The 126,914-nt window shown below is 42.9% G+C and overlaps 1 protein-coding gene across 2 annotated transcripts; it reads left to right on the top strand.

The window, feature by feature from the left end:
• Positions 1-5,709: 5,709 nt before the first annotated feature.
• On the top strand, positions 5,710-76,473 carry FAM81A (family with sequence similarity 81 member A). Of its 2 annotated transcripts, XM_054715525.1 has the most exons (9): positions 5,710-5,769; positions 20,488-20,557; positions 21,803-22,073; positions 45,862-45,980; positions 60,023-60,152; positions 61,637-61,743; positions 68,470-68,605; positions 70,252-70,447; positions 76,020-76,473. In XM_054715525.1, exons 2-9 carry the CDS (start codon positions 20,511-20,513, stop codon positions 76,142-76,144), a joined length of 1,131 nt encoding a protein of 376 aa, XP_054571500.1. In that variant the 5' UTR covers positions 5,710-5,769; positions 20,488-20,510; the 3' UTR covers positions 76,145-76,473. The 2 variants fall into 2 exon arrangements, with proteins under 2 accessions (XP_054571500.1, XP_054571501.1); XM_054715526.1 differs by lacking the exon at positions 5,710-5,769 and having other exon boundaries at positions 20,498-20,586.
• Positions 76,474-126,914: the final 50,441 nt, after the last annotated feature.

Raw genomic sequence — 126,914 nt, 5'->3', positions numbered from 1 at the left:
TATATCACTCTATATACCTTTGGCTGGCAAGCATGCACTAATAAAGAACTTGCTTTAGTTTCATTATTTAAGGAGATGCTCCAATCCCAAAACAGTTTTAGCTCTGTATATTGCAAAATAAAGATTCTTTTTATCAGATTCATTTGGAAGATTACAATAAATCCTCACTCTTTTGTTTGTGTAGACCTGAGATAAAGGTTTAGAAATCAGATAGCATGTTAAAATTAGCTTGCTGTCTCAAAATAATTTTTAAAGATGTTTCTATTCTTATTCTTTGATATATGCTATCCTTGGGGAAGGAAAGGGGAAGGGAAAGGAAACAACATTTATTTAGGTCTCACTATGACACATTCTACATATTGAAGTTTGTGAATGAACTCAGTCTCTTGTGGTCGCTGGTTAAAGCACAGGCTGTGGCATCAGAGGTGCCCAGGTTCAAATTCAAGCTCTAGCACTTAACAGCTTTGGGATCTTGAACAAGCCTCAGTTTTACTCATAGATTGTTGCAATAAAGGAATAAAATACTGCAGGTAAAGCATTTAGCACGGGGCCTGACGCATAAACATTGGCTATTATGACAACAGGTCAAGGTGAGGTGAGTGAGGCACTTGTCTCAAGTGCAAAATTTAAGGGGGTTCCCCAAAAGCTCAGTCATGAAGGTAATATTTTAATGCAGTATTTTCAAAATCAATGATAAACACAGAATTTTTAAAGAACAGGACTGATAGTTCTGATTTTTCCTTCTCCCAGCTTCAGTGTGGCTTGGCATGGCATTGTACACTGTAGCATGTATGTTGCATGTATCATTGCGCAATGGGTATTGTCATTTATCTTGTTGTTGAACAGAAGTAAAAGTTGCCTTTTAATATTCTTACCTGTGAGGGTCACTGTTCAATAATGTACGACTTGGCCGAGAAGCCGAAACAAGAGCATCCGTTGATGTGCGGCTTCATTGTCTAAACTGGTGTCATAACAAGGTAAATAAACACAAATGTTTGCGGGACTGTCTTGAACTGGGCCATTGTGGCATGAAATTTCAGAATAGCTTAAAGACATATATGTATGTAGAGTTCATATGAAAAGTAATACAATAATTAGTAAGTAATACAAGAATAAACTCTGTGTTTCACATACTCACAACTGTTAACTACATTTGCTCCACCCTTTATAGATCTTATTTTTCTGAAATTTGTTGGAAAGAAATGTTTTCCAAAATCAATGTGCAATGGAATTTTCCATAATGCTCCCCCTGCACTAAACTGGGTTTTGGATGAATCCATTTTATTATAAGGTTAGTCTAGAATTTCTGCCCATAAACTCTTAGGAAAAATCTTGCTTTATTCCAGATTTCACCCTCTGGAGAGTATTTTGTATGCTATTTCAACACAACCCAGGCTGACTCTGCCTTCTTGTGTTCACCAGCAATTATGTAAGTTAAGACACAAGTAACACTTCCCAAATCAACACTACTAGGAAGAATCTTTTTATTTAAAAATATTTTTATTGATTTCAGAGAGGAAGGGAGAGAGACAGAGAAAGAGATAGAAACATCAATGATGAGAGAGAATCATTGATCGGCTGCCTCCTGCATGCCCCACACTGGGGATGGAGCCCACAACCTGGGCATGTGCCCTGACCTGGAATCGAACTGCGACCTCCTGGTTCGTAGGTCAATGCTCAACCACTGAGCCACACTGACTGGGCAGGGAAGAATCTTTTAATATTTTATGCTTTCCCTCCTGGTTGTGCCTTAATTATAGTTTCTTTTAAACATCTTTGTGAGATAGATAAGACACCAACAAGTTCATAAGCAAAACATAGTATTTGAGAGAATTAGCTAGCACATGAAGGGAAATTATTAGTAAAAACAAATAAGTCAAATACGGTTTACTCAAAACATATGAAAAATCCATTCTTTCTACATAAAAAAAAGGAAAAAGTGGGCTTTCCTTAATTCTAAGATGTTACTACTATCAACAAAGAAAAGCCATAAAGAATACCATGTATTGTATTAACTGATTGTTAACCCAAGGTTTTAGTTGGTTATGAAGAGAATAATGTCCCAGGTCTGAACCCCACCTTTGCTCAATGTAAGATTTCTCTTATTTGATGAATTTTTTTTAAAGGAAATGGATATCGTGATGATGAGATTAATGGCAGGATTTAGAATGAGTTAATGCAAAATGATATGTTGTGCTCTCCATTTCTTTTTTAAAAATATGTTTTCATTGATTTTTAGAGAGAGAGGAAGTGGGAGAGATAGAAACATCGGCTGCCTCCTGCATGTCCCCTACTGGGAATTGAGCCCACAACCCGGGCATGTGCCCTGACTGGGAATCAAACCTGTAACCTCTTGGTTCCTGGGTCAATGCTCAAGCGCTTAGCCACACCAGCCGGGTAAAGCTCTCCATTTCTTCACGACTGCGACAGTACCTGTAGACGCAGAGACCATTTGCCCCTAGCTTGAATGTCCACTGGCATTAGAAACCTCTCTATGGGTCTTATTTTTCACCTTCTCTACACTGACAAACTTCTCTGCAGCGTGACCTACACTTGCTCTTGCATTTATCCAGTTGCCAATCTTTTTTTTTTTTTTTTTTTTTAACCCACAGCAATCTGACAGCTGGTGAATACTTTTCCTGACTGTTGGTAGGACCTGTCACCTTGAACCTTTCCCTCCGGAGTGTCCTTGACATTGTGCTTATCCTTACGCCTCTGGTTCTTCCTCAGTGTTTCCTTTGTCGGATCCCTCTTCCTCTTTTTGGACCCTATATCTGACCATTCTTTGTAGGTCAATCCTCTGGCACCGTATCACTAGAGAGGGACACTGTGTGACACCAGGTGACAGGCCTCACAATGGATCTTGACATCCCCTCGAAGGTATAAGCCTTGGTTGAGAATTGCTGACTCTAAGGCAAAGTGCTCACTCGTATCCAGCCTGCAGGGCTCACCACCTTCTTGGCCTGCTTCCCAGCCCTTTTACAAATACCACTTCTGACCTAGGCAAGCCCTTGGCCTTTATCTGATGAGCCTGCTTGCTGGCCTCACAGATGCCCTGTACATCATGTCCTCATGACTAGCAGTGGTGCTGAGACACAGGGAAGACCAGAGCTCAGTTATGCAATCAATAAAGACCTTAAAAAAATCTCCACAGTATCCAGCACCATATACTGCACAGGGTATTTGTATGTAATGACTGGTTAGTGAATTGTATGACAGCTAACACGTTTATAAAATTGCTCTCTTTGATGAACTATTTTTGGTAACCTTTGCCAGTATAAAATAATTTGTGAGAAATCATAGCTTTTAAATTTAAAGTAACACAGAAAAATCTATTTCCTGTAATGAGTCATTATCAAACGATTCTGGAAAAACAGTTCTTTGAAATTTATTCTACAGAAATCGTGTAAGAGTTGGAGAAACCAGGGTAGGTTTGAATCATTGTGCACTAAATTTCATCCCCTCAGATTCAAAACAATCACCTGGAAAGGAAAAAAGAAAAGTCAGAAGTGGGAAGTCATGGGTCTGGTTTAAGGCTACTGACTGTGAAACTTCAGGATTCCTACTGAGGAATTCAGTTTGAAAGAGCTACAATTTTGTCTTCTTGTTAATGAATTCTTTTTAATGTTAGATTATACTTATGTTAATTGGTATGGTTTTTTGAGAAATAAATTAGTCAACCTACTAATAAATACAAGGGTGTATATAGGTGACAAGGCCCCCTCACCTCCCAGCCCCTCTCCTTCTCTACCCTTGAGAGTGATGGAGTCTTGTGGCAAGTAGTGCAACCAAGTTATGCTCTGAAGGCCAGCGGAGTAGCAGGAAGGAGTTTCCTGTTTAACTGATGTTACTCTGAGAACTAGAAGGATCCACTATTACCCTCCTAGGAATCCAGGAATGGGTGCCCTGAGGCTCTGACTCCAGGAGGAGTGGCAGGGTGGAGCTGGGACCTGGGGAGAGAGTGGAATAGTAAGCAGAGAGAGGACGTGAGGCAGAGGGGTCTCGCATGTGCCCATCTGAGTTGCACACCCTTCATACTGGAAGGCATCCTGATTGGGGCCAGGCAAGAAACATCTGAGCGTTTCTCAGGACTGGGTGGTGGGCTGTGTTTGAATGGGCACTTTCCAGTAACACCTGCAGACCCTTCCAGACATAGTGACAAGTTGCATGTATTGGCAAAAAGTTACTGGGGATACTATTATCACTATGCCATAGGATTCAATTCAATACATATATTTACTGAGTGCATACCACGTGACAGGCAGTGGGGAGCTAAGGGAGAAAAGGAAAGAATCATCATGGTGCTAAAGGGATGCATCACAAGTCTCAAGGTCATGAACTCTCCTCAGCACAATAGCAGTGGCACACGCGTCTGTGATTATTTGATTACCGTGTCTCAGGCTGTAGCCTCTATGAGAGCAGAGAGCAGGTGTCTTTTTCTTCTCCACCACTGTGTCTTAGCTCAGAGTGAGGCAGTTTCTAGCATTTGGCAGGCATCCAATAAATGTTGCCGGCTGAAAGAATGTTAGGGATGCATGAGCCTTTTGTAGGGGGGAGTATTATCCGGTTTTATAGGTGTCGAAACAGCCACAGAATACCCAAGACCACACAGAAGTAACTGCTGGAACGAGGACTCCAAAACAGCTCAGTTTAGCTTCACAACCCAGGGTCTTTCTACCACGTCACGCTCCTTCCCCTGGGTGGCGGGGCTCAGGCTGGTGCGGAAGGCAGACAGGAAAACCTCTCCTGGGTGAATACCAGCAACACGGAAGAGGTACGAACGGGAGGCGGCGAGGCAGGCAAAGGTGGGGGTCCCCAACTCTGCTTAAATTAAATCCCGCTCGCCGAGAGGAAGCAAAATTATGAGTGGATTGGCTTGTGCATCCTGCTTAGAATGCAAATAGAAAGGAAGGTGCAAAGAGTTAGGACGCCCCGGGAGTTGGGGATGAGGCGGGAGGGAGAAGGAAAGGAGGTGAGAAAGAGGGGTGGTAGCAGGGTCTGTCTGTTGCGGGGAGGCACCGTCCTTGGTCCCTGCGGCGGGTATCAAGGTGTTTCATCAAAGGACACCTGGCAGGCGCGAGGGTAAGTTCACCTGCACAGGCGGGGCGTCGGCGCCGAGCTGTTTCCCAGTCAGTGGCCTAAGAAAATAACTCGCCCCCATGTGCAAGGGTGGGTGGAAATAAATAATGCATTTATTTTATTATTTTTATTTTTTTGTGGGAAAGAGGTTTCGTACATAAGGATATTAGAGCTCCGAAGAGAATTACAGTGCAACCGCCACGGCTATTATCCTCATCAGGCACCATTTCAACACCTCTCGGTTCAAGTCCGCCAGCCCTGCGCCAGGGTTTATTTTCCTATAAGCGAGATCCCCGCCCGCCCGGTCCGGGCGCGGGGAGGGGAGCGCGGTGGCAACCGGCGGCGAGAGGAGAGGCTATTTTGGGTGTGGGAACGCGGCGCGCGGAGGGCGGCGCCGGGCTGGGCGCGGGCGCGCGGGGAAAGCCTCCAGCTCGGGCTGCCACGGCAACCGCGTCCAGGCAACGCGCCCGGAAGCCGCTCGGGCGGCGCGCGGCGGCTCGCGTCCCCCGGGAGCCGCGAACCCGGCCGGGCCGCGCGCCGGGCCAGGCGGCAGGCGCGCGCTGATTGGACGGCGCTCCCCGCGGCGCGGGCCCGCAGCCGGGCTCCCCGCACAGCCCGCGCCGGCGGCCACCGCACCCAGCCGCGCCCGCGAGGACAAGGGGAGCCGCGGCGCGCCCGCCCCCCGCGAGGGTGAGTGCCGCGTCCCGGGCCCCCCCCCGACTGGGCATCCTGCGGTCCGGGGCGGCCGGTGACCTTGGGGCAGCCCCCGGGGAGATAGACTTGGGGGACACGGAGAGACGCGCGTGGCCCGTGCGACCCGCTGCCGGCGAGAGGGTTAACTGCTTGCTGACGCGCAGGAATGAAGTTGGGCACAAAGCGCAACCGACATTGTTGCATTTTTTGCGGGGGCTGGGGAGAGGCTGCATGCAAGCAAACCCACAGAAGCCCCGAGGGATTGTTTGGAGGAGCTAGGGTGGTGCACACATTGCCAGGGAGCCGAGTGACCTTGGACGGGTCACCTAACCCCCCACCCGCTTCGTTAAAAGGAGAGGCTTGGGTTCCTCGCAGTTCCACGGTGCTGTTGTGCCATTGCACTGAGGTGTCAAAGGGCCCCAAAGTACTGGCTCTGCAGGGACAGGATATACAGGGCTTAACTATGTATATTGTACAAGGGTGTCCATTAATTGGTTCTCAAGTGGCAAGAAATGTTATAGTTTTATAGACGATTATGGAGAGAAAGCGGTAGGTGGTCCAGAGAGTGACTTCTCAAGATGCCCAGGTGAAAACCTCTTGGGTGCTCTAAAGTCACGAACGAAATCAGGGTTATACTCCTGAGTTCTTTCCTGTAGTTAATCTAATAGGAAACTTTGTATTTGAATAGGTAGAATCAAGACCCAATAGTGGCAGGCAGCAGCAGATTAAATGAGTCATTTCTTCAATATGCATGAGGGAGGTTGTGTGTGTGTGTGTGTGTGTGTGTGTGTGTGTGTGTGGTGCACGGGAGTGCCTGGCTGGGATCACGCCTTCATCTTATTGTCTGTGTATGTCAGTTTTAGAAATTATTTCATAGGAGTCACCAGAAATAATGCTAGCATGACTTGAATCCACAGAAGTGCAGCTCTCTCTGAAGCCGAGGCAGCTTGCTCTTAAATAAGAGTTGGGTTTGTGAAAGTAAATATATTCTTTACTGAGAACCATCCCTAGGATTTGCACATGTCTCAGCCTTCAGGACCCTGGCATGGAGTGTGTGTGTGTGTGTGTGTGTGTGTGTGTGTGTGTGGTGCTCCTGAGACCCAGTAGGCTGTGACACCTCTTCTATTTTTAGCATTGGCTGGTGCTAACAAGACCCGCAGGCCCCCTTCTGCATTCTCAGCTTATATACTGCGAGGGAAGGGAGGGAATCCCTGGTCCTTCTCACAGCCTCTGGGGTTGACCCTTCTGGCTTTCTGCTCTGAGGCTGTCCTTGGTATTCATTCCAGTGTGGTTTCATCTGTATACAAAGGTGGGTGGGAAGACAGCATTCTCCGTGTTAATGAATAAGCTCCTGCAAGCTTGTTTACCTGAGGGTTTAATAATCTTTAATGGCTTACATGTTAGAAATCGGAGAGCATCCAGACAGAAACATTCTTACTCCCCAGGAAATCAGCCACTAAGCCTAACAACTCTTAACCAGTCACACCTCACACACCAGGAACCCTCATCAACTTCAGCCACCTCTCTCTAGGCCACTAACCTGTGTGTCTCCAACCCACCTTTCAGTCTCCTTTCTTACATCCTACAGCCATACTCCCGTGTTTTCACTTTTCTGAGGCGGAGCCCATCTCCTGTCTCCGCCCCCCCCCCCCCCATCACCCCTCCTCCCACCCCAGCCCTCTCCCATCTCACCGAAACATGGATTGGCCTTCCCCTGGCTTCTCAGAGCCACCTCCAAACCATGAACCCACCACTGACAAAGTCTTTAGAGAGCATGCTGCCTGCTTGTGCCCCACACCGTACTTCTCACCTCTCATCAGTGCTTGCCAAACCTGCTGGCTCCTCAGGATCACCTGGAGCATTTTGAAAAAAATGTGGCTCTTTAGACTCTCCCAAACATTCCACATTAGAATCATCGAGGTAGCAAGACGTATGAATTCTTATTTTAAAAACAGCCCTCCCTCCCACAAAAAAAAAAAAAAAAAAAAAGGAAGGGGGAGAAAGGAAGATGGGGAGAGAAAACAGCTCCCCCGGTGAGTCTGATGTACACACAGGTTTGGAATCACTTCACTTGATGCTACGAAAAAAGTAGCAGCCCTGTCGGGGGTGGCTCAGTGGTTGAGGAGGTCATGGTTTGATTCCCGGTCAGGGCACATGCCCGGGTTGTGAGCTTGATGCCCAGTAGGGGGGCGTGCAGGAGGCAGCCGATCAATGATCTCATCATTGATGTTTCTATCTCTCTCTCCCTCTCCCTTCCTCTCTGAAATCAATAAAAATTATTTTTTTTTTGAAAAGTAACAAACAGGCATGAGCAACTGGCTTGGTTCTCTTTTCTACCTTGTCTCTTGCCGGTGACTTGGGGGATTATGTTGAGACTCTATTAATTCAATGACCTTGAAGTTCCTCAAGGTCCTCAACATCAACTCCCATGGCTTGTTTAGTCTTGGGAATTTTTTCCACCTTTAAGATCTGGACTTCACCTTGGACTTCAGCCTGGTTATCTGACTTCTCCTCCCCTCCCCCCCCAACCCAGCATCTCCCCCTACACACACACACACACACACACACACACACACACACACACACACACTGCACCAAGTTTCAGCCATCACTGAGGACTCTGGTCCTTTCATTGCTAGCTGTTCACTCCCTTTATGGCTCCATTTCTCCACTTGGACCTTATATCTTGCCAGCCATTTCAGTTCTGTCTGGAATTCCAGAACCTTTGTCTTAACACGTTGGACTTCTCATATGGCAGTCCTCAATCCAAAATCACCCTCATTATCTGCTTTTACTTCTCCATCCTGCCAAGTTATCTAGGAGAAAGTCACAAAGACGGGAAGACTGATTCCATTCAACATTTATGCTGGCTCTACTCTAATTTCACTGAGGTCTAGCTTTTCTGTGGGGAAAAAAATAAAATAAAAATCCTTGGTTAATTAGCTCTGGACTACATTCTTTTAGAGATTATGCCAGACTTTTCCATTCCTTAAACTTCCAGTCAGTTTCCTTTTGGGAGATAGACTTTCTTCATTGATAAGAACTAGAGGCCCCATGCATGAAAATTCATGCACTGGAGGGAGTTCCCTCAGCCCAGCCTGCCCCCTCTCACAGTCTGGGAGCCCTCAGAGGCATGAGGCGACCTGGTGATCAGGGGAAGGAAACGCCCCCATCACACCTCTGCTGCTGCCACTGCCGGCTACACAAGCCTTGGCCGGCCCTGGTTACCTGAGCCTCAGGCGGCCCTGGGCGGTTGGGCAGCTGCCATCTGAGGCTTGTCTGTGCCTTGGGCCAGCCCTGGGTGGCTGGGGGACTGAGGAGACTGGACACCACCATCTTGTGGCTGTGGGGACCGCCATCTTTGAGGGTGGGACAGTCAATTAGCATATTCCCTCCTTATTGGCTGCAGGCACCGCCATCTTTGAGGGCGGGGTAGTCAATTAGCATATTCCCTCCTTATTGGCTGTAGGTGCTGCCATCTTTGCGACAGCGTGAGGGTCAATTAGCATATTCCCTCTTTATTAGATAGGTTATCCATGTCCCAGTTGAGTGCCCTCTCCCTCAGTATAAGCTCCCAAAGTACCCTCCTCACTTAAGCCTTTGTCTTTACCCACTTTTGTCCTGCTTTGTTTTCTTTCTCCAGGGAAGAAAATATTTCTCATTCCCCTCCCCAAATTAACCCACATGCACTCTACCCTCTCCTGTCTCTGGATTTCTTCCCTTCCTCCTCGCCTCTTTTGGAAATTTGCTCCATTTATTATTCTCTTTCTTCAGTTTCTTCCGTCCCTCCTTACCCTTCCCAGCCTTCCCCTCACTATATAGTCAAGTAAGTCATCATTCTCATAATAGAAGGCACCATGCTGGCGTCCCAGCTCTATCCAGTAGGGCTTTCTTCGATGATGCAAATATTTGATATCTGCACTGTCCAACATGGGAATCCCTAGCCACGTGCAACTGCTCAGCTTGTGAAATGTGGCCAGTGACACTGAGGAATTGAATCTCTAATTTTTGTCAATTTTAAAATTAATTCAAATCCTATTTAAGTAGTCCCATGGGCTCCTGTATGAGGCAGCAGTTCTGTGTTGTATGAGGCCCCTGTGTTGTATGAGGCCCCTGTGTTTACTGCGCATCTCTTCTCTGGCCTCGCCCTCACCTTTCTGTTGAAACTGCTTTCTTGTCCGGCTCCTGGGGAGGGGTCCTGGTTGCAGAGCTGAGGCCCTTCCCCACCTTGGTTTCTGCCCTGTGTCTGCCTCCGGCAGCCACTGTCCTCCTGAGCCTCTCTCTATTCTTGTCTCTGGTTCTCCAGGTGCGACTCAGACCTCATTTCTCTCCTTCACCTGCCTGACGTCTGAACGTAGGATTATGTGGGGTCCTGGGCGCCTTTTCCTCTTCCAACATTAGTTGTTAACGGACAGTTAGTTATCTGGTGCCATACTGGGCACCGTGCTTCACTTGTATTATGTCCTGTAACCCTCGCTCCAACTCTGTGAGGCAGATAGTCTTATCGTTCCTGCTGTGTAGGTGAGGAAATTGAGGCAGGGAGAAATGAACAACATAGGGAAGGCACAGTTAGGGAACAGGCCTGAGAGTGGCAATATGACCTCAGAGCCCTGCTGTTAACCAGGTTGTACTCAGGCCTCCCAGACGCCTTCAAAGCTACATGTGTGGCTCTGCCCTCCCCAAATTCCATTCAGAATCTGATACCCACAAGCCTATTTGTCTCGAAACAGCTCTTCATCCTAGCTTCCTTAATCCTTTTTCCCAGATACCTTTTGCTCCAGTTCTACAATATTAACTATTTACCTTACTTGCTTTATCCTTCCCGCTCTATCACATTCTCTCCACACACGTGTTTAGACGTATGCTTACCTGCGTATGTTCTTGTAATTTTTCTTGAACTGTTTTCAGAGTTAGTTGTAGACACGGTCCTCTTTACCTCCCCACTTCTAACACTTCAGCGTATATGTCCTAAAAACAACAACAACAAGGACATTTTCTTGCATAACAAGTATCCAAAATCAAGAAATTGACGTGGATTCTGTACTATTGTCTAGTCTACAGATTTATTCAGGTGTCACCAGTAGTCAGAAGAATGTCTTTTATAGCAAAAAGGGGGTAAATATTTTTTTTAAAGTCTCTTCCTGGCCCAGGATCCAATCCGGGATCTTGTCCTGTGCTAGTTGTCGTGCCTCTTTAGTTTCCCGCCATCTAGCACTTTCCTCAGTTGTCCTTTGTCTTTCACGACCTTGACACTTTAGGAGGGTACAGGCTGGTTATTTTGTGGAGTACCCCTCAACTTGGGTTCTTTGGGTGTTTTCTCACGATAGACCCGGGTTATCCATTATTAGGGAGGCGGCCTATAGGGGAGATACTGTGTCCTCAGTACCTCCTTAATGGTTTTTGTGCTATCATTCTTCTCTCTGTAACCTGCTCTTGATCACTTGGGTTATTCTGACTTTTCTCTTCTTCACACTCCCACGTCCAGTTGGTCATTGAGTGTTGAGGGTGTTGTGGCCCTTGCACCGTCTCCCTCAAAATGTCCCTTCCTGCCTGGCCAGTGTGGCTCAGTGGTGGAGCATCGACCTGTAAACCAGGAGGTCAGGGTTGGATTCCTGGTCAGGGAACACGCCCAGGTTGTGGGCGTGGTCCCCAGTAGGGGTCATGCAGGAGGCAGTCGATCAATGATTCTCTCTCATCATTGATGTTTCTCTCTCTCTCTCCCTCTCTCTGAAATTAAAAAAAATACAACACAACACATAAAAATATTTTTAAAAAATGTCCCTTCCTTTCTGGTTCTACTGTCTCTCTCCTGCTCCAGACTGTTGTGGAGTCCAGGCCTCTGAGCACAGTCCCAGTCCCAGTCTCAGCCTTGTCTTTCACTGCTTACCAACAGGAACCCGTGTACGTGGTAATCTGCACTCGTCAATACTTCCTCTACTTTGTCCTCCCTGTACCCTTTCTCATCTGCTTGCGTTTACCTAACCCACCCCTTTAAATATCCAGCTCAAACACCTGCTGCTCAAATGCTTTTCTTGATGGCCAAGTTCAAACTGAGCCTGCCTTCTGTTCAGAGGCAAGGCGTGGTGTGTAGCGCTCACGTGGCCTGTCCCAGCCTCTCCAGCTTGCATTGAGCTGAAGCTCCTGAGTGCGGGGGCTGTGTCTTGTTCAGCACTGTAGAGCTCTGTGAGTATTTGTTGAGTGCACTGAATTACTTGATTAAAGTCATTGAGCGCATGCACAGAATGACCGTAGAGTGGTCTGCTAGCACCGGGTACGTGACGGTGGGTGAGACCTATGCCTTCCTCCAAAGGAAGGAGGAGGAGAGGATGGTGATTCAGAAATAGGGCCTTTTAGCCAAACGATGGGTGATTCGAAAAGGTATATATATTCCACGTTGTAAGTGGAATAAAGGATTTTCCCCTGGTGACACCTTAATTTTGTGTAATTGTGTCAAAACAAAGAAACCACATATTTGATTTAAAAAAAGAGAGTAGAGAAATCTAACATAGTATATTTAAAATGGCCCATCTATTTCTTCACGTCTGAAACGAGCAGCTGAATGTGTGAGGAGCCGTGTCTCAGGCTCACGTCCTCCCTTCGGAGCCCCAGACACCTGTCTCTCCTCTCAGTGTCTGGCCCACTCTCTGCTCTGCCAGCGGCCACCTTCCTTCCCCCATCCTCCTTCACGCTTCCTCCTCTTCTTTATTTCACTCTTTCTGCCTGTTCCTTTCTCTTGATGCCTCTTCTATTTTCCTCCTTCTCCTTATATTGATGACTTTATTATTGTTATTATTTTTACTTTTTAGCTGTGGTTATGTGCCATGGGTGGTTTTTTTTTTCTTTTCTTTTAATCCTCGCCCAAGGACATGCTTAGAGAGAGGCGGAGGAAGGGAGGGAGGGAGGGAGGGAGAGAGAGAGAGAGGGAGAGAGAGAGAGAGAGAGAGAGAGAGAGAGAGAGAGAGAAACACAGATGTGAGAAACATTGATTGGTTGCTGACTGGGGATCAACCCCGCAACCCAGGCTTATGCCCTGATGGGAATGGAACTGGCAACCTCTTGGGTGCACGGACGGACATCACTCAACCAACTGAGCCACTACAGCCAGAGGTTTCTAACATAAAAGCAGGTGAAAGAAGAGAAAACAGTTGCTTTTCATTACTCCGTGGTCATTTGTTGATCCCCCCTGTCCCCCCACCCAGGGGTCAATGATTCTTGGTATGTTAAAAATGTAGTTATCGTTGACAATAAAACGGTGTATTTGATTAGCTTGCGGGCACACCAGGAGAGTTACTGGGAATGTGCTGGCTGACAAACAAAATGTGCTGGCCTGAATTTTTCAGTCTGTGTTCAGGCACAGTTGGCATTTGGGATCGGAAATCAGGTTTGAGGGTGGCGAGTGGTGGAGGTTATTGGAACGACAGTTCTCCTCCTGAAGACGTGCCTGTCCTTGCTGGCTGGCCGTCAGCTTTTCCCTCTTAAGAATGCTTTTGTGCCGATAACATCTCTGGATAGAGGAGCTCCAGAAGTGAAGGCAAGAGAATCTGCTGCTTAGCTGAGTGAGGCTTAAATAAAAAGCCTGTTTATGTGGGCGAGAATGTGTGGGGGCTGCTGTCGCATTATGGAATTCTTAAAATTGTTTAACCGGGAAGATGTTATTCAGAAACCCCTCGTGGCTTCAGCTTGTTTTTGTTTATTTCAGGTTTCTTTGCTCCCCATTTTTAATTATCTCTCAGAGGACTCAGGAGGCCTCCCCTGCTCTCTCTAAAATTGTTATAAAATTAATGCATTGGACTCAAGCTGTTATTACGAATAAGAGAGTCTCTCATGGACTCCCGGTTTTTCAGCGGAGAAGTCCGGCCCCTCCCACTGGGTATGAGAAAAAGGGCGGAGGCTGGAGGCTGGGTCTTTGTTCCAAGCCCAAATCCTGAGCTTTTCAGGTAGAAAGTCATATAGGGAGAACCCCAGAGTCACAATTAGCAGTCTGCCTGCATGAGTATACGAAGTCATGCCTCCCTCCTGGATGATCCTTGGTGCATCTGGGGGTGTTGGTAGTTTAGGAGGTAGTTTGCACCAGCTTTTAATAATATTTCTTCTGTTCTAGCTGTTGCATTTGGCAGATTCCCTTTTCAACATTTGGTCATGTGTCTTCGCTAATGCTGGAAAGAAAAGTTGCCAAATATAGCCGTTGATCATAATAAAACACCCTAACAGTAGTATTAAGACACTTCTCTTTTGGTGCGCGTGCACGCATGTGTGAGCGCCCGTGCAGGGCAACCTGAAGCCGTCTGCCAAGCTCACAGCTGGAGGGGACCTTGAGTCAGCCATCGATATGTCATTTGGGCAGAGCAACTCGGTAATTAAAACAACGGGCCTTACCAAATTAGAAAAACAAGCCAATGAACAAACATTTAGGGATGTCTGTGAAGAGATGCTGTGCTGGGTTACATAGGGGTTACAGATTCATATGGTATGCAGCCCCTGCTGTCCCCTGCAGCTCAGTTGGGAGGCATAATCCATGAAAACTTCAAGTAACAATAGGAGACTTAAATAGCATTTCAAAATAGCTGTTATTAATAGATGGGAACAAAAACCAATCTGTTTTTTTTTTTTTTTGCAGGGGTTCTCTTAAAAACATTAACACTATTCTAAGCTGTAGAATAGATTAAAACAACATCAGTTGCCCTGGCCAGTGTTTCTCAGTGGTTAGAGCATTGGACTGGGCACCGAAGGGTTGCAGGTTCAATTCCTGGCCCTGGTCCAGGTGCATGTGGGAGGCAACCAATCAATGTATCTCTCTCACATGGATGTCTGTCTGTCTCTCTCTTTCTCTCTCTCCCCCCTCCCCCCGCCTCCATCCCTTCCACTCTCTCTAAAAATCTATGGAAAAAATATCCTCTTGTGAGGATTAACAACAACAGCAAAAACACACACACCACAACAACAACAACAACATCAGTGGCCAATGGGTTCTAGGAGTCTGGATGCTTCCAGCCCATTTGTGACCCCATCTGGACATGACGTGTCTGTTGCAGGTTGACCAGATCCCATCCATCATGCAGCAATCTCTGCACTGGCTGGAAGCAGAGAGAGAGCGAGAGAGAGCGAGCGAGAGAGAGAACCATTGATGTGAGAGACACATCACTTCCCACACGCACCCCATCATCTGGGCCGGGGATGGAAACTGCAACTGAGGTACACGCCCTTGACTGGGAATTGAACCCGAGACCCTTTGTTCCGAGGGCCGACATTCTAACCACTGAGCAAAACTGGCCAGGGCTCTGACTTTCTTATCAGTCTTGATACTTTGATTTTGGAATTAGTCCCTGGCCTCAGTTACACAGCCCTCCTCCTCCTCCTCCTTGTACTGAAAACAAATGATTTACCCAGACACCAGCTATTCACACGGCAGAACAATCCCACCAATTTGGCACAGGGTGTGTTGCGGGGAGCAGAGTTAAAGAGAGCCATAAACCCAAGGAAGCATCCATTCGTGGAGAGAGGGGTCCGGTGGTGGGTCAGATAGGAGAGGAAGGGAAGCTGTGCATACAAAGGTGCAGGGTCGTCTTGACCTTGACCTTGACCGCACCATCTATCTCTGCTGGCTCAGGTTCCGGTGCTCCTTACATTGGGGAGGAGGAGGAGGAAGAGGAGAGGACATGACAAGGATGGACTTAAAATTTTGCCGGGTTCTTTTAAATGCATTAAGTTAAAATGTTTGCGCTACCTAAACTGTGCTGCCATGGCACAAAGTTCTGGTTTCCAGGCTCTGATTATGGTTCTGTCTAGTTCTGTAGATCTCTGTTCCGATCTTGTTCTTTTTAACAAACCTTAACGTTAAGCTAGCATGTAAATATTTCCTGTGCAGCTTCATAGCCTCTGTAACCATTATTTCAAATAGCCATCCTTTTGAGTGGATGTGCCATGTTTTATTAACTACTCTTTCATTGTTGGACATTTAACCAATAGCCATTTGTGAACATATCATGGTTTATTCACCCATTTGCCTGATGACGGGTGTTGGGTCCTCCCTGGCCCACTTTTTCGCTCTTGGAAACAATGCTGCCTTAAGTATTCTTGTGTTTCTTTGTGAACATGTTTGAGAAATTTGGGGGGAAATTATTGAGTCACAGGGTTTGGGCCCCTTTAGTTTTTCTAGATATTGAAGATTGCTTTCCAACGTGGTGGTGACGATTCCCATTCCCACCTGGTGTTCCCGTTGTTCCGTATATGTTCCTGTCAATTCGTGGTCTTGCCACTCCGCATTTTGGCCAGCCTGATGGGATGAAATGGTATCTTGTGACAAATTAGATTTATTTTATAATTTGCTTACCCTGGCTAGAACAGAGCCACTGTTATTAGGGAAAAAATAGTTCTTACTCTGTCTTCAGTATTCTTTTGACATCTGTATTACTTTCAACAATAAAGGTAAATTAAAAAATTCTTTTGAGCCCTAGCCAGTTTGGTTCAGTGGATAGAGTGCCAGCCCATGGATTGAAGGGTGCCGGTTCAATTCTGGTCAAGAGCACACACCTCGGTTGTAGGTTCCCCAGCCCTGGTTGGGGTGTGTGCAGGAGGCAACCAATCGATGTGGATGTCTCTCTCTGTCTCTCCCTCTCCCTTCTACTCTCTCTAAAAATCAATGGAAAAATATCCTTGGGTGAGGATTAACTAAAAAAAAAATTCTTTTGAGATGTTTTCTAAGCAAGACAATTATTTAGAAGTCTATTAAATGACTTAAAAGTTAGATTATAAAATAAATAATTAAAAAATTTAAAATAAATTAAAAATATTCCTAGTAAGCTGCACTATATATACGCTATATAACTTGGTGTCGAATCCCAGCTGACAACAACTGGCACCTGGCTGGTGGCTACTGTGTTCTGTTGGTTAAGAATAAGTCACAGGTCACACCTAACTCAAGGGGAGAGGATCACACAAGGTGTGAAGTCCCAGAACATGGGGGTCATGGGGGCCACTTTATGTAAGAGTCTGTCCCACACAATGGAGACCATGTTGTGATCATCACATTTCAGTGACATGGGTTTAGATATTCATCTCTGTTAAGACCCTTAGAGATGATCAGATTTCCGGAGACTGACGTATGCCAGCTCGGTTCCCATTGAGGTGTAATTCCAATTGTTAATTCACGATGAGAATAGTAGCTGCAGGTAGACTGGGTCTTGAGTTTGCTGATTGCCCCATGTTCCCTTTTTATGCACAGCCACATGGGAAGCTAAATGATGTGCTTGGTGAATGTGGGCTCAGGGCAAGAGTTGTGGGTCCGATTATCTTAGTGGGTAGTGTCTTTGGACCATGAGAGCTTACTCATCTCTTTCCATTAGAGTTGACTGGAGAAGGGGAATCAGCAAGAGTGGCCCAGGATGAGGCTGGAAGAGTGGGTTAGGTCACAGTGCGTTGAGAGTAAAGCAAGTAGAGATAGTGTTGGGGTGTGAAGGAGAAAAGGTGTGGAACTACCTTTCTATTCTCTACTTTGGAACATCTTACCCATTCTCATCAGTGCTTCCCTGACGTAGCTGCTACCTAAGAAAAAGGAGGCCCTCTCTTTTTTCCTCCCCATGTAGCTTTTTATGTTTAAAAACACTCTAATTTGAGGTATAATTGACATATAACATTATATTAATTTCAGGTGTACAACATAATGAATTGATAGTTGTATGTATTGCAAAATCACAATAATAAATCTACTTGACATCTGGCATTATTATGAAAATATTTTCTGGGTGATGAGAACTTTTAAGATTGACTTTCTCAGCAACTTTCAGGAAGCAATACAGTATTGTTAACTATAGTCATCATGCTGTACATTACATCCCCAGGACTTATTTTATAACTGGAAGTCGGTACCTTTTGACCACCTTCACCAATTTTTTGCACCCACCAAACCCCACCTCTGGCAACCACCAACCTGTTCTCTGTATCTATGAGCTTGGGGTTTTTTTGTTTGTTTGTTTTAATTTTTGTTTTTAGACCCCACATGTAAGTGAGATTGTATGGTAAGTGTCTTTCTCTGCCTGACTTATTTCACTTAGCATAATGCTCTTGAGGTCCATCCATGTTGTCACACAAGTGGTAGGATTTTTTGTTTTGTTTTGTCAATCCTCACCTGAGGATATTTTTCCATTGCTTTTTCAGAGAGAGTGGAAGGGAAGAAGGGGGAGGAAAGGAAGGAAGGAAGGAAGGAGAGAGAGAGAGAGAGAGAGAGAGAGAGAGAGATATCAATTGGTTGCCTCCTGCATGCACCTGAACTGGGCTGGGGATCTACACTCAACCTGCAACCCAGGTATGTGCCCTTGACAGGGAATCAAACCCACGACCCTTTGGTATGTGGACAATACTCTAACCACTGAGCAATGCCAGCCAGGGTGCAAATGGCAAGATTTCATTCTTTTTTATGACTGAGTAAAATTTTATTCTGTATATATAGCACATTTTCTTTATCCAGTCATCAGTCAGTGGCCACTTAGGTTGCGACCATATTTTGGATATTGTAAATAACGCTGCACTAAACATGGGTTGCACATATGTTTTCCAATTAGTGTTTTCTTCCCATGTGTTTTTGTTCACGTGGTTCCTAAGCCACTACCCCACTGTTTCTTGGTTGGTTTAGATGTCTACCTTTCTCTGTAGGCTGTGAAGCCCTTGAGGCAGGGAATGTGTTGGATAGTGTTGGGGTGTGGAGGAGAAAAGGTGTGGAACTACCTCTCTGTTCTCTACTTTGGAAAATCTTACCCATTCTCATCAGCGCCTCCCTGACCTAGCTGCTGCCCAAGAAAAATGATTAGATTATTGGCTACATAATAGATACCAAAATAACTATTTCTTAGGTTAGTTATTCTGTGGATTAATACCTCAACTAAAGTATTTTACAGCTTTAAAATGATAAAGATTATATGAACAGCTTCTACACTGTCCTAATTTTAAGTAGTAAATGGCAGAAATTATTTATCTTTTTAAAAATAATTTTTATTAATTTTAAAGAGAGAGGAAGGGAGAGAGAGAGAAACATTGATGAGAGAGAGAAACATCGATCGGCTGCCTCCTGCACACCCCTTACTGGGGATCAAGCCTGCAACCCCAGCATGTGCCCTGACTGGGAATTGAACCAGCACCCTCTTGGTGTATGGGATGATGCTCAACCAACTGAGACACATGGGCAGGGCAGAAATTATTTATCTTTACTGAAGAACTTCTTTGGCATCATAGCTTATTTAGTATGAATCACTTTTTTTCTTAAATGTAATTTGTTTAAATTTGAAGTTCTGTATCTAGGAAAGTGAAATGTTCACATTGCGAAACTAAAAATAACATACTGGAGAGATGATGCCAAAACAATGGTTTCAATCAGAAATGCTTTTTGAATCCAGCATCTAATGAGAACTCATTACTGAATCAGATCATGGTTAGTAGGCATTCATTGTTTTAAGCCAATTAATAACAGTTTTGAGAAACCTAAGTAATGGAATATTTTTAAAACCCTCCAGTTTTGCTCAGATTTCTAATGTGTTGTGATGATCAAATGTTCCTTATATGCAAGATGTAATATGAATGATTATATCTTACAACAAAGTTTTAATGAATATTATCCTCACTAGAGACCCAGAAATTCATGTGGGGGGTGGGGGGAGGGTCCCTCAGCCCGGCCTGCACCCTCTCCAATCCGGGACCCCTTGGGGGATATCCGACTGCCTCTTGCAATCTAGGACTGCTGGCTTCTAACCGCTCGCCTGCCTGCCTGCCTGATCGCCCCTAACCACCTCTGCCTGCCTGCCAGATCGCCCCTAACTGCTCCCCTGCTGGCCTGATCGCCCCTAACCGCCTCTGCCTCACCCCACACCTGGGACCCAGGATTCCCTCCTCTAGCCAGTCGCAGGCATCTGGGACCTGGGCTTCCCTCCCTCTGGCCAGCCGCAGGCACCCAGGACCCAGGCCGGCTTCGCCCAGGCTGGCCGCAACTGCAGGGGACAGTGGGTGGGCGGCTTGGGGACAACGGGGCAGGTGACTTGTCCCTCTCCTGGGCCTCAGCCTGGCTGTCCCCATTCCTCTCTCGTGAGCACATTTGTGCCTGGCTGGTCCCCATTCTTCTCTTCCCAGTGTTGAGTGTCTGAACAGTTACTGCGTGATGGCGTGAGGGTGTGATGACCGTTTGCATATTAGCTCTTTATTATATAGGATTCTCTTAGTGGATAGACAGGTTTCCTCAAATCAGATCCCACTGCTCATAAATTATTAGATTCATGTTAGAAACAAGTGCTTTTATTTTGCTGTATAATTTACTAAATTTGCTGAGATCAAAATTACTAAGGAAGCCTCCTGTAATTTCTAGGGAGAAGTACAAGCTTGAATAAGCCTGGTACAGAAACTGTCTTATTTCTATAAAAGTGATTTCTGAAGCTTGAAATACAGATATGGGATGAGGAAACTTCAGGAAACTACATTTAACAGTCCTTGTTAGTCTGTCTCACCAGGCTTAGTGATATTAATTTCAGGAACATTTGACTTTGCTTGATTCTTTTCTCCTTATTTGGAAACATCTTCTGTTTATTGCACACATAAGTCATAAGGTCTTTAATAATATAACTGATCAGTGTGTCAGCATAATTTATGGTCCACTTAGCAACTTAATAGTATGCTTTAGAGATCATTTAAGCTCTAGATATAAACTGTTAAATAATTTAATGCTTATTTTTTCAACAGATGTGAATTATTAAAAAAGAAAAATGGCCCAGCGGAGCACTGTATTTCCTTCTCTTGTCACCAAGGAAAGGTATAATATATGGAAAATATGCATCTAAGGTATACTTTTTCTTTTTACCAATCCCATAGAGGCTGCTAGTGGGAGTGATGGCCTTTGTAAATGAAACTGTATGATAGCTGTTTCATTATCCAGGAAGGATTTTGTTCAAGGGCAAGGGCAGTAGTGTTGTGTAGCCTCTCCAGCTTTCAATTTGTCGGATACTGTGGGCCACTCCGTGACCACGAGAGGTGAAGGCTTCACACTAGCCCTGCAGTACCGATGTACTTTTGGTCAACAGTAAAATATAATTCTGGACACGTGGGGGGCTGAGGTCTCTGTGAGCCCTTTTAAACCAGAAGTTGCAAATTGGGTGTCCATAGGCCAATATTGGCTTGTGGACATACATTGTTTGATCTACTACATCACCTTAAATACTTTTTAAATTAGTTGTTATCACTTAAGAATCAGGTGATTTCTCATACGAGTCTGTATTTTCTGGCTCTTCTTGAATATCAGATGATTTGGAAAAGTGGACCTGGCATTCCCAGATGGTCACTCAGAGGTGGAGCAGAATTGTGGCTCCTTTTAGTTGAAGACTGCCCTTTCCAATCCTCCAAAGTCCCCCCTCCCCCCACTCCCTATTGCATCATCCAGTGTGCTTCACTCATTTATGTTACCTGCCTGACCTTTGTAGGCATTTGGGTTTGTAACCACTGCTTTATGAGGAGAAAGGAGATTTTATTAATAAGCTTGATCTTTTTTTTTTTTTAAGATTTTTAAAAATTGATTTTTAGAGAGAGGGGAAATGAAAGGGAAAGAGAGAGAGAAACATCGATCGACTGCCTCCTGTACATCCCCCTATTAGGGATTGAACCCACAATCGGGCATGTGTCCTGATCAGGAATTGAACCCGAACCTTTTGGTGCACGGGAATGATGCCCAACCAACTGAGCCACACTGGCCAGGGCAATAAGCTTGATCTTGATAACACAGCTTATACTGGGAAGACAAGTCAGTGTGCCCAATTCCGACAGCCTCTTGCTTTTAGAGGTCATGGAACCTGCTACCAGCACACTTGACTCTCTGGGTACGATTGTTGAAAGATGCTGCCCAGCTCATGAAGGAAAGTCTTTGGGGCAGAAACCCTGCCCCTAACTTCACTGAGCTTGTAGGGACAGATAATTTGCATTTTCTGCTCTGGGAAGTCTTGAATCTGGCTTTAACCGTGACCTTTTCCCTGATTAACAACCCCAGTAACATGGCTCCTTCCCGCAGACGCGTCAGAACCATGCCCCGACACAGCCAGTCCCTGACCATGGCACCCTACACTGTAAACCTCATGGAGCAGCTGGAAGACAGGATCCTGTGCCACGAGAAAACAACCGCCGCCCTCGTAGAGCACGCCTTCCGAATTAAAGACGACATCGTCAACAGTTTGCAGAAAATGCAAAACAAAGGGGGAGGCGACCGCTTGGCCAGGCTCTTCTTGGAGGAGCACATCAGAAACATAACTGCCATAGTGAAGCAGCTGAACCGGGACATCGAGGTAAGGTGTGTGCCTCAGGCGGGCTGTGTTCCACTCCACAGACTCATTCCACCGCCCGGAGGTGGGCCAGTCCAGTGCCCCGGCCAGGCAGGAATGCCTTCAGACCAACGCCGTCTGTTCTGTCCTGTCTGTTCTTACTGATTGCCCAGGAAACAGCTTGAACAAATATCCTCGTTAAATTTATTCCAGTATTTGATAGCAGTTACTGCCAGTGTTATTTTGTTTAATCTAAATTTACTTTGCTGATTATTAAATCACTTTTTTTTTGGCTCTCAATGGAGAGGAGAACTAGTCAAATAGTTTCCCTGTAAAAATTCTTCATATCCCTGAAGACAGCTATTAGGCCAATTACTAGGTCAGCCTTTGCTCTTCTGATTAAATATTTCTAGGTCATGATGATTTTATATAATATAGTTTATTACTCAAACAATCTAGAGATTTGAATTGCTTCTCAGACTCCTCTTTTATTGTTTTATTTTTCTCTGCAATGAGCCCAATAAACAGCCAGTGTTGTCTATTTTTAGAGTTTGTAAATTTACTGCTATTTACTCAACCACAGGATCACATAATTTAGTTCAAAAACCTTAAGATCATTTAGGGCCTGGGTTCCATCACTGAACAATATTAATATCCTCCACATGTAATTTTTAACTATATGAATAAAAAGTATATTGACTAGATTAAGGAAAACCTTTGTTGCAAGTCATAGAGCTGGTGTCTTAATTATACTTAGGAAATTAAACCTCATTTTTTTGGTGTCAGATTTGTATGTATGTATGTATGTATGTATGTATGTATTTAACAGCCTTATTGAGGTATAATTTAAAAGTCACAAAGATTCACCCATTATAAGTGTACAACTCAATGATTTTTAGTAAATTTATAAAAATCACACCCCAAAATTTATATAAGCCTATTTGCAATCAATTCCTACCTCTAACCTAGCCCCAGGTGAGCACCAATCTGTTTTCTGTCTCTATAAACTTTGTCTTTTCCAGACATTCCATGTAAATGGAATCTTATGAAGTCATCTGCATCTGGCTTCTTTCACTTAGCATAATCTCTTTGAGATTCAGCCATGTTCTAGAAGAATGTTCTTTTTATGTCTGAGTAGTATCCTATTGTATGGATATACCACATTCTGTTTGTCTCTTCATTATTTGATGGACATTTAGATTGTTTCCAATTTTTTAGCTATTATGAATAAAGCTGCTGTGAACACTTGTGTACAAGTCTTTATATGGGCATATGTTTTCATTTCTCTTGGGTAAATTACTAGAAATGGAATTGCTAGGTCTTACAGTAAGCTTTTGCTTAACTTTTTAAAACACAGCCAAACAATTTTGCAAAGTGGCTATATCATTTTACAACTCACCAGTAATATATGAGGTTTCCAGTTTTTCCACATCCTCACCAACATTTGGTATTATCTGTCTTTTTATAGTCATTATAGGGCATGTGTAGTGGTACTTCATGGTAGTTTTAACTTGAGTTTTCCTGCTGACAAATGATGTTGAGCACCTTTTCATATGCTTACTGATCATTTGTGTGTTTTATTTGGTGAAATGTATACTCAAGTCTGCTGACTATTTTTAAAAAGTTGATTTTTTTATTGTGGTAAGATAGTTACCATTGTATCCATTTTCAGTACACAATTCAGTGACATTAGTTACATTCACAGTGTTGTATGCAATCATCACCACTGTCCATTTCCAAAACATTTTGGTCATCCCAAATAGAAACGCTGTACCCATTAAACAATAAATTGCCATTTCACTCTTCCCTCAGCCCCTGGTAACCTCTGAGTAACTTTTCATCTCTGTGAATTTGCCTATTCTAGTATGTCATGTAAATGGAATCATATAGTATTATCCTTATGTATCTGGTTAATTTCACTTAGCATGTGTTCAAGTTTCATCCATGTTGTGGCATGTGTTAGAACCCATTTTTCAATTGGATTGTTTGTCTTATTATTGAGTTGTAAAAGTTTCATATATAGTCTAGATACAAGTCCCTTATCAGATATATGATTTGCAAATTTTTTCTCCCATTCTGTGGCTTATATTTTCATTTTCTAATGGTGGTTTTTGAAGTGCAAAATTTTTTAATTTTAATAAATTTCAAATTACAGTTTTTTTTCTTTTATAGTTTACTAGAGGCCCGGTGCATGAAAATTCATGCACTGGAGGGAGGGTCCCTTAGCCCAGCCTGCCCCCTCTCACAGTTCAGGAGCCCTCAGGGGTGGGAGGTGACCCAGTGATCAGGGGAAGGTGATGCCTCCGTCACACCTCTGCTGCTGCCACTGCTGGCAGTGCAAGCCTCGGCTGGCCCTGGTTACCTGAGCCTTGGGCGGCCCTGGGCAGCTGGGCAGCCAACATCTGAGGCTTGTCTGCACCTCGGTCCGGCCCTAAGGGGACTGGGGGACTTTGGAGGCAGGCAAGTGGAGTGGCCCGACCCGCCTAGGGGCAGACCTGGCCGTGCTGCGCGCCTGCCGCCCAGGCGGGGCTAAGGGGATGGGGTCCTGCCATCATGTGGCTGTGGGTGCCACCATCTTTGAGGGTGTGGCAGTCAATTAGCATATTCCCTCCTTATTGGTGGTGGGCGCCGCCATCTTTGTGAGGGCATGACTGTCAATGAGCATATTCCCTCTTTATTAGATAGGACTAGAGGCCCAGTGCACAAAATTTGTGCATGGGGTGGTCCCCTCAGCCCAGCCTTTACCCTCTTTCAATCTGGGACCCCTCAGGGGATGTCTGACTAAACCAGCAGTCGGACATCTCTCTCACAATCCAGGTCCACTGGCTCCTAACTGCTCACCTGCCTGCCTGCCTGATCACCCCTAACTGCCCCCCCCCCTGCTGACGGTCACCCCTTACTGCCCCCCTGCTGGCCTGGTTGCTCCCAACTTCCCCCCCCCCGCCAGCCTGGTTGCCCCTCACTGCCCCCCCCCGCGGGCCTGGTTGCCCCACGCAGCCTGCTGCTCGGTTGTTTGGCCGCTCCTCATTAACCCCCCTGCCGGCCTGGTCACCCCACGCAGCCTGTTCGGTTGTCCGTTCGGTTGTGATGGTCGCTTAGGCTTTTATTATTATAGACACTTTTAGTTCTAAGTCTTAAGAACTGCTTAACCCAAGGTCACAAAGATATTCTCTTATTTTCTTCTACAATTTTAGTTTTAGTTCTTTACATTCAGTGACCCAGTTTGAGTTAATTTTTATGTATGAAGTAGGGTAAAGGTCTAAGTTAATTTTTTTGCATATGGGTAGCCCAGCAAAATCTATCACTTTCCCATTTGGCCTTTGTCAAAAGCCAATTGAGCATCCTACCTAATAAAATAGTAATATGCAAATTGACCGCACCTTCACTACGCCCAAGCCACGCCCACCCACCAAAGCCACACCCACCAGCCAATCAGGGCGAGTATGCAAATTACCCAAACAAAGATGGAAGTTAATTTGCATACGCTGAGAGAGGGAGGAGTGAAGACTGAAGACAACTTAGAAGGAAGAGGGAGGAAAAGCAGAAAGCAAGGTGGCTGCCAGAGGGAAAGCCCAGGCGGGGCGGAGCGGGGTGGAACGGGGTGGAGCGGGGCGGGCGGCAGTGGCGAGCGGGTGCAGGCGTGGTGGCCGTAAAGGCGGCGGCAGCGGCAGCGCACGTGGCCGCAACAGCCGCTTGTAGGATTTTCCTGCAAATGGGCTACTAGTCTATATATATAAAGAGCCAGGGACCGTCACATCTGAAACAACCGAATGGAAGACCGAACAGGTTGAGTGGGGTGACGAGGCCGGCAATGGGGTTAGTGAGGAACAACCAAATGACTGAACAAGCAGGCTGCGTGGGCGACCAGGCCAGCAGGGGGGTTAGTGAGAGACGACCAAACGACTGAACACCAGGCTGCGTGGGGTGACCAGGCCGGCGGGGGTGCTGTAAGGGTTGATCTAGTCGGCAGGCAGAGGTGGTTAGGGGTTATCAGGCTGGCAGGGGGGCCAGTTAGGGGCGTTCAGGCAGGCAGGAAGGTGAGCAGTTAGGAGCCAGCGGTCCTGGATTGTGAGATGGATATCTGACGGACGTCCCCCTAAGGTCTTGGATTGGAGAGGGTGCAGGCTGGGCTGAGGGGACCTCCCCGTGCATGAATTTCATGCACCAGGCCTCTAGTCCTATATAATAAAAATCTAATATGCTAAGTGTCCGACTATTTGTTCGACTGTTTGACCAGTTGCTATGACGCGCACTGACCACCAGGGGACAGATGCTCTGACCGGTAGGTTAGCTTGCTGCTGGGGTCCGGCCAGTCAGGACTGGGCGAGATGGGCTAGACATGCCCTGGAGCCCTCCTGCAGTCCCTCCCTGGCCCCGATGGTGCATCGGTGGGGTCCCACAGCCTGCCTGCTCCCTCTTGCAATCTGGGACCTCTTGGGGGATGTTGGAGAGCCCGTTTTGGCCCAATCCCTGCAGGCCAGGCCGAGGGACCCCACAGGTACATGAATCCATGCACTGGTCCCCTAGTAAAATATAAGGGCTTAATTCTGTATTCCATTTATCTGCATGGTTTTCCTATGCCAATACCATATTGCCTTAATTTCTAGCTTTAGAGTACTTTTGAAATCAGGTAGTGTAAGTCCTTCAACTTTGTTCTTCTTGTCAATATTGTTTGGCCATGTTAAGTCCTTTGCATTTTCATATAAATTTTAGGATCAGCTTGTCAGTTTCTATAGAAAAAATTGCTGAGATTTTGAATGTATAGATTCAATTTGGCAAAAGTTGCCATCTAAATAATATTGAGTCTGATCATTTTAAAGACCAACTCTTGGTTTTATTAATTTTTTTCTATTGATTTTCTGTTTTCTACTCCATTGATTTCAACTCTTGTTTCCTTTATTTCTGCTTGCTTTGATTAAGTTTGCTTTTTTTTTTTTCTAGTTTCTTAAGGTAGAAGCTTAGGTAATTGGTTTAAGATATTTTTATCTGATAATGATGTTTAAAGCTATAAAGTGTACTCTAAGCCTTGTTTTAGCTGCTCCCCAAGAGTTTTGCTATGCTGTGTTTTGTTTTCATTAATTTAAAAATATTCTAAAACTTTCCTTTTGATTTTGTTCTTGGCTTATGTGTTATTTAGAAATCTGTTGTTTAATTTCCAAATATTTGGGGTTTATTTCTGTTGTGGATCTGTAATTTAATTCCATGTGAACAGAGAATATACTTTGTATATTTTTAATACCTTTAAATTTATTAAGATTCTTGTTCTATCAAATATCAAAATCTCTAACTCTCATTGTTGAATTGTCTATTTCTCCTTTCAATTCTCTCAATATTTTGGGCCTCTGTTGTTAGGTGCCCAACAGTTGTTCATAGAAAGTAATACAATAATTAATAAATAATAATACAAGAATAAACTTTGTGTTTTGCCTACTCACAACTGTAAACCTACTTTTGCCCCTCCCTTACATTTATAGTTGTATATATCTTCCTGATATATTGACCCTTTTATCATTATAAAATGTCTCTCTTTGTCTTAGTAATATTTCTTACAGTCTATTTTGTGAGATATTCATATAGCTATCCAGCTCTTTTATGGCTTCTGTTTGCATAGTTAATTTCCCTTTTTGAAAGTTTTCACTTAGCTTATGCCTACGTGAGGTCCTAGTCTACCACACGGTTACCAGTTTTCACTCTTCTTTGAGATTCTCACGTATCTTTAGTAAGGACTGAGATTCACTCAGAATTGTACCTTAATTGAAGTTCATTGGCCTTTAGGATCCTAAAATTTCTGGTCTCTACTTCTTATGATGTTTAAAGGGCTGTGTGTTACGAAGGGGATCTAGCCGATCTTTGTTGCTTCCGAGACTGGTGACATCCATTCCAATTTCTTTTGCTCACAGCAGTTTGATTTCCTTGTGGGATGTGTTTTTCTTTCATTGATTACAAACTGGATGGCTATTAGTCAGGATGCCTTATCACCTGTTTAGGCAAAGAGGCTTGGAGTTCCTACCTTAGACTAGAACATTGAGACTCACTTCCTAGACCTTGAAACCTGAGCAGAACCATCCAGGGACTGGAAAGGGATGGAGCATCTTCCCTGCAGCAGCTGTGCCTGCGTGCGGGATACTGGCCAGTGGTTTTTGCTGCCTGGACCCTAGGAAGTGCCTTTGTGTCTTTTTCTCAGTCGGGATCCCCAGCTGCCCTGTTGATTGTGTGTACTTTCCCCCTATATCCTTCCAATAAAGTCCATTTCCCCCTTCCCCAAAGTTAGGCAAAGTCAGGTCCAATTGCCTGAAACAACTCTAATGACATCTGATGGGGCATAGAACATTTAAGAAACTGGCAGAGATAATTTACTTGTTTTTGGAAGGTGTGTGTCTGTATTTACGATGATCTTTCCAGTTTTATATTGGGGTGCTAAAGCAGTTTTATCTCAGAGGCTGAATCACTTGTCAACCCTAATTTGGCCCCTTCACAAAATTGAAGAACCCCAAGTTAAACATTTCAATTTTGAAAGGGGTTAGAGATAGTTTAGGGAGCTGATAGCCCTCCACACCCAAATCTAAGGAGGGAAATATATAAAAATCAAAGTGATTAGGGATAAATGATTCTCAGGTTCCCATCCTCAACCAATGGCAAAGAAGTGTGTCATTAAAAAATACAAACACCCTATGTTGCACCTTTGAGAATAGCATGACCTCCCCATTCTCTCCATGCCCAGCATTTCCTGTGAGTACTCAGCTGGGTTCCCTTTGCTGATGTGGGTGGTAGACAGATGAGAGATGGGAGCCAATCTATTCCTGCATTACTGCCCTCAGGTAAAAGCAGAGTGTGACTACCCTTCTACCCTCAGAAAAGCCTGGACTTGATTTTTTCTGTCAGCGTAAGAGGTGATAGTGTTTTAGCTGCAACTATGGAATCTGGAGAATAATTACTCTTTTGGTAACTACTATGTACTAATCCAACAGTCAGAACTATTTTATTTTTTTTCTAAATTTTTTTTTATTATTGATTTTAGAGAGGAAGGGAGAGGGCGAGATAGAAACATCAATGATGAGAGAGAATCATTGATTGGCTGCCTTCTGCACCGAGCCCCCAACCTGGACATGTGCCCTTGACTGGAATTGAACCCAGGACCCTTCAGTCTGCAGGCCAACACTCTATCCACTGAGCCAAACCAGCCAGGGCTTTTTTTTTTTTTTCCCCTACAATTTTTTTTTTTTAAATTTCAGAGAGGAAGGGAGAAGGAAAGAGAGAGAAACATCAATGACGAGAGAGAATCATTGATTGAGAACTATTTTAAATATATAATCTCTAGCTCCAGCTGAGCCCTCAGTGCTGTTTAATAGTTTCTTCCTGCTAGGAAGCCCTCCCTGCCAGGTCCTCCCTGCTCACTTCCTTTCCCTTAGGGTACTTGCCCGTTACCATCGCCCTTACTGAAGAGGATTCACACTGGGTTTTTTTTACGGGTCTGTTTCCCTCGATAGATCGTGAGCTCTTTAAAATGGAAGGGATCTTGTCTTACCTTTGCATTGTCCAGCACAATGTAAATGCCATGAATGCTTTTATTTATTTATTTTTAGCACTTTTTGACATATTTATTTATTTATTTATTTTAATTTAAATTCCTTATTGTTTAAAGTATTATGTAAATCTCCTTTTTCCCCCATTGACCTCTCCCCGACTGCCCCCACCCCCCAGCACATGCCCTACCGCCCCCCCCACCCACACATCCCCTTCCCCCACCACCACCCCTGTGCCATGAATGCTTATTAAGTTGAATACAGGCCCAATTCAGAGTGAGGCCAGTTGCAGATTTGCTGGGAGTAAAAAGGACTAGAAGAGACAGACCCTGAGGTCATCTGTGCAAACTGTGTTCCTTTCAGATGAGGCATCAGAGGCCCAGGCAAATGAAGGGACTTGTCTGAGGTCTCAGGCCAGGAAGTGTCAGCGCTGAGACTAAACCCAGGTTATTAGACCCTAACAATATGCTCCCTCCACTTTTCTTCTTCCCCTTCTGGAGGCTCTTCTAGAACCCCGACCTCAGGTCACCAACTCCCACATGCGACGGGCAGTGCTAGTCAGCCATTCTTTGCTGTCTATATATTTCTACCCCTTCAGGAAGAATTTCTTCATGACACTGGGTAATTCTAGCTTTAGAGCTCACTGAGTTTTCCCTGCCTCATCATTATTTTAATGCGAGGTCATTGCACAGCTTAGATAATTTGAGTCATTAGCAAACATACCTGGAATTCTGAAGTCATCAATCGTTTAGGCTTTTGCTAATTTTTTTTTCTTTAAGTTTTGTTTTTAACACAATTTTTCTTTAATGTGTTTAAGATGATTTTTAAAAGCAATTTGCAGTGCAACAAGTTTTAAAATAATTTTAAATCTGCTTTTTCATCTGAAACACATATTATGTAATGATTACTCTTGCCTTAGCAGACAACACTCTTTCCCATTTGCATATAATTTTTGCAGTGTACAATTTTGCAATTGAAAAGATTATTTCCATTCTAGAGAGGGAAACTGAGCAAAATCTAACTCTGGTAAAATTTTGCACATGTGAACATTTACTTTTATGACTGGTAATAACTATGCATCATTATAAAGTAACAGAAGGAAGTTAGGAAGCTTAGTAGATATGAAAAACTTACTATATGGTTTTAATATATTATAAGCCTGAGTATGTTTACTCAAACATAATCAAAATTAGGATGCTGGATGAAACATCAAAATTGCCATATTGTAGCCAAACTTAAAAAAAATGAAATCATGGTGTAGATTAAAATTTTAAAAGTACTAAAAGGAAGTCTTGATCAGTAATATAAAATTGGGAGGTGGGTATTATACAAATGTAGTATTTGCATCTTTAAAGTAAAGAGGTGTGAAGATGTTCAGATTGTATTTGAATGATGTGAAAAGTGTATATATACATTTTTGTCTGTAGATTTTTTAAAAATATATATTTTATTGACTTTTTACAGAGTGGAAGGGAGAGGGAGATAGTTAGAAACATCGATGAGAGAGAAACATCCAAACAGCTGCCTCCTGCACACCCCCTACTGGGGATGTGCCCACAACCAAGGTACATGCCCTTGACCAGAATCAAACCTGGGACCTTCAGTCCACAGGCCGACGCTCTATCCACTGAGCCAAACTGGTCAGGGCTGTCTGTAGATTCTTAATGAATTTCTTCTGTAAATTGCTTGTGGTTCTAAAATTATTTTTATTACTGGTTTACACATATTTTTCAGTTAACTCAGTAAAATTTTACGGAGTATTTGTTTTATAAAGATGTGTCTATGATTTTGTATAACAAAACTAAAACTGAAACCAGTCTTAACATATAGAGCTCACTCCAAAGCTCCTGATAGAGCTAGTCAAATTAAGTTAATGTGAATACTACATCTTGGTAAATTTACTTAGAAAAGTCTTTCTAATTCTCTACCATATGGCTCTGAAAACATAGGAAGAAAAGTAAAAAGTTGTCAAACCACTAGTCTATGTGATCCTCAGAAACTACAACTAAGTCTTCATTTTTCTATTTTTTAGCACCTACCAGTGTCTAGCACACAGTAGGAGCTGAATAAATGTTGCATAATCAGTGTCTCCAGGTTCCTTGGGCCTACCCGAACCCTGTAATTATTGCCCATGTTCTATCAGCAGATTCCGGTGTCAAAGCAGATCACTCTTGTGTACCAGTACACAGAAGGTGCTTGGTAAATGTTGAATGAAAAAATACGTTGTTTAAATACATTCCTACCTATTGTCTTCACTGGCAGTTTGCCTTGCAATGTGGAGTATGTCATCAATTATTCATTCCTCAGAAACTTTGCACAAATTATCATCATTATAAATTTAGAAGAGGTAACATAGTCAACTATGAATTTTGCATGTCTGGATTATCCATACTGTCTTTTACTTAAGCTCTTATCAATCCCTGGAAGCCACATCCTGGTGAGCAGTCCATAGCCCTTTGTTGGTGGTAAGCTTTCCTTTCCATGCCAATTGGATGGTTTGAGGAAGTGGTTGGGACTTCACGTCCCCTTAGAGCTTTTACTGTGTCTTTGGAGAGGTGGGCAGTGGGGTCTGCTACCTGCTGACTGGAATCTGCAGCTGCTCCTGGTTCCCATGCTTCATAAGGTCCCACTGGTTGGGGTGTTGGCTTTGACCTAGTTGGGTTATGGGAAACCATATCAAGCCTTTATCTAATTGATTCGATTATACACAGTTTGATAGTTTAATAACTTACAAATGGGCGTTCTGAACTCAAGTGACGAATGCTGAGTTGGGCTTTATAAATATGTCAAGGCAGAGGCGTGGACAAGGATGGATAGATGGGAACTTGTACATCTTGCACTGTCGGTGAGGAGAGAGTCTTGGCTCCTGGACTTCATGTATTTTTCCTAAAAAGGGAATTTTGGCCTGCAGCTCAGCGATCATGTTGCATTGGAACAGGTATACTAGCAGAGGGACTTCAGTGATTATCATCTATGTTAGTAGGGTTTTTCCAGAGAAACAGAGCCAATAGGCTATATATAAACTTTATTTATTATAAGGCATTGGCTCACAGGATTATGGAGACTGAGGAGTTCTACCGTCTGCAAGCGGGAGACCTGGGAAGCTGGTGATGTAGTTTGAAGGCCTGAGAACTGGAGAGCTGATAGTGTAGATTCCAGTCCAGGTCTGAAGGCTTGGGAGCCAGAAGCGCTGAGGGCAGGAGAAAATCCATGTCCCGGCTCAGTCAGGCAGAAATCAAATTCCAGCTTCATCTCAAAGGATTGATTGGACGGTGCCCATTCACTTTGAGGAAGGCCCTCTACTTTACTCAGCTCACCTATTCAAATGCTAATCTCTTCCAGAAACATCCTCACAGACACACCCAGAACTCCTGTTTACCCAGCTACCTGGGCATGCCATGGCTCAGCCACGTTGACATATAATTAACCATCACATTATCCAAGTTCATTTTGTTTTAACTCTACCCACTCGACTTGGTTTGTCATGTGGCGTGGCTCCAGGGCATGAAGACAGCGAATTGAATGGAATTTGGGTATTTGTTCAGTTCTGTTGATAGTTGTTTCAGTGTACATTAACTAATTGGTGTTCTGGGGTCGGCCTTTGTCTCTGTACATTTTCACTAGTCTAAGTTCATCTTTGAGGACCGGATCACCTCCAGCACCAGCTAGCTTTAGTCTCTGAGCCTTTAATGTAGAAAACCAAGTCCTGGAACATGGAGTTAAATGAACTGATGAATTACTCAGCTACCCACTGGGAGCCAGGCATTGTTACAGGCCCTGTGGCTACAGTAGGGACCCACACATTCAAGGCCGCTGCTCTTAGGCCTGCTGTACATCCTAGCAGAGCTTACAGGAGTGAACTCTAAGTAACCAAGGTGATTTCAGCCTAGGTCAGGGCTCTGGTAATATGATGGAGAGTGATTGTGCAACAATTTTAGGAAGGGTAGTGAGGATGTAAGGTGATTGAACTGTGACTAGAATGATAGAAGGGGCCAGCCATGGGGGAGGAGACACATGGGGACGAGGACATTCCAGAAAGAGGGGACTGCAGGTTCCAAGGCCATAAACAGGAAGAAGCTTGGCATGTTTGAGGAGCGGAAAGGGAACCAGTGGAACTGTTTGTCATGAGCCAGGAATATGACCAGATCGTTAGCCTCAAAGGCCGTGATGGGAAGTTAGGCAGTTGGAAATACTAGTAGAAAGCCATGATTTATTTTTAAGCAAAGGAATTGAAGGCATTCACACTCTTGGTGCTGGGGATATAGTTGTGGGTAAAACAGGTAACATCTCTTGCCGTTGCGTTGCTTACAGACTGATTTATGTTTCAAAAAGATCATCTGACTACAGCATGAGAGGGGATTGCAGGGGAGCAAGAATGGAGGCGGGGGTGGGTGGGTTGGGGGCCGTTCAGGGTGAGGGGACTGCAGCTTGGATGGAGGGAGCCACCTTGGAGAGGGAGAGAGTTGGATGGCCTGGATCTGTCTTGGAGAGAGAGCTGACTGGACTTGCCCATGTTGGAGGTAGGAAGACTTGTGTTGAGGACTGGGCAAGTTCTAGGGGCCCATTGAAGGTCCCAGTAAAAATGCCAGGAAGGCAGTTTGGTAGATGGGCTGGGACACCAGGGGGTTTTAAGTCCTGGTGGGAAGATTAAGCACCCAAGGGAGACACTGTCATATGAGGCCCTTCCCTGCGGGCGTTGGGCCGTTCTCCAGGTAACATTGGAGTTAGACTTTCAGTTCTAAATCCCGGAGAAGGAGAAACACAGAGCTGTGTCTTTCCTGGTCATTCCCAGGCAACACTCGCCTGGGGCCTGGGCCTTTTGCATGAGCAGGATGTAGTGCTGTGGGGCTCACAGGAGGTGTTGTTCTGACTGCCGTTGGGAAGGGAGCTTCTTTAAAGACCGGCCATGTCTCAGAGAAAATAAATGAAGACTTGGGACTTTGCTTTTTTCGAGGTGGCTGGCCTCTTCTCCCTGCCTGTGTGAAATGCTGTTGTATGGGTATGGGTGTAGGCCACCCACTCACCATCCTGAGTCTTTCTTGCTGCAGCTGAGCTCCCTGAGGGCAGGCCTGGTGCACAGCACGGTAGGCATGCAGGAAACAGATTCTAGAATTGAATTGAAAATGATGGAGAGTTGAAGATACACTGAGGGCTGTAACCTTTTTTAAGTAAACATCAAGATGATATATTGTTCCAAAATGACAAATTAGGGAACTTATTGGCTTTACAGAGGGTTGCTTTCTAAGACTTCATCGTAGAATTCCTTTAAATAGTAAACTCTCAAATGTCTTCTATTTACAGTTTTCAGTAATGTGAATATTGTGCTAAGGTCAAATATAATTCTTTTTGAATTATTCAAAGAAAGCACTTCTAATACAATATGTTATTCATCAGAAAGTTAAATAGGCTTTTCTTATTTCTAAGCATTAAAACACACACAACACACTTTTTTATCTGGTTATAAAAGTAACGTAAGCTCTTTATAGAAAACACAAAAAGGAGGAATTAACCATAATCCCACTCTAGAGATAAGCAAAATGTTAATATGCTAGTATTATTTTCTATACACCTTATAACAGCTGGAACATGCTGTATATTTGTTTTGTAGCCTTTCTTTTTGTAGCCTTGCTTTCAAAAGCCCTCCACGGACCAATTGCATAATAATGTGCTGTGTAGATAACCTTGTAAAATGCATGGTATGTGGCTCACACTCTGCAGGCATTTTTGTGCCTATATTTTGTCATTTTTATTATTTCCTTTAAAATTAATTCCAAGAACTAGTATTGCTGGGTCAAAGGTTATGAACATTGTGAATATATTTTAATGGGTCATGCTGTGGGAAAGTTGTATCAGGAAGTGCATTTTTAATTTTTGATAGACATTTTGGTATTATAGATTAAAAATATTTGTTTCTTTAATAGATGAAAATGGTATGATTTAAAAATTTTAAATAGACTTTATTTTTAGAGTTTTAGGTTCGCAGCAGAACTGAACAGAAAGCAGAGTTCACACGAGCCCCCTGTCCCCACATGTGCAGCCTGCCCCCAGCAGCATCACACCTCAGGGGTGCATTACGTGGCATGGTTTTCATTTCCTGTTTCTTGGCTTATTAAAAAGGTAGAACTTAAAAATATGTGTTGTTTCGTGTGGTGTTTTTTTTTTTTGCTTCTGTTTTGGAAAGTGCTGTTTATTTTCTTTGCTTAGTGATTTTTTGATTGAGAAACAACTCAAATGAAATGATTGGTTTGAGCCTTTGCCATCTCTACAATGCAGTGTTTCTCCAGGAATGGTCCATGGACCCTAACTTCATGTCTGGGCCCATTTCCTACTCAGGTTCTCTGGGCGTGGGGCCTGGGATTTGTGCGTTTAACAAGCCACCTAGGGATCCTTCTGAGAACCACTAGCCTGAAGCCTTATTATAAACAAAGGTTGGAAGCATTCCAAACAAAAAAGTAAGGATTCCTTTTTATCAACTATAGTTAATGAGTGTTGCTTCCTATTAAAAGAGAGTGCACAACAGCGCCTTTTCCTCAGTGGGAGAGTGTCAGAACCAGATTAGTCACATCTGAAGGTTTTTTTGCAAGAATATGTTGGGATGACTAACGTTTAGTCATTCACAGGTGATTGTAACTGGCTTGCATTCTTCTTAATAGAGCAGGTTCATTCAGAAAAATCTGGAAACTACAGCAAATAGATAGGTCTAGCAGTTCCAAATTCTTTTCAGTGAAATATTTTCTTTATTGTCACTATCACTGTCACTCCATCTAAAGTGGCTCAGCCCAGGTTTCCAATAAGGAAAACACAGGATCCTCACATTCCTAATTTCTGCTTGTTCCCAGGAAGTTTGAAAACTCTAAAAATGTAGGTACGGTATGTGCATTTTCCTGCATATATGTTATACTTAAAAGGGAGCACAAACACATTTTAAACAAGCATAATTATATTGTCTAACGGGGCCTTCCTGATCATTTGCAAATTGGATTGCCAGCGTATGAGAAATCATCAAATTTCTAGAAATAAATAGTAACAAGTATATACACATGAGTGTAGCCTTAAGAAACCCCTAGGCTGGTGTAGGAGGTAATGGGAAGGTGGTGACTTAGTGTGCCTTCCTCACTGTTCTCAGGGCCACCTTCCCCAACGGCGGGGCTAAACAGGTGGGACGGCCTGGGGGAGCCAGCAGAGACCTGGCCTGGGAAAGCCTGGAAGTGAGGTCTTGGACACTGTGGTGTAGGAGTCACAGAGGTAGGCCAGTCTCTCTGCTTTTTGCACCAGGTGACCGAGCCAGTCTTCTGCACTTCACTGGAGGTGGAGGTGAAGGTGAGGAGGGATGCAGAGGTGGCTGTGTCCCCACTGCCTCCAGGCTGGGAGGGCTGCGGAGGGCAGGACACTGAGAGCCTCCTCCTGGCGCCTCACCTGGAGCTGGCTCTATGCCCTCATCGGCTGGCTACACCTCTAGTTCATAAGTTCTTTCCACCACACAGAGGACCACCTACTTGATCTCACTCCAATGATTGCAGAACAAAAAGAAACATCACACCTAAGGGAGCCCAGCAGCCAGAGGGAGGAAGAGTAAGCACAGCCCTCAGAACAAGCCTGAATAAAATAGGAAACAGGTCGGCCTTGAATGAGAGCTAATTAGGGCACATTATGGACTGAATGTGTCCCTCCCCCAATGTATATGTTGGAACCCTAACCCCCAATGCGATGGGTTTGGAGGTGGGGCCTTTGGGTGGTAATTAGGTTTAGATGAGGTCATAAGGGTGGGGCTCCCGTGATGAGATTAGTGCTCTTATAAGAAGAGGAAGAGAGACCAGAGTTTCAATCTATACCAGGTGAGGACTCAGCAAGGAAGCAGCTGCCTGCAAGTCAGGAAGAGGGCCATGCTGGCTTCCTGATCTCAGCCCCCCAGCCTTCAGAACTACAAGAAGTAAATGTGTGTTGTTTATAACCACCCATTCTGGTATTTTGCTCAGGCATCTCCTGGTGACTAAGGCAAGTACATCCGGGTACAGAATTAAATTTCTTCGTGAACTCAAACTTTTAAAGTCAGTAGGTGAACTAGAAACAAGGATAGTTACTTCTAAGAATTGAATTAGTTGCCCATGAAACAAAGTAGGAAAAATGGTGAAACATCAGAGCCAAATACCAGGAGAGAGAAACGAGAAGGGAAAAGATACAAGACTTGGAGGACAGATCCAGGATACCCAGCATATGAATAAGGGGAGCTTCCGAAGGAGACAAAGAAACAGATGGAGAAGAAGCAATAGTTACATAAAAGAAAATTTACCAGAATTGAAAAAAATATCTGTGACTACAGATTGAAAAGTTCACTGAATTCCGGGTAGAATTGATTTAAAAATAAAATAAATAAGAGCCACAATTAGGTACATTCTGATAAAACTCCCAAACTCCGAAGATGAAGAAAAAAATCTTAGAAACTTCTAGCTATAAGGAGGTTGAAGCACCAGATTTCCTGTAGCCTTAACATTCCCTGGGAGGAAAGGCCTTTAAGTCAAGAATTCTATACCCTTTCAACTTATCACTCATTCTTTAGGGTCAGAGAAGGATGATTCTTGACATGGCAGGGATTCAGAATCTTTTGTCCGAGTATCTGATCTGAGGAAAATGCTGGAGAAAGGACTCTAACCCAAACACTGTGAGTCTGCACAGAGACCCTAAGATGGGAAAACGGAAAGGAGAAGCACAAAGGTAACTAGCGACACCTACATCATGTCATGTAAATGGATATTGAGAAATGCCTGGGACTGGGTAACAGAAGTGCTAAAATGTTTTCGAAATAGAAGAGATACTCTACTCTATAGGCAAAAATCCTAATTATAGCCCAACTGGAAGTATCGGTTTATTCTAGCAAAGCCTGGTTGGGGTGGGGGAAGGGCAAGAGGGGAAACAAGCAAAAATCCTTCCAAATAAGCCAGCTGGATAGTAGGGTGAAAGAGGCTAAAGGATGGGGGATGTGCAAGTGTGCCGAATGTCTCATGTTGGAATCGCAGTGTCCAGGGATATTTCCTAGTTAACAAGTGGAGGAAAGGCCATCAATGGTAACCTGATTAAACCAATAAAAGTAAGGAAAAGGAGAAGGCAACAAGACTCAAAGCAACATAAATTATAAACAAAGTGAGATGAAGGGACGAATGAAAACACAAAGCAGCCTGGGTCATTGAGAGCGTAGTCCATGGATCCAGACTTCTTCTTTCAAATCCCAGATCTGTTACTTTAAAAAAAAAAAAAAAGAATATTTATTGTTTTAGTAATAGGGAAGAAAACAAGTTCTTTTTAAAAAAATCTCTTTAAAAAATCTTTATTCTTGAAAGTATTACATATATCTCTTTTTTTCTCCCATTGACCCCTTATAGCCTGCCCCGTCCACCACCCAGGCCTTCACCACCCTATTGTCTGTGTCCATGGGTTATGCATGTATGCATACAAGGTCTTTGGTTGATTTCTTCCCACCCACCCACCCACTTCCACCTTCCCTCTGAGATTTGACAATCTGTTCTATGCTTCTCTGTCTCTGGATCTATTTTACTCATCAGTTTATTTTGTTCAGTATATTCCACGTATGAGCGAGAACATGTGTTACTTGTTTTTCTCTGACTGGCTTATTTTGCTTAGCATAATACTCTCCAGGTCCCTCCATGCTGTTTCAAAGGGTAAGAGATCCTTCTTTTTTACTGCTGCATAGTATTTCCATAGTGTAAATGTACCACTGCTTTTTTATCCACTCATCTACTGATGGGCACTTGGGCTGTTTCCAGATCTTAACTATTGTAAATTGTGCTACTGTTAACATAGCGATGCATATATTCCTTCGGATTGGTGTTTCAGGTCTCTTAGATATATTCCTAGACATGGTATCACTGGGTCAAATGGCAGTTCCATATTTACTTTTTAGAGGAAATTCCATACTGTTTTTCATAATGGCTGCACCAGTCTAGATTCCCATCAGCAGTGTACTAGGGTTCCCTTTTCTCCACATCTTGCCACTTGATTTGTTGATGGTAGCCATTCTCACAGGTGTGAGGTGACACTTCATTGTTGTTTTAATTTGCATCTCTCTGATGATCAGTGACTTTAAGCATTTTTCATATGTCTCTTGGTCATCTGTATGTCCACTTTGGAGAAGTGTCTATTTAGGTCCTTTGCCCATTTTTTTAATTGGATTGTTTGTCTTCCTTTTGTTAAGTTGTATGAGTTTCTTATATTTTTTGGATATTAACCCTTTATCAGATGTATCATTGCCAAATATGTTCTCCCATACAGTGGGCTCCCTTTTCATTTTGTTGATGGTTTTGTTTGCTGTGCAGAAGTGTTTTATTTTCATGTAATCCCATTTATTTATTTTCTCCTTAGATTCCTTTGTCCTAGAAGAGGTATCTGTAAACAGATTGTTATGAGAGATGTCTGAGATTTTGCTCCCTATGGTTTCTTCCAGGATTTTTATGACTTACATTTAAGTCTTTTATCCATTTTGAGTTTATTCCTGTGTATGGTGTAAGTTGGTGGTCTAGTTTCATTTTTTGCATATATCTGTCCAATTTTCCCTACACCATTTATTAAAGAGACTCCATTGCATGCTCTTGCCTCTTTTGTCAAATATTAATTGAGCATAATGGCTTGGGTTGATTTTTGGGGTCTCTGTTCTGTTCCATTGGTCTATATATCTGTTCTTGTGCCAGTACTAGGCTGTTTTGATTACAATGGCTTTGTAGTTTAACTTGATATCTAATATTGTGATTCCTCCAACTTTGTTCTTCTTTCTCAAGATTGCTGCAGCTATTTGGGGTCTTTTTTTAATTTCATAGAAATTTTTGAAGTATTTGTTCTAGATCTGTGAAATATACCATTGGTAATTTAATAGGGATTGCATTGAGTCTATAGATTGCTTTGGGTAGTATGGACATTTTAATGATGTTAATTCTACCAATCCATGAACATGGTATATTCTTCCACTTATTTATATCTTCCTCTATCTGTTTTTTCAATGTCCTGTAGTTTTCTGAGTACAAGTCTTTTACCTCCTTGATTAAGTTTATTCCTAGGTATCTTACACTTTTTGTTGCAGTGGTAAATAGGATTATTTGTTTAGTTTCTCTTAATGAGAATTCAGTATATAAAGATGCCATTGATTTCTGGGTGTTAATTTTGTATCCTGTTATATTGCTGAATTTCTTTTTTAACTAGAGTAGTATTTTTGGTGGAGTCTTTAGGGTTTTCTATATACAATATCATGTCAAAACAGTAGATACTCAATAAATATTTGTTTGGATGAATGAATAATGAAAGTTTTCCTTCCTCCTTTCCAATTTGGATGCCTTTTATTTCCTCTTATCTGGTTGCTGTGGCTAGAACTTCCAGTAGTATGTTGAATAAGAGTATTGAAAACAGACATCCTTATCTTGTTCCAGTACTTAGGGGAAATGGTTTTAGTTTTTTCCCACTGAGTATGATGTTGGCTGTAGGTTTGTCATATATGGCCTTTATTATGTTGAAGTATGATCTCTCTATTTCCACTCTGCTCAGAGTTTTTATCAAAAAAGGGTGTTGGATTTTGTCGAATGCTTTTTCTACATCTACTGATATGATTATGTGATTTTTGTCTTTCAGTTTGTTTATATGATGTATCACATTTATTGATTTGCAAACATTGTACCAGCCTTGCATCCCTGAAATAAATCCTATTTGGTCCTGGTGTATGATCTATAATAATAAAAGCCTAAGCAACCATCGAAACCGAATGGATGACCAAACAGGCTGCATGGGGCGACCAGGCCGGCAGGGGGGTAGTGAGGGACAACCAAATGACTGAGCAGCAGGCTGCATGGGGTGACCAGGCCTGCGGGGGGGGGGGACATTTGGGGGCAACCAGGCCAGCAGGGTGGGGGCAGTGAGGGGCAACCAGGCTGGCAGGGGGGCAGTTGGAGGTGACCAGACCGGCAGGGGGAGCAGTAAGGGGTGAACAGGCTGGCAGAGGGGGCAGTAAGGGGCAACCAGGCCGGCAGGGGGTGGGGGGAGGTAGTTAGGGGCGACCAGGCCAGCGGGGGTTAAGGGGTGGGAGCAGTTGGGGGTGACTAGGCCGGCAGGGGGGCAGTTAGGGGCAATCAGGCAGGCAGGCAGGTGAGCAGTTAGGAGCCAGTGGTCCCAGATTGTGAGAGGGTGCAGGCTGGACTGAGGGGACCCCCTCCCCTCCATGCATAAATTTCATGCACCGGGCCTCTAGTCTTTTTAATGTATTGCTGTATGTGATTTGCTATTATTTTGTTGAAGATTTTTAGCATCTGTGTTCATCAGGGATATGGGCCTGTAATCCTCTTTGTTTGTAGTGTCTTTATCTAGTTTTGGAATTAGGATAATGCTGGCCTCATAAAAAGTGTTCCTTCCTCTTGGATTTTTGGGAATAGTTTGAGGAGGATAGGTGTTCGTTCTTCTTTGAATATTTACTGAAACTCTCCTGTAAAGCCGTCTGGACCAGGGTTTTTGTTTGCTGTGAGTTTTTTATTACTGCTTAAATTTTCTCAATTATTATTGGCCTATTCAGGGTTTTTTATTCTTTCTTATTCAGTTTTGGAAGATTGAATTTTTCTAGGAATATGTCCTTTATCCACATTGTCCAGATTGTTGGCATGTAGTTTCTCATTGCATTTTCTTACACTCCTTTGTATTTCTGTGATGTCAGTTGTTACTTCAACACTTTCATTTCTGATTTTAATTATTTGGGTCCTCTCTCTTTGTCTCTTGATGAGTCTGGCTAAAGGTTCATCAATCTTGTTTATTTTTTCAAAGAATTAGCTCTTGGTTTCATTGATCTTTTATATTGTTTTTTTTTTAAAAAATCTCTATGTAAGTTAATTTTGCTCTAATCTTCATTATTTCCTTCCTTCTACTTACTCTGGGCTTTTCTTGTTGTTCTCTTTCTAATTCTTTAAGTTGTAGGGTTAAATAGTTTAATATTAATTTTTCTTGTTTTTTGAGGTAGGCCTGTAATGCTATGAATTTCCCTCTCAGGACTGCTTTTGCTTGTCCCAGAGATTTTGGGCTGTTGTGCATTCATTTTCATTTGTTTCTAGGAAGTTTTTTACTTTTTTTTTTTTTTTTTTTTTTTTACCTCATTGGTAACCCATTCATTGTTTAATAACATGCTATTTAGCCTCCATGTGTTTGAATGTTTTTGGGTGGTTTTACTGTAGTTGATTTCTAATTTCATTCTATTATGATCTGAGAAGATGCTTGATATGATTTCAATCTTCTTAAATTTGTAGAGACTTGTTTTGTATCCTAACATGGTTTATCTTTGAAAATGACCCATGTGCACTTGAGAAGAATCTATATTCTGCAGCTTTGGGGTGAAATATTCTATAAATGTCAATTAAATCTATCTGATCGAGTGTGTCATTTAGAGTCACTGTTTCCTTGTTAATTTTTTTGTCTGGAAGATCTATCCCGTGAAGTCAGTGGGGTGTTAAAGTCCCCTACTATGTCTGTATTGCTGTCAATCTCTTCCTTAAAATCCTGCAGAAGTTTTTTTTTTTATATTTATTTAGGTGCTCCTATATTGGGTGCATATATGTTTACCAAGGTTATATCCTCTTGTTGGATCCATCTCTTTAGTATTATGTAATGACCTTTATTGTCTCTTGTGATGGCTTTCATTTTGAAGTCTATTTTATCAGATATGAGTATTGCCACCCCAGCTTTCTTTTCACCCACCGCTGTCACTTTTTGACTGTGGCTTTGGGCAAGTTACTTAACAGCACCTGGGAAATGGGGATGATGACAGTGCCTCCTTCATAGGCTGCGGTGAGGGTTAAGTGAGTTAACATACCCAAAGCACTTAGATCAGTGTCTGGTGAACAGTTAGATCAAGCAAGTGCTTGCCTTATTATTTATAAAGCATAGTAGCAATGTTAGTACTTAGTAAGATGAAACTTATTAGTAAAAGCACTAAATCATATAAAAACTGTTATTATATGATGGTTATGGCCACTTTTTATAAATCTATATGTGCCTGATGGCAGCTAAATATACTAGTATATTAAAAAGTATTAGAAGTGTGAGGACTTGATGAAAATACTTTACAGCAGGATAATTCATCATATCTCTTTTAAGCTGAGAAATCCAATAGACAAAAATAAATAAAATCTAGAAAAAATGAATAATAGAATCAGCAAACTCAATCTAATAGACAATTTTGAACCTTTTCTTCCTCAGATAGTTTTTTTGCATGGAACATTTGGTCCTAGCTGGTTTGGCTCAGTGGATAGAGTGTTGGCCTGCGGACCAAAGGGTCCTGGGTTCAATTCCAGTCAAGGGCACATGCCTGGGTTGCGGGCTTGATCCCCAGTAGGGGATGTGCAGGAGGCAGCTAATCAATGATTCTCTCTCATCATTGATGTTTTTCTCTCTCTCTCCCTCTCCCTTCCTCTCTAAAACCAATAAAACATATTTTTAAAAAATCAATCACATGCTACAAAACAAGCCATAATACCTTCAAAACATTACACATATTACAGACCACATTTTAATCATAATCCAGTACAATTAGAAATAAATAATAAAAATAGTGAAAACCACTTAGCTTGAAAATGAAGAAATACAATTTTAAGTAATCCTTAGATCAAAGAGGAATTCAAAACTGAAATTAAAACAGTGAAAAAGAAAACACATCACACCCAACTTATGGACACAGAAAATATGGTACTGAAAAAAGTCTTCATTATTAAGAAAGAAATAATAAAAATAAAGGAACGGTGTATTCATCTTTTAAAATTACCAAAAAAGGAATAAAACAAAAGAAAGAATTAACAGATATTTAAGCTGACATCAAGCAAATAGAAAATGCTTTTAAAAAGTGGTTGAAAGGGAAAGGATCCAAGAAACCAAAAGCTTTCTCTTTGAAAAGGAGCGAGAAGATGGTGTGGTGAGGGGGAGTGTGAAGAACAGAATATAGTAGAGGAAGGCGGGTGGGAGGAAAGATGTGCCAAAGAATGAGGAAATGCTCAAAAGAAACATCTGATGTAACCTTTTGCTCCCACTACTTAGCACGCAGGTTTTTTAGTCTGTCTGTCTGTCTGTCTGTCTGTCTGTCTGTCTGTCTCTCTGTCAGAGTGCTTCAGCCTTAGCTTCTTTCCTGCCTGTTTGTGGCAGGCAGCATGGCAGTCCTGGGGAGCCACTGGCTACCCAGGCGACTTTGGCGGTATCATTTCAGCTGTCTGTGCCTCACGTCCTGGAGGGGAACCTGGGCATCCCGAGTGTCCCCCCTCACAGAGGACCTGTGTGGATTTGGTGCATGTCAGCACTTCCCAGTACATGCTCAGATGATGTTCTCATCGCCTCCATCATTCCTTTGAAGGATCCCCAGATGGATGCTCCACGAGGCCATGCTCTTAGGTCGGGACACTTACCCTTCAAGCAGTTCTGCTTTCATTTCATGTCTTTCCTATGGGACACCATTCGGCCGTTCCAGTAGAAGTATTGTCATCGAATACTCAAAAGAATATTTGCTGTATTTACCGTGTACCAGGCATTGTGCTAAGTGCTTTATGTGTATCTTATGTAATATTCACGGTGGCCTTAAAAGTCTAGTCACCAGCCTGGCCAGTGTGGCTCAATGGTTGAGCCTCGGCTTATGAATCAGGAGGTCACAGTTAGATTCCCGGTCAGGGCACATGCCCAGGTTGTAGGCTCGATCCCCAGTAGGGGGCGTGCAAGAGACAGCCAATCAATGATTCTCATCATTGATATTTCTCTCTCTTCCTCTCTGAAATCAATAAAAAAATATATTTTTAAAAAGTATAGTCACCACTCCTGTTAACAGACGAGGGAGAGGAAGCTCAGAGAATTTTACACACTTGCCCAGAATTTGGAGGAACCAGAATTTGGAGCCATTGTCCGATGCCCTGTTCCCCTCCTTGCTCCTGATTTATTACTTTTTAATAAATGTAAGGATTGTTCACCTAAAACAGTGACTATCAAAAAACATCATAGAGTGATAGAAATACACACCAAGAGGCCAGGTTCCCGGTCTGGATCTCTATCAAGTCACTTGACACCAGAGTCTCGGTGTTTTTATCGATAAATTAAGGGACTTGGTGTGGGTGTGATCCCTAAGGTCGCTCTCTTTCTCTCTAAACCCCTGGCTCTCTGTACATACCAGGTGGCTGTTAAAAAGGAGCCTCTTATGAAAAGAGTTCAACATCCTTGCCTAAAATGGTTTTGTGGAATCATGCAAATTCTCCGATGACTCTCCTGTGGTCTTTTGTGTTGCCCAGGTACTCCAGGAGCAGATCCGAGCCCGGGACAACATTAGCTACGGAACTAATTCTGCCTTAAAGACTCTGGAGATGCGTCAGCTGTCCGGTTTGGGGGATCTTCGAGGGAGAGTGGCAAGGTAGGTGGTCAAATGTTTGGGACTCCACTCCTCAAAAGCTATTTTTTCATACACTTCATTTTAGTGGGGAATATATTCATGAAGTCCCAAAGCAAATCGTTTGCATTCTTCTTGTACATCACCTCCTTTGCCCATAAAATTTAACAGTGGACATTAGACCTGGATATGAGCATGCCATGACTTCTTGTGTGCCTGCAACTGGAATTGTGTGCGTGGGAGGAAGTGGCGGGAGAGCTCAGCTGACCGGTGCCATCTGGCAGATGAAGATTATTATGTTTATTGAAGCCAATAATATACAAAGTTGGGACTTACATTTTTGCATATCTTATTTATTTGTTTATTTATAAACGATAATTCTATTTTCTTTAATTTTTATTAGAATTCTAAACAAATACTTCTCCGCCTTTTCTGAAAATGATCTGTGTTTAACATGGAAAAAATATTTGTAATTATTATAACACTAGAGGCCTGGTGCACGAAATTCATGCAGGGGGTGTGTGGTGTCCCTCAGCCCAGCCTGCACCCTCTCCAATCTGGGACCCCTCAAGGGACTGCTGGCTCCCAACTGCTCACCTGCCTGCCCCTAACCACTTCTGCCTGCCAGCCTGATCACCCCCTAACCACTCCCCTGCCAGCCTGATTGATGTCTAACTGCTCCCCTGCCAGCCTATTTACCCCCAACTTCCCTCCTCTGCCAGCCTGGTCATCCCTAACTGCCCTCCCCTGCAGGCTTGATAGCCCCCAACTGCCCTCCCTTGCAGGCCTGGTCCCTCCCAACTGCCCTCCCCTGCTGGCCATCTTGTGGTGGCCATCTTGTGTCCACATGGGGGCAGGATCTTTGACCACATGGGGGCAGACATCTTGTGTTGGAGTGATGGTCAATCTGCATATTACTCTTTTATTAGATAGGATAGAGGCCTGGTGCATGGGTGGGGGCCAGCTGGTTTACCCTGAAGGGTGTCCCGGATCAGGGTAGGGGTTCCCTTGGGGTGTGGGGTGGCCTGGGCGAGGAGCCTGTGGTGGTTTGCAGGCCGGCCACGCCCCCCGGTGACCCAAGCGGAGGCCCTGGTATCTGGGATTTATTTATCTTCTACAATTGAAACTTTGTAGCCTGGAGCGGAGCCAAGCCTTCTGCTCACTCCATGGCGGCAGCCATTTCTGTTGGGACTTATTTATCTTCTATAATTGAAACTTTGTAGCCTTCAGCGGAGGCCAAAGCAGGCCAGGGCTGCAGAAGCTTTGCTTCCTCCATTGCCGGGGGCAACCCTAGCCTCCTGCTCTCTCCAGCTCCATGGCTGCCGCCATTTTTGTTGGGATTTATTTAACTTCTATAATTGAAACTTTGTAGCCTTAAGCGGAGGCCTGGGCGGGCCAGGGTGTGCGGAAAGCTTGGCTTCCTCCATCACTGGGGAAACCCAAGCCTCCCTCCTGCTCTCTCCGTGGCTGCAGCCATCTTGGTTGGGTTAATTTGCATACTCACTCCTGATTGGCTGGTGGGCGTGGCTGGTGGGCATGGCTGTGGGTGTAGTGGAGTGATGGTTAATTTGAATATTACTCCTTTATTAGATAGGATAACATTTTGCCAACTCTTACACCATTTGGTCGATGTCTAGCATTAAAATTAACTTCTTCAGAATATTTTTTCAATCTTTATTGTTGAAAGTATTACAGATATCTCCTTTTTCTCCCCATTGTCCTCTTATAGCCAGTCCCCTTCCCTCCTCCCTCCCCCCCTCCCCCGCAGACCTTCACCACACTATGGTCTGTGTCCATGGGTTATGCATATATGCATACAAGTTCTTTGGTTAATCTCTTCCCACCCCCCCACCCCCCATTCCCTCAGAGATTTGACAGTCTTCCATGTCTTTTTTAAAATTCATTTTTTCTTATAATTCACTTATTAGTAAATTATTTTTCAATTACAGTCAACATACAATATTATATTAGTTTCATCTGTACAATATAGTGATTAGACATTTATATACCCCAATAAGTTTAGTACCCACCTGACACTATGCACAGTTATTACAATATTATTGACTATATTTTTATTTTATTTTCTGAAAGTATTGGTCCATCGTAGGTTGAAAATTTTAAAAAGAGCTCTTTTATCTCAGATAGTTGGAAAGTGTTGTTCTAGCTCTTCACTACTTGCTGGACCCGCAGCCTCATATCACCTGGGACCCTGTTAGAAATGCCAACAGTCCCTAAAGTATTCACGGGCCTCTTCCGCCCTCTGCTGCTCTTAAGAGTCAAGCACAGGAGATGTGGAGCTCACAGGCAATTTGAGTCAGCCTGAGGTAAAGTTGAGAGTGGTCTGCAAAGGGCAGGAGTGGAAAAAGGGGACTCAGGAACCAAGGACTCTTTGGAGCAGAGAGCACTAGTGGCGGGAGGTGTTTTTGCAGACAACACCTGAAGGGCCTTGCATGCTGGGCCTGTGGATTTGCATCTGTTGGGTGAACAGTAGTCTAAGAGCAGAGATTGAATGGAGGACTCGTTGACTGCTCTTGTGTGGTTTTCTATCCCCATCTGAGTGAACTCCAATCTCCTTAATATGACCCTGCTGACTACCTCACCTCTCTTTATCTTAGCACTGTACCTTTCAGCTGTGATCAACTAACGGCTTGTTATTTCCTGAATGGGCCATGCTTCCTATTTCAGTGCCTTTGCATATGCTGTTCTTATACCCAGCATGCCTTTCCTCCTTTTCTAGCTTCTGGTCAGCCTTTAAAATACTGCTCAAATGTCACCTCCTCCAGGAAGTCTTCCCAGATAGCCCATGCTCCTGAGCTCCCCTAGCATTCTTTGTTCTCTTGAGTATTTCTATTGTCTTCACTGTCTTGGAGTGGAGTACCATCTTTTATTTTTGTAGCTCAAGTGTCTGGGAATAGTCCCTGGAAAATAGTAGATCTAGAAAATCACTGTAATAGGATGGAAAACTTGAATTCTTTCTGTGGAGATTGGCTTAAAGGAAACCACAGCTCTGTTATAGCTCTCAGGACAGTGAGAAGTTAGAAGAACTTCAGAGCTGCAGGGCAGAGTAGAGACCTCAGGAGAACTTTGAGGATCTTCTTGGTCACTTTTTTTGCAGATGAAGATTAAGTGAAGCAATATATGTAAGAGGCCTAGTGCAGTACATGGGATGGCATGTGAAATTATCCTGGTTCTAATGACAAAACAGAGAAGTTATTTTGAAATACTTTCAGAAATTTTACGTTTTTCCCCCCTGCAATTTCTTATTAGCTGCTCTACCCAGCTTGTTCCTTCTCTGTAACAAATACTTTTATTCTGCAACAATTAAAAGTGTATTAGGAGCACCACATGTCTTTGCTTTGTTTTTATATTTGTCTTTCTCCTATAATGTTAATGAGCCTTTAATTGTTGAAATAAACTCATGTGAAGTAAAAATTCTTTGGCAAAATTTTGGCTTTCTTGAATTGGTTATGTTATTGTATTGAAGGAATCTGAATGAACTTTTTAAATGATATTCTTAAATTACTGGGCTGCTATATATAGTTTTAAAATATATTTTTATTGATTTCAGAGAGGAAGGGAGAGAGAGAGAAAGTGAGAAAGAGAGAGAGAGACGGAGAGAGAGAGTGAGGGGATGATGAGAGAATGATTGATCGGCTGCCTCCTGCATGCCCCACTCTGGGAATCGAGCCCGAAACCCAGGCATGTGCCCTGAATGGGAATTGAACCGTGACCTCCTGGTTCATAGGTCGACGCTCAACCACTGGGCCACACCAGTTGGGCTGGGCTGCTATATTATTTCAGATTTATTTCATAGTGTTTTGGATCCATTGGTGATGTAATTGATAGGAAACAGACCCTGATACTTCCAATGTAGATCCAGCTGGGAGGGACAAAGGCAAATTTGCCATGGAGGTGAGAGACACTTATTCCCACTAAGCATAGTACACCCTAAAAAAGACTTTCACAGAGGTTCGCATTTCTCTCTAACGCAGGGCTCAGGGCTTTCCTATTCTTACTGGAATATTTGGTCCATTTTTGCCCTGTCTTCTTCATTTTTCCAAGACTCAGTGGCCATATCCACTTTCCTCTATGAAGTCTGTTTGCATGGTGTCAGAGCCTTAGAGAATTATCGGTATACTAAGGCAGATGTGCAAATTCCCGCAAGGGACGCAAGCCCAGGTGCAAAGAAAAAAACAGATAAATTGGACATCATCAGATTAAAGACTTTTGGGGATGATGTGTAATGCTGCTCTGAACATTCACATAGTTTTGGTGTGGTCATATGTTTTCATTTCTCTTGCATATTTATACCTAGGAGTGTAATTGTTGAGTAATGTGGTAGCTCTCTATTTAACCTTTTGAAGAACAGAACAGTCAAGACTGTTTTCCAAAGTGGCCGCACCATTTTACTGCCAGCAGCAGTGTCTGAGGGCTCCCATTTCTCTGCATTCAACACTTGTCTGTCTTTTTTATTATAGCCAACCTAGGGGGTGTGAAGTGGCATTATGTGGTTTTGATTTGCATTTCCCTTAATGACTAATGGTGTTGAACACAATTTAATGTGCTTATTGGTGATGTCTCTGCTTTGTAGAACTTGTGCCCAATTGGGTGATTTGTCTCTTTATTATTGTAGGAGTTCTTTGTATATTCCAGATGCAGTTCTCTGATTGGATATTTGAAAAAAGTTTCCCCATTCTGTTTTCATTTCCTTAATTGGGTCAATTTGGTTCCATTTTTTAAAAAATTTTATCTCTTTATTGCTATTCTCTATTTAATAAGACATTGTCATTATACTTTACTTTTTAAAGCATGCTTCTTTGACTACATTTATAATGGCTGCCTTGAGCTTTGTCTTTTAAATTTGACATCCGCTCTTTCACAGGCAGCTTCTGTCTGCTCCTTCCCCGCGTATAGCTCACGTTTTCCTGTTTCTTCGCATGTCTCGGGCTTTCTGTTAACAACCGGGCATTTCAGGTGATAGAGTGCTGCAGTCTGGTATGCTGACACACACCCTTGGGTTTGTTGTTGTTGTTTGTTCAATGACTTGGCTGGACTATTTTAGTGATGTCTATTTCCCCTGCAGTAACTAGCCTCAGATGTCACTCCACAGAAGGTACAAAGTCACCTTGCAATTACAGTGGTTTCAGCAAGGCTCTCTGTCTCTTTCCCTGATCGTTATTAAGCCGTCTGCCTCTGTAGGAACCACACCCAAATCTTAGGCTCTGCTAATTGCTCTACTGTTCTTGAAGGGCCCTAAACATACATTGCTCTGTGATCTGATTCAATTAAATTATTGCCAGCACTTATGGGTTTAAAGATGTATATGTACTCTAGTTACTAGTACATACGTGTGTGTATACGTACACACATACATAAGTATATATTAATTATTACACATACATACGTATATATTAATTATTATGATATGGAAGATGAGAAAATGTTTTTTTTAATATATTTTATTGCTTTTTTACAGAGAGGGAGGGACAGGGATATGGAGTTAGAAACATCGATGAGAGAGAAACATCGATCAGCTGTCTCCTGCACACTCTCTACTGGGGATGTGCCTGCAACCAAGGTACATGACCTTGACCTGGAATTGAACCTGGGACCCTTTAGTCCACAGGCCGATGCTCTATCCATTGAGCCAAACCGGTTAGGGCGAGAAAATATTTTAAATGTCATTGCTTTTGGTTACTATGCCACCATGTCACAAGCAGTAAGAAAAGTTCTGCGTAAGCATGTTGTCTGTCATACCTGTTGCTAGACTTTGGGACCCTGTTGGCCAAGTGGTAGAGTCATTCTGCCACCTGATGGCCAGAACTAGGAAGTGTAGCCGGGAGATAGCTGCCAAAAGACGAAAAGGGAAAAAATTTGGAATCTGTAATATAAAACATCAAGGATGAAATAGGACAACTGATCAGATTCATTGCAAATTCTTGTTTAGCTAAAGTTATTGAGCATGCATGCAGCTATGTTAGAGTGCTGAGGCTGTCTTTTAGGAGTGTTTTTTTGAAAAGACAAGAATGATGTCTTTGCCGAAACCGGTTTGGCTCAGTGGATAGAGCGTCGGCTTGCGGACTGAAAGGTCCCAGGTTCGATTCCGGTCAAGGGCATGTACCTTGGTTGCGGGCACATCCCCAGTAGGGGGTGTGCAAGAGGCAGCTGATCGGTGTTTCTCTATCATCGATGTTTCTAACTCTCTATCCCTCTCTCTTCCTCTCTGTAAAAAAAAAAAAAAAAAAAAAAAAAAAAAAAAAAGAATGATGTCTTTAATTCAATATCAGCTGAAATAGCAATAGTGCTTTCCCCCTAATATATATATATCTAAATATATATATATAATTTCCCCCCTAATATATATATATAAATTATATACATATATAAATTTTATATATGTAAATACATATTTATGTATATAATTTCAAACTTATAAAATATGCAAGATTCACCATTTGTTAACATTTTGTCCCATTTACTCTATTATTCTTTCATATGTAAAATTTATTTCTGAAATATTTGAGAGTAAGAATAACATTGTTTTTGACATTAGAAACACAAGTCGGTTTCACTGTGTATGTTTTCTGATGAGAGGCTTTGGTATCACTCACTGTGTGTCTCTCTACTTCCCCTGCCCACCCTACCCCTTTATTTATAAAAGTACATAAGTAATATATGCTGGCAATAAGCAGTCAGGCACACTATGAAATATATAAAATGGAAAATGAAGGCTCACCAGCTCCATCTCTGTTTTACTCCTTAGAGATAACTAATGTTAACAATCTGGTGTCTGTCCTCTTAAGACTTTTCTTATACATTGTTGTAAAATAATTATCATTGTAGTAATATAATGATGTGCAGCAAAACAACTACCGAACAGTGTGATTTTAATTTTCAGAAGTACATTTTTAGAGACTCCTTCCATATGGGCTGTGGGCGATACATTTCTTAATCTTCGTATGCCTGAAACTGTCTTATCTTTATTTTGCACTTATTCTTGGATGATAGGTTATTTTCCCTAAGTAAAATACATTTCTCCGTCATCTTGTGATATCTATTGTCTTCTCATATGTGTTGTGTGCTCTTACAGTCCGTTTTTGGCAGATTACCAGTCTTTAGTCTCTGGTAGCTTTTAAGATGTTACCTTTACTATGGGCTATCTGGATCTCACCATGCTCCATTTATTTTTACTTATCCTACTTTGTATTCATTAAATACTTTTAAAATTCATGTCTGTCTTCAGTGTAATGAAATTGCCAGCACTCAGACCTCAAATATTGCATCTCTGTCATTCTCTACATCTCCTCCTCCTCCTCCTCTTTTGTTTTTGTTAAGTGTGTTTTTTATCTTAGAGAGAGAGGAAGGGAGATGGAGAGAGAGAAACATCATCGGCAGCCTCCGGCACGCCCCCTACTGGGGACAGAGCCTGCAACCTGCAAGTGCCCTGACAGAATTGAACTGGTGACCTCTCCGTGCATGGAACAATGCTCACCCAGCTGAGCCACACTGACCAGGGCCATTTCCTTCTTTTGAAACTCCTCAACTCCTTCTTGACTTATGTTAGCATTTCTTTATCTGTCCTCCTTGTTTTATAACTATTTTTCATGTTTTGAATCTCTGTCTACCTTTACTGCATTCTGAGTGAGCTCCTTGCTACTATCTTCTAATTCACTGACTTTATCTTCAGTCATGTTTAATATAGAGTTTGGCTGGTCTATTAAGATAACTATGTAGTTTATTCCCAGGATTTCTAATTTTTTCTCTTACATTCTCATTCTTCTTTCACCTCTGCCTGTTTTTGTTTACTAATTTAGCATCCTCTTGAAGGATGTTAATCTATCTTTGTTATATTGTAGTATCTTAAATATATTTATTTTAAACTTATTTGATCCCAGTTGTGCTTTCCATAGCTGGTGGAGCCCACTCAAGTCTCTGATTCAGTTACCCTGGTCATAAGTGGAGCCAGTTCATGCCCTTCTTGCCCTGTGGGAACTAAAATTTCTTCTTACTACTGTTGGTTCTCAGTTACAGAGCCCCAGCAAGCCTCTGACACCAGCAAAACATTTGCTCTGCTCTATCTTCTGTGCCATCTCTCTGCTTTCCACTTTCTCCCGTTCCTTTTTACCCTTCAGCTTTATACCTTTTTTTTTATAAAACCCATTGGGTGTCATCTTGATAGATATTCAGGAGGGAGCCAAGATAAGGGCATGTGTGTCGTTCACCACGTTTAACTGAAATACCAGGTAGTAGTTCCTATTTGCAACATTTTTTAAAACTGTATTTCTTTATTCAAAGAAAGAAATAACCTTAAGAGAATAAAAAATAAAATTCTATCACATTCCCCAAAATACATTGATCCATATGGTGCTTAACACATTTTTATTGCTAATTTTTCCTAAGGCTCTTTTATTTTTTATTATTATTATTTTTACATGTAAACCAGCCTTTATTAAGATGATTAGCTCATGGGTACAGCTGTGATGACAGTCTGCAGGGTAAGGGATCTTTGAAGCAGTGCTAGATTTTGACATTGATGAGTTTAGCACTTAACATAATTTCTCTCTCATTCTTTGCCAGTAATTTTTTTTTTTTTTTTTGCGGTAAAAAAGAAGGAATTCTTACCATTTGCAACAGCATGGATGGAACTGGAGAGCATTACACTAAGCGAAATAAGACAGAGAAAGATAAATATCACATGATCTCACTCATTAATGGAATATAATGAACAACATATTTGCCACATTTTAATACAAAGTGGTTAGTAAATTGGTTAAATATTAATAGCTTATTAGGAAGCCTACCAAGCACTGGCATGCTCTCTAATTTTTATTTATGGCTTATAAAGTATAGCCCTGTGATATTTTATTTTCTCCAGCTTCTGGAGGGATATAATTTAACTTTCGTTAGTTTATTGCAAATAGTCAATGTGATTTAGAAAGTGAGACCCTTTTTGGTGTCTACATCTTTTAGGGAATAGCCCATAAACCTTGTTCAGGCCTCAGTGCAGATGTGCATCTTAAAGAACACATCCTCAGTGCTTTTAGGATGATTGTAGACTGCTGATTCACTGAAAGTGTGACTGGCCATAGGTTGTTCTTCCTGAGTATTTATGACTTGTTCAGCAAGTTCCCAAACAATCTTCTGAGCGTATTTGTCTGAATCAGGGGGATAGTGAACAGATGTCAAATGTCATCCCCATCAATAATAGGAAAACATAGGTATAGAATGAATCACATTTGGTAGCAGTGGCATAATAGTTTAAAAATCTAGGCTGCTATAGTGTATGTACTGGAGAGATAAAGTTCTCACCATCCTGTATTTGGTATATTTGGTATAGTAGACATTCTACAAATACTTCCTGAGTGAATGAATGGATTGTGGCTGGGGGTTCCAACCACAGCCTCTTCACTTTACTCTATGTTGCCTTGAACCTGACCTGCCTTTCATGACAGTGACCTAAGCCCACTTGTCTCTAGCTCTGACTTCCTTATACTCCAGCCCTATTTCTGCTTCATGGGGGCCCAGGCAAAGATGGTGGGATAGTGCTAATTCCATAAAATTATAACATATTCTTTGTACATGGCTATTGATCAAAACATTTGCGTTGTGGAAATGTTTTTTCTGATTATAAAAATTACATGTATGGAGGGAGAAACCAAGATGGCGGCATAGGTAAATACCTAAACTGCAGCCTCGCACAACAATTTCAAAGACAACTAAAGGACAAAACGGACATCATCCAGAACCACAGGAAAGCTGGCTGGCTGGAATACTACAACTAGAAGGAAAGAGAAAACCATAAGGAAAATCAGAGGAGCTGTAAAAGACTGAGGTACGGAGACACGGGCGTGCGTGTGCAGAGAGGACGGGCGGCTGAGTGCCTGGCTGGCATTCTCTAGCAGGAAGGAGATAAAAGCTCCAGACTGTGCTGAACCCCAGCTCCGACTGCACTGAACCCCAGTACCGGGCGAGACCCTGGGGACCCAGGCTCATACTGGGGGAATCTGGGCTGTAAGGCAGAAACTCAGGGGAGCGGCAAAAGGCAGAGCTCCAGAGGTGCGTACGTGAATGCGCACAGAGGACGGACTGTTGAGTGTGCCGCTGAATTGTTCTAGCGGGAAGGAGACAAAAGCTCCGGACTGCGCTGAACCCCAGCTCCGACTGCACTGAACCCTAGTTCCGGGCGAGAATCTGGGATTCCAGATTCATTGGGGGAGAGACTAGACTGTCTGGCAGTGGGCGAAACTCGAGGGCGCCTTTCTCTCAGAGGTACTTGCAGCAAGTACCAGGGGACACTGAGGGACACTGAGACTCAGGAACCTCATAGGGCGGGGCCGATGGGAAGCCAAGGCTGTAGGCTCCACCCTGAAACTCCGCCCCATCCAAGCTGAGCACAGAGACTTTTACAATTTTGCAAGTCTAGTCGAATAAGGCTGTCTCCCAGTGTAGACACAGCTGACCCTCACAGCCAATTGGCCTGGAGGTCAACTCCTCCCATTGATACCAACAACAATCAAGACTTAACTACAACAAGGCTGTACACACAGTCCACAAAGGGGTGCACTAAGAGTGTCCACCTCAGGTAACTGGGGAGGCCAAGCCACTGGCCCAAATAAGACAACTAGCACACAGAGCTACCCTACCAACTCAGGGAAGCAGCAAAAATGGGGAGACAAAGAAACAGATCACAAACCAAAGAAATGGAGGAAAACAAATGACTGGACAAAGAGTTCAAAACCACGGTTATAAGGTTTTTCAAGAATTTCCTAGAAAAGGCCGATAAATTTAGCGAGACCCTCAAGGATATGCAAGAGACCCTTGAGGATATGGAAAAGGACCAACTAGAAATTAAATATACACTGACTGAAATAAAAAATTTTATACAGACACCCAACAACAAACTAGAGGAACGCAAGAATCAAGTCAAAGATTTGAAATACAAAGAAGCAAAAATCACTCAACTGGAAAAGCTAAAAGAAAATAGAATCAAAAAATGTGAAGATAGTGTAAGAAGCCTCTGGGACAACTTCAAGCGTACCAACATCAGAATTATGGGGGTGCCAGAAGAAGAGAGAGAGCAAGATACTGAAAACCTATTTGAAGAAATAATGACTGAAAACTTCCCCCACCTGGTGAAAGAAATAGACTTACAGGTCCAGGAAGCACACAGAACCCCAAACGAGGAATCCAAAGAGGACCACACCAAGACACAGCATAATTAAAATGCCAAGAGCAAAAGACAAAGAGAGAATATTAAAAGCAGCAAGAGAAAAACAGTTAATTACCTACAAGGGAGCACCCATACGATTGTCAGCTGATTTCTCAACAGAAACTATGCAGGCCAGACGGGAGTGGCAAGAAATAGTCAAAGTGATGAATAGCAAGAACCTACAACCAAGAGTACTCTACCCAGCCAAGCTGACATTCAGAATTGAAGGGCAGCTAAAGAGCTTCACAGATAAGAAAAAGCTAAAGGAGTTCATCACCGCCAAACCAGTATTATATGAAATGCTGAAAAGTATTCTCTAAGAAGAGGAAGAAGAAGAAAAAGGTAAAGATAAAAATTATGAACAACAAATACATATCTATCAACAAGTGAATCTAAAAACCAAGTGAATTAAAAATATGATGTACAGAATAATCTGGTGAATATAATAGAATCAGGGGCATAGAAAGGGAGTGGACTGACAACTCTCAGGGGTAAAGGGGTGTGAGGGGTGCGGGAAGAGACTGGACAAAAATTGTACACCTATGGATGAGATCAGTGGAGGGGGGAGGTAAGGGAAGAGGGTGGGATGGGAACCAGGTGGAGAGGAGCTATGGGGGGAGGGGGGGGAAAGAGGAACAACTGTAATAATCTGAACAATAAAGATTTATTAAAAACTAAAAATAAGTAAATAAAAACATTAAGGAAAGCTAGATGAAGAGTATAGGGAAATTCTGTATTATCTTTATAACTCTTCTGCAAATCTAAAATTATTTCAAAATAAAATATTTTTAAAACTGCAAAAAAAAAAAATTACATGTGTGTATTGCAGGCAAGTTGTGCACGTCAGAAAAGAATGAAAAATAAAATAACCACACACGATCCAGAGATAGTTGGTTAATATTTTGTAAGCTTTCATGTGATATTTTAATGATTATATGCATCAAGGTTCACTCAAGCAATCAGAAAACACTCTATTTTAGCAGGAAAATTTCATATAGAAAATCACAGCTTGCAAAAGCATTGGAAGCTTTGGGGAAGCAAAGTGCAGGAAACTTACTGGCTTTCAGGAAAATAGGCAGTGCGAGAATCACAGAAAGGGACTCAGCTGGCTACGGCACGGAAGTAAGGGGTTTTCAGGAGTGTGCCTGGAAGTGGCTGCACTCCTCGCCCCCCCCCCCCCCCACTCCCCGCCCTGGCAGTCCCCCAGGCGCCTGCCTGCCCCCTGCTGCAGAGCGGAATAGGGTTTCCCCTTCTCTTCCACCTTCCACATCCTGCATGTGCCTCCACTGGTGGGATCTAAATAGGCCACGCTAGTGAGGGAATCCGGGAAGTGCAGTTGGGGGCTCCTGCCCTGAGGAGGTACAGAGAGCATTCCCAAGGAGCAAAAAGGCCGTGTTGGCTCTGAGTGGCCCACTCGTGTGATTGCTTCCTCTTGTCACTAGCCTTCCCATATCTTTTCTCTAAGTCTCTCACCATGAGTTATTTCCATAAATGTCTGGCCACCTCTTATTCTAGGCAGAGTGAACTCCCAGATATACTGTTTGAAGTTCTGCCCACTGTGAGGGTTTCCCTTCTGTAACACCCTTAGGACCACTCCTGAGCAGCCTTCTAAGTGTCAGCAGCCTTCTAGAAGATGCCAGCCTATTGGGCGTGATCATCTGTAAATCAGGCCTGACTTTTCCCCCCTCAGTCCACTTGGGCATCAGGAAACTCCTCAAGAGGCCGCAGGTGTGAGTTGAAGGGAGTTGGTACAGTAGCAGGGCTGGATGCCATGGGCGTTGGGCCTCATGCAGTTTGCATAGCCTTTGCGATCTGTGCGGGCTTGGTGTCTGTCCTTACCCCTCCCCTCGAGGATGGAGTGCCGCTCAGTGCCCACCTGTATGCAGTCTCCACCAGCGCCCAGTAGCAAGCCAGCAGCGTCTACTCCAGGCAGGACCGAGAGTGTTGGAACAGGGATGGCTTTGCTCTAAAACCCTCGGGATCTATCCTGTGACCCTCCTGTTAGGTCTGTCACCCATGGACAGAGGCTGGTACCCAGCGTATCTGCCACCGATACTTGGAGCACCACTGGAACTGCCAATGGGTGTAAGGCCCCAGGGGCAGAGCCACTTCCCTGGCAGTGTGGACCAGCTGCAGAGCCTTCCCCGGCCCTGGACCCCCTCAAAGCAGACAGCCTTCTAGGTGGTTTGCTAAGAGGTTAAGAGGAGCATTTCAGCCGAAACCGGTTTGGCTCACTGGATAGAGCGTCGGTCTGCGGACTGAAAGGTCCCAGGTTTGATTCCGGTGGAGGGCATGTGCCTTGGTTGCGGGCACATCCCCGGTGGGGGGTGTGCAGGAGGCAGCTGGTCGATGTTTCTCTCTCATTGATGTTTCTAGCTCTCTGTCCCTCTCCTTTCCTCTCTGTGGAGAATCAATAAAATATATTAAAAAAAAAAAAAAAAGAGGAGCATTTCAAATGTGGTAGAAATTGCCTCCAAAATGCAAAGGCCCCCCCCCCCCCCCCCCACACACACACACGAAAAGGCGGAGGTGGTTCTGAAGATGACAGACCACATCCGCACACTCCGTAGTGTTTTGTAATTGGGCCCTCACTGCAGATACGGTTTTGTAGTCATGATCATTGTAAGCCTTAGGCCCTTTGATGGTTACATCTCGCGTCTTTTTAAGCACACCCCTGTGGTTTAACGTAAAAACCATAGCGAGGGCAGCTCTCTGAATTCATCTGAGCCTCTGTTAAAAAGAGGGGCTCATCGCGCGGTTCCTTTGAGTGGGGTCATGCATTGTAGAGCGTGCAAGGGAGCCCGAGCACCTGTTTTGAAACTTGAATGAGAATGAGCTTTGTTGTTTGCCTGGATAGATGTGACGCCAGCATCGCCAGACTCTCCGCGGAGCACAAATCAACCTATGAGGGCCTTCAGCACCTGAACAAAGAACAGCAAGCTGCCAAACTTATCTTGGAAACAAAGATCAAGGACGCAGAGGGACAGGTATGACCTGTTTCAGGTAGCCGTTTAAAAGGGGTCGTTGTTCTTAGCTAAGAGTACCATGGTGAGGCCTATCTTTTATAGGGGAAACTAGCTCGGGCACCCGGCATAAGCATTATCTCTTTTCTCTGCTTCTTCCTGCGTCACTGGAGTGGCGCTTCATGAGTAGGGCAACCAAATCACCGGGATTTTTCGGTACAGTCCTAATTCCAAAGATTCTCTCCCTTTATTCTGAAAACAATTACTGCATTCCAAATTATAACTCCAAAACTACCTCTCGCACAGGTAAGTGATCAGCATTCTTTTACATGCCGGTCGTCCCAATTTGGGGTTTGGGAAAAGGTTGCTACATTTACCAGGACTCATCGCATGTGCTGGTGCATCCATAGTCTGTATGTGGGAAGAAATTAGGGCAAAGCTGGAGGATAGGCCGGCTAGTGGATTTTCAGTATTCCACCTTGAAATTTACAAGTTCATTTCAAAGAGCAAAATTCTTGGCATTTAACAGTTTGCTTTTTGGCCGTTTACAACTTTCCCTTTGCCATAATGGGGCCTGTCTTTCTGGGACTTCCCCACAGTGTGTGCTCTGCTTGCTCTTCTTCACTTAAAGGGGGACTATGCCAGGGAAGTGGGGCATCTGGTCAACTTATTGGATTAACAAGACTTGTGTCCTAACTACATCCAATAAGTAGGTATATCTGCGTATGTGAAAAGCACAGACATTATAAAACCACGAGAAGAAGAATAAAATGACAAGTCCCATCCTTTTATCACAGAATGAGTGAGGATAAAATTATTACATCAGAAAATAAATGCTAAGGAAATATGAAGCTTTCTGATAGCCAAGCCAAGTGTAATACATATAGAAATCCATAAAAGGAGATATATTTTTTCTTTGTTCTGGATCTGAAAAATACTTGTTTCATGAATCTTTAAGGACCATTGCAGAAAATTAAGACATTTCCTATAGCACTCGTTTTATGTTAAATGGTAGTGAAAAGACAAGGGAAATGGGTAGGCAGTAGGAGAAAGGAGTAGGAGGGATGCATAGTTACAAATTATGTTTTCTGGTAACTAAACAATACAGAGGTAAATCTGGGACCTTAATGGATTTTGTAAGTGATAAGAATTCCATTCTCTGTGACTAGCAGCTACGTTCCTGGTAGAAATTTCAGGATAAAAGTCACTATATTTTGTGCCAGCAGGTGGCAGTAGTGTTCCTGGGCAGAAACTGGGCTTGCTCATCAGAGATCTGTAAGCTCAGTGCTCAGCACACAGGGAACATTTTGGCAGTGCTGCTGGTCTTGCTTTTTCATGGGGCACATGAAAGAAAACGGAAGTGGAGAGATGAGGTGAAGTCCTAAACGACTGTATTAAATTAGACTGAATCTTCATGCCATTTGTCTGGAATATAGCTTACAAAATGGTTTCTGGAATGACCTCTGAAAAGGCTCGATGTGATATTCCACGCAAAGTCTCTTTTCCAGATTTCTCAGCTTTTGAACAAAGTGGACTTGTCAATATCCGAGCAAAGCACCAAACTGAAGATGTCCCACAGAGATAGTAACCACCAGCTTCAGCTCTTGGATACTAAGTAAGTAATCAACTTATAAACATTTTATTTCTAATGGTAGGAGTTCTTTATGAACTTATTCAATACTACAGTTTCCCCCTCTTACTTATTTATTGCATAAACAAAGTGACAACAGTACTGGAAGTTGAAAGGAAAAGTATCTGTGCAGCATGCTGTCGCTTCACCTGCCTCCTTTTTGTTTTCTTGGTTGGATAATCATCCATCCATTCATAGTTGAGCACTGGCCAAGGTGCTGAGGATCAGTAATGAAGCGAAACAGATGATTCTTGTCCTTGTGTAGCTGATAGTCTAGGGCCGTGGTCAGCAAACTACGGCTTGCGAGCCACATGCGGCTCTTTGGCCCCTTGAGTGTGGCTCTTCCACAAAATACCATGGCCTGGGCGAGTCTGTTTTGAACAAGTGGCGTTAGAAGAAGTTTAAGTTTAAAAATTTGGCTCTCAAAAGAAATTGCAATCGTTGTACTGTTGATATTTGGCTCTGTTGATTAGTGAGTTTGCCGACCACTGGTCTAGGGTGTTGATGAGCATGGATTAAATAATGACCACAACAAGCACTTGCTATATCATTGCTAACGGTGATAAGTGCTTTGGAGGAAAGGGACACGGTGTGGTAGGCTGAATAATGGTCCCCCAAAGGTCACCATGTAACCCTTGTGAATAGGGCACCTTGCATGGCAAAAAGGGACTTTGACATGTGGTTAAGATTTTAAAATGGGAAAATTATTTGGGTGAACCCGATGTCACCCTTAGAGTCCCTATGAGAGGGGGCAGGAAGGTCAGAGTCAGAGAGAAGACCATGTGACCTGGAAGCCAAGATTGGAGTCATGGGCCTTGACGGTGGAGGAAGGGGCCACACGCAATGGAAGCTGAAACAGGCAAGAAAATGATTCTCCCCTCGGAGCCCCCAGAAGGAACCACCTCTGCTCACACCTCGACTTTAGTCCAGTGAAACTGATTTCAGACCTCTGGCCCTCAGCACTATCAGAAAATGAACGTGTTGTTTTTAGCCACCAAGTTTGTGGGCACTTGTCACAGCAGCCGCCAGAAGCTAATATAGTGGTGCTATGAGAGTGAGTGACAGAGGCCTGGGTGTGGGGCCTTCCTGAGGAGGCGATGTTTGGAGTAAGAGATGAAGAATGAGCGGAATTCACTGGGTAAAGAGAGAGGTGAGAACATGCAGGATGGAAGAGCCTATCTTGGGAGACATGTGGCATATAGAAACTGCCAGATGGCCAAGGTGGCGGGAACAGAGACGCGAGGCTGGAGAGGAGGCGGGCCAGCTGGCCGGGCCTTGTAGACCACGGCCGGGACTTTCCATCACTGAGCAATAAGGAGCCACTGGAAGATTTTAAGCAGATAAAGTGATATGTACATAATTTTTTTCAGTGGCCTTGATTGCAGTTGGAAATGGGTCACAAGGGGCCAAAGCAGAGATGGAGACATCAGTTAGGGGCACCGTTTCAGCAGTGTAGGCGGGAGAGGCCTGCCCCAGGGTGATCCTGCGCTATCTAGTCGGTGCCCTATAGTTTGTTACACTCCCACATTTTGTTATAGTGACCCTTAGACGGTGCTTGCCTGCAGTGAAGCTCATCTTCTGCTCAGTCACAAAACCGTACACCTTTTCCCATCGTGAAGCTTCCTGACCTCACATTTTCCTGCCAAAGCAGAGCCAGCATTGACTATATACACGGAGTGGCCAGATTATTATGATCTCTGAACACATAATAATCTGGCCACTCAGTGTGTGTGTGTGTGTGTGTGTGTGTGTGTGTGTGTGTGTGTGTATTAGAGGCCCGGTGCATGAATTCGTGTATGGGTGGGGTCCGGCCAGCCTGGCCAGGGGGAGGGGACATGGGAGGTTGGCCGGCCTGCCTGCTGGTCGAACTCCTGGTCAAGGGGACAATTTGCATATTGGCCTTTTATTATATAGGATATACACTGAGTGGCCAGATCATTATGCGTTTAGAGATCATAATAATCTGACCATTCAGTGTATGTCTGTGTGTGTGTGTCCTTGTGTGTGTGCATGTATGTGTGTGTATACTATGTATATATTTGACAATACATTTTTAAAAGATGACTACAGTATGGAAATTTGTTAGAGGCTTGTGGAAAATTTAAATTAAACATTCTCTGGATCTTCACATCTCAGTGCCTCCATGTTTAATGCTATTTCAGGATTGTTGCCAAATTAACAGGAATTTACCTGTGAAACCACATTTTCCTCTCATTGCCTGTATTTAAATAATTGTTGAGTTATGTCACCATTTCTCATAGATTCTATAAGCTGGCCAAGTACAGAAAGATCTCCCCAGTCCTCTTTCTTTGATCACACAGGAACAAAAGAAACCTGTTAGTATTTTACAGACATGAACATCTTTATTTTCCTTCCTACAACTTGCAGTCTAGAAGTGTACACACAAGGCTATTCACAGAGGCAAGCAGGCACAGCCTGGGGCCTCTGTGGGGTAGGGGACGTATTGGAGACCCAAAAGGTGAACCCCTGCTGGATGAACTAGGAAAAATCCACAGAGGTCACAAGGAAACTTCCTGTCTATTCTTGCCTCTGGGTAGAGGAGTAAAAGCTAGTCTTGAGTATCAGGATCTTAACACAAGCTTTATATAGATTTAGAATGGTAGTTCCCATTACCCAGAGGGCTAGAAAACCACAGGAACTATGGTATCATCACATATGTCTCTGTAACCGTCTTAGAATGACCCTGAGATTCCTGGCAGAAGCAAATGCAAATCTTCAGTCTTCAAATCTTCCCACAGACAAAGGAAGTCCCAAGAAACATGAATTTACAATCAAATATTGTGCAACAACACAAGGGAAAAGCCACACAACTGATTGAGTCAGAAGAAACAACAACAACAACAAAAAAAAACCACACCAGAATCAGGCTTCTGAATACTGCATGTATAGGAATTATTGGATAGAATAAGAATTCATGTGTGTATGTATTTATGAGTATTCACACGCATATTTTGAAAGTATGATTAAGGGATACGAGATGATCAAAACTAACCAATCAGAATTTAAACAACCAATTAGAACTTCTACGAAATATAATAATTGCTATAACCTCTGACCACACCTAACCAGGGAGCCTGAACAGTGACCCTAGGCAGCTTTGGAGCCCAGCTTATGGCCCCACCTGATTGTTGAGCACAGCCTTGCCCGGGCCCGGAACCCAGCCAACAACCCTGCCCAAAAGCAGAACATGGCCTGCAGCTCTACCTGACTGGGGAGCCCAGACAACAACTCCTCCTGACCCCAGAGCACAGTTTCCAGCTCCACATAACTGCTAGGTACAGCTGGTGGCCACGCCTGACCAGGGAGCCTGGCTAGTGACCTCAGTCAACTGTGGGGCACAGCCAGCAGCCTGCTAAATTGTGGAGCATAGCCTGAGGCCCTGTCTGATCATGTATCCCAGCCTGTAGCCCTGCCTGAACGTGGAGCTGGGGAACACAGCTTGGGGCCCCACCTGATCAGGTACAGTTGTGGAGCCCAGCCTGCCGCTCTGCCCGATCATAGAGTCCAGCCAGCAGCACCGCCCTGCCAGGGAACACAGCCTGCAACCCCTCCCAACCAGAGGTAATTGCAGAGCTCAGTTAGGACTATGCAGCCCATCAAGTAGCCCTACATGGACAGGGAGCCCAGCTGGTGGTCTCCACTCCTTCAGAGCGTGGACAGCAGTTCTGCCCAACTAGAGACCTAACAGACATACAGAACATTCTATCCAACAGCTGCAGAATACACATTCTTCTTCTTCTTTTTTTAAAAAATATATATTTTATGGATTTTTTACAGAGAGAAAGGGAGAGGGATGGAAAGCCAGAAACATCGATGAGAGAGAAACATCGACCAGTTGCCTCCTGCACACCCCCTACTGGGGATGTGCCTGCAACCAGGGTACATGCCCTTGACTGGAATCGAACCCTGGGACCCTTCAGTCTGCAGGCCCAAGCTCTATCCACTGAGCCAAACCGGTCAGGGCATACACGTTCTTCTTAAGTGCACACAACATTCTCTAGGATAGAGCATATATTATTAGGCCACAAAATAAGTCTTAACAAATTAAAGATTGAAATAAAACCAGGTATCTTTTTTTTTTTTTTACCATAATAGTGTAAAATTAGACATCAATAACAGGAGGAACATTGGAAGTTAAACAACCCATTCCTGAAAAACCAATATGTCAAAGAAGATCAAAAGGGAAATTTTAAAATCTTGAAAAAAAATAAAAATGGAAACACAACACACTAAAATGTATGGGGTGCAGCAAAAGCAGTTCTGTGAGGAAAATTTACAGAGGTAAATGTCTGCATTATGAGAAAGGAAAGATCTCAAATAAGCAACCAAACTTTATACTTCAAGGAATTAGAAAAAGAATAACAAACTAATCTCAAAGATAGTAGAAGGGAAGAAACAATAAAGCTTAAACTAGAAATAAATGAAATACAGAATAGAAAAACAATGGGAAAAATAAGCAAAATTAATAGTTGGTTTGTTTGAAAGATAAACCAAATAGATAAAACTTTAGCTAGGCTAACTAAGAAAAAAAGAAAGAGGACTCAAATAAATAAATTATAAATGAAAGAGGAGGCATTACAGCTGATACCACAGAAATGCAAAGGATCATAAGAAACTATTATGAAATATCATATGCCAACAAACTGGATATCCTAGGGGGGAAAAAAATCTATGAATTTCTAGAAGCATACAACCTACCAAGACTGAATTATGAAGAAATAGAAAATCTGAACAGACCAGTAATAAGGAAGAAAATTGAATCAGTAACCAAAAACCTCCTTACAAATAAAAGCCTAGAACCAAATGGCTTCATGGGTGAAGTCTGCCAGATATTTAAAGAATGATTAATGGCAATCATTTTCAAACTCATTCAAAAAATTGAAGAGGAGGGAACACTTCCGAACTCATTTTATGAGGCCAGCATTACCCTGATGCCAAAGCCACATATAAAATATCCCTGATAAACATAAATGCAAAAATTCTCAACAAAATACTAGCAAACCAAATTAAAGAGTACATAAAAAGGATCATATACTATGATTAAATAGGATGTATCCCTGGTATGCAAGGATGGTTCAATATACACTAATCAGTCAACATGATATACCGCATTATGTTGGATAAAAATCATGATCATCTCAATAGATGCAGAAGAAGCATTTCAACATCTTTTCATAATAAAGACTCTTAACAGATGGGGTATAGAAGGAATGTACTTCAACATAATAAAGGCCATATATCCCAAGCCCACAGCTAACATCATACTCAATGATGAAAACCTAAAAGTGTTTCCTCTAAGATAAAAAACAAGACAAGGGTGCCCACTCTCACCACTTCTGTTTATCATGGTACTGGAAGTCCTAGCCAGAGAAATTAGGCAAGAAAAAGAAACAAAAGACATTCAAATCAGAGAAAAAGAGGTAAAATTATCCCTATTTGCAGATGACATGATCTTATATATAGAAAACTCTAAAGACTGCACCAAAAAACTGTTAGAATAAATAAATTCTGTAAAGCTGCTGTGTTCTGTGGTCAGTCTTCCTGGTCAGATAGGTGGAGCTGCTGGCTTGGCTTCCTGCCCAGATAAGGCCAAAGAGCTTTGTTTTTAATGACTAGGAAGTTGTACTTACCACTTCTACATGTGTCCAATTATCCACCTTAGTCATATGACCACACCTAACTGCAAAGAAGGCTGGGAAATGTAGTCTCTGGCTAGGCAGCCATGTAACCAGTTTACATTTGAGGGTTTCTTAATAGGGAAGAAGAGGCAAACAGACTGCATATAATTAGGGGTTTTTATCACAGTGGGTATTTATTTTGTTATCATTTAGATTCTTTTGTCACATATATTTCTTTGTATTTTCATTACATTTCATAATAAAATAATAATAAAGTAATTAAGGAAAACAGCAAGTATGAAGTGTTATTTTAAGGCAGTGGTCAGCAAACTTATTAGTCAACAGAGCCAAATATCAACAGTACAACGACTGAAATTTCTTTTGAGAGCCAAATTTTTAAAATTTAAATTTCTTCTAACACCACTTCTTCAAAATAGACTCGCCCAGGCTGTGGTATTTTGTGGAAGAGCCACACTCAAGGGGCCAAAGAGCCACATGTGGCTTGCGAGCCGCGGTTTGCTGACCACTGTTTTAAGGTATTTGGAAAGGGAGAGGACTAGAGGACTAGAGGATTGGGTTATGTTTTTTATTTCAGTTTTCTTTTTTATTTAAATTAGAAAACATCTGTGTGGAGGCAAGAGAAATTTGGAGACTATTAAAGAAAAAGGGAGCCAGGCTCCAGTTCTGGGAGATAAAATGGAGAATGAGGAAGAGCCCAGAGAAATAGGGGAGTTAGGAGGGGTTCCAGGACAGTGTCCTCTGAGCCAGGAGCCCTGGGGGACCCTCTGAACTGCAAAGATTAGCACCCGTTGTGGCTTTGTGTGACTCTGACACCTCCATGCCCACACTGTCAGCTCCTCATGAGTAGGAAGTATTGTCAGGTGCTTTTCTGTTATAACATCTTCCTCAAACCCCTTCCCAAAACAGTGCTAAATGCAAGTCTAAGAAAAGGTAAGCATGTAATTCTGAGTGGGCTCAGTTTAATGCTGACATATTTATGAGAAATTTGATAATCGGAGACTGAGATTGTTTGAATTGTTTTACATCTAACTTGCTGATTCTTTTATTTTAGATTTAAAGGTACAATTGAGGAACTCAGTAACCAGATTTTATCTGCTCGGAATTGGTTGCATCAGGAACAGGAACGGATAGAAAAAGAACTTTTACAGAAAATCGATCAGCTCTCCTTGGTTGTTAAGGAAAACAGTGTAGGTATTGATGTTTAGCAATAACATGGTCATTTGCTCTGGGTCTGCAATGTTTGAGTAATACCTAGTAATTTATCATCGCTTCATTTAGCACCACATTAGGCTGTTCCAATGCTTGCCTTAGAATCCATTTCATGGTTCATATTGGTTCTTTGTCATAAAGAGATGGAGCACTCTGATTTGTTTTGGTTAACAAAGGCTAAGTAGAAAACTTTAATAGCTTCAGCTAAGATGAATTTAAGTGAAGACCTTAATGAACCAAATTGTCCATCTGCTTTTCTAAATCAAACAATTACAGACTTCAACCTAGCTTGTTTTAATTTCATGCCTGGGTATAACCAGTCTTGACTAGATTTCTCCCTCCAGGCCCCTCTGTCACACTGTAACTGCAGTATGAGATGTCATGGTGCAACATGTAAAGAGAATCCACTGTTTTCTTTTCCAGCTTCCTTGTCCTTTTGCCCCACTCTTCCAGAGGACTCAGGTGTGCAGAACTGCTCAAACACCATACTGAGAAAGCCTTGCATAGATAGGATTCAAAATCAGTAAACTCTGAAACCGGTGCTTGGCAGGCAGCTTTTTGGGTTTGGTCATTTAGCCTAAGCATCTCCCTCTCCCTTCTCTTTTCTTGCACTGCTTCCTCCTGTCGAACGTTGATGGAGCAGAAGTGACTGGTGCAGTTTGCATCTCTAGCTCTGCTCTCTGAAAGCCCAGCTGTTGAATTGCAGACTCTGCATTGAACAGCATTTTGAGAACTTTGTCATGCCATAGCACACCCACTTTCAGCTTGGAGTTTGTGGTCCTGGCCTCCAGAGCTCGCCTGCAGACAGATTCCCATAAAAATGAAGCATGGTGGGAAGGGAAGGGAAAGAAAGAGAAGGGAAGGGAAGGGAAGGGAAGGGAAGGGAAGGGAAGGGAAGGGAAGGGAAGGGAAGGGAAAGGAAGAGAAGGGAAGGGAAGGGAATATTTACCATATCACATATTTCTTTAGGTGTCCTCCATATTTTTATCAGATCTACTGATTGATTTACTTAGATTCATGCTAATACATTTGTAGGCTCTGGGTCTTTGGATCACTTATTTTTACATGAGGATTGGTCTAATAGCTAACAGTAAACCCCAGGATAATGGGGTTTAATAAGATAGATGTTTATTTCTCTTTCACATAGATGTCTGGGCTAGTGTGGTAGCTTGTCAGTCCTCAGAGTCTCAGGATCCTCCTGGCATAATTGCCAATCCTAGAGAGTGACCCCTGTCCTCATAGTTCAGGAAGGTTGCTGGAGCTCCAGTCATTGTCTGAATTCCAGGAAGAGGGGAAAGAAGGACATGCCTCAGCTGTCTTTTAACTTTTCCTGGAAACTGCCATATACACTTGAACTTGCATCTCATCGGCCACAACTTAATCATATGGCTACCCCAAACTCAGGAGACAGTAGAAAATGTCATCTGTATTCTGGGTGACCTTATACCCAGCTGTAAATTGGCAATCTGTTAAAAAAGAAATCATGGATCTTAGGGTGACCAACGAGCAACCTTTGCGATTCCGTTCCCTGCAGATTGTTGTTAAAAGACATTATAGTTGATGCCAGTGCCATACAGACTTTCTTTTTGGAGTAATCTGGTGCAATTCTTATCATGGATCCCAGGGAGCCAGTGAAAGGGACATGGAGAAGAAGCTCAGCCAGATGTCAGCCAGACTCGACAAAATAGAAGAGAGTCAGAAGAAGCATATGGAAGGGCAGAGAACAAAACAAGAAGAAGAGAAGGTGCATGGGCGAATCAGCAAGCTGGAGTTGCAGATGACGGAGGACATGAAGGAAATGAAAGCAGAAGTTGATGCTGGTAGGCTGAAAACAGCTCCTATGGTTTATTTTCTATTTGATCTAGGAACCAATTAATTAGTATTCCCTACAACTGCCTATGACCCTGGCTAATGGCAAGAACAGTGAAATGGCCTTAGGTGATTTTCTGAGAAGCTATGCTGTATTCAACTAAAACATCATTTTAATACCAAGTACACAGAGAGCCACCATGAGGGACAAGCAAACAAAATGAAGATTGCTTAGCTTACAATTGATGTGCACTTCTTTTTAGTGCTGTGTACAGATTCCTTTCTGTTCATAGCCAAGGTCACTAGGTCTCATAAATAAGCACATATCTTTGAGGGGCTTTTGAAGGCTTTATTGTATACTGCTAGTAGGACCATCATGGTAATGAGTTGTTTTCCTCTACTTGGAAGTCAACAGGGCCCATTAATTCACACTTGTTTAGGAGAAAATGTTAGAGCTGATTTCAAGTTCTAAGGGCTGACATAAAAGGAGGAATTAGATTTACACGCCGAGTCAGGAATACAGAACTGGAACCAGTAAGTGGAAGTGACCCGAAGACAGATTTTATTTATTTTTTTATTAAAAAAAAATCTTTATTGTTGAGAGCATTACAGATGTCCCTCTTTCCCAGCCCCCCTATTGCCTCCCTCCACTCAGTTCCCGCCCTGTCCCAGGCCTTCACCACTCTATTGTCTGTGTCCTTAGGTAATGCATACATGCATATAAGATCTTTGGTTAATCTCTTCTCATACCCCCACTGCCCTTCCCTTTGAGAATCATCAGTCTGCTCCATTTCCATGCCTCTGATTTTATTTTATTCACCAGTTTATTGTGTTCATTAGATTTCTTATTCGTTTATTTTGATTTTTAGGTTCAATTGTTGATAGATATGTATTTATTGCCTTTTTATTGTTTATATTTTTTATCTTTTTCTTCCTCTTCTTCCTCTTCTTAAAGAATACCCTTCAGCATTTCATGTAATACTGGTTTGGTGGTGATGAACTCCTTTAGCTTATTTATTTTTATTTTTTTATGTCTGTGAAGCTCTTTATATGACATTCAATTCTAAATGATGGCTTTGCTGGGTAGAGTAATCTTGGTTGTAGGTCCTTGCTATTTATCATGTTGAATATTTCTTGCCACTCCCTTCTGGCCTGCATAATTTCTGTTGAGAAATCAGCTGACAGTCGTATTGGCACTCCCTTGTAGGTAACTAACTGCTTTTCTCTTGCTGCTTTTAAGATTCTCTCTTTGTCTTTAGCCCTTGGAATTTTAATTATGATGTTTCTTGGTGTGGTCCTCTTTGGGTTCCTCTTGTTTGGGACTTTGTGCTTGCCTATTTCTTTCATCAGGTAGGGGAAGTTTTCTGTCATTTTTTCAAATAGGTTTTTAGTATCTTTCTCTCTTCTTCTGGCAACTCCATAATGAGAATGTTGGTATGCTTGAAGTTGTCCCAGAGACTCCTTACACTATCTTCATATTTTTTTATTCTTTTTGCTCTTCTGATTGGGTGTTTTTTGCTTCCTCATATTTCAAATACTTGATTTGATTCTCAGGATCTTCTACTCTACTCTTGAATCCCTGTATATTATTCTTTATTTCATCAGTGTATGCTTAATTTCTGACTGGTCCTTTTCCATTATTTTGGCATTCTCACTAAGATCCTTGAAGGTCTCACTAAGTCCCTTGGAGGCCACAAGAAGATTCTTGAGTAACCTATAACCATGGTCTTGAACTCTATATCCAGGAGCTTGCTTTCTTCCATTTCTTTCATTTGTGGCATGTTTCTTTGTCTCTGCATTTTGACTACTTCCCTGTGTTTGTTTCTATGTATTGGGTAGAGCTTCTATGTCTCCTTGAGTTGGTAGAGTGGATTTGTGTTGTAGGTGTCCTATAGGGCCCAGTGGGTTAGCCTCCCCAGTCACCTGAGCTGGGCACTCTAGGTGTGCCCTTTTGTGGCCTGTGTGCACAGTTGTGTTGTAGTTGAGGCTTGATTGCTGTTGGTATCATTGGGAGGAATTGATCTCCAGGCCAAATTGGCTGTGGGGACCAGCTGCAACTACAGGGGGAGAGCTGCTATGCAAGAGACACCCCTATGGAGCAGGGCTTGCTTCACTGGGGCTTTGGTGCTCACTGAGTCTGCCCCTTGAGTGTGTCACTCATGGATGGGTAGAGTTATAATCTAGTATGATCTGACACTGACCAATGGGTATACTGGCTCTTGGGTCTCCAGGAAGGTGCAAAGTCAGCCATTGCCTGGGGCCACCCAGCAGGAGCTACAGAGAGATCTGCAGATTCCTCCTATTTGTATCAGGTTTAGAAGTGTTAAGCAAGGCAGGCTGGTGCTAATGCTGGGTCTTGGGCCTCTTATTGATAGGTTTGGGGCTCCCTGACCCAGCTGCAACTTGTTTGAGAGATTTTAGCAAAGTCTGTAGCCTGAGCAAGGACAGGCCATTCATAGCAAAAGCCACTGTCCACAAGTTGAGTGAGGCTGTAAATTGGATGGAGCAGGGTCTCAAGGAATCACCTGAGCGGAGCAAACAGAAATGGCTGCCAGTCAGCCCTGCCACTGGGGAGGCCCCATTATAGGAACAATGACCCTTGCAAGCACCTCCGTCTGGGAGAAAGCCGCCCTGAGTTCCAGCTCTGATGCCAGACAATCCAGTTTCTCCTTGTATGTGTCTGTGTCCCCCAGAGCCTCACCCTGGAGCTCAGAGTAAGCAGTACTTTGTAAGTTCCTTCATGTGGCCAGCCTTTAAGAGGAACAGCTGGGTCTCCAGCAGTCTCCATGCCACAGAGTCCCAATTACTACTGATTTTTAGAGCCCATAGTTATGGGGACCTCATTTCCCAGCTCTGGGAGCCTGGGCTGTGGGTCTGGTGTGGGGATGGGACCCCTTACTCCTCATGGGTGGTCTCTGCAGAGATGATCTCCCTCCCAATTAAAAACACACGTGGGTACTGGTCCAGCCAGTTCTGCGCCTCTGCCCCCCTCCTGACGGTCTCAATGTGCTTTCTTCTTTACTTCTCTAGTGCAGGACTTCCATTCAGCCAGCTTTTAGGTGGTTCTGGATGATGGTTGTTCTGTATTTTAGTTGTGATTTTGATGCGGTTGTGGGAGGTGGCGAATATAGGCGGTTACCTATGCTACCATCTTGGTTCTCCCTGAAGACAGATTTTAACTCAACCTGAGGCAGAAGTACAGCAGGTCTTGGAATAAGGTCATTTTATTAAAACGTTCATAAGATACCCTAGGAACTTAACTCCTGTTTATGTCAATTAGCCTATGGAAAAGTCAGTTTCATTATTGTCATTTTGTTTAAAGTCACAGAACCTATTGTTAGTGAGGACCAACTATACCCTCAGTTAATGGGTCCTAAAACGACACGGGTAGCTTGGTGAGCTTGAAGGCTCTTTGTCACTGATCTGGTCAGAAAAGAGAAAACAGCCTTGTAATGTGAGAAGGTGGACTAAGTTTTCTCCTAGCTCCTTCCAATTCCATGATTCTATAATTTCCTTCTATGGAATTGTTGTATTTTGGCCACATGGAGATAAAAGTACTTAGATACCCCAAGAAAAAGTTTGTTGTTGCCACCAAAGTATATTGTTTTATTTAAGTAGAAGCCACAATTAAATTTATGAACCGAGGAACTTATAAATATAAAAATAAAGATTCTTTCTTGATCTTTTGGGCTATTAGAATATGGTATTTGAATGTTTCATCTATGTTTAACTTTGTATCATTTCCTGAGTAAATTTATTATGATTTAATCAACATACCATTGAGGTTTTTAACATTTAGTACCTAGTAAGAAATGCATATGAACCTTTTTAAGATTAAAAATATTTAAATTTTTTCTTACAAAATCAATACATTTCTTAATGGAAAATCATAAAGCACAAAACATTTAAAAAATACTTGTACCTTCTTTTACACAGAGGTCATTTTATAAATATCTTTCTATACATATAGGATATACATTAATGTACTGTTTCATATGAAATCTCATGCTATGCATGCAGATTTATAACCTACTCTTTTAATTTGTAATATATTCATTCCATTCAATAGAACAGAATTTTTAATAAGTAATATTTTTACCTGTCTTTCATGAATTGCTATATAAAGAAAATTTTCTGAGAGAAAATTCTAAATTTAGTAATGAAGACAAGACCTTTAAAACATTTATTTTAAAAACCAATAGGAATACAGAATAATATGAAATGCTCTTTCAATGGGGAAATTTTTCATTTTCTATCTTTTTGTTTTGGACTAATTTCAAATTTAGAAAAACTGTAAGAACAGTTAAAAAAACCTCTATATACCTTTAATCTGGATTAACCAATCTATATATATAAAAGGCTAATATGCAAAGTGTCCCCTTGGGTGTTTGATTGCTCACTATGACGTGTGCTGACCACCAGGGGGCAGCACGGAATGAAGGAAGGCCCCGGCTGGCTGCCGGATCGCCCCAATTGGCCCTGATCACCAGCCAGGCCTAAGGACCCTACCCGTGCACGAATTTCGTGCACTGGGCCTCTAGTTGTTAATATTTTGGAAATTTGCTTAATCTCTTTCTGTGTGTGTGTGTGTATGTGTGTGTGTGTGTGTGTGTGTATGAATATAATTTTTTTCTAAATTATTTGGGAGTACATTGCAGAAGTTATGATGCTTTGTTATTCCTTTATTATGTTAAGCTATATACCATAAGAACAAAGACATTCTCTTAAATAACTATAGTACAACATAATATTGATGAAATATGTTTTAATATTCAATTTTCAACTTTAACCATTGTTGGCTTTATAGCAAACCTTCCCTGGTCTTGGTTCTAATTCAGAATCACAGTTATCATGCTTCTTTATTTACTCTCATTTGATATGGATCAGTTCCTCAGTGATGTTGACATCATTAAAGAGCACAGGCCAATATTTTGTGGAATGTCCCACAGTTTGGGTCTGTTTTCTTCCTCTCAATTATATTCAGGTTGTAGGTTTTGGACAGAAATGTCACAGAGGAATGTGTCCTTCCCAGGGTACCTTATCAGGGGGTACATGATGTGGGTTTCTCCCAGTATCAGTGCAGTTAGCTTTGATCACTTGGTTAAAGTCTAGCTGCCAGATTTCTCCATTGTAATAATTCCCTTCCCCTTGATAATTAAAAAGTAATTTGGCTTGGCTGGTGTGGCTCAGTAGTTGAGTGTTGACCTATGAACCAGGAGGATATGGTTTGATTCTAGTCAGGTCACATGGTCTTGTTGCGGGCTTGATCTCTGGTGTGGGGTGTGCAAGAGGCAGCCAATCAGTGATTCTCATCATTGATGTTTCTATCTCTCCCGCTCTAAAATCAATAAAAAAATATTTTTAAAAAGTACTCTGTAGGGAGATACTGTGAAACTATGTAACTATCCTGTTTCCCATAAAAGTTTTACTCCAGCAGTTTTAGCATCTACTGATAATGTTTGCCCAAATCAACTATGACTATACTAGTGTGCTGTAGAATTTGATACAGCATTGTTTTTTATTTTTTTAATTTTTTTCAGCATTGTTTTTTAATATTAACTCTTGTGAATTTACCTCTTAAAGGGTTTACAGCCATCTATGAAAGCATAGGATCCCTCAGGCAAGTTCTTGAAGCCAAGATGAAACTGGACAAGGACCAGCTACAGAAACAAATCCAACAGATGCAGAAGCTGGAAGCTCCCATGTGAAGGGAGTTGGGACAAGGACCTCAAAGGTGGTTTTGCCAGTGGGTCTGGGAGCTCAAGACCTCCGTAGCCAGGGTGTTGTGGCATTTGGGATTGTTCTATTCATGGCGTGCATGTGCCAAGAAATGTGTTTTCATGGGTCTAAATGTTTACTTTGAGTCTTGAAAACACTATCTTTAAAAATCTATACTAATAATAGAGGAATATGCAAACTGTCCGGGACTCTGTCACAGTAACGACAGAACAGCAGGCTACGTGGGGCAACCAGACTGGCAGGGGGGTTAGTGAGGGACAACCAAATGACTGAACAGCAGCCTGTGTGGGGCGACCAGGCTGGCAGGGGGTAGAGTTGGGGGCGACCAGGTCAGCAGAGGGGGGCAGTAGGGGGTGACCAGGACGGCAGGAGGGGGGGCAGTTAGGGGTGACCAGGCTGGCAGGGGGGGCAGTTAGGGGCAATCGGGCCAGCAGGCAGAGGTGGTTAGGGGTGATCAGGCTGGCAGGGGGGGAAGTTAGGGGTGATCAGGCAGGCAGGTGAGCAGTTAGGAGCCAGCAGTCCCAGATTGTGAGAGGGATGTCCCAGATGGAGAGGGTGCACGCTGGGCTGAGGAGACCCCCTCCCCCCCCCCCCCGCCCCCGTGCACAAATTTCATGCACTGGGCCTCTAGTATTAAATATAATTTTTACCACTTTATTCCACTTCTCTAAATTCAATGGGATATCCTTCCCTCCCTCCCTGATTTGGAAAGGCTTTATCCCCTTCATTTTATGAATGAAAAGAATTTTCCTTCAATGCTTGATGCTCTGGCCAAGACCTTGCTATTTTGAAAATGTCATGGTGATTTTTTTAAATTAAAAAACTAATGAATTGTCACAGAAATGTGTTGCTCCTCACCCTAAATTAAGAGAATGTCCTGATAGATTAGAATTTAACCTTGGAGTCCATATTTGGATTTTATTATTGTTGTCTATGCATTTCTTTCTTAAAAATTTATCCTTAATGTTGAAAGTATTACAGATATCCCCTTCCCCAACCCCATTGTTGATCCCCTCCACCCCACACCCTTCCCCCCCATCAAGCCTTCACCACACCTCTTGTAAATCTTCTGTCTTTTATAGGGGACAGGGACTTAACATTTGGGGGAGGAAAAACACCACTTATATAATGAGAACAGTTTAAAAATTGATAACTGCCATATAGATTGCAAATTAAAATGGAAACTAGAGACAATTATGTAGATAATGCAAGACACAATATCTACATTGACCACACAGTTATACCAGGTTTTAATACTGAAAAATATTTTTCAATTATCCACAGTCTGTATAGTGATAGCCATATATTTAATAATGAAATGGTGGTTAATAGTCTGTTTATTGCACAATTAATTGTTCATTAATTATAATAGGATGTGAGTACTTTTCAGGCTTTATGATCTCCTCTCTAAATGTTTCTAAAATTGGCACAAAGTGCTTCTGTTTATAAACACTTACTGTATTCTGTGCCTTGGTTTCATCATGTCAATGAACTGTACCCCACAAAAGTTTTGCAGACAAAGGAGAAGGCATGATAATATATCAGAATTATGTTGTAAAAATGGGATCCTATGTATTTTTTAAATTCTAAATTTTATCACTGTCATGACATTAACCAATCAATATTATTAATGATATAGAAATTCATACTTTTGTATGAACAGAGAATCAAATTGATATTGCATTTATAACACTGTCAAGAAACTTTAAGTTTGAGCAACTTTATAGACAATGGGTATTTCTTTTCAGTCGCCATATTGGCTCAGTTGTTGAATATTGGCTCAGTGCTGTCTGTTCGCCTGTGGATGTAAAAATTGGTCATAAGACACACACCGTTCTAAACTGTGAGGGTGCCCAGGAGAAAGGAAACAGGAATACTTTTAAAAATTGTAAAAACCTTTTTTTTTTTTTTTTGCCAAGGACTCAGGAAAATCAAAGTGTTTTCAATTTTTAGGGTAAATTATAAATGAAACATCTATTACTGTTTATTCATATAAAATATGCTGCTAAAGTATATAATATTCTACCCTCAATGGCTTGACAAAAAAAAATTTTTTTTAATTCGGACCAGAGAAGTCATATAAGGAATATGTCATCCAACACATATTTCCTTATTTTGTCACGAATTTCTGCCTCTCAGTATAGGCAGACCATTTCCATGTAACAATGAAAATGTTTAATGCTCTTTTGCAATCAGAAAGTAGATTTCTTTTTGTGGCAGAGTAACCCTGTTTAGTTCAGTTCTCCGAGTCTTAAGCATAAGCCACAGCACAGAGAGTCACGGCCCCTCCTCATCTGTCTCCTCTGGGGTCCTGAAAAGGAAGATCAGCCCAGTGACCCCTGGGGAGAGGGGCACAGGATTCCAGCTGGAGGCAGGGAGAAGGGTGCGGTGAGCGGGTGATGCTTGGCCGTCCGCTGAGTTGCTCAGGTGCTTCTGATGCTGCTGTTACGTGCCCTGAGCTCTGGCAGTGGTTCTTGTCCGTGGCTGCATGTTGCGATCACCTGGGGAGTCCGCAAAACTACTGATGCCTGGGCTGCCCCGGACCCATGACGTCAGAGCCTCTGGGAGGTGGGCGTGGGCATCAGTCTGTATCAAAGGCCCCCAGTGACTTGTGCGCTGGGGAGGTTGTGAGCCTACTCTTATCACCAAAGTTTAAATGAGAATCAGCTTCTGTGTTCTTTCCTTTACCAGAAATTTGCAATAAAAAAAATCCAAATAAATGTGGTGTATGATATTTAAAAGTCTTTCAGTGGGAGGTAAACATTTAATTCCGTCAAAATGCCATAGAAGTGCTCCTTCTAGCCTGGCTGGTGTGGCTCAGTGATTGAGCATTGACCCAGAAACCAAGAGGTCGTGGGTTCTGTTGCTGGTCAGAGCACATTCCCGGGTTGCGGGCTTGATTCCCAGTAAGGGGCGTGCAGGAGGCAGCAGATCTATGATGTTCCTCTCTCATCGATGTTTCTATCTCTCTACCCCTCTCCCGTCCTCTCTCTCTAAAAATCAAAACATTTTTTTTTTTTAAAGGAAGTGCTCCTCCTACCTTCCTGTGAATACCATGTGGTGGTGGATATAAAGCGCTGTGAGTCCTGGCAGACCTGTTGGGAGCTGGAAAGTCACAGGAGCTGCTCCATCTGTGGGTCTTGCAGGCGTGGCGCCTCTGGAATAATGGCAGCCGGCAGGTCCCTGTGCGAGCTGTGTGCTCATGCTGCACCTTGGTGTGCGTGAACTCACTTTGTGATAATAACAGTGAGCTGGGTCCTATTCATTCCCCATTTTACAGATGAGAAAACTGGGTCACCTAAAGGATAAGTAACTCGCCCTGAATCCTGTAGCTAGTAACTGGGAGCTAGGATCCAACCAGGCAGCCTGCTTCCCAAGCCTGGGCTCTTACCCAGGACATACTCTACCTCTAAGATGCGTCCTTGCTTCCCACATAACTGACATGCCGGGCCACTGACTCTAGCCCCATCTGTATGACCTTACTGTTCCACCATCTGAGTCCCTTTGCTTTTTTTTTTTTCTTTAAATCTTTATTGTTGAGAGTATTACAGATGCCCCCTTTTCTCCCCCCATTGTCCCCCTCTACCCAGTTCCTGCCCTGCCCCAGGCCTTCATCACCCTATTGTCTGTGTCCATAGGTAATACATATCTATATATATAAAAGCCCAGCAACTAGAATGGTGGAACGACCAGAATGACCAGTGGCTGTGATGCGTACTACGGCAGCCAACCAGCCTGATCTGGGCCCTGATCAGGCCCCCCTCTCCCCTGCCAGCCCAGCCCGATGGGCCCCCATCAGGGCAGGCTGGCTGGACCCCACCCATGCATGAATTCATGCACTGGGCCTCTAGTATGCATATAAGTTCTTTGGTTAATCTCTTCCCGCCCCCACCCCCCATCCCCACCCCATTCCCTCTGATATTCATCAGTCTGTTCCATGTTTCTGTGCCTCTGGTTCTATTTTATTCATCAGTGTAATTTGATCATTAGACTCCTTGTTCATTTACTTTGATTTTTAGATTTAGTTGATAGATATGCACTTACCTGGTTATGATAGGCAGTCTTAACAGTGTTTCCCAACCCTCCCCATCTCCTGGTATTCACCCCACTGTGCACTCCCCTCCCTGGAGTGTGGGCTGAGTTTAATAATAAGCTTTTCATTAACAGAATGACAGGAGTAATGGCTTGTCACTTCTGAGATTATGTATTAAAGGGCTGTGGCTTCCTTCTAGGTCTCTCTCTCTCTCTCTCTCTCTCTCTCTCTCTCTCTCTCTCTCTCTCATTCTGGGGAGGCAAGCTGCCATGGAAGCAGTGTTATGGAGGGACCATGTGGTGTGGAAAGGAATTGAGACCCTCAGTCCAGTAGCCTGACACGAACTGACACACACAGTCGTATACTCATGTTCATTACAACAGCCAAAGGTGGAAGCCTCTAAATGCCCATTGGTGGAAGCACAGATGAGTAATGTGGCACATGCCTACAGTGGAATACTCTTCAGCCATAAAAACGAAGGATGCTCTGACACATGCTATAGCATGAACATTATGCTAAGTGAAATAAGCCAATCACCAAAGGACAAATACTGTATGATTCCACTTGCATGAGGTACTGGGAATAATCAAATCCACAGAGACAGAGAGGAGCGTGATAGCTGCCTGGGGCTGGGATAGGGGGAGGATGGGGTAGGGGGAAGATAGGGGGTAGGGGGAGGACAGGAGTTAGTGTTTAACGGGTATGGTTGCAGCTGGGAAGATGAAAGCTTTCTGGTGATGGTTGCACAACAAGGGGAATGTACGTAATGCCACTGAAGTGTACACTTAGAAATGGTTACGATGGTAGATTTTATGTATATCTTACCACACACACAAAAAAAGGAACAAAAGAAGGGGATTCCCGACCACGAAGTCAAGCTTTTGTAGGAGACTGCAGCCTGGCGCTTCACTGTAACTTCACGAGAGAGTCAGAGACACCAACCAGCTCAGGCACGCCCACACCTGATCCACAGAAACTGAGATCATGGATATGCGTGGTTTCAAATCACTGCATTTTGGGTTGGCTTGTTATGTGGAGCAGTAGATAACCAATACACTGGCCCTGGGGAATCTTGACAGAATTCTTTTGTGGAAATGCTCATTTTTTGTTGTGCTACAAATTACATGTTCACACATCTCTCTATATAAAAGCCTAAGCGACCATTATGACCGGACTGGAACAACCAGTCAACCCGTCGCTATGATGCACACTGACCACCAGGGGGAAGACACACAATGCAGGAGCTTCCCCCTGGTGGTCAGTGGACTCCCACAGCCAATCTCTCGTGGCCCCTCCCCTCAGCCAGCCCCTACCCCCTACCAGGTCGGCCAACCTCCCATGGCCCCTCTTGCTCCCCCAACCAGCCAACCTCCTGCAGCCCCTCTCCCCAGCAGGTCAGCCAACCTCCCAGGGTCCCTCCCCCTGGCTGGCCAGCCCCCTCATAGGCCTCGATCACTGGCCAGGCTGAGGGACCCCACCCATGCACAAATTTGTGCACCGGACCTCTAGTCTATATATATATAAGCCTAAGTGACCATTACTACTGGACAACCGGCTGGTAGCTATGATGTGCACTGATCACCAGAAGGCAGACGCTCAATGCAGGAGCTGCCCCCTGATGGTCAGTGCACTCCCACAGCCAACCTCCCATATCTGGCCAACCTCCCGCGGTCGCTCCCCCCGCCCCCCCCCCCCGCCCCGGCCAGCCCCGATCAGCCCCAGTCGGGACTGGGCAAGATGGTCCTGGTTGGCCCCAATTGCCGGCCAGGCTGAGGGACCCGGGTGAATTCATGCACCGGGCCTCTAGTCTACATATAGAAAAGGCTAATATGCTAAGTGCCCATCCGACTGGTAGCTATGATGTGCAATGACCACCAGGGGGCAGACGCTCAAAGCAGGAGCTGCCGAGCTGTAGTGACTTGGTGGTTCTTGACACACCCCGAAACCAGAGGAGGGAGCCTGATTCCTCGCGGGGCCACATGATTCCACCTTTGGCCATGAGTTATATTATTGCTGGGGCACTGTCAGCCCCAAATCTGGTTTATTGCACACTTGTGTTTGCGTTCCACACCCTGTACAACAGCAACATTGCAGAGTGCCCTCTCGCACTCCAGGACCCCTCGGGGGATGTTGGAGAGCCCATTTTGGCTGGATCACCACAGGCCAGGCCAAGGGACCCCACCTGCTGGAGGGACCCTGCTCACTCTGCAGATGCCCTTTGAACCACAGCGTCACCCCAGGTGCGGCTGACCGGGGAGGGACTGCGGGAGGTTGGCTCCAAGGTGTGTCCAGCCCCCCTGGCCCAGTCCTGCCCCGCCGGCCACCTTCTAATTAATTTCCTTTCAATGTGCACAAATCCGTGCAACCGGGTCAGTAGGGTGTGTGTGTGTGTGTGTGTGTGTGTGTGTGTGTGTGTGTGTATTTACATATATTGTCTCATTTAATATACATATTTTTTGAGGAGCAGGAAATGATCTTAAAATGTATACTGAGGGGGTGCTGGGTGGTGTGAGGTGTCAGGGGTGCAGGTGAAGGCAAGGTGAGAAGGCAGCAGTGGGGTGAAGAGCTTGAGTAGGGGCAACTGAAAATCTCCCTGGCTTGGCAAGATCAGATGGGTGTGTGCAGATTTCTCTCTCAAGGTTTTCATAAGAGGAGGAGGAAGAATTCTACCTCAAGGAAACCGGGGCTCCTGAGAGTCATAAACGGTGGTGAAGGGGAGGCAGAGAGAAGTCTGGAAGTCAGATTTCACCTACCTGGTTCACCTGCCGTGACTTTCCTGGTGCAGCGCCAGCCCAGGGAAGGCTGAGGAAATGTTACGACTGGATCACTAAAGCCAAGCCAAACAAACCCCTTAAGGACCCACTCCAGAGGGATTAAAAAGGAAATAAGAAAGATCCAGGGGCCAAGGACAAGAAAATGACACCAGCATCCAGAGGGGACAGTTACTGTAACACAGGGTCTTGCTGCCTTGGCACTGCTGACATTGGGGTCGGGTCATTCTCTGTGGGGGCCATCCTGGACACTGTGCGTCCTGAGTAGCATCCCTGGCTCCACCCACTCAATGCCAGGACCACCCCTGAGCCGTAGCAACCATAGATGTCTCCAGACATTGCCCAGTGTCCTCTGGGGAGGCAACTGCTGCAATGTAAGTTATTGTTGAAGCCATATCATGTGTGGCACATAGTAGGTCCTCATTAAATTTTGTTGCATGAATAAATAATGACCAACACATTGAGAATTTTATATATATATATAAATATAAAATATATATATATATACTAAATGGCATATGTATACTTTATCACACTTCACCTTTGTAATTACCCTGCTTAGTATGTACTATTATTTCCATTTTGTGATGGAGCAGATTATGGATGGTCACGTCGCTAAGCAATGGAGGAGCAGGGATTGAATCCCTGTCTGTCTCCAAAGCCCAGGCTGCCGCTTTGCTTCCAGCAGCCAACGCCCGAGACAGTGATGTGTTCAGTATCCCACAACTGTTCGGAATCAGGACACCGTCTGGATCAGTGGCTCTCAGTGTCCCCAGCAGCAGCAGCCTCACCTGGGAAGTTGTGAGAAATGTGGATCCTCAGGTCCCAGCCCAGACCCACTGGGCCAGAAACTGAGGTGAGCTCAGCACTCTGCTTTAGCACACCCTGCACATGATTCTGAAGCAAGTTAGATCCGAGAACCGCTGACCTAGAGCTGCACTGTCACACAGTGGCCAGTACTCACAGGTGGCCATTTAAATTTAAATATACATGAACCTGAATTAAGTAAATTTAAAAATTCAGTTCCTCAGGCACATTTCAAGTGCCCAATAGCCCCATGTGTCCGGTGGCTACATATGGGCAAACGTAGAGCTTTTCTGTGATAGCAGGAGGTCCTGTTGGCCAGGAGCGGCAGTGCCCTCACCCTTCCAGCTCTGTCCGCAGCTCTGTGCTTCCATCTGCCGGCCTAGACTGAGCTTGGGGCCTGTAACTTTCCTCAGCCTCATCTCTACAACGTTATGCCAGTTGTTCCCATTCGAGATGATTTCCCAGGTCTTTGTTTATAAGATTTTGTCTCATCTGCCAGCTCTGATCAGAAGAGACTGCTGCCTGGAGCACTAGGTTGAGAAGGCTGGGGAGGCGGGTGCCCGACGAGGGAGAATGTCAGCCAAGGTTGGGGCGGGGCTGCCTGTGTGCTGTGTGTCTGTCAGGTTCGCACGAGGACATTCAGGGCTGTAGGCTGCCTGGCAAGGGGTGGTTGGCCAGGGGACTCTTGAGTGAATCTGATGTTCCCTGCTGAGAGGGACCTGGCAGGCCTGGGACTAGGGTGGGGTGAAGGGAGACACTCACCTTGGAAAACTGAAAATCTCTGTAATTAAGATAAATAATATTTGAATGCAATAATGCAATTTTTAAAAAGTAATAAAATATGATGAACAAAATACCAAACTCTAAATAAGACCAGACCCAAATGCGCTGTGCATAGCCATATTGATACTGAAACAAACAAAAAAATGTGTGCCCCTATATACAATTTTTTATGTAATTTCATTCAAATTTTTGACATTTCATTCATCATATATATATATATATATACATATATATTTGTTGTTGTTGTTAATTTGGATTTTGGGAAATATTGCAGTGAAATATTATTTTACCTTGATGACAGGATCTGGGCTGTTCCCCATTTTACATTCATATTTGAGCAATGCCTCACTCACCTCACCCTGATGCTGGCCCTGCTCAATGTCCAGGGATTTGGAGCTGAATTCAGTGCTCAGCTATTGTAGTAACTAGCCTATCCCAGGCGCCTCTGAGTGCTTTGGTCTCTGGTCTGTTTTTAGCCCCAGTTGCCATGCCTTGTTTAATTTTCAAACTTGTGACTTAATGCTTGGAACTGGGCTGGCACACACAGAAAGCAGAGCTCAGACTCCTCTCTGAGACTGGAGGGAGGGCTGCGGGGAGCGGGATGGAGGCAGTAAAGACCTTGGCAAGGTCCCCTCACTTGTCAACGCGGACGTGTGAGCTGTGTGCTACCTGCCAGCCCTCTGCCATTCACTGTCCCTTGCTGCCCCCACGTGGAAGGAATGGAAACTCCTGGGGAATCTGTTTCCCAGAACCGAGGAATGGAAGGTCCCTTGGAGATCACTGAACCCAACTTTATCATTTTTCTAGAACAGGAAATGGAGTCCCAGAGAAGTTCAAGGGGGGGCTTTGCAGGGGAGTACCATAGACAAGTTGTAACCATAATAGTGACTTAGCCCCGACCCTTGCACTGGCTGGGACGTGGCAGTGAACAAAACAGACCAAAATGTCTGCCTTGTTCTAGCCAGTTTGGCTGAGTGGATAGAGCATTGGCCTGCGACGGAAGGGTCCCAGGTTTGATTTCGGTCAAGGGCACAGCCCGGGTTGCAGGCTCGATTTCTAGTAGAGAGTGTGCAAGAGGCAGCCGATCAATGGTTCTCTCTCATCATTGATGTTTTTCTCTCTCTCTCTCTCTCTCCCTCTCCCTTCCTCTCTGAAGTCTCTCTCTCTCTCTCTCTCTCTCTCTCTCTCTCTCTCTCTCTCTATATATATATATATATATATATATATATATATATATATATATATATTTAAAAGTCTGCCTTTATGGAGTTTAAATTCTAGCATGACAGAAAAGAAACAAGCAAGTAAATACCATGATGTTAGTTGATGGTCAGGGCTTTCAAGGAAAGTAAAGCAGGGGCAGAGGGTGGGCATCTCTGTATCAGCCCAGAAGTCCAGGACAGAGCAGTCCCCTGCCCTCACCCCAGCCCCCTGCGGGTGCACCGGCCCCAGGCCCTCCAACTTGGTCAGGAACTCACATGTCTGACAGAGGCCGTGCCGCTGCCCAGAGCATGCTGGGCAGGACCACATGCTAAGTTTCATAAGGACGACAGCAGCCCTCTCCCTCTGCCCACTATGTTCTCAGCTTCCTCAAACCGTCCTGTGCATTTTCACCAGTTTTCATCCCCAGAGGAAGGAAAGGGAGGGCCGGCCTGTCAGCTTCCCCTCTCCTCCTCACACTCCCCTGGGGTGAAAGAGAGACCTGGGCTCCTTCTCTGGAATGGCCTTCCCCTCAGTCACACCCTCCTCATTCCTGGGGCCCCTGATGGTAGAAGGGGTGTTCTCAGCACCAGGGAGGCAGGTTTGCTTTGGGACTTGGCCTGGAGTCCATGGCCCTTGCCAGTACTAGGAGTTGAAGGAATTTAGAAAATTTGGTCTCTCAGGACAAAACCTGGCTTTTAAAATGTGTCTTCCTGTGCTTTCAAGTGATCTCTTCTGAGTTTCAAAACTGAATGCGAACTCTTTGCATTCCTGCAGTCACCCTCCGCGTTCCCTCTGGGACAAATGGGTGCTTCCGCAGAAGGGGCAGGTGGGGGGAGGGCAAGGAAACGCAAACAGCACGAGTAAATGAGCATATTTCAGTAACACTGTCCCATTACACATACGCGCATGTACTCCCCTGCAGGGACAGTCACAGTTCCCCAAATATTCCAAATCTAACAGAAGTGAGATGTTCATCATGAAGAGACTTGCAGATGAACTCAAGTTTCTGGTTTCCTTACGTGGACCCGCGGAGAACAGCTCCTGGTAGGGCAGCTTCCTGCCACATACTAATGAGAAGCTCCAATCCGTCATTCCAGATGGGTGACGGCCTGGATTAAAGAACAGTAAAATGAATTAGTTGTTGTTTAGTTAATGCATTTTAAAAAACGAATCTTTCTAAAGGGCCTGTGCTTGGGGAAAATTCCAAAAGGAAGGGGACTAAAAATATTGGGACCATCCATGCAAGGTGCTTTTATGCACATTGTCTCATTTACATGTTATTTCTGGACAGTGTGAGAAATAAATTTTATTGAAGACCTCTCTTAAACAAGTGTTCTGAGAGCTAGGCAATGCAGATTTCTCTGGCTTCGTAAGATTCAGCAAGAAGAAATCATTTCAGCTTAACCTCATTTTGGCTTTTTCTAAACTACTAGAGGCCCAGTGCACAAAATTCGTGCATGGGGGTGTGTGTCCCTCAGCCCAGCCTGCACCCTCTCCAATCTGAGACCCCCTTGAGGGATGTCCGACTGCCCGTTTAGGCCCGATCCACTGGGATCGGGCAGTCGGACATCCCTCTCACAATCCAGGACTGCTGGCTCCCAACTGCTCACCTGCCTGCCTTCCTGATTGCCCCTAACCGCTTCTGTCTGCCAGCCTGATCACCCCCTAACCACTCCCCTGCCAGCCTGATTGATGCCTAACTGCTCCCCTGTCAGCCTGTTTGCCCTTAACTGCCCTCCCTTGCAGGCCTGGTCACCCCTAACTGCCCTCCCCTGCAGGCCTGGTCCCTCCCAACTGCCCTCCCCTGCTGGCCATCTTGGGGTGGCCATCTTATGTCCACATGGGGGCAGCCATCTTGTGTGTTGGAGTGATGGTCAATTTGCATATTACTCTTTTATTAGACAGGATAGAGGCCTGGTGCATGGGTGGGGGCCAGCTGGTTTGCCCTGAAGGGTGTCCCGGATCAGGGTGGGGGTTCCTTTGGGGCATGGGTGGCCTGGGCAAGGGGCCTGTGGTGGTTTGCAGGCCGGCCATGCCCCCCGGCGACCCAAGTGGAGGCCCTGGTATCTGGGGTTTATTTATCTTCTATAATTGAAACTTTGTAGCCTTGAGTGGAGGCCTAGGCTGGCCAGGGTGTACAGAAAGCTTGGCTTCCTCCATTACCAGGGAAACCCAAGTCTCTTGCTTGCTTCATGGCCGCAGCCATCTTGGTTGCATTAATTTGCATACTCACTCCTGATTGGCTGGTGGGTGTGGCTTGTAGGTATAGCAGAGGTATGATCAATTTGCATATTACTCTTTTATTAGATAGGATAGAAACTATGGGACTATCAAGTCTATCCCTAGATGGAGCAATAAGCTAGGTTTGTTCAGAAACAATGAAGAAAATTCTACACCCCACCTCACCCCAACTTTCAACTTTCTTAAATAATGATGACCTGATACCTGTATAGTACTTTGCCATTCACAAATCACTTTTACCTGAAACATTAATACCTCTAGATGTCTGTTTCTCATACTTGAGTACATGTAAGAATCCTTAGGAGCTTGTTCCAAATGTAGGCTTTTTGGGATCCACCCTCCGGAGATTCTGCTTTCGTAGTTCTGGGGTTTTAACCACCATCTCCCCTGCCCCCTCAGGTGAATCTGGCTCAGGCAGTCCGTGGACCACATCTTGAAAATCCCTGCTCTGGATGAAGGAACTAAAAACAGGAGAGAAATCCATCCCGGTTGATAGGCCTCCTTCTGATGCTCAGTCAGACCATGGCCACACTACAGGGTGCTGGAGACTATTATTTGGGAGCCCAGGCTACTTAAGGAGCAAACACCAGACTGGAGTCAGGATGGGTCTTCTCACTTTCCTGAGCATTGTACCTTGGTGGGAAGAATGAACCTAGGAAGGAATAAGCCAACCAAACAGAAGGAAGGTGTTGGGTATTTCTTGAGAAACCAGACATCGTTTCTGCTCCATAGATTGTGTAGGGCGTGGCTACAGTGTTTTGGACAGGTTCAAGCCTTGGACTGATGAGAGGGCACAGTCCTCTCGTGGCCACATGCAAGTCCCAGCTTGGATGGCAGAGCCTCCCAGCACAATTATAGCCAACAGCTAGAGTTGTAAGCTTGAACCTATGGTCCGAACACTTGGCCCCACGTGCCTAAGTGATATAGGCTGCAAGGAAACAAAGCTTGATCAGGTGCATGTGATTGAGTAGGACTGAAACCCATGAGAATGTTGTAAACATCTTGACCACGCCCTTACTTTGCCTCGTGGCATCTGGTTATAAAATAAAAACACGGCTTGTAGTCTGTGGTGCTGCTGGCTCCCCATCAGGGAAGCAGCGTCCCAGGGAGTCCCAGCTTTCCTTCTCTTGTCTGTCTTTTCTAATCCTTCATCGCCCCCACTCGGGTTCACTGAACCTGGCTGAGCTGGCGCAGCACATAAGGTGCCCTGGGGCTGAGTATGCCATGGCCGTGCCGGCTCCCCACAGATGTGGTCTGATATTTGCAGTTGACTATGAACTGAAAGAATTGTAAAGATAAGAGCAGGGTCCAAATGTGTGAGTACTACATTCTTTGTCCCTTTGTCTTGTCAATCATTAGTACCTGAATTCTACTATTAAGAAAGTGCTATAACAGCCCTAGCCGGTTTGGCTCAGTGGATAGAGCATTGGCCTACAGACTGAAGGGCCCCAGGTTTGATTCCCATTGAGAACACATGCCTGAGTTGCAGGCTCGATCCCCAGTAGGGGACATGCAGGAGGCAGCCAATCAATGATTCTCTCTCATCATTGATGTTTCTCTCTCTCCCTTCCCTTTCTCTCTGAAATCAATAAAAATATATATTTTAAAAAATGTCCTAGAACTAGATGATAGTGATACTCTGTAAATATGTTAAAACCCACTGAATTATTTTAAAAAGGTGAATTTTATTGGTATGCGCATTATATCTCAATAAAGCTGTCATTAAAAAAAACAACACTTGAGGCTGGCCAGTGTGGCTCAGTGGTTGAGCATTGACTCATGAACCAAGAGGTTGCAAGTTTAATTCCCAGTTAGGGCACATGCCAGGGTTGTTGGCTCCATCCCCACTAGGGTGTGCAGGAGGCAGTGATTGATGTTTCTAGCTCTCTATCCTTTTCCCTTTCTCTCTCTCTAAAACTCAATAAAATCATATTTTTAAAAATAACACTTGAAAAAATGACAACCTCTATTAAAAAATTAGTAAGAATAAATGCATGCTCCTGCCTTTTCTGTGTGTGTGTGTGTGTGTGTGTATGTGTGTGTGTGTGTGCACGCGCGCCTTTGAGTTCAAATACAATTGGGTGGAGGTGGACATCTCCTTTTGCCTGGCCAGCCTCCATCTTTTTCTAGGTGACAGCCTCTGGTTTCTCTGGAGAACTAGCTTCCTTCCAGTGGTCCTGTTGGGAGCATTATTTGTGAGACTCCTTCCCACTCCACAAAAGGTGTGAATGACCCTAGCTGAGCAATGTCAGACTCTGCTTGGAAATTTGAATGCTAAGCTGAGTGGAAGCTATTAGGAGCGAATCATTCCCAGGATAGCACTCGAAAGTTTCCAGCTGACTGAGATGGCTGGAGCTGTCCCCATTCCTGCGCTAAGTTTTGGGCACAGTCTTCTAATACACTTCTTTTCTGCATAGGTTAGCAAGAATTGGTTAAACAGGAGATGCTTGCAAAGGGAAACCTCAACTGACACAATGACTTAATTGTAGGAGCACTTGCAAAACATCCAGGAATTTTAGCATCAATGTTCCTAACAGCAACTAGCCAATATAAGGCATTTCGGTGGGGCTGGTGAGGAGAACTGTATCTGCTTTTCTCATTCAATTCAACCCTCAACGTGACTGTAAGAGGTAGGCACTATGTTGGTTGTATTTTACACACGAGGGAATGAACACAGGGAAATTAGGTAAATTTTCTGAGGTCATGCAGCCAATAAATGCTGGAATCAGGATGCAAATCCAGGTCTACCTGACTTTGGGAGAGAGCTCCTAAACACAGCTCTGTACTGCCTCAAAGGTTGGCATTGTGGATGGCTGCCGGGAGCTAATGGGACCTCAAGCTGTGACCTGAGAAGTTCAAGGTAACTCAGCACGTCTTGTCCTTCCTGGGCTGTGGTCTCAGAGGTAGGGCATGCGCGTTAAGATGCTTATGGCTGAGTTCCCAACCCTGCACATTGGAATCACTGGGGAGCTTTAAAACCACTGATGCCTGGATCCCACCCTCTGATGTAATGGGTCTGGGCCATGGGATTGTTTTCCACTTTCCCAGGTAATTCTAATAAGCAGACATGGTTGTCAACCTCTGTTTTCTCACATTTTAAAGGGCATGCTATGTATGCACCTGTGGATCTTCTTAAACTACAGATTCTGATTCAGGAGATTTGGATGGGGCCTCAGAGTCACTTTCTATATATGGCTTTTATTATGTTGAGGTATGATCCTTCTATTCCCACCTTGCTGAGATTTTTTATCAAGAAAGGGTGTTGAATTTTGTCAAATGCTTTTCTGCATCAATTGATATGACTGTGATTTTTATCTCTCAATTTGTTCATGTGATGTATCACGTTTATTGATTTGCAAATATTGTACCATCCTTGCATCCCCAGGATAAATCCTACTTGGTCATGGTGTATGATCTTTCTGATGTACTGCTGGAGCCGAATTGCTAGAATTTTGTTGAGGATTTTGGCATCTATGTTCATGAGGGATATTGGCCTATAATTCTCTTTCATTGTGTTATCTTTATCTGGTTTTGGTATTAGGGTGATGCTGGCTTCATAGAAGGATCTTGGAAGTGTTCCTTCCTCTTGAATTTTCTGGAATAGTCTCAGGAGGATAGGTTTTAGTTCTTCCTTGAAAGTTTGGTAAAACTCCCCTGTGAAGCCATCTGGCCCCGGGCTTTTGTTTGCTGGAAGCTTTTTGATGACTGCTTCAATTTCTTCCATAGTTATCACCCTATTGAGATTTTTAGTATCTTCCTGAGTAAGTTTTGGAAGGTTGTAGTTTTCTAGGAATGTGTCCATTTCCTCCAGGTTGTCTAGTTTGTTAGAATAGAGTTGTTCATAGTATTTTTAAATAATCCTTTGTATTTCTGTGGGGTCTGTTGTTATCAGAGTCACTTTCTAACAAAATCCAGGTGATTCCAAATAGAAAGGACACCCTGAGTGGAAGTCCTAGTACTCAAAGTGGTGACCAGTGGCATCGGCATTGCCTGAAGCTTGTGGGAAACTCCGAGTCCCTGTCCCTACCTAGACCTGGAACCCATAGGGAATGGCGATAGAAGAGCCCAGGTAATTTTTACTCACATTAAGGTGAGAGAAGCCCTTATGGTGAGCCCAGAGCATATTTAAAGAAGAGCAGTTGGGCTGGTGAGGAAATGCAGAACAGAAGCGTCTGGGCAGGCACAGAAGGAATAGAAGATGTTTAGCCAGAAGAAAAGAAAAAACAAAAGAAGGTAAGTCAATGCGTTGGCCTGCAAGGAGGAAGGGGATTTTGTGTGCACTAGGAGGTCAGGAGGGCTATCTGTCCAGCAGGGGGCTGGTTCCCTGGGGCTGTGAGGAAGACAGTTCTTGTCTCATCAAGGAGGACACACCCCACTAATCGGGGCAGAAGGGATTTAAGCATTGTAAGGATGCAATGACTTTTAAGCTCCCTGGCCACTCTGAAATTCTGAGTCTATACGGCTGAAGTGGCAAGATCGTCCCGTCACCTGGGAACAGTCCGTGCCTATGGAGCTGAGGTGAGGCGTGTGGAAACTTGGGCTGGAAGTCAGGATGAGTGGAGGGTCTTGGATTGAGGCTGATAAAAACCAACCTCCCGTGGAAAGGTGCCCACAGAGGGAGACAGGTATCTTACACGAGGATGTGCGGGAGGAGATCTGGAAGTCCCCAGATCTGGCCAGAGAAGAGGGGCTGGGATTCGGGTGGCCTAGTGCCTTTAGACGGAAGCAACTCTAGGAAGGGCAAGGAGCAGTAGCACCGTGGCTTCCTTGGGTGGAAGGACTGGAGGTAAGTTATTTCGAGCGCCGTGAGTCATTGTGAGGACACGTGCCTGTGGACGAGGAGAAGCTGAGCATCCTCTCCCAGGGAAGGGCTGTGATGGAGAGGTCTGGGCCTCCAGGGGCTCCAGATGTTGGCAGCGTGACTTTCGACATCTGCCTTCTCGGGCTTCATCTTTTGCACGTCTCAGTCCCCCACTTTTCCTCTGTGTATCTCTTGTGTCTGCCACTTGGCTCCCAGCCTCTTTGCAGCTTCCACAGTCCCGGGAGGTGGCTGGGACAGAGGCTGGGGAGCCGGCAAAGACACCTGGCCACAGAGAGTTGGGATCCTCTGTGGCCTAATCCCTGGTTCTCCTAGACTAGACAGAGACCCTAGGCAGGTCATGTTCTTTCTACCTGAACAGAGTTTGCTTACACATTAAAACCCAGAAAAAGCCCTAACCGGTTTGGCTCAGTGGATAGAGCATCGGCCTGCGGACTCAAGGGTCCCAGGTTCGATTCCGGTCAAGGGCATGTACCTTAGTTGTGGGCACATCCCCAGTGGGGGGTGTGCAGGAGGCAGCTGATCGATGTTTCTAACTCTCTATCCCTCTCCCTTCCTCTCTGTAAAAAAAATCAATAAAATATATAAAAAGAAAATAAAACCCAGAAAAATTCTTCTCTTCCACAAAGGAGCGTTCTCTTTTCTGTCTGCCTTGAAACATGAAGCCCTGTTTAGCAACCTTGCATTGTCTTTATTTGGTAGAAAGAGAAATTCAGGGAAATATGCACCAAGTTTGCAGGAGCCTGAGTCCTCACGGGAGCTCACGGGGCCTCTCTGGAACTTTTCCTGCTTCCCTCATGGAGTCTTCCCAGGGCGGGTGTGCACGGGCAAGGGCAGTGCATGGAGGGTGTGGGGTCCGAGAGAGCGGGAGGAATGTGCCAGGGACTTGCTGGCCTTCCTTAGGAACAAACTGCTCAAGTCTCAGGGTAGGTTTCACGGGCCTTCCTTGCGGACAGGGAGCTTCAGACTTCCTTCGCCTGCACCCGGGAAAGGCCAGTGGGATGAAAAAGCAGTCGGATGTGCTGGAGCAATGGAGGGGGACTTGCTTGAGGCCTGGCCTTGGTCAGCCTTGTGTGGGGCAGGGGGAAGGCAGAGGGAAGCAATATGAATGGAATGAGTCCCTATTATGAACTGTACTGTGTTCTTATGTTTATAATCCCATTTAGTCCTCACAAAACTCTCATCTCCAGATGAGAAACTGGCTCGCAGAGGAGGCATGACTTCCTAATTCCATTTTATGTCTTGTCCCTTTGCCTTATCTTTCTGATTCCACAGTGAGCTGCAGAGGTGGGTGCCCAGGGCCCTCTCCCACTCCAGTGGCTGCTGTCGCGGAGGCTTGGGCCACCTGTGGAGGGCACTTCCCGCTCAGGTGCCTTAACGGCTAGGACACATGGAAACACTGACCTTCAGACCAGAAGAAAGGGCTGTTGTTCTCTATAACAAGGCCGTCAGCCAGGATCAGGGTCCCCTGGAAGCCAGTCTTTGATTTCAGATACCTTTCTGTTTGTTTTGCCATTGGTTTGACTTAAAGGCCTCACAAAGGACTTTCTCAAAACAGAGCGTTCCATGGGCTCCCTTTCCTTTAGTGGCTGAGATGAAAGTCCCGTTGTTCCTGCGGCTTGATCGTTTTCCAGGCCGCAGGTGTAGCCCTGCTCCGGTGTGTGAGCCGCCTGTGCCTTAGAGCGGAAGAAGATGGACGTCTGAGGACTCTCTCAGCCACCTCTGCAAAGGGGAGGAGGAGCTGGTCTTAGTCTCACTTTTTGGTTCATGCTCTCAACTCTGCTGACAGTTAAAACCTATAGCTCTCCCTCGAGTGGGCTACATGCCTGCTTCTTGCCACGGACACCACTGAAAGTCTGCAAGAAACCATACCTATGGGGAACTTGAAGAATACACAATTACTCCATTTTTCTAAATCGGGATGATTGGAATAATCTGTCAGCTGATCTCCTACTGCATCCTGCAGTCAGAGCAGTCCTTCTAATCCTAAATCAGATGATGTCAATTCCCCACTCAAAACCCTCCAATGGCTTCCCTGAGTACCTACAATGATCTACTAGGTCTTTTGCTACCTTCCCTGCCCTTCTAGCATTTCTTCTTTAATGGTTTCTTGGCTCACCCTTGCTGTTTGATCTGATTGCAGTAGCTTGTGGGCTGTTCCTCCAACAACGCAAGCCCCTTCCTACCTCAGGGCCTTTGCACTTGCTGCTCCTCCTGATAGCCACATAGGTGCCTCACTTCTTTAAGGTCATTACTCAAAAGCAACCTTGGGGTGAGGCTTCTCTATAGAATGTTTCTCCCTCTAGCACTCCCTCTCGCTTTCTTGCTTCATTATTTTCTATAAAACTTAGCTATCTGATATACCACATATTTTTACTTAATTGTCTATTGCCTGTTGTTTTCCACTAGGATTTAAGCTTCCTGAGGAAGAATGTGTTTTGTTTGCTTGCTTGCAGAGAACAGTGCTAGGCAATAAAAAGTGCTCAGAAACACCTGCTTAATGAGTAGATAAATCAATGGGGTCTCCAAAGCAACACGAATGTATGAAGTGACTGAATTAAAACACTAGAAGGTGGAGAAGTGGAACATGCATGCTCCTCCTAGAGACATTAACTTTAAAACAACAGCAGTGACAGTCACCAGACAGTCGCACCTACGCAAGCCCACCTGTGGGCTGCAGTTCGGGATGGGGTGTGTCAGACCAGCAGATGTCTGTGGCCTGGACTTCCCTAGAATTGCTTTCACTAAATGGTGCTATGCAGAGATGCCCAAGATTTTCCTTGAGGGGTTGTCTAAGAACTACATCTATGACACTGTCACTTTGCCCATTCTAAAGACATTGTTGAGTCATCATTCATTACATTGCTGCAATAGGAGCAACTTCTTTGTCCTGTTGGTATTGGGTCAGGTGTGTGTTTCTCAAACCATTTTATTTATTTTTGAATCAGATAGACCCTAGGATTCATGTTACTGATGTACTTTTCCCAGCTAGAAAATTTAGAATTGAATTTGTAGCCCTTCTAATTAAAGGCATAAGACTTGCTGGCATGCATTTTATATTAGCCGTGTTCCGTTCCTAATTCCATTTTATGTCTTGTCCCTTTGCCTTATCTTTCTGATTCCTAAATATTTATTTCATCATATTTTTTAATTAAATCCCTTTTTAAGGATAAGCATGGATGTAAGGAAATAAGTGAACCAAATACTATCTTGCCCAGACTTCCAGGAATGAAAAACATCCAGAAGAAATAGTGTGTTCCGTGCCCCTCTCCCCCACAATAACACCCTCTAACTCAAAGGTGTCATGCACTGTGATAGTTGCTGGAAATGGTGAGAGAAATAGAAGCGGGATCTAAGAGGGACAGACAGAAGGAAAGGAGAGGGACGAGGCTGAAGAGGAAGGTGGAAATAGTTGGTGAGAGAGGAGCAGAGCTTTCCCCAAAGCAGAATGACATTGCTCTTCTTCAGGAATTAGATACCCTCTCTTATTGTGGAAGATCAGACCTCAGGCAATTCAAAGAACATGTTCCAGTGGCCTGGCTAGCCATTGGAGCTATGGATAGGTGTGTTGAAGGAAATAGAATACCTCTTGGGTGGACTGGGAGTGTGTACATAGGCCTTTCTCACGTATAGGTTCTGGTCCCCTCTGGTTTCCTCATGACGCACAGACAAGAATGGGAATCCACCCAGCAGACTGCTGAGTAGGACAGTCACTCATTGTTTGTTCTTATAAGCCCTCCCATGATTCATTCTCAAGGACTTCAGATTTGTGATAAAGAGAGTCAGCCACATGACTGAGACATAGGAGTTGGGGAAGCACAGCTGGAAAACTGACAGCAGCCCCACCACCAGGTTCCAGCCCCAACGGGGTCACGGGATTATGGGAGGAGGAAATCGTTCCTCTGATCTGACTCCATCTGCCCAGGAAATGCCCCATGCTCCCCAGGCTCCAGGATCGGCTAATTCGTTTATCCCAAGCACGGAGTAAATATTTAATCTGCCTGCTTTATCACCATTAATATCTGTATTTATTCTAATAGCTGTATTGATTCTGTGTTCCCTTGTTGCAAGAATGTTCCCCCTGTGCTCCGGAAGGCTTTAGCATGAACATTGCCTGGCAGCTGGAAGCCCTTTGTGACAATCGGCAGCTGCATGACTCATGTCTACGCGTAACTTTTGTCAGTTTAAGAAAAATGGTCTCTTTGCTCTGGTTCTTTCTTGCTTTCATCATACACACACACATCCCTCCCATCTTAACACCGCACCCCCGAAAGGTGGGTGGCCCACCTATCTACTCAAGTTTTTCTTGTCTTTTCTTTGGCCGGGTAGCTAAGTAAACTGATTCAACTTGTTATTCCATCTCCCTATGGAATTCAGTCAAAACCATATGGGTCAAGCGCCTGCTATCATGCTCCATCCTAGGGACTGGGGATGCAGCAATCAACAAAACCAACTCTCCCCACTCTCATGAGCAAACTTGACAGTGGGGAAGATGGGCAACAAACAGAATCAATAAGAAAAACATGTGGTTATAAGTGCTATGGAGGTAAATAAACCAGGAAAAGGGCACGGGGTGAGCATATGTGTCGAGGGCTGTAATTTGAAAGTAGGTGCTCAGCCCTGGCTGGATGACTCAATGGTTTGGAGCATTGTCCCGTACACACCAAAAGGTTGTGGGTTCGATTCCAGGTCAGGGTACATACCTAGGTTGAGGGTTCCGTCTCTGGTTGGGACACGTATGGGAGGCAACCAATTGATGTTTCTCTCATATTGATGTTTTTCTCTCTCTCTTTCTCTCTCAAATCAATAAAAACATATCCTCAGGAGGGGGAGAAAAAGATGATCAGAGAAGGTTCTTCTGAGAAGGTGACATCTGAGTAATGAACATGGGGGAGTACAGAGGCCCTGAGGAAGGAGGAACTGGTGTGCCAGGAACAGCCAAGAGACCCATGGCAGGAGCCATGGAGAAGGGGAAGGAGGAGTGGTGGAGAACTGGCAGGGGCAAAGATTAGCTAGGGCCTTGTAAGGAATTTCACTTTGGCTGAGTTGAGAGCCATTGGAAGGTCATGAGCAGTGACATAATCTGGCTTATATTTTCACCTGTTCCACCTGTTCCCTGTAACTACTGTGTAGAGAACTGCCAGGGACAAGGCCAGAAAGGAGTAGGGAGCACACAGTTAGATGGTGGCATGGCCTCACACCAGTGACGTGGAGGGGTGGGCAAAGCTCTCGGGGGCCTGCACAGCATCCTCAGATGATCACTGGTCTCATGTTTCAAACCACTAAGAATATTAAAGATGGAAGTTTTCAACTGGGTGATTCTTAGCTGTTTTAGAACAGAGTTCAATAAATAGATATTTGATTCTGTTTAGGAAGATGAAGTAATATTGGTGAACTGTATTACCCTTTACAGAGATGCTTCTTATGCAGAATGCTTCACTTAGTCTTTTCAACCTGTCCATGAGGTAGACAGCATTATCCATTTTTATTTAAATTATGTTTTAAGAAAAGGAATTCACACAAGATAGACCAAATGGTACAAAAATGAAAGCTAGAGGACTCTGTGCTCATCTCTTGCCTATCTTACTCTGAGACCGTTTAGGTTTCTCAAGAGCCCAGGGATGAATCATCTAGCACAGTGGTCGGCAAACCGCGGCTCCCAAGCCACATGCAGCTCTTAGGCCCCTTGAGTGTGGCTCTTCCACAAAATACCACGGCCTGGGCGAGTCTATTTTGAAGAAGTGGTGGTAGAAGAAGTTTAAGTTTAAAAAATTGGGCTCTCAAAAGAAATTTCAATTGTTGTACTGTTGATATTTGGCTCTGTTTGCCTACCACTGATGTAGCACCTAAAACCTGTAAGTTCTAGGCCCATTCAGACGAGATCACTCAGTACATTCTGTTCCGTGCCCGGTGTTTTCACACTTATTAATCCATGTTGGTGCTCTTTCCCCTTCATGCAGAGACCCTATCCCCAATCCTTTTCATATCTGAATATAATTCCAAGGCATGGCTGTATAATAGTCTAAACAAGGCATGAAAATCTTGGGAGATAGGCTGAGTTAGTGTCATTTTATAGATGCAGTAACTCTGGTTCAGAGAAGAAGTTACTGGCCCCATGTTTTGCTTTTGGTGAAAGAGCTACAGCCCAGGTCTTTGGACTCCTGGTTCCTTATAATTTCTGTCATAACCAAGAATGTATTAGGAGGGACAGGGACTGGAAGCAGATTTCACCTGTGTAAAGTGGTGTGGGAGGCACCCTCAGACCATCCAGGGGCCAGGCAGGAAAGTCTCATCTGGCTTCTGTTAAGTAAACAATGTTTTATCTTAAGCACTTGCTCAAGGTCTAATCCTGGAAAATCTTAACCAGGGAAGCAAATAAGTTGTCAGGTCTGATACCACCCAGTGCAGTGATTGCAGCAGTCACACCCTGAGCCACTCACCTGTTTGCATTTGTGTCATGACTTCAGGCAGGTGCCATGTGCTGGCCCAGGTGGCCTTCCGTCCTCCTTCGCAGAAGCAGTGGGAGTACCTGACAAAGTAGGTCTTTTTTGATGTTTTATGTCTTCAAAATGGATGGATCTTAAACCTTTTTTCCCTAGAGCTTTTATATTTGAGTTTATTCTTTATTTAACTTTAGGACACTATCATAGTTGAATATTGGATCCTAACTTTTTTCTGATTATAAAAATAGTGCATGTCCATAGCACATCCATGCATACACAATACCTGTGTATAAAACAGAAAATGAAAGTTTTCCATGTAATTCTCCCAGTGCAGTGAAGCACTATTAATGGATTAGGTCTGTCTTTGCAAGCTTTGTATGTGTGTGCTTCCTTTTTATAAAGATGAATTATGTCATGCATATTCCCCTACACCTGTCTTCATTGGTTGACAGCTGTCATGGCTATTTTCCCATGATGTCCCGCTCTTTAAAGACTCCAAATGACTCAATTAAAATGCTTTAATGACTTCATAATCTTTCATAGTCTGGAAGTACCCTACTGCATTCATGGTCATTTTGGTCGTTTTCAATTTTTCGCTCTTAAAAATAGAATCCCAGTAAACACACCTGCACACTTTTGAAATGCCCAATTATTCAACTCATCAATTGTGGGAGGCGGGGGCATAAGACTTGTGGGCTAGAAGTCAGGGGAGCCAGGCTTGCTTTCTAGCTCTGCTGTCTTAGATGTGTTCTTGCTCCTCTGTGAGATGTTAGGCCAAGCCCTTCATCTCTGGACCCTTTTTTTCCCAACCATAAAAACAAACAAACAACTTTAAAATATACTCATGGGTAGTGGAGCCCTTGCTGTGTATACAGAGGTCACATCTCAGCACTGTGGGGACACAGAGAAAGCAGAACCTGTACCTTGTCCCCTACAGTGACCCACTCCTGGTGACATGTGCACGGGGTAGGCTGGAAGAATGGGATCCTTCCCACCATCCTCCCACCCCAAAGACAGGCAGGGTGTTGATAATAATGGGAAGGATGGCAACTCTGAAACAGCATTGACAAAAGCACACACAGGTGGGAAGGTGGCAGGAATATTTGGGAACACTGAGGAGCACAGTGGGCTAAGAGGTTCAGGTGAATTGGTGATAAAATTAGAAAGGCAGATTGGTGGTAGTAGGATCTTGACTGTCAAGCAAAGGAATTTAGATTTGACTTGATTCCTGGAAGATGAGGGTGGGGTTGGGAATTCATATAACCCAATGCCTGTTCTGTGATTTGTGCAATAGGTAAAAGGTATGTGTGTATGTCTGTAAATTTGCATTGAGATAACACTTTACAAAATAATTGCTGAAGAGCACATGGAATCTGCCCAGCCCAACCATTTTGGTTTGATAAGGGAACCAACGCCCAGAGGGAATGAAAGCCTTGGCCCAGGGCACACACAGTTGGTGACACTTGCAGGCCATGCCACACCCAGGCCATGCCACACCCAGGCCATGCCACACCAGTGACTGAGTGATGCTCTAGCCTTATTGTCAACCTGTTGGCAACCTGGAATATGGCAGCTTAGAAAAGCACTGACCTTGGCATCGAGAGGTCAGGGTTCTAACTCCAACACTACCCCCAGCTGAGGTTTTCAGACCCCCTCAAGTCAGCATTTTCTATGGCAACAAGAAGGTGTTGGAGTGGCGCCTATGATTTGTTCTTTTCTCCACCTCTCAGTCTGAATCACATTTCTGTGTACTTTGAAAAGCCTTTCTGTACATATTAGCTCATTTGATCCTTAACCTAATTGTGGGGGCAGATGGAAGATAGGTTACAGAACAGGAAATTGGGGTTTGGAGAAGGATTAAGTGACTCCTCTCCCAAAACTCTTCCAACTGTACCACACCACTGAGAGAAAATCATTTCCCTTGAGCTGTCTGTTTATTTCAGAATTTCTCCAAATGAGATCTACCCACACCTAAGAAGGGGTCAGCAGGGGTTTGCCCCATTGAGGAGAGTCAACACTGTGGGTTAAAGAAGGGAGAGGGAAATAAGTGAGAAAAGAACTTTTTGAAGAAAATAAATCACCTCACTCTCTGCTGTCTTTATAATTTATGTTCTTGTACTCTTTTCCAATCTGTACACCTGATCTTGTTTATATGCCTTTGTTACTATGGTTATGTCCATGAAATTCAGTGGGAAAGTATATTCATAATGTCTTTTCAATTGAAATATGTGACCATTGTATTTGGATGGGCAAAGTAATTCAGTGGGAGGAAAGAGGAATGCAATGAAGAATAAATTGAATGAGTTGTTTGGTATTTTAAGCCAGCTTCTTGATTAACAAAATCTTAGAAAGAACTTACAACTTTACAACCAGAGCTTTTTTTTAGAAAAACAAAAAAACACTGAAGACATAATATTATTTAATACCTACAATATTATTTTTTATTAGTTTCAGATGTACAGCATAGTAGTTAAACAATCATTGCTTTACAAAGTGTTCTCCCTGATATTTCCAGCACCTACCTGGCATCATACATCGTTATTACAATATTAAAGGCTCAGTGCACGAAATTCGTGCACAGGTATGGTCTCTAGCCAGGGCCTTCCTTCATTCCGCACTGCCCCCTGGTGGTCAGCACATATCATAGCGAGTGATCAAACTCCTGAGGGGACACTTTGCATATTAGGCTTTTATATATATAGATTATTGAGTGTATTCCCTATAGTCATCCCCATGACTATTTTATACTACCAATTTATACTTCTTAATCATTTCACCTTTTCCCAACCAGGATTTCTGGTGAAAGGAAGATGCAACCTTTGTTGACTAATCTAGAAGCCAGGAATACAGTACTGCCTTGTTACCCTCAGGGCTTTGGAGGCTGGTCTATTACTCTGGTTACACCTTTCCTGATATTTAACAGGGGAACCAATGTGATCCTCCTTCATTTCACTTTATTGATATCTTTGGCACTTTGAGGACACAGAATGAGGATAACTTGAAGCAATCTCTTCTTGCTGTTGGGAGATTCAAATGAAAATACTAAGCAAAACTATTAGACAACATTGGACTGTTCAATAGATAGTAAGGAAATAATAGGTTATCATCTGGAAAGTGTTAAATGGGATCCACATCTCACACTGTTAGCAAAGATAAATTCCAAATAAATTGAAAATTTAAATGTGCAACTGAAGTCATAAAAGAACTAAGAGAAAACATGGGAGAATTCCTTTATATGCTGAGAGTAGGGATAGACATTTCTAAATACAACTCGAATAGAATCCAAAACAATAAGTTTGGCCACATTATAAACAAAACAAACCCTTCCAATTGGCAGAACAAAACATACCCCATAAGAAAAAACAGAAAGCAACCTGGAGAAAAATAAGTTGCAACTCTTATCACAGAGTTAGGGCATAGGGCTAATCTCTCTAGTGTGAAAGGAAGTCCTAGAAACCAAGAAAAAAGGATTAAAACTCAAAGAAGTGTAAAGAATATGAACAAACAGTTCACATAAAAGGAAATAAAAATGGTTCTATGGAAGGGTGGGGCTCAACCTTACACATAATAAAAGAAATGTAAATTAACACTATGCTGAGAAACCAGATGGACAAAAATTCCCAGATTTGATAGCACACATCGCTGCCAAAGCTATGGGAGAAATAGGCATTTTCATATATGGCTGGTGGAAAAGAAAATTGGTACTAAATGGGCAACATCTATCAAAGTTACAAATGCACACACTCTTTGTTACAGCAATTCAATTTCAGGGGGTTGTTCCTGCAGATATATGTATATGTGTATTCATGTGAAATTATGCACATGCAGAGTTATTCATGGTAGCATTCTTTGCAATAGTAAAAGATTAGACACAACCCAAATGTCCTTCGGTGGAGGAGTAGCCGTGGCACACAGACAGAAAGGAAAACTAGGCAGCTACAGAAGAGGATATTTATTTGGAAAGATCTCCAAGATCTCTTGTTAAGTAAAAGGCAAAGCAAACCAACAAAACCTAACTAACCAACAGACATCAAGGTGGAGAACGGTATACTGTTATCTTATGTAAAAGAAGGGTTAGTAAGAATCTAAATTGAGCCCTAACAGGTTTGGCTCAGTGGATAGAGCGTCGGCTTGCAGACTGAAGGGTCCCAGGTTCAATTCTGGTCAAGGGCATGTACCTTGGTTTTGGGCACATCTCCAGTAGGGGGCGTGCAGAAGGCAGCTGAATCGATGTTTCTCTCTCGGTGTTTCTAACTCTCTATCCCTCTCCCTTCCTCTCTGTGAAAAAAATCAATAAAATATATATATTTTTAAAAAGAATATAAATTGATGTGTGGTTGTATATGTATTTGAAAATAACTCTGGAAGGATACACAGGAAACTACTAGAGGTGGTGTTACATCAGAGAATGTGGGAACTGGTGGCAGAGGGAAGGAATGATGGCAGAGGGAAGGGTTTCTCGCTGTGCACCTTAAATTTCTACAATGAAATACGACACAGAGAAAAGCAGAACACGTAATGCTTTGCTCAGTAAGTTATGCAGTGAACACGGTGAGGCCATCATCCATGCAGGTCAAGAAACAGAACACTGCGTCACCCCACAAGCCCTCTCCTCTCCATCCCCTCCTTTCCCCAAAGGCACCACTGTCCTGATTGTGATCATCACTTCCTGGCTTTATGGTTTTATCACCTCGGTCTACATCTCTACATGCTGGTGTTTGCGCTGTTATTGGATTTATATGTTATATATACTTTTTGTATTGAGCTTCTTTGCTCATTTGAATTGTTAGATTCATCCATGTTGTGCGTAGCTAGAATTTGTTCATTTTTATTGCTGGGTATATTATTCCATTGTGTAAATATGCTATGATTTACTATATATATATCCATTCTACTGCTGGTGAACATTTGTGTGTTTATTCCAGTTTGGGGGGGTTTTATTGTGATTTATAGGAAATACATCTAGTCATTCAGATATAATTTCTCATATGTATTTTGTCTTTGTCCACAGTTCCTGGTTGATAGCTCCCAAAACCCTTTGAATTTCTTGAGTGATAAGAACCATGCAAGTATCTTTTGTTACAATATTTGGTGTCCAGTCCTCAGTAGCTTCAGAGCCATAAAGGCAAAATGAGTGTCTTGTTATTCATCCCAAGCCTCTTTCCACCACAACTGGGTTATGTTAATGAGGTGGCTTTTGGAAAGCACCTAAGGATGGGGACTGATTGCCAGGAAACCCAACCATGTGATTAAGGGTGGGAAATTCCAGTCCTACCCACTGAACTCCAGGGAAGGGAGAGGGGCTGGAGGTTGAATCTGTCACAATGCTTGTGATTTATTCAATCATGCCTGTATAATGAAGCCTCCGTAAACACACACACACACACACACACACACACACACACACAAATAAAAACAAAAAAACCCACACACAAAAAAAGGGGGGGACATTTCAGAGATCTTCCAGACTAGAGAGCCAGAACACTTCCATGTGCCACCGTGTCAGTCCCCAAATTCCATGAGGACAGAGTTCCTTTGTTCAGACCTCGCCCTATGCATTTCTTTATCTGGCTGTTGATTAATATCCTTTGTAATAAACCAGGAATCTAGTGAGGAAATGGATTTCCTGAGTTGTGTGAGTCAGCAAATGAATAGAACTCAAGGAGGGGGTTGAGAAAACCTCTGATTTAGTAGGGCTTGTGGAAGTCAGTCTTGTGGGACTGAGCCCTTAATCTGTGGAATCTGATTCTGTCTCCAGTGGATAGTGTCAGAATTTAGTTGAATTTTTGGACACCCAGCCGGTGTCAGAATTGCTTGGTGATGTGTCAGATCTCTTTCCCCCACATTGATATTGAATGTGCAGAATTTATAGAGGTTATTAAAAATAAGGCTGCTGGGAGCATCTTGGTGAACATGTACTCACATTTCTGTTGGCTATATACGTAGGAGTGGAAGTGCTGAGTTGTAGAGTATGAATATCTTCAACTTCAGTAGATGTTGTCAATTTGTTTTCAAAGCGACTGTAACAATTTATACTCCAACCAGTGTAGTGTAGGTGGGTTCTGTTATGTGACATCCTTACCAACACTTAACATTGTTAGTCTTAAACTTTAGCCATACAGCAGGTCTGTGATAATAGCTCAAGGTGGTTTTAATTTGCATTTTCTGATTATTAGGAAGCTTAGCACATTTTTCAAGTTCATTGGCTATTTGGATATCCTACTTTATACATGTCTGTCTCTTATCATTTTCTCCCTCTTAGTTTCTTGTCTTTTTTCTCACTTGAAAAGGGAATGTTTTTTGCTATCCTAGCTAATAAAGAGGGAATATGCTAATTGACTGTCATGCCCTCACAAAGATGGTGGCACCCACAGCCAAAATGGAGGGAATATACTGATTGACACACCCTCAAAGATGGTGACGCCCACAGCCACAAGATGGTGGTGCCCAGTCCGCTCAGCCTCACTGGGGTGGCAGGCAGGCAGCAAGGCCGGGCCGTCCCCAGGCGGGTCTGGCCACTCTGTGTGCCTGCCTCCAGAGTCCCCCAGTCCACTCAGCACCCTAGCCACCCAGGGCCGGGCCGAGGCACAGGCAAGCCTCGGATGACAGCTGCCCAGCTGATGCCTGAGGCACAAGCAAGCCCGAGGCTCAGGTAACCAGGGCCGGCCAAGGCTTGCACTGCCGGCAGTGGCAGCAGCAGAGGTGTGATGGGGGCGTCACCTTCCCCTGATCGCCGGGTTGACTCCCGCCCCTGAGGGTTCCTGGACTGTGAGAGGGGGCAGGCTAGGCTGAGGGACCCCCCTCTCCAGTGCATGAATTTTCATGCACCAGGCCTCTAGTATATGTTATAAATATCATCTCCACCTCTGTGGCTAGTCTTTTCACATATTATGCATACTATTCTATAACTTGTCCTTTAAAAATACATCTTAGAGATACTTTTATTAGTGGTATATAAAGGGTTTCTTCCCCTTTTTATATGAATTTACCATAATTCATTTTAATTAACTTTAATTAGACCCTATTGATGGATGTTGAAGTTGTTTTGACTGCTTTGCTATTGTGAACTATGCTTCAGTAAATAATTTTGTCCTAACACATTTTATAGATATTTAAGTACTTCTGTAGGATAAAAAGCAGCATTACAGGTCAGAGAGAAGATGCATTTGTTACTTTGATAATTATTGTCCAACAGCTCTCCATAGAGGCTGCCCCTTACCTAAACACCTGTTTTTGCACAGTCCCATCGATGTGGTTCTGTCACACTTTAATGCCTTCAAATCTAATGAGCAGTAAATGGTGCCTCAAAACAGTGTTTTTTTAAAAACAAACAAACCCAGATGTATTGAGGTATGATTGACATAAAGTAATCCACACGTATTTGAAGTGTACAAATTTAATAAGTGTTGACATATGTGTACATTTGTAAAACCATCACCACAATCAAGATTATGAACATATTCACCATCCGCTGAGTTTTCTTCCCATTCCTTTGTATCCCCGTCCTCCTTTCCCCCTCAACCGTCATCTCCCCTCCCTAAGCAACCAAGGCTCTGTTTTCTGTCACTATAGATTAGCTGGCATTTTCTATTTGTTTATCCACTTACCTGTTGATAGACACTTGGGTTTCCAGTTTGTTTGTTTTTCACACTGTTAGAAAGACTATTATACACATTCATACACAAGTCATTTTATGGGCATGTATTTCCCTTTCTCTTGGGTAAATACCTAGGCGTAAAATGGCTACATTACATTGTAGTTGTATAACTTTTTAAGAAACTGCCAAATTGTTTTTCAAAGTAGTTGTACTATTTTTTATTCCCACTAGCAGAGTATGAAAGTTCCAATTTCTCCACATTCTTAGCAATACTTGGTATGGCCAATCTTTTTAATTTTGACCATTTTATTAGGTGTGTAGTGGTATCTTGGGTTTTAATTTACATTTCCCTAATGACTAATGATGTTGATTATCTTTTCATGTGCTTTATTTTTGCTACTCATATATCTTTTTTTCATGAAGTGTCTATTGGATTTTTTAACCCACTTTTAAATTGTATAGTTTATTTTCTAATTGCTGAGTTTTGCGACTTTTTTATATTTCCTGAATATAAGTTCTTTTCAAATATAATCTTTGTAAAGATTTCTCTCTGGTCTGTGGCTTGTTTTTTCATTCTTTTAACAGTGTCTTGTAAAAAGCAGGAGTATTTAATTTTTATGAAGTCCAGTTTATCTATTTTAAAAATTTATACATTGTGTTTTCAATGCCATATTTAAGAAGTTATTGTGGCCGAAACCGGTTTGGCTCAGTGGATAGAGCGTCAGCCTGCGGACTAAAAGGTCCCAGGTTTGATTCCGGTCAAGGGCATGTATCTTGGTTGCGGGCACATCCCCAGTGAGGGGTGTGCAGGAGGCAGCTTATTGATGTTTCTCTCTCATCGATGTTTCTGACTTTCTATCCCTCTCTCTTCCTCTCTGTAAAAAATCAATAAAATAAAAAAAGAAGTTATTGTGTTAGGCAGGGTCACAAAGATTTTCTTTCATGATTTGCTCTGAACATGATAGTTTTAGATTATTCTTTTAGTTGTATGATTGATTTTTTGAGGTAAGTGTTCAAGTTAATTTGAGGTAGGTGTTCAAGTTTTTGTTTTTTCTTTATATGGATCTTTAGTTGTCTCAGGACCATTAATTTAAAAGATGTTCCTTTCTTCAGTGCATTGGCTTGGCACATTGTATTTTTTTAAAAATCAGTTTATATGTATGTTTGTTTTTCTGGACTCTATCCTGTTCCATTGATCTTCTTGTCTATCTTTATGCCATATTATGCTGTTTTGACTAGTTTCATAAGTCTTGAAATAAGATAGTGTTAGCACTTCAACTTTGTTCTTCTTTTTCAAAGTTGTTTTGGTTAATATGAGTCTTTTGCATAATTTTAGAATCAGTTTGATAATTTCTACAAAAAAGGCAGTTATGATTTAGATTAGGATTGATTGCATTGATTCTATATATCAATTTGGAAAGCTAATGTTAATTGGTGCTTTTACTCTTTTGCTGATAATCTTAGGACCTTGAGGTTCTTTGAGTTCATTTACATTCCACCTATTTAACTGCAATTGTTGTCAAATAATTTCGTTCCATGTGTATTTTAACCCCCACAAGGCATTGCTGCTATGTGTTTTATATTCTTAGACTTATTGTTTTTGTTCTTTCCTTCATATCTGCACTTCTACATGGGATCCGTTTCTACAGCCTGAAGACCACCCTTTAATGTTTTCTTTAGTACAGTTGGCCAGTAACATTCTTAGTTTTCATCTAAAAATTGTTTTACTTTCATTCTTGAAGGTAATTTCACTAGTTATAGAATTCTAGGTTGGCAGTTTATTATTTCAGAAGTATGGTGATACCTTTTTATCATCTTCTGGTTTCTATTATTTAGGTTGAAATGTTAGCTCTTAGTCTAATTGTTGTTTGAAAATTGTTGTCCTCTTGCTGCTTCTGGATTTTAGTATTTTCTCCTCACCTTTAGTCCTCTGCGTTTTTCTTACCATATGTCTAGGAAAGGTGTCTCTTTATTTATTCTGCTTAGGGTTGACAAGACTTCTCAAATCTGTAGATTAATGTCTTTTATCAGTTTTGGAGGATTTCAGGTAATTTCTTGGTGAAGTTTGCTTCAACCCCATTGTCTCTCTCCTCTCCCTCTGGGACAACAATTAAACATATGAGACCTTTTCACTGTATCCTTTTTTCTCTTATCTCTCATCTGCATTTTTCATCTTCTGTCTCTCTCTGTACTTCAATGCAGACATTTTCTTCAGAATTGGTGGTGTTCTGGAGCCTGCTCACACCACTTATAAGAACCTATTACATTTTGTGTAAAGAAAATTTGTGAGCTGATTGTTAAACTATCGATAAGTTTAAATGGGGTATGATAGGAGTATTTATATGAGGGAAATTGGCAAGCACTATTGGAAGTTATCCTATTAATTTCTACTTGGTGTATAGCATTGTTAATACTGTAATCTCTTTATACAAAAAGATTAGAAAACCAGATGTTCTATTTAATGAAAATTTTCTATATTTACTACACATGGATTATTTACTTTTTTCAATTATAGTTGATGTACAATATTATATTAGTTTCAGGTGTACAACCCAGTGATTAGACATTATATAACTTACTAAGCGATCCTCCTGATAAATCTAATACCCATCTGACATCATACATAGTTATTAGAATATTATTCACTATACTCCTTATGCTATACTTTACATCCCCTTGACTATTCTGTAACTACCAATTTGTACCTTTTAATCCCTTCACTTTCGCCTTCCCTGCACCTTCCATTTGGCAACCATCAAATGGATAATTAATTTTTAAGCAATAAACTCATAACTATGGAATCAAATTACACTAAAATTACATGTCATATAACTTATCTTTCTTTGAGCTTGATTATGTGCCATAATCTTGATGATTAACATCATTATAAAAGCTGTAGTATCTGGAAATGGTATAGGAAATTGGGTAAATGAATTTTGACCTAATAACATAACTGGATTTTTAAAAACGTATAGAAAAGTTCCTATATCACCTTCCCATTTGTTGTAGCTTGAAAAAAGGAAGAAATAATATGTTTAAGATTGAAAATGGAGTGGGGGGAGGGAATGTGACCTCTAATTTTATTCTAAATAAATGAGACTGTGCCAACTTAAATCAATATTATATTGCTACTGAGTTGATAATGACTCTCATAATAATAAAAAGCTGATTATTGTCATGCTACTGGTATCACTGATGGAAAATTAACTCCAGAAGTTGTAATAAACCTCAAACTTGACAATTTCAAGAAGTTGGAAAATAAATCATTGCTTTAAGTATTGGCAACATTTCAAATCAAATGAATATCTTTGGGAGGTAACTTATCCTGATTCAATAAAAACAGGCATAGGATTTTTTTCTCCCACTTAATTTTAATTTATTTTTTGCTCTCTAAGGACTCTTTTAATTGTCTGAACTTATTAAAAAGTGCTAACCTTATTTAACATTCTTACTGTTTGTTAAAAGTATAAAAATCACTCAAGCCCTGCGGAGGCCTAATGCGGCAGGGGCCAGACATGGCGGGGATCTCCCTTTTCCGCATCCCGCGCAGAAAGAGAGATGAATGAACCGGTTCTAAATGGAGGGGGCCAGAGATTCAGAAATATTAGAAATAAAGAACACAAGACACAGAAATAGATTCATGAAGCTGGGAGATTAGGATTTATGGGGAGGGAGGCTGGCCTCAACACTTTGCCTCTTTCTCTGTATAAAAAATTCTGTGCAAAAACAAAAACAAAACAAAACAAAAAAACACACCACATTAGCATTGTATCAATGTCAATCTTCAGATTTTAGTAATTGTACCACGGTAATTTAATAAAATGTTCTATATTTAGTAAATACAAATTGAAATGTTTAGTGGTAAAGAGGCACTATGTCTGTAATCGACTTTCAAATGGTTCAGAAAGCAAACAAAATATATTTGGGGAATCTCAGTGAAGGATATAAGGGAATTCTCTGTACTAATTTTGCAAATTTTCTGTAAGCATAAAATTGTCAAAATAAGAAGTTAAAAAAGAAAACTGCTTTATGATGTAATCCCGTTGAAGAAATTTAAGAAAGAATTAAAGAACCCAAATTAAAATTAAAATTTTACCGTGAGAGGTCCCACAAATGTGGCAACAGATGTAGGGACAGCAGTGACACCCTTTGCCTAACAGCCCTTTGATGTAGATCCTAACAAGATAATAATATTAGATATTGAGCACCTACTTTTATGTCAAGCAATTTGTCTAGATTATTCAATTTAATTTTTACAAAATACTTCTGCTTTCGGGAATATCTAAGTTGGTGCCAATGATGACTCCTGGGTTTCTCATAAAAGCCATTTACTGAAGAGAGACTTGGAAGAGAAGCTGATTTGGTTGGGAGGAGGGCTGGTTAATCGAAGGGATATCAAGAGCCTAACTTTAGACATTTTAAGTCCAACTGCATGAGACATCTGAGGACAGAGAAATATAGAGATCTGAATTCCAGCATAGAGGGGCTGGGAGTTGAAAAAATTTGTTCCTCACTTGGTCACAGAACATTTGGTGTGTGTGTGTGTGTGTGTGTGTGTGTGTGTGTGTGTGTGTGATTTAAAACCAAGAGGAATGGGAAACCTTGGTAAATGTCAATTGTTCCTCATGAAATGGGTTTTCAGGGATTGAGTGCTAGGGCTGAGGTCTGCAGAGTGGCCTTGTGTTCTAAGCTCCATCCTTGGCTCTGTACTGAGGCCTAGAATGCCCTTTGGGGATGGCTGAAGGGAGACCACAGGAGCAGAACTTAATACTCAGCAGGTCCCCAGCAATTGCCATTTTTCTTGATTGTGATGCTGAACTTCTGTGTATTTTTACTCAATTTGGACTAAGTACCATATCTACAAATGAGTAGAGCAGGACCTAAAAGCAGAAGAGCTTAGCTATTACCCCCAGGTGTCATCACAGGAGTCATAGGAGTCTAGATCTCAGTCTACAACAGGCACTAAGGTCACTGACTACTGTTACAAATTGAACAGATGCCAATATGTTGGAAGACTTAACAGAAAGGAATATAAAGGGCTCTCAAATGATTAGATAAGAATTTGTAAAGTGTAAAGCAATAAAAGTTAATGATCTCTGCTCTCTCTCTCTCTCTTTTTTTTTAAAGAGGTGGTTTCTTTTTAAAAAAATGTTTTTATTGATTTTCAGAGAGAGGAAGGGAGAGTGAGAAAGGAGAGAGAGATAGAAGCATCAATGTGAGAGCAAAACATGGATTGGCTGCCTCCTGCACACCCGTATTGGGGATCGAGCCAGAAATCCGGGCATGTGTCCTGACCAGGAACTGAACCAGTGACTTCTTGGTCTGTGGGACAACACTCAACACCGAGCCACACTGGCCTGACATGATCTCTGCTCTTGTCTTACTCTTCCTGCCTCTAAAATACACTTGATGATTAATGCCTATAATTTCCCAGGGCAGATGAGACTAAAAAGCACACCTCCAATCAAAGAAATGAAATAGCAAACTATTTTTACCTAACTTGGACTAATTATCATATATCTACAAATGAGTAGAGCAGGACCTAAAAGCAGAAAGAGCTTACATATTACTCCCACGTGTCATTTTTTATAGCAAACCAAGGTTCACTTTCACTCTGAAAATCTCATGAGATGATGCATTTACATTATGATTCCAGATCTCATCTCCTGGGGATGCTATTCAGAGAGGTCCTTTCTGCCTCCATTCTAAAAAACATGCTAGGCACTATTATATCCTTGTGTCCTCCCCCCCACCCCCCACATTTCCTAGCCCATGCTGCTAGTTAGGGCCATGTGACCAGTTCTAGCCAATGAACTAGTTAAGTAATGGTTGAAGCATTTAAGAAATGGTCTGGGGCCCAACAGTTCTTTCTTACCTCCCACAAAAATATCAACCAACTTGATCTGAGGATTATAGGATACTTTGTCTAACAACAGCATAATACACATTCTTTTTAAGTGCACATGGAACATTTACCAATGTAGACCATAATCTGAATTTGTTCTCAATAAATTGATTAAAAATTAAATAATAAAGTATGTTTTCTAACCACCATGAAATTAAATTGGGAGCCAATAGTAGATAACTGGAAAATCTGCAAATACTTTAGAAACTCACTTCTAAATAATCCTTGCACCAAAGAGGAAATAAAAAGTAAAATGAGAAACTTTTGAAGTAAATGAAAATGTAACTAAAGTTATATTAGAGGAAATTTGTAGCACTAAACATTATATTAGAAAAGAAGAAAGTTGACTTGGGGTGGTGAACACACAATACAATATACAGATGATGTATTAGAGAATTGTACCCCTGAAACCTATATAATTTTATTAACCAACGTCACCCCAATAAGTTCATTTAAAAAAAAGAAAAAATGTCTCATGTCACTTTAGCTTCTACTTTAATAAACTAAAGAGAAGAAAACATAAAATCCAAAGTATGCATAAGGTAGAAACAATAAAGAGAACAAAAGGCAGTGAATAGAAAACTGAAAAATAAAGAAAATTAATAAAAATCAAAACTTGTTCTTTGATAGGATAAAATTGATAATCCTCTCAGGAAAAAGACAAATTATCAATATCAGGAATAAAAAATGTGGCATCAGTATAAAATCTATAGATAGTAAAAGGAGAATAAAATAATATTATAAACAACTTTATGCCAACTTAGACTAAATGAGCAAATGTCTGAAAGACACAAACTACTAATGCTGACCCAAGAAGAAATAGATAACTATTAAAGAAAATGAATTAGTGGTTAAAAACCTCCTCTCCCACAAAAGCTATCTGCAAGAGCAGGTGGCTTCACTGGTGAATTCAATCAAGCATTTAAGAGGGGAAATAAAAGAAGACAATATTTGCCATTTCTATTAGTGTAGGGTCTCTGTGATACCAAGACAAGACAAAGGCTGTACAAGAAAAAAACACACAACAATGCTTCATATGAATATAGATGGAAAAATTCATAATGAAATGTTAGCAAAACAAATCCAATAGTGTATAAGGATAATACATTGTGACCAAGTGAGATTTATCTAGGAATTCAAGGTTGGTTTAATATTTGAATATCAATGTATTTTACCGTATTAAAGACTAAAAGAGGCATTATCATCTCCATAGATGCAGAAAATGGCAAAATCCAAAACCCATTCCTGCTTTTAAAAAAGAAAAACTCAGCATACTAGGAATCCTCAATCTGATAAAGAAGATCTACAAAAACAAAACAACAACAACAACAACAAAACACAACAAACCCTATAGCTAACATTATATTCAGTGGTAGAAGATTAAATGCTTTCCTCCCAAAATTAACTGTTCTTAACAGTTTTATTCAACATTGTACTGGAAACTTTTGCCAGTGCAGCTAAAATATGAGAAAGAGAATCTAAATAGAAAGAGAAGTAAAATTTTATTTGCAGATTGACAAGTTGCTTCTAAAATTAATATAGAAATGCAAAGGACCTAGAATAACTGAAACTACTGTTAAAAAGAATAACAACATGAGGATAACAATGTTACCTACCTGATTTCAAGGACTTATTGTAAAGCTCTGAGAAGAACAGTGTGATATTTTCATAAAAATAGGCAAATCAATAAATGAGACAGAATAGACCCACACAAGGTTAGTTGGTTTTTCACAAAACAAAGGCAATTTAGTGCAGAAAAGCTTATTTTTCAACAAACGGCACTAGCATGATAGAATATCTATATGCAAACACAAAAAACTTTAATCTATACCTTGAACTATGTGTTAAAAATGGCTCTAAATGTAAAAACCTAAAACTAAATCTTCTAAAATAAAACACAGAAGAAATGTTTTGTGATCTACAATTAGGGAACAATTTCTTAGATATTGTCCTAAACATGCAATCCATTAAAAAAATGGATAAGTTAGACTTCACCCAAATTAATGGCTTCTTCTTCTTCTTCTTCTTTTTTTTTAATATATTTTATTGATTTTTTACAGAGAGGAAGAGAGAGGGATAGAGAGTCAGAAACATCGATGAGAGAGAAACATCGATCAGCTGCCTCCTGCACACCCCCCACTGGGGATGTGGCCGCAACCAAGGTACATGCCCTTGACCAGAATCGAACCTGGGACTCTTGAGTCCGCAGGCCGACGCTCTATCCACTGAGCCAAACTGGTTTCGACATTAATGGCTTCTTTGAATAACATTGAAAGATAAGCTACAGCCTAACAGAATATTTGCAAATCACATATCTGATTATATATATCCACAATATATAAAGGACTCTCAAAAATCAATAGTAAGAAAGCAAAAACTAAAAAAAAAAAAATAAAAAAGGCACAAAATTTAGATACTTCACTGAAGAAATAACAAAATGACAAATAAGCACATGAAAAAAATTCTCAACATTATTAGATACTAGTGGCCCGGTGCACGAAATTCATGCACATTGAAAGGGAATTAATTAGAGGAAATATTTTAATATTGCTATTTGTCCTTTCTCTATAATAAAAGTGTGAGAGATAAAAGGAAATGAGTACAATGTATATAAAAATAATACATAATTTTATTAATAAATAAACAATAAAATGATATAACAACAATAACAAACTCATGGTATAAAAACAACATTGGTGCAAATAATGACTGATAAAGTGATTAAACTTATTTCCTGCATTTAGAATAGGATTGAAAGTGTCTCAGGCGGAAAGATGAAATCCATAATACCGCATTTGTGTGACTTGTGCCCTTGCATTTTGTCTAGTATTATTGTCAATTACACTGTCATCTCTGAGTCTTAATGCAATATCCATTCCCCAGCCTTTTTCACTATGTGGAAAAAGAATAGGATATGTCATTGCATCTAATGTAGGAAACAGGATACTGTTTTGTTTCATTTTAGTGGCATTCCGATTATTGGGATCTGACTTACAATGAATGAGCAAGTCCCTTTCAAAAGGAGGTTCTCCATCTTTGTTTCTGAATATGACAGCAACCTCGGTTACACAGGGAGAATTATATCTACCCGGATCACTGTTACGATTGTATTTAATCACCATTGTTACTTCCGTGGGAGCTATACCTTTTGCTGCTGCTTCAGATTGGGCTTCCTTTTCTACCTCATGTAACATCTTGTACAATTTTGTTAATTCATTTATTTCATGCATGAGGTTGTTGATGTTGATCATGAGTCTTTCTGAGCAGCCCTGGTTTTCTGGCATTGCTAATCTTTTACTTGTAGCTTTGGCTGTATCCAAAATACAGAGTTGAGAAAACTTCCGAGAAACACCATCCGAAGGATGTAAAGTTCCAGTACGGTGATAAACTTATCTGTGTATTCTAAAACAGTATGGCCCATATCCTGATGGCAATGCAATATTTGCACCCATGGAAGCAAAAGCAAAAGAACTATTTATGGATCGAATATTTTCCATGAAATTTTTACTGTCAGAATTTTCGTTTGTCATTAATCTTTTTAAATATGCTGGGTAATCTGGAAAATGTATATCATTTGGACAGATTTTCCTTTTGCTACAAATTGAGTAAATTTCCCATCGGATGGTTTTTCATCAGAGAAACTTAGTGATAGGCAAAATTCACATCTAACAGACATTCCACCACAACTATGTTCGAGAATTGCATCCTCATGTACTCCATTTTCGCTGAGAAGGTAGTTCCTACCAGTATTACTAGAACATGTAGATGACTGTTCTCTAGACATATTCTGTCTTCGCCACTGCCTTCTTTCAACTTCAAAGGCACGTTGGTCTTTAGACATTTTCTGTCGATGATGCCAGTGTTTTTTGGCTTCAGAGCGACGTTTTTCCAATAGCTGCTCTTCAGACGTTTTCTCTCGATAACATTGGCATCTTTCTGCTGCAGAGCTACATTGTATCAACAGTTTTTCTTTGGACATAGTCCCACCTCTCTACTGCCATGGTCTGAGATACAGGTGAATGAGAGTCCTGGCTGTCAGGCCTTTGAGAGCTGTGTGACCAACGGCTGATTCTGTGGGGGTGGGACTTCCTCCTACCTGTTGTCAGTTTCCACAGCTGGGATGAGGAAGTTGTGGCTCCAGAGGGAGCAATGCCCTCTAGGCCACCAGCTTTCTCGCTCTGCTGGACCCCACGGGTGGGCCTTGGCAGGGGCTGCCCAGGTCTCTGTGGCTTGGACCCGGCTGGTGGTGTCGGGTGCTGCCCCTGCCACCTGCCCAGGTCTAAGCCGCAATCGCCCCCACCGCCTGCCTGGGTCCAAGCCGCGATCGCCCCCGTCGCCTGCCCGGGTCCAAGATGTGATTGCGGCTTGGATCCGGCCGGTGGCATCGGGCACTGCCCCTGCTGCCTGCCCGGGTCCCCGATTGCGGCTTGGATCCAGCTAGTGGTATCGGGCGCTGTCTGCGCTGCCTGCATATGCAAATTTACCCGCCATCTTTGTTGGGTTAATTTGCATATCACTCCTGATTGGCTATGGGTCAATTATCATCTTTCTCTTTTATTAGTGTAGATACTTAATAGTTACTATTGTTTTAAAATACTAAGTTATTTGATATAGAGCCATATATAACTAAAACAGGTTTTTAGCTTCTTCCTTTGTATATTAGCACAGACTGGCCAGCTAGCTCCAGAAATAGGAAGAGTATGATATCCACATTGACAATGCCTGTAGTCCAACAATAAGTGGTACCAGGAGGAATGAAGTAGGAGGGCAATGCGGTTTTCAGTCTAGTCCCAGGAAAAAAATGGATTAATCAGGGTAACTCTTAAAAGGAACAGTGTCAATAAATTGGTGGACTTAGGCACCAGATTTCAGAAAGTCTTAAGAAGGAATAGAAGGTGGAGAAATGGAGACAGTGGATGAAGAAAACATGCTGGAGAAGTTTAGTGAAGAAAGGAAGAAGAGAGGATGGCCAGAAGCTAGAGGGGAAGCTGAAGAGTAAATCCTGAGGAGAGAAATATCTGAGGCCACTGCCTCTCAGAAAGGAGGCCTGGTGCGTGGGCAGGAAGGAGGGTGAACTGAATGGTGGTTGGTGCACAGGTAATGAAAACCAGGCAGCAGGCAATTGTGGTAGACTTTATAAACCTTAGTCATAAGGACAAAATAGGGGTGACTAAGTTGACTCTGTCCAATGTAGAAATGTGTTTGTAGGGAAACTATCTTTCAATTTTCATATGCAAGAAAGAGGAAACCACATTTCTCAGTATCTCTAATGTCCATGACTAGATTAGTGCATCCCTGGAGAAGGGCATGAGCGTGCATTCATTCATTCATCCATTCATTCAATAAACATTCCCTGAGGACCTGCTATGTGATATATACACATTTATACTAATAAAAGGCCTGTGGCCGTGACACCATAACATGGGACGACCAAAGACTGGTCACTAGGAGGCTGTGTGTGTGGTGAGGCGCATGCAAGTGGGCGGAGCTGTGTGAATGGGTAGGCAGAGACTTGACTCTGGGTCCTGCATCCCACCCAGCGCAGCGGGAGTCAGTCTGGGTCTCGCCTCCCACCTGGTGCGGTGCGAGTCAGTTTGGGTCCCACTGTTGCGGCAGGTCTGGGTCTCGCATGATATCGTGCACTGGGCCTCTAGTATATGTATAATATGTTTATGTGTGTAGAATATTTTAATATTAACAGTACTGATGCTAATATGGTTAGTATCTGGAATAATACCTAATATTTCCTAAACACTTACCATATGCCAGGCTCTGAAACCACATTTCACTTAATAGCTACAAAACCCTATATGAAGTAAATGGTATTATCATCCTGTTTTAGAGGTGCAGGTACTGGAGCTTATAGAAATGATGTGATTTGCTGGGGAGCTGGGGAATGATGGAGCTAGGAGCAGTGCAGAGTTGCATTGGAGATTCAAACTGCTTATAAACACTACTCAACATGGCCTCCTTACAGCCTGTTAGGATGGAGGTGGGTGAGGGGGAGTAATCCTATCTAATAAAGACAGAATATGCAAATTGACTATCACTCCGCCACAAAGATGGCGGCACCCATAGCCACAAGATGGCGGCACCAAGTCCCCTCAGCCCCGCTGGAGTCATCCTTTTAGCCCTTGACACGGTGAAGGGCAAGCAGGCCCCTGCAGAGAGCAGACAACAGGGTCCCCGCAGCGAGCAGACAGCAGGGCCCTGCTTGCCCCTGGCCATGGCGGCAAGCCAGAGAGCAGACAGGCAGGCAGGTCCACAGAGAGCAGAGAACCATGGGGAGTGGACCTTAGCCATCAGCAGGACATCCCCTGAGGGCTCCCAGATTGGAGAGGGTGCAGGTCAGGCTGAGGGACTGCCCCCACACCCCCCCCCCCACACCTCGTGCATGAATTTCGTGCATGGGCCTCTAGTAAGGAAGAAAAATGAATGAGTTGCTTGAGAGCAGCTGGTTCTTAGATTCTTCCCTTATGAGAATTTCTCCTCACCAACATTTCCCTGTTGGTAGTTAATTTACCAAGAACCTCTGCCCAGCCAAGGGGCCACTTGTCATGTAGCAATTGTCCAGGTACGCCCAATTATTACCTCGGGGGAGACTGTTCCTTATTGGACACCTGTTATTACTTGAAAGATCTTCTGTAGAGTTCAAACCTGTTATTTTAACCCAGAAAGTGAGCATTGGAGGCCTTTTGGGCAAAGAGAACAATGCCACCACTGAAATCCCGTAACTTAAGGAAAACTTCAAGAGGAAATCTCAGGTTGAAGTTTCAGGAAGCCAGCTGAAGGCTGGTAGGAGAGGGGTGTGCTATGAGGCTCAGAGGTGTTCAAGACTCAGAGGGGAGCGCCTTTGCTTGAGCGGCCTGATTCCCTCACCCAACCTGACTCTCCCACCCCTTGCACTGGGAAGTCCTTGCTGTTATCACTTGTCCTCACTCTTTCTTGTGGGCTTAGCCTTTTTTTTTTTTTTTTTTTAACATCCCTCCCCACAGCCTCACAGTTCCTGCATGCTGGTGCCAGGAGAATGTACCACCTCTCTACTCTCCATTTCTGCTTGCAGACAGTGATTGGATTGCCCCCTCATAAGCCTTCACCAGCCAGCCACACTGCCTGCTGTGTATACCTCCAGATGCCTTAAGCATCTTGGCCCCTGAATCTGAGGCTTGCCTAGCACTCTGTCCCTGGTGGTCATCTGGGTTGTCTCCAGTGTCCAGATGAGTGGCTTCTCCAGCATCTGATCTCACTGTGTCTTCCTCCTCTCCACTTCAGCAACCCACTTGGACAGGTCCTGTTGCAGAACTGAAATTACAAACGCTGAAGTTCTTTTCTCTGACAGTGACTTTTTACCTTTTTTCCCCTATCCTCCTTCCTTGTACACCTGCTCTGCAATAGCATTTCAATTTCTGGTTCCTCAACTCTTCCTTATTTTCTCAATGCCTTGGTCCACACTGGCTTCATTGTTTCTCTATCCAGTGTGGACCTCGTGTTCAACCATTTCTCTGCTCTCATAAATTTCCTCCCTTCTTCTCACCCTTGATTTTCTTTTCAGGAGCTTAGTCTATTTCCCATCTCAAGTTAACCTAGCTCTAAATTTCCTGTACATATGCCCACACACTGTGTAAATAGTGCTGGCAAACAAAAACATTGAACCAGGTTGCTTGACTTTTTTACGAAGTTGTATAATCAGTCTTTGGCTGAACCCTAAATGCTATTTGATGGTGTGTTTTTTTAATTTACCCTCACTTACTATTTTATTCTTTTCAGCTGTGTGGAATTATTTTCATTTGCACCTTCATGCTTACAAACTCATTCTTCCCTGCACCACCTATTCTTCTATTTCTCTGAGAAGACTGTGGCATCAACTTTCCTGTCTGCTGGAAGCTACCCGTTGTCTACACTATCATGAAAGTGCAGCAGGGAACACAAAAGGCTGATGGACCTTGGGCTTTAGCAAGGGCTAAAAGCTATGCACAGATTGTTCTGTCAATACAATGGTGGCTCAAGGCAATCCCCTAACCCAGTGGTCAGCAAACTGTGGCTCGTGAGCCACATGTGGCTTGCAAGCCGCGGTTTGCCGCTCTGTTGACTAATGAGTTTGCTGACCACTGCCTTAGGGAAAAACACTTAAAAAACATTTTAATAATGTACTAATGTCTTTAACCTGAAGTCAAAACTTTGGGGTAAGGGTAATGCCTTACAGCAGTAGTCGGCAAACTCATTAGTCAAGAGAGCGGCAAACCGCAGCTCTCGAGCCGCATGTGGCTTGCAAGCTGCAGTTTGCCGACCACTGCCCTAACCTGATCATCTTTTTCTGTTATACCAAACCTTACCTTTGATATGCGTGTTTGCTTTGCTAAAGGGAAAATGTATATTCTAGTAAATAAAAAGCTATGGGTCCAGACATTCAGGGAGCCACTCCACTAGAAAGTTGGTCTCCGCCTGGTTCCCCATGCCTTCTAAAGTTATATTTCTTGTCTAGTATATCCATTTGTGCACATCCCCTTCTCCAGATCCTGAATCCTCGCTGCAAAAGTTTGCGGCACCTGTCCCTCAGTAAGATGTCACCACATCCGCCTGCATTCTCTTCAACTCATACCTCCATGTCTCAAAGGAGGATGTCATCTCTCCTTTTGCCTGAGACTGCCCTGTCTACCCAAGACCTCGCTACCATCCTTTTCACCAATAATCATGCCTTTTCCATTGTATCTTCCATTCCTTTCACACCCCTTGGTCTATCACAGTTTAACCCAAGATTCCTTATCCTTAAACACAAACAAACCAATAAAACCAATGGTCCTCTCCCCTCAATGTACCTTTCCACAGCACATTGCTTGGACTTCCATTGAGCATCTATTTCCTTCTGACTTATCATAAGCTGGTTTTACGATTTGAATCTCCTACTGGAACTTCTTGGGTGCAAGGATTTTTAATCAGTTTTATCTATTTCTCTCCCCCTGCCCTGGACTAGGTGATGGAAATAGCATCTATCCTTCTCTCTGAATCACTGGCCCGTGTAGTGTGGCTCCGAGGTTAAAACCATCAGGTCACTGTGTCCTGCTGGAACCTGTGGAGCTTCCTTTTGAGACCTGCCCATTGTGTTATGACAGGTGAGCACAGGGATGGTGGCAGGACAGCTTCATGTTTCAGTGGAAATTATTGCAGGAAACTGCAATGAAGTGCCACTTTCGCCCTGAGTCATCACAGGACAGGAATGCTGAGGCGTGACTTGCTAACAGTTGTCCATTTGCTAGAGTTTCTGTACTGACTGCTTTTATCATCCATTAACCAGGAGAAAGAGGAATAAATGTGTTGCCATAGTATTTGGTGTAAGTACTCGCTGCACAAGAGTTGTTGAGACAGAGGAGTCTTAGTTGTGGGAATAATCAATTTTAGCACATTGGGAAAGGATGAATCTTTAAATGCTTCTGGGAGGCAGGTGTACTGAGCTGGTGGGATGGAAATATATATCACAGGGCATGTATTTCATCAAATCAAGAAATGTAGGTATCCCAGGTAAACAGTTGTATTTATTGTGAGAATCAAATGAAGTAATTAATCCTCTGATTCATTGCCCACAACTGCCCTCCCCTGCTGGCCATCTTGTGGCGACCATCTTGTGTCCACATGGGGGCAGCCAGCTTATGTGTTGGAGTGATGGTCAATTTGCATATCACTCTTTTATTATATAGGATTATTCACGATAGCCAAAAAGTGGAAATAGTCCAAATATCCATCAATAGATGAATAAATAAACAAAGTGTTGCATATACGTACAATGAAATGGTAGTCAGCCTAAAAAGGGAATGAAATTCTTGGTATAACAGGTCCTTTTTTTGGTCCCTTTGTTCAACATCATTTCTTTATGTCATCGATGAGGGGGGGAAAATAGATTCCTGGTCAGGGCCATTGTCTGGGTGGAGTTTGCACATTCTCCCTATGTCTGCCTGGGTTCCCTCCTACATCCCAAATTGTCCCAATCTGTGTGTGTGTGTGTGTGTGTGTGTGTGTGTGTGTGTGTGTCCCTGTGATGGAAGGGTGTCCCACCTTGGGTTCCTACCTTGTACCCTGAGCTGCCAGGATAGGCTCTGGCCCACTACAGCCCCGAACTAGAATAAGCAGGTCTGGAAAGATTTATCTTACTTGTTTTTATTAATCTTTCTTAAATGCATGGCTCACATTTATTTCAATGTTTAATATTAGAAGTGTCTTAGGTCTTTATTTAGAAATTTGGTGATGTTTGTGTCACTGGAAATATATTTTCCTAATATTTTCAAATTTTAGCCTTTGCTGGATAGCTCAGTTGGTTAGAGCCTTGTCCTGATAATGCCAAGGTTGCAGGTTTAATCCCAGGTCAGGGCATATACAAGAATCAACCAATGAATGCATAAGTGTGAGGAACAACAAATTGATGATGTCTATCTCTCTAAAGTCAATCAACTAAAAATGTTTAAAAGCCAAATTTTAATTGATATGAAATTTATTTTCTATATGGCATGAGGTATAGATCTAACTTTATTTTTTTTAAATATTTTTATTGAGGTATTATATGTGTACATATCTTACTATTACCCCCTCACCCCACACCCACACATGCCCTCCCCCCTCCAGAGTTTTGCGTCCATTGTTTATGCTTATATGCATGCATACAAGTCCTTCGTTTGATTTCAAAACTCCCCCACCTTTCCCAAACTTTCCCCCTGTAATTTGAAAGTCTGTTTGATGCTTTACTGTCTCTGTATCTATCTTTTTGTTCACCACTTTATAATGTTCTTTACTATCCCTAAATGAGTGAGATCATGTGGTATTGTTCTTTCATTGACTGGCTTATTTCACTTAGCATAATGTTCTCCAATTCCATCCAGGTTGCTGCAAATGATGAGAATTCCTTCTTTTTTATGGCAGCATAGTATTCCATTGTGTAGATGTACCACGGTTTTCCGATCCAGTCATCTGCTGATGGGCACCTAGGCTGTTTCCAAATCTTAGCTATTGTAAATTGTGCTGCTATGAACATAGTGGTGCATATATCCTTTCTGATTGGTGTTTCTAGTTTCTTCGGATATATTCCCAGGAGTGGGATTACTGGGTCAAATGGGAGTTCCATTTTCAGTTTTTTGAGGAAACTCCATACTGTTCTCCACAGTGGCTGCACCAGTCTGCATTCCCACCAGCAGTGCACGAGGGTTCCTTTTTCTCCGCATCCTCGCCAACACTTGTTGTTTGTTGATTTGTTGATGATAGCCATTCTGACAGGTGTGAGATGGTACCTCATTGTTGTTTTGATTTGCATCTCTCGGATAATAAGTGACTTTGAAGATGTTTTCATGTGTCTCTTGGCCTTTCTTCTGTCTTCTTTTGAAAATATTCTGTTTAGGTCTGTTGCCCATTTTTTTATTGGATCATTTATCTTCCTCTTATTAAGTTGCATAAGCTGCCTGTAGATGTTGGAGATTAAACCTTTATCAGTGATAGCATTTGCAAATATGTTTTCCCATGCAGTGGGCTTTCTTGTTGTTTTGTTGATGGTTTCTTTTGCTGTGAAAAAAGCTTTTTATTTTGATGTAGTCCCATTTGTTAATTTTCTCTTTAGCTTCCATTGCCCTAGGGGCAGTGTCAGTGAAGAAGTTCTTGTGGCATATGTCTGATATTTTGTTGCCTGTGGATTCCTCTAGTATTTTTATGGTTTCCCGTCTTATGTTTAAGTCCTGTATCCATTTTGAGTTTATTTTTGTGTATGGTGTAAGTTGGTGATCTAGTTTCATTTTTTTGCATGTATCTGTCCAGTTTTCCCAACACCATTTATTGAAGAGACTGTCTTGACTCCATTGTATGTTCTTGCCTCCTTTGTCAAATATTAATTGAGCATAGTGGTTTGGTCGATATCTGGGTTCTCTATTCTGTTCCATTGATCAATATGTCTGTTCTTGTGCCAGTACCAGGCTGTTTTGAGAACAGTGGCTTTGTAATACAGCTTGAAATCTGGTATTGAGATCCCACCTACTTTATTCTTCTTTCTGAGGATTGCTGAGGCTAGTCGGGGTCTTTTTTTATTCCAGATGAATTTTTGGAGAGTTCTTTCTAGGTCTGTGAAATATGCTGTTGGTATTTTGATGGGGAGTGCATTGAATCTGTAGATTGCTTTGGGTAGTATGGACATTTTAATGATGTTGATTCTACCAATCCAGGAACATGGTATGTTCTTCCATCTGTTTACGTCTTCCTCTATCTCTTTTTTCAGTGTCCTGTAGTTTTCTGTGTATAGGTCTTTTACCTCCTTAGTTAAGTTTATTCCTAGGTATCTTAATTTTTTTGGTGCGATGGTAAATGGGATTGCTTTTTTAGTCTCTCTTTCTGTAAGTTCATTATTGGTGTATAGAAAAGCCACAGATTTCTTGGAGTTAATTTTGTATCCCGCTACATTGCCGAATTCATTTATTAAGTCTATTAGTTTTTTGATGGAATCTTTTGGGTTTTTTATGTACAATATCATGTCATCTGCAAATAAGGACAGCTTCACTTCTTCTTTTCCAATTTGGATGCCTCTTATTTCTTCTTCTTGCCTAATTGCGATAGCTAATACTTCCAGTACTATGTCAAACAGGAGTGGTGAGAGTGGGCATCCCTGTCTTGTTCCTGTTCTTAGGGGAAATGGTTTTAGTTTTTGCCCATTGAGTATGATGTTTGCTGTGGGTTTATCATAAATAGCTTTTATTATGTTGAGGTATGAGCCTTCTATTCCCACCTTGTTGAGAGTTTTTATCAAGAAAGGGTGTTGGATTTTGTCAAATGCTTTTTCTGCATCTATTGATATGACTATGTGATTTTTATCTCTCAATTTGTTTATGTGATGTATCACGTTTATTGATTTGCGGATATTGTACCATCCTTGCATTCCTGGGATAAATCCTACTTGGTCATGGTGTATGATCTTTCTGATGTACTGCTGGAGCCGATTTGCTAGAATTTTGTTGAGGATTTTGGCATCAATGTTCATGAGGGATATTGGCCTGTAATTCTCTTTCATTGAGTTGTCTTTATCTGGTTTTGGTATTAGGGTGATGCTGGCTTCATAGAAGGAGCCTGGAAGTGTTCCTTCCTCTTGAATTTTTTGGAATAGTCTGAGGAGGATAGGTTTTAGTTCTTCCTTGAAAGTTTGATAAAACTCTTCTGTGAAGCCATCTGGCCCTGGGCTTTTGTTTGCCGGAAGCTTTTTGATGACTGCTTCAATTTCTTCCATAGTTACTGGCATGTTGAGCTGTTTAGAATCTTCCTGATTGAGTTTTGGAAGGTTGTATTTTTCTAGGAATATGTCGATTTCCTCTAGGTTGTCCAGTTTGTTGGAGTAGAGTTGTTCGTAGTATTTTGTAACAATCCTTTGTATTTCGTCGGGATCTGTTGTTATTTCACCTCTTTCATTTCTGATTTTGTTTATTTGGGTCCTCTCTCTTTGCTTCTTGGTGAGCCTGGCTAGAGGTCCATCAATCTTGTTTATCCTTTCAAAGAACCAGCTCTTGGTTTTGTTGATCTTTTGTATTGTTTCTTTGGTCTCTATGTCGTTTATCTCCGCTCTGATCTTTATTATTTCTTTCCTTCTGCTTACACTGGGCTTATCTTGTTGCTCTCTCTCTCTAACTCTTTGAGTTGTTGGGTTAGGTAATTTATTACCATTGTTTCTTGTTTTTTGCAGTAGGCTTGTAGAGCTATGAACTTCCCTCTCAGGACTGCTTTCGCTGTGTCCCATAGATTTTGGATTGTTGTGTTTTCATTGTCGTTTGTTGCCATGATGTTTTTTATTTCTTCCTTGATGTCTTTGGTAACCCAGTCATGGTTTAATAGCATGCTGTTTAGTCTCCAAGTGTTTGATTTCTTTGGGTTGTTTTTATTGTAGTTGATTTCCAGTTTTATGCCACTGTGATCTGAGAAGATACTTGATATGATTTCTATCTTCTTGAATTTGGAGAGACTTTGCCTATGTCCTAACATATGGTCTATCTTTGAAAATGACCCATGTGCACTTGAGAAGAATGTATATTCTGTGGCTTTGGGGTGAAATGTTCTGAAGATGTCGATTAATTCCATCTGTTCTAGTGAGTCATTTAGGATTGATGTTTCTTTGCTGATTTTTTGTTTAGAG

Source organism: Eptesicus fuscus, chromosome 5, assembly GCF_027574615.1.
Source record: "Eptesicus fuscus isolate TK198812 chromosome 5, DD_ASM_mEF_20220401, whole genome shotgun sequence".
Lineage (NCBI taxonomy): Eukaryota > Metazoa > Chordata > Mammalia > Chiroptera > Vespertilionidae > Eptesicus > Eptesicus fuscus.
This window is presented reverse-complemented; position numbering and strand designations above follow the sequence as displayed.

Bases quoted from the DNA above. Each gene is read 5' to 3' on its own strand.
- FAM81A (XM_054715525.1), top strand. From the start codon at position 20,511: ATGGCCCAGCGGAGCACTGTATTTCCTTCTCTTGTCACCAAGGAAAG. The intron at 45,981-60,022 runs GTAGGTGGTCAA...TTGCCTGGATAG, and splicing joins CTTCGAGGGAGAGTGGCAAG to ATGTGACGCCAGCATCGCCA. The intron at 61,744-68,469 runs GTAAGTAATCAA...CTTTTATTTTAG, and splicing joins CTTCAGCTCTTGGATACTAA to ATTTAAAGGTACAATTGAGG.